Source organism: Saimiri boliviensis, chromosome 11 (genome assembly GCF_048565385.1).
Source record: "Saimiri boliviensis isolate mSaiBol1 chromosome 11, mSaiBol1.pri, whole genome shotgun sequence".
Classification (NCBI taxonomy): Eukaryota; Metazoa; Chordata; class Mammalia; order Primates; family Cebidae; genus Saimiri; species Saimiri boliviensis.
The window spans coordinates 111160233-111282128 of record NC_133459.1 but is presented as its reverse complement, the minus strand read 5'-3'; the positions used below and the strand labels follow the sequence as shown (position 1 = coordinate 111282128).

The 121896-nt window shown below is 37.4% G+C and overlaps 2 protein-coding genes across 6 annotated transcripts; both read right to left on the bottom strand.

Moving 5' to 3' along the window:
- Positions 1-1171: 1171 nt before the first annotated feature.
- Positions 1172-115702, bottom strand: PLPPR5 (phospholipid phosphatase related 5). Of its 5 annotated transcripts, none has more exons than XM_074381380.1 (6): positions 115258-115702; positions 67250-67382; positions 62773-63023; positions 32622-32798; positions 26291-26425; positions 1172-4040 (listed from the first exon to the last, which is right to left on the bottom strand). In XM_074381380.1, the coding sequence occupies exons 1-6, from the start codon at positions 115492-115494 to the stop codon at positions 4008-4010; spliced, it is 966 nt and encodes a 321-aa protein (XP_074237481.1). In that variant the 5' UTR covers positions 115495-115702; the 3' UTR covers positions 1172-4007. The 5 variants fall into 5 exon arrangements, with proteins under 5 accessions (XP_074237481.1, XP_003933371.3, XP_074237482.1 ...); XM_003933322.4 differs by having other exon boundaries at positions 26306-26425; positions 115258-115689; XM_074381381.1 differs by lacking the exon at positions 1172-4040 and adding an exon at positions 18409-24148 and having other exon boundaries at positions 26306-26425; positions 115258-115557.
- On the bottom strand, positions 115503-118923 carry LOC141580466 (uncharacterized; the record flags this gene model as incomplete). The annotated part of the gene is made up of 2 exons (XM_074381555.1): positions 118777-118923; positions 115503-116234 (listed from the first exon to the last, which is right to left on the bottom strand). Coding segments are annotated over exons 1-2 (879 nt in total), but the record flags the coding sequence as incomplete, so codon positions are not given.
- Positions 118924-121896: the final 2973 nt, after the last annotated feature.

Below are 121896 nucleotides of genomic sequence, written 5' to 3'. Positions count from 1 at the left end.
GAAGGGCAGAGGCCAGATCTTTCTATGTATTGTTTAGTCAGCACATTGCAAATCATCTGCTTTACAGAATCACTCCATAAATATACCAAATGAATGAAGGCTGCAATTGCTTCTTGACAAGGAGCAATACCTCTAGGGGAACCTGATTAATACTCAAAGCATCTCACCATTTGGAAAAGGTTTCCCTTTAAAACAAAATGAAATTGAAAATTCATTTTTGCTCTTCCCAAGAAGAAGAAAAGTTCTTTTTCTACAAGCAATAAAATTTCTATGCAAAAATGAAAACACATTTATAAATGAAATAATATGAAGGTAATCATGCCAGAGGATGGCATCTGTCAGTATCATTCTTCTAAAGAATGAGATTTTTGAGACATAGCTTTGAGTTTTCATCTGAATGCTGAAGGTGGTTGTGTCCACTCATCTATATTTTCTTATCTGAAGCTCCTTTGTGAGCAAGGCCACAGAATTGAAAGACAGTAATCTGAGTTTAGAATTTAGATGCTATGATCCATTCATGGCTCACAAGACTTGGGATAGGGAGAGAAGACTTACTATTTTATTAAATGTTAGTCATGCCTTAGGCTCTATTAGGCTAAGATCAGACTATAATCTAAAGTGGACAGGAATGAGGAATTTGAATACTCTTGTTTTTCTCAGAAGAGATTCATTCACTTAAAGTCCAGAGGAAATTCCCTTAATTGATATTCTAAAAGAACTGTAATTTGGAAAATTCATTAGAAAGCCCATGCCTGGTAAATTTTGAGATCAATATTTTCAAAGCATAATAGAACCATTTGGTATATTTCCAGGACAATGTTTTAGAGCATGCAATCAAAATGTAATAAATGGCGTCTTAGAAGCAGGAATAAGCTAATTACATCAATTCTTAAATGCTTAGCTCAACATAGACGTGAGTCTATATATGTGGATCATAATACCTGCTTGGTGTCTCAGATAGTTTTATGGGGTTGTGATTTGGAAGTAAGGAGGTTGGTAAGATCCCAAGATGGTCCATGAGATGCAGAGGGTTACTCAGCTGTCCAAGGAGCTTGTCTTATCTGACCCATTGTAATCCAAACATTCTTCAGTCACTCATTGTTCATGCACATTAACAAGCATTCCTTATTCCTCTACCCCCAAGAAATACCAATATATTACAAAGTCAAAATTCATTTTTAAATTGAATTTTTAATTTTTTATTTGAAAAATACAATGCACAGCAGAGAATTATTTCCTCCCCTACTGCTCTTTCACAAAGGAAACGGTATGGTAAATGTAACTGAGATATTTGGCTAGGATAGATCCTGAGAAAAGAGAGGCCCAGTTAGAATTGGAAAATACAAAGTCTGTCAAAGAAGATTCACCTCTCTTTTAACATAAAAGAGCCTTTTAAGTTATCATAGGACTCAGTTAAAACATGTGCAGAATTTCTGCCATGCAAACAGAGACTACTAAAATTTTCAGGTTAACCAAATTATACTGACCTGGGCCCCAAGTAAGTAGAATAAAAAGGAGATGTCTTTATCAGAAAGATATGTTTTTGTCTGCTTTTACTAGACTACAAATGTACATATTTACATATTAATATTTTCTGAAATGTGATTTTCATTATTCTCAGTAAGAGCATCATGATTAAGGGCTATTTTCTGGCTTTTGCCTTATTCACATGTTTCTTGTCTTTTTCATGACAGCATCACTCACTGTACAATCTTGAGCCCAAGATGTTTAAATAGTAGAGAAGATTTTACTCTGGTTCTGGGTTAAATCTGAGTTTTTGAAGAATTTATAACTCCTGCATTCAGATCAGGTTTAGCAAGGTGCAAAGAAGCAACATTGACATATCGATATATAGCTAAGACTTCCAATAGGAAAAACATTCCTGTTTGGCTCCTTGGAAGTCTGATGTAGAATCAATAGAACTGATAAAACTCTGGAAGCCTTACTAGTGACCTAGGCTTCTAAGACATTATGATCATCCCCTTCACTTTCATTTCCAATAAGTGAATTCCCTATTACTGTTATTGCCTTAAAAAAATCTTTAAAGAGGGTCAAGACATTCAAAGTTTCTTCATGTTCTAAATTTACAGCAGGATTGAATTGCTCTAGAGACATGAAATTGGTAGAAATTTGGATTTTCTTTTCTTTTTTTTCTTTTTGGCCCCGGTAGAAATGCTTTAGCTTCCACAGTGATAGAAATGGGCAAATAACATCTATTTGGGGAGTAATGGACAATCTTTGGTTACATTTATTTGCTAATCTCTGTTAAAATTACAGAGAAAATTAAAAGGTTGCTTTCTTTAGTACTGTAAACTTTAGAAAGATTCATTTCAGTCAATTATCTACTGCCCAAGTGACTTTGCCATATAAGCCAAAGTTACTTAGGGTGGTTTTAATGATTACAAAATTATTGTTGAGGAGCTCACCTTTCTTACATTAATGATTTTAATCCTTAATTCCGCTCGGTCAATGTAAGGTATGTCCCTTGGGTATTCTCCCAAGTGGGAGGCATGGGCCTAAGAGTGAGGGTAGAAGGAGAGATGTTGAATTTAGGCTTCTCTTTTACAAAGAACCTCACCTCTAGACTCTTGATATTCATTATTTTAAAACTGGATTACAAATAGGTTACTTTATAGTTTTATATTTGAAAAGGGTTTATTCTTAAAACATAAATATTTAAAATACAGCAGAGCTTTCATAATTGTATTCTGGCATTTCTTCATTTTTTTGAACCATAGGTAGTTGCCCAGGATTCTGTTGATCTCTGAAAGGCCTCAGTGTCCAAAATGAGATGACAGCTGTGCTATATTAGAAAGGAATATGAGTTCAGGGCCAGAAAACCTGAATTTAAACTCTGTCTCTTACTAGTTTGGGATTCGGCATGTTATTTACCCTGCCTTGGCTTCATTTTTCTTATCTATAAAAGTAAAGCCACACTCTTCATGTTTATATCAGGTTATTATGAGGATTACATAAAATCATTAGTGTAAATGCACTTTGCAAACTATAAAGTACTACACAAATATAAAATAAAATACATTATATTTCTAGCATTTACATCTTTTAAATTATGTGTCAGGGTATAGTTCTTTCTCATTTAAATTCTGTGGAATCTTTAGTAGTAAAAAAAGCCTAACAGTGGATTGAGTACTTTTGAGACATTGTTACCCATGGGAAATTACTGAATGATAAGGTACCAGTGCTGAATTCACTCGTTTAAATGATCCTAAATACTGCCTGCATTCAAAAACAAGTTATCAATTAAGCCACAATTGTCAGGAGAAATAAGTCCAAATAAATAATTTTTAATTATGATACATTACTTATTACAGTAAAAATTGGCATTTTCCCCTTCAAAAGCAGAAGCACCAGTCTTAGAATGTATAGTGTGAATGGTATTTTAAGTGAAATATAGCATAATGTGCAAACATTATTTTAGTATAGAACATACTTTCTAAAAGTAATTTCACACTGAAATGTTAGAATGGAAATAATGTCATGCTTAATAATAAAATAAAAACCCCCATGACTACTTTCAAAGTCCACATCAAATTAAATATGGCATACTGCTGAATAGATATATGAAAAATTTTTAAAAAAACCTAACTAGCCCAAAATAGAAGGTTTTCATACACAAATACGATTTACGTAGAGATTTCTTTTAACATAATTGTAGTAATTCTGTGAGAAACTAAAGTGAATGTTTTATTTAGGAATTTTGTTCATTTGGTCATTACATTTTTGTTGAACACCTACTTTTTTTTGTGCTAGGCTTTGTTGTGAGTGCTAGGGACACAGAAAAAAAAAAAAAAAAAAAAAGACAATCCTGCCCTCGAGGAGCTCACAGTCTAGTGGGGGAAACAGATTGGTTGATACTGATTTTAAAATTATAAAAATTATTCAACAACGTTATAAACTTCCTTTGCAATCAAACAAACTTTGGGTGTTATGAATGTATGGTAAAAAGGGATGATGTCCAATGCAGTGAAAAACCATCTGCTTCAATATCATGTGACTTCTGCGAAGGCGGTGATGTGGTTCTGCAAAAAGAAAATGATAAAGTGAGAGGCTTGGGAAAATTAGCTTTGTAAAATAGGTAGTATCTTTACAAATAATCATTAACTCACATACTGAATGTTGAAGTTGTCAAAACATCCAGCATCATTAAACTAAGTTTTATGTATTATTACATAATTTTAGCTGCTAATTACATATTTTCTTCAATAATCTTAATTATCCAAATAGATTACAATGTTATACCTGCTTTATTCAAAATTAACACTGAAATGTGAAGAGATAAAAATGGCAATGCCAGACATGTTAATATTCTGTTCAGTGTTAATGGAATTTTAATGCTGCATGTTGGAGTTTCAGATTAATTGCTCCCTGAGAGACAGATGGTGTAGAATGAGGTGGTGAAATGCTCAGACTGAAATGGCATTTGCTAGTTGACAAAAATCTACTTAAACACTTCATTTTTGATGCATGAATCCAGACTCCAGACTGTAGTCTCTGCTGTTTACCTCAACCATAGAATTCTTAAGAGCCTTTTTTTCTTTTTTGAAGACCACAGAATTATGTACAAAGAAACTCTGTGGAATGGCTAATATTTAAATAGCTTCAGGCATGCAAAAGTCCATGTCATGGCTGCTAAAATATTGCAATGAAAAACTAGTATTATATGATTAATTATGCTACATATGGGCTTATGTTAAGATCTAATATGAGTGACAGCCCCTACAAATAACATCAACATTACAAAAGGGTTCTACCACCATACTACCCATTTCAAATGTTTTTTGTATAGTTTTCATATAGCTTTTGCATTGGCTTTTTATAATAAATGAAATCATGAACAGAATTTCATATGATGAATGTATACCATAAAATTTCTTCAACATACATACAGCTCTTTTCAAGTTAAAGTATTTTAATTCATTAAAACATATTTAAAATGTGTGTAAAGAAATTAAAATTCATTTTCATTGTATTTAGGCATATTAAACCACATGAAAAGAATCTCATTGACTACAACTTAGGGCACTATCTTCTAGGTTTGACCCACTTAATAAAAGAGAAAAACAAAATTAGCAAGAATCAGGAGTTAGCAGAGCATGCTGACTTTTTCACTAACTCCTGATAACACTTTAGAAACTTTGATTTCCCATTTAAAAATGCATGATGAAAATGCCTGGAAATTCAGTAGCTCATCTCTAAGTTTTCTTGAGTTTTCTTTACAAAAGCTCAGGCACGAGTTTAGGATAAAGATGACTTGTCAGAGTTATATAATGCACTGTGATTGAATTAAAACAATAAGAACTGTGGAAATATACATCACAGTTTCATTTCCGGTGGCCCCATGGGTACTTGAAACCAGTGAACTGAGCAAATGCAATTTGATATAAAGTGTTTCAGCACAAAACTGCCATGAACATCACACTTTTTAATAGGATCTAGAACAACATAATTTCTGGAAAGATGTTAAGACAGAAATTAAAGATTAATCAGTGAATGGCAACTGGTAGGTAGGAAAAGGTCAATAAGGGGCAGCAGAGAGAAAAGAAAGGAGGGAGGAAAGAATATGAATGGTATCCCAAAGGCCACTGGCCTAGGCCTCCGTGTTCCCATTGTTGAACCAGAAGGGATGGTTCACAAGGCTCATTAAATTTGCTGAAGATGATCTTAAGGGGACAACCACCATCCTGGAAGGTAGAATTAAATACACATCAAAGGACTTTAATAAACAGAGAAATAATCAGAAGCAAACCACTGATAATCATTGCAGAGCTTGACAGAAATAGAGGAAATACCAAGTGCACAAGTGCCAGCTGGAGAGAATGACAAAGAAACTGTGATAACTGTAGAGTGACCATGTAATTTATCATCTAAACACGGACATGTGGAAGGGAGAAAAGGGTGCTAATACTACACAGGGACAACAGGTTTAAATGAGGATTGTCTCAAATAGGAATATAAAGTCACCTCATGCTGTGTTTTAATGCATCCACTAAAAGGCACTTCTTGGGAACTTAAACTCTAAGGCAACAGTGTTGATAGATGGGGCATAATGAGAGGTGATTAGACCATGGGGGTTCTCCCTTTATCAATGAATTAATGCCCTTTTCATAGGTCTGGGTTTGTTATACAAAAGCAAGTTCAGTCCCCTTCTCTCTCTTGCCCTCTTTTTTGTGCTTCCACCATGTTACGATGCAGCTAGAAGGCCCTTACCAGATGCGATCACCTTGACCTTGGACTGCCCAGTCTCCAGAACCATGAGCCAATAAATTTCTGCTCCTCATAAATTACCCAGTTTGGAGTATTCTGTTATAGCAACACAACACAGACTTAAAAAACCTTAATAATGAGGCATGGAATGTAGAACTGTAGGTGAGCTATTGAGATCTAGAAAATACTGGAATTCAGTCTTGGCACTTAAAATCACATGCTGCAGTGATCACTAGATCGCCTTTTAACTGCCCATAAATTTAAAGCCATATTACTCTTTTCCTATACCAAATCATTACCAAGTTAAACTATAAGAACAACAGTTGATTTCCAGACTAACTATATTTTTAGATCTCAGGATTCTCTTACCCCTACCCCAAATTAGCATTCTTTCCATTTCACATCTCTTAAATTTCAACTTCTGAGATTATTTCATTTTTTCCTATTTGACTGGGATTAGAAGTAGCCTGCTTGGGGCTCATAATTTTAAGGTAGCTGTGGTTAGCAGACAGATAAAACGGATGAAAATAAAACACTGAAATGACTGTGCATAGGGAAGAGAAAATTAAGGGGAAATTTAATCATATTACATGAAACATGAAAGGAGTGTACAGACAGATCAGAGAGCTTCTGTTCATTTACTTTAAGAACAAATGAAACTTTGTCTTAAATGAAAGAGATGAATTCTTTATCTCAGTAGGGTTTTTTGGTCGTTTGTTTGTTTTGAGATGGAGTTTCACTCTTGTTGCCCAAGCTGGAGTGCAATGGTGCAATCTTGGCTCACCGCTACCTACCCCTCCTGGGTTTAAATGATTCTCCCGCCTCAGCCTCCTGAGTAGCTTGGATTACAGGTATGCACCACCACACCTGGCTAATTTTGTATTTTTGGTAGAGATGGGGTTTCTCCATGCTGGTCAGGCTGGTCTTGAACTCCCAACCTCAGGTGATCTGCCCGCCTTGGCCTCCCAAAGTGCTAGGATTACAGGTGCAAGCCACCACACTTGGCCTTTTTTTAAGTTTAATTCTCTTCTGGCACAGGAGTGATTTTTCCCTGAAGGAATCTAAAGAAGCGACAAGATAATTACTGAGGTCCTTTTTTTTTTTTTCTTTTTGAGACAGAATCTGGCTCTATCGCCAGGCTGGAGTGCAGTGGTGCAATCCCAGCTCACTGCAACTTCCACTTTCCAGTTTCAAGCAGTTCTCCTGCCTCAGCCTGCCAAGTAACTGGGACTACAGGCACTCACCACCACATCCGGCTAATTTTTTGTACTTTTAGTAGAGACGGGGTTTCACCATGTTGGCCAGGATGGTCTCCATCTCTTGACCTTGTGATCCGTCTGCCTCAGCCTCCCAAAGTGCTGGGATTACAGGCGTGAGCCACCGTGCCCCTTCAGGTCCTTTCTATGAGAATCTGTTATATGATTCTGCATTATACAGCTTACATTACCAAGGTATGTGCATGCATAATCTGAAATATACAGATGGCCTAATTCCTATGCAGAAAGTTATGATCTGTTCACTTCCCCAGCAGCATTTTCCCCAGTAACATGAGCAACCAGACTTGTGTTTAATATTTTCAGATTGCTGTCATGAGAAATGGACTGCCTATGAGGAAAACCAGTTGACAAGGTGTTTCTCTTTTCTTAATAGCTAAATTCTTAATATGCAATCCTAAATCTTATTAGTAGATGACAGTGCAAAAAAGCAGTAGGCAAACCAAAAAGCTCATGCTTAAAAGTTCTGTTCTGAATCATGAGAAGAAAGTGGTCATATAATTCATCAGCACAATTCCTGGTACCTTCTGCAATTACATCTACAAAAGCTTACCATGGAGATGACAAAGCTTAACCCCAAATAGTTGAAGATTAGAATATGCTACATGAAACATCCATTAGAAAGTGTTCATTCAGGTGCACAGCAAACCAGAGAGCAAAATACTGAGTCTGGTCCTTGAGTGCAGGGGTCACAAGGAAAAGCAAACACTGTTTCCGAAAACTTGTTCTGGATACTTAAATTTCATGAATTTTAAAGTCTGTAAAGCATGTCCATTTTGAAAGCTCTAAGTTCTCCATGAAAATCTCTATTGTTCTATACCCTTATTTCTATTTCTATAGAAAATATATTCTGTAATTTTAAAAAAAAAATGTTACTTAAGACAAAACTGTCATGATTCATGGCATGAAACTTTGGCAATGACTGGCCATCTGGCAAGATCTGTCACTCAACAATCAACAAATAAGGGGGAAAAATAAGGGAAAATGCAACAAGGGCACTCCAGGGAGGTGTTTGGAGTTACAAAGATAGGAAAACAAACAAAAATGCCATTATTAATGGCTGCTTAGTTAAGGAATGCTAAATTCACATTAATGGTTGAAAAATAAAATATATTTTAAAGATTAATAATTATAACAACAATAGCAACAACAAAAAGCTCTAGTTTCCAGATGGCTTTTGGTTGTAAGGGAAACCTGCACAGAAGGACACATTTTTCTGTATTTGCCTTAACTTTGCAACCCAACTCCAAAACCAGTGCGCTCCAGCGCACATACGTTTATTGCCTTAATTGAAGGTGTTCACAGTGGCTGATTCCCATTATCCAGCTGAAGAGCCTGCCAAGACAGTCTTTAAAGGACCTTTCCTGTGAATTTTCTTCTTGACCATTCTCAATAGGTTGATTTCGGCACACCTACAAAATGTGTTTTACATATTACTTAAATGTTTATTTAAATATTGACTTAATTTATTTAAAGTACTAGTTTATATAAAGTTCTATGGTGTTACATTGTTAGACCAAATGCTGAGATTAAATATTATTCCAGATTCATTCTTTCAAGATGATTGACGATAAAACGTTTTGTGTTTTAATAGGAGAGGCTGTCAACAATCAGTATAGGTTTTTAACCTAAACATAAAATGGGATCTGTGTACTTGTCTTTCATGCAGTGATTTATGTCTTTGACTCTATTGCTGAGGAAGCTGTAAGGTACAGTGGTCTTTTCAGACAAGTCATCTGAATTTCAAGTGTTTAAATGTGGGCTCCATCACAACTGAAATTTTGGCAAGCAATTGAACCTTTCACAGACCCAGCTTTCTCATCTGTGAATTAGAGATAAGAATACATACTTGAATGGAGTTTTATTAAGATTAAATGAGATTATATACACAAGGGTTCCTGTCTCTACTCAAACATATTCATCATTTATTTATAGTTACTTACAAAAGCCACAGAAACAAGCTAAAAAGGAAAGTTTAAAAAAGAAAGAAAAGGTCAATAAATATTTTTTAAGTAATTGGTTAGAATTTTGCAAACAAAACTCACTATATGACTATAAAATACACAATTCTACCATTTGCAATGCTCATATCCAAACAAACTTTAAAACCCAAAAAATGTTTCTTATAAGATTGGTGCAAACTCATTTGGTGACAAAAACCTGATCTGTTGTGAGGCAATTTATACTCTATGTTTTGCTGCAGAAATACCCATCTGTGATTACAATTGCTGCTCCAGACCCTGCTTCTGTAACCGAATATACATATTCCTAAAATATATAATATTTAGAATTCTGAGAAAACATCTATCACTAAGGATTGTGGAGATGGAATCATGGTCCAATAAATTAATCCACAATTCTGACATAGCCTACATTGCATCAGGAAAAGACAAGTGGATGTCACAATCTTGAATATTGTCCCTGTTTATTTTGCAATTTGCTGCTTTAACTCATTCATTTGCTTCATTCATTGTGTCATTTGAGGAGGGGAATGCCGGCAGAAGAGAGGAAAAAAGCAAAGTACATGGAGTATGTGTTCAAAGTTTCTACTTTGTCACATTGTTTTCCTTCTGGTAGGTTGTGAAGTTGGGGAGTATTTTAGTAAAGAGAAAAACATGTTAGAACCATTTAAGAAGAAATTAGTTAAATTCAGACTTTAAGCTGTGAAACCGATTCTAAAATTTATGTTGAACAATTTCTTGTTTTAAGAAGTTAGAGACATAAAAGCTATCATGTGACAGAACCAGAGTTTTCTTGGGAAAGATGACTTTTTGGGGGAATATTAACCTTTCTGTTTCAGTTCAGAGTTTTATATTGGTTCAGAGTTTTGTTTCCATTCAAAAGTTTCCTTTTTTTACTATTCAGAGAAAGAATCTAACAGCTACCTTCTAAAAAAATCTCTAGGCAGCTTTCTCTGATAAGCTAATTAAACCAAAGAGTAGCAGGCCCAGTTTTTACTAGAGCATTAGCTACAGGTCTTATAAAGTACTTTCAAGTCCTGAGAAGTCAAAGAAGCTTAAGGCTTTTCACACCAAATCTTTAGGGGTGCTGATTCTCTAATGTGGCTTCATGCTGGAATCACCGAGAATCTTTACAAAAATACTGATGCAACCCCAGAGACTACGATTTAATTGGTGTGAGGCATGGCCTGGTTACTGGAATTTTTAAAGGCTCTCTGGATGATTATAACATACAGCCAATATTGAGAACCACTATGTCAAAAGCTCTGCCGGCCCAGGTGTATCCAGATCAAGTACTGACTGCACATCCAGATCACCTAATATGCCTGATGTAGTACAAGTCATAAGGCTCCAAGCCTAGGCCTTCTGGATCAGAACGTCTTAGTGTGCAACCCGGATACACCTTCTCTTTTTGCAAGCGCCACAAGCAATGGAATTATCTTTTATGCTAGTCTGAGTGCCACTGCCTAAAACTGAAGAAAAGTGATTTATGAAGTAAGCATTATCAGGGATGTAAAATCAGTTCCTTAAGATGCTATCCTTTCACTGACAAAGAGCATCGACCAAAACATCAGTGAATCTATTCCAAAAAATAAGTAATTGAATTCAAGCCTTTTGACAATAACTGCATATTATTTGTCATGCTCAGAGCTTCACAATGCATAAAGGTGTTAAGAAGACCTTCAGCAAACACCTGTTTGTCTCACTGTTTTCTTTTTGAGATGGAAGCTTCACAATGCATAAAGGTGTTAAGAAGACCTTCAGCAAATACCTGTTTGTTTCACTTTTTTTTTGAGACAGAGTCTCACTCTGTTGCCCAGGCTAGAGTGCTGTGGTATGATCTCAGCTCACTGCAACCTCTACCTCTTGAGTTCAATCAATTTTCCTGCCTCAGCCTGCCTAGTAGCTGGGATTACAGGTGCACACCACCACATCCAGCTGATTGTTTCTTTCACTTTGACTCAATGTTTCCCAAATGTATTGACATGAAATTTCATGGAAGTCTATTAATATTAATGTCTTTATGGGATTTGGTGGATGTGAGTATCCATGCACTTTGTCCTCTAAATTTGTTAACCACTTCAACTATGATAACCTTCCTCTCTACCACACTTTTATCCCATATTCATAGCTATATTCTCAACCAGTAATCATGTTAGAAATGTGAAATTACAGGTTACCTACTGTCTTAACTCCCCCTCACAACAAGGTTTCTTTGGCCATGAGGAAATTTCCTGACTACTAATTTATCCATCTGCTCCAGTCTATCTTGCTCCTTATGAATTCAGCTTCTTTTTCGCTCCTTCTGGACCCCGTGGTTGATCATCTGATCAATCTTTAACAGCATCCTCAAGACTCTTGCCTGTATCTCAACTGCTAAACAAAACCATTGCACAAGCTGGATCCTCCACCTGGAACATTCTTTGCTCTCATCTTCACTTGGCTCATGGTCCTGCAGATCTCCGCTAAGATAACGTTTCTAGCATTGCTAAGTTTAGACAGGTCTCCCTTTACGTGCTCCTCCAGTATAGCCATCATCATCTTCTATATATGATTAAAAATTCTCTCTCTCCCTACCAGAGATAACATAGTACCCCATATTTGATATTTGTTACATTTCATATATTACAAATCTGATTATAAATAAAATTTCACTATACATAACAACTGATGATAAGGTAACTCATCAGTAAATTGTATCCACGCCTTGTTTCATATACTAATACTTTAACCTGTAAAATTTGCTTCTTCTTAGTTATTTCATTTTCCTTTCTTAAATGCTTTAGATTTGCCAAATAAGCATCCTAATGCTACTTGACAGAGAAGAATCGGAGGATGTGGATAACGGGCCAAGAACATGATAAATTTTTGTACAACCAGGAGCTGATTAAAACTCCTCATTTAAAAGCTTGTCTATTTTCACAAAGAGGGACCAGTTGATAAAAATCTGAATATGCTACATCAAGATTCAATTGAGAACCATTCAAAATCATAAGGGCCATTAGAAATGACACAGATAACTTGGAAAATTTTTATGAAGGCAAATATATGTTTACCATACAACCTGGCAATCTCACTGCTAAGTATCTAAAAGAAATAAAATACATATATCCACAAAAAACTGTATATGAATGTTTGTTATTAGCTTTATTCATAACTGCCAAAGAATGGAAAGAACCCAACCTTCAACTGGTAAATGAATAAACAAACTATGGTACATCCATACAGCAGGATACTACTCAGCAATTAAATGGTAAAAATTTACAGATTACAGATGCATGTAAAAATTAAGTCAGACTCAAAAACTCAAAGTGCTATATTCGGCATGAGTCCATTTATATAACATCCTGAGAATGGCAAAATGCTAGGAACGAAAGCAAATCAGTGGTTTCTTGGAGTTGGAGACTGAGGGAGGGCTGACCACAAAGGGGAAGGCAGGAACATTTTGGAGTCATAGAAACATTCTCTAACTTGATTATGGTGATAATTTCATGATCGTATGAATTTGTCAAGCCTCATAAAACTGTATGCCAAAAAAGGATAATGTTACAGGATGTAAATTATGCTTTAATAAATTCCAATTTTAAAAAATTAGGACCACCAGGCATAACATGAATGAAGTCTAAAGGCCAAGACATGTCTAAAATTTGGTTTGTCAATTATTGAATTATTGTTTCAACATCTGGTTGTTTCAGTACAAAAGAAAATACAAAATAAGTTTTATTGAAAAATATTCAAAAATATAAATTCAAATTAGAACTTTATTTATTTTTGGCCTATAAGATTGGTAAAGATTATGAAGAACAATGTTCTCCATTATTGCAGAGAACATAAGGATATGAATTAAACCAAAAGCCTTAGGAGTGTTCATAGTCTTAGCTTCAGCATTTCTATGTCTGTGAATTTAAGTTATTAATTGAGCTTACAAAAATATGTGTTTAAAGAACATTTATCTTAATATTACTTATAATTGTGGAAAATTGCAAGTGGAAGCAATCATTTATGCCTAACAAATGTAATGGTTAGATAATTTATATGGATTATAATTTTAAAAAATATAACATTATGCAGCATAGTGATTATGATTTTGACTCTGAAGTGACAAATATGGAATATATTTCTGTGGAAATGGAAAGTAAGGATTCATACTCTTGTTTCAGAACACAGACCAGTTGTGTGACCTTGGGAGTATTACTTAACGTATGTCTCTTTCTCTGTACAATGGAAATAAGACACACTAAAATGACTTCACATATTTTGTATGTGAAGTTCTCTGCATAATTCCAAGTATCTATTAAGCTATAATTGAAGATTTGCTTTTAATATTATACCTGAAATGACTGTTATATTTATTGGTCTGAAATCATAGCTATGATTCATTTTTATGTGAATAATTGCAATAAAATATACAGGGAAATTCTGTATTCAACACCAACCCATTCATACATTCATTGGGTCTTGAAGGCTATTTTAAGAAAATGTTTTCAATGATTATTGTGATGACCTCATAGATACTTCCTATTCATTTTTTGTTTTGCTTATTCAGATTTTCAGATCATAAATGATACATACAAATTATTTCCTGATTCCTTCTTTAATCAAAACTATAAAAAATAAGCTATGCTTATTTACATAGTTTTTTTTTTTTTTTTACTATTGCTTATTTACCTAGTTTTTGTCAAATAAAATTTTACATTTTTTCAACAAAGAGTTTTCACAGTACTGTGATCCTCTGATTGATTTTGAAGGCCCTCCATAATGTCTTCAGGACGGTCCCCAGGAAGGGAACAGACTTGAAAAAGAGGGAGATGAACGTCTGGGATTAGGTTCCCATCCATGTGTAACTAATTATGTGTGCATTGGAAATGTTTTTTAAATCTGTCACTGATTATTCTCTCCTTAACTAATGACTGAATGAATCATATAGTTTAAAGACACAGCCATCAATTCTATATTTATTCACACAAATGAAATGAGAACGTTTTTCTTCTATATTCAAAAGTAATTTACTGAAAGATACTTTTATATAAGGCCTGTTAGATAACTGAGGGGGAAAGCTGGCTTTTATTCTTCGTGTAGTATATCATAATTCATAAATGGTATAGAAAAATAGATGCTGAATATACTGGAGTACAAATAGGAAAATGACATATGGCAAAATAATAACAGAATGTGCTAGTATTTTTAACCTAAAATGTTGATGCCTGTTGGAAATTTTTAAGCTTCTACTTTCAATTTACTTTTTTTAAACAAAATTAAATTTAACAAATGAGAACATAGTATAGCATGTAAATATTGATTTACTTCAAATATTTTTCCTGAATGCTCAAAGCTTACTTAAGAAAAATGCCTAAATATGAATATATTTAATTCCACTCACTATTCCAATAGCTAATCACTAATAAGATTGTTTTGACAAGGTCCTATATAACATTTATATTACAGTTCAGCAGCTCTGTAAAACAAAGATTTGCATTATAGAAAATCAACTGAATCTTAAATAGATTGCCAGAGTTACTCACGCGCAACATTCTGAAACCTCAAAGGAATTTATCACAGGAAACACAGTAATGTATAATCATATTTGTCTTGGCAAGAAACCACAGGATTGTTTTGCTATTGCTATGACACTAATGTATGCGACATTTTATACTACAATGTTTTCTGCATATGTGCTACGTATGAAATAGACAATCTGTATAAACTTTTAAATCCATTAAGTCTTTGTATGGGAGTCTCATAGTGTGAAATTAAAAAAAAAACAATCCCAATTATTATTGTGGGAGGGAATCAACTTGTGTGAAGCATTCACTATGTGCCAAAAAGTTTATCTGTGATGTGTTAACTCCAACAATTATCCTACAGGGAAACCATCATTGTATCAACTCCATTTCTATCAATTCTTCAGATAAGGAGAGAAGTGATTTGTCTAACTCCACCTCATTATTATGCAGCTGAACCACCAGGCTTCAAGCCTAGCTGCAAAATCCAAGCTCTCTGTCCACCTATCACTCTGAATAAATTTCAGTTCATGCTTCACCATGACCTCTGTAATCCTATAAAATCTGCAAAAGAGTCAATCAATATAAAGTTCAATTCCTTGGGTCACTGTGAAGTCTTTTAGAACATTCCTATCCATATAATATTTTTTGCAATTGCCTTGGGAATTGAACATGGTAATTTTCACCTGTAACAGTACATACTCATTATAATATATCTAGATTTTTGGAGTTATCATCACTTCTTACCACTTTCATTCAGCTGATGTTTCTGTTAAGACAGGTGTGTTTTTACATGATGAGCTTCATTGGGTGATACAGGTTGGTAAAAAGCCTGTATCCTAGGTATAAAACTGAATCTTGTAAACTATTCCTGTCGTTACTTTCCCTTTCATTTTGGCAAGAGAGAATTCCCTTTGGTTCAATTGATTAATATCACATCAACCTAAGAAAAAATAATGCCTAAGTTTAGGTGGAAAAAATTATTTCCTCATGAAGCATTTTCAAATTAGCCAGGAGTGGTTATTGTGGCCTGCTGTAACTGCCGTAATTAAACTATATGGATATTAATTTCCCTTAGATCTATTGGAAATATCCCATTTTCTATCAAATCCTATCTATCCTTGTATTTATTTTTAAATATTTTTGTTCCTTTGCCAGATAAAGCCTCTTCCTCTAGATTTTCTATATGGCATCAGTTAAAATGGATAATTCATACATTATCTCCATGTGTTTACCCATGCCAGTCTCATAGACCCAGCATTGGGCCTTGGAATGAAAATAAGCACAGGCAGGAGAGAGAGGAGGACTAAGGAGCTCAGTGATTTGCTGTTGGGGTGACTGCAGTCTGACCTCTGAGGATCATCTGGAAGGGATGCCAATGAACACGTTCTCCATTAGTTATAAATGAGAGGAATCTGAAGAAAGGACAGAAAATGCCACAGCTGAAGGATCAGCATATACTATGGGTAGGGGAGAGGGATGGTTTTCTTAGGGACACTCTGGCTGGGAGCCCTTTTCTACTGTAAATCATGAGGTGAGGTAAGTCCTCTAAATCAGCACCTCACTAACAGCAGACTTTGCCAAATGACATCTGGTCAGTCAAAATGGCATAACATGGTTTGGTTTCTTGAGATTTAGTAAGCATCATCTGTAGCATTCCACTGGATTCTTACAATAGCCTTTGAGATTCTTTTGTTGTTCCATGTTGCTCTCTTATTCTCCTCTCTTAACAAGCCATTTCCTTCCTTAAAGTCCTTTTTGGAAGGTAACCAATTTTTGGTTAAGGAAGTTCTTTTTTGAAAGGTACCCAGTTGCTTAGAGGATAAGAATCTTAATGTTGCATAAAAGAGCCTTCCTAACCTTCATCCAAGGTCACACAGAACACTTTTCCTTGTATTTATTTCCTAATTGTATTTGCTCTCTACTGATGTGCCTATTCAGGAACTTTACCAATTAGGATCTTTTCTATATGACAGACATCAATCTTTGGACATGTGTGTTATTTATATTTTATGCTTTTCAATTGGACTTTTGTAAATCATTTTAAACTACTCTTGGTAACTTGTTTTTTAAAATGCTTGAACATGTTTTCTAGTTAGCAATGTCAAGAATGAAGCAGTGATAATGAGTCCCACCTTTAGGAAATCTGGAGAATCTTAGACTTTAATATTTTTGCTGGTATCATCTAGACATTGTCTCATTTTGTCATCTAATATAATTTTCTTTTCTTATAGATCTTCTCTTTCAATTTTATAGTTTTGTACTGTTTCTGTTACTTTATTTTACCACTGTTAAATCTAATTAGGTTTACATTTAAATGGTTTCTATTTTTTCCACCAATTCATTCATACCCTAATTTGATCTGTAGATGCTCGTGTATTAGTTGCTAAACATTTTCTGTACCTTTTTGAGAGCAATATAATTCCTGAATTATATTGAATTCTTGCATAGCTGGTATTTTTATGGTTATTTTAATACTGGAATGACTTTTGAGTGGAAACATAGAATTACATTACACACTAATTCCTTGAAAATTCTGAAGACATTACTCCATCTAGAACAGATAGAGTAGGATACATCTTGCATCCAATGCTATGCAGACAAAAGTCTGAGACCAGCATGCTTTCAGCCTTGGTGAATAAACTACTTTTTCTGTCTTGTGGTTGTATTAGTTTTCACTAGGTAATATTACCTAGTATATAGCATATACCTAGTATACAGTATATATATGTTTACTATATACTATATTTAGTATAAAGTATATATATATTTAATATATACTATATATAGTATACTGTATATATATATATTATATACTATATTACCTAGTATGTAGCATATACCTAGTATACATTATATATATATATATTTACTATGTACTATATATAGTATACAGTATATATATATTTACTATATACTATATGTAGTATGCAATATATATATTTATTATATACTATATATATTGTAAATATATCCTATCCTAGTATATATATATCTCCTATATATCCTAGTATACATACTGTATATATAGTCTGTGTATATATATATAAATATATACACACTACATACTAGGTGTGTACTATATACTATTTATACTATTTTCTATGTATACATAAATATATATATAAATATATATAGCATATATAGTAAACATATATAAATTTGTATATATACTATATATAGTAAATATATATAGTATATACCTAGTATATAGTATATATATAGTATATAGTAAATATAGTGTGTGTATATATATATACTACATACAAAATATATACACTATATATATAAATTTATATATTTTATATATAAATATATATTTATATAAATTTATATTTATAAGAAAAATATTTTTATATATTGTATTATATATAGTATATATTTATAGTATATAGTATATATATATAGTATACTATACAATAGTATATAGTATTTATTTGGAAGAGAAGTTCCTTTAATGTATATTTCTGAATATTGCTATTGCCTCATTTGTCATCCTCAGATACAAAGATTCATATGTTAGGTTTCTGTGGTATGTCCTCAATATCTATGATCTTTTCTCAGATATCAATTTAATTCTCATGTTCTTTTATTATAAAACCTGTCAGTAATATAACCAACAACTTTTTCCAGTGTGAATTGTGTTCTTTATGGTTTCTAGCATAGTTTTAATCCCACCACAGCAATATTTGTTTACTTATATTACTTTCCTGATTGTGTCAGCTATCTTTCATCTGATATTCATTTCACATGTTTTCTTTAATTTCCTTGACTGTGGAAAGAAGATGCGATCTACAATAGATTTAATTAAATTTCTTGTAATCTGTTTTTTTTTTTTTCTTTTTTGAGATGGAGTCTCGATCCGTCACCCAGGCCAGAGTGCGGTGCCACACTCTCGACTTGCTGTAACCTCCACCTCCCAGGTTCAAGTGCTTCTCCTGCCTCAGCTTCCCAAGTAGCTGGGACTACAGGTGTGCACCATCATGCCTGGCTAATTTTTGTATTTACAGTAGAGGCAGAGTTTTGCCAAGTCGGCCAGGCTTGTCTCGAACTCCTGACCTCAACTGATCCACCAGCCTTTGCCTCCCAAAGTGTGAGATTACAGGTGTAAGGCACCACACCCAGCCCAATTTCTTGCAATCTTTTTTTAAAAAAACAAAACAAAACATGCTCTGTCTATTAAAATAACTCTTTCTCTATCCTCTATGTCATTTTAAAGGATTTGAGTTCTTGTTCTGATTATTCAGGCTTGAAATAGAATGATTTAGCTCAGCTCATTTTCCTAAAATGAGTGGGAAAGGATTCATCAGCAATCTCTTAATGATAACCATGACTCGCTAGGGAATCCTCCACTTACATCTGAGTAGAAGACCTGGAGGATGTAGTTTTTTTTATCATCACTTTGATAATTTATCAGTCTGACTGGATTGTGAAAAGAAGCTATGACCATGAGCATTTTCAGGAAGGTCACTTTGTTTCTACACAGTTTCATTCATGCTTATGTTTGTTGAAACCAGAAACACTACTGATTAGTTAGGTCTACTTCTGTTCCATGAGTATGTGCAATCCTTGGAGGCAGCTTTTGGTTTTGAATTAAGGTAACTCCCCATCCAGGGTGGGGTACCCATCCAGTTCAGAATAAGTTTCATTAATCTGTCATGAACCCCTTATAGTAAGAAGCCTAATCAGAGGACAGCTTCTTGTCTGAGAGCTTTCTTCGGGTATTTGCTTATTTGCTAACTCTGTCTCAAAATGGTGTTGATCCAAAGTGTTGAGATGTTCTCTTAAAGAAGCAGACTCCTTATTCTCTTAGGGACTGCTCCTAGCTCTCATTCTACTCTTTGGAATTTTGGGATATTATTGAGGCTGCATAGAATTTTAGCTACTCATACAGCATTGTAATTCTTTAAGAGCAAATTAAAAATGGAATTGTCCTTTGAAGGATTTCCTGAAACTGCATTTATTTATACCATATCTAGTTAAAATCCCAAAGCTATTTACTCTACCTAGTTTTCACTCAGCTATTAAGATATTAATTCCTACATTATTTTTGATAATATAGGCGTGTAAAAGTAATAAAATGTAAACATCTCCATCTCTATTTCCTAGAAGGAGTCAGACATTTGTTTCTTGGACACTTAAGGATAATTAATAGAATCCTTTTGGAGATGTCCTGAAGCCAACAACACTGATACTTTTGTTTGAGATACATGGGCCACTGAAGACCAGAGCCAGAAGAGCATGAATTGGAGAGAAAGAGGTGGTGTGACCCACGAGGAGATTTGACTCCCTGGGTCCTTGGTTGGATGAGGGCTTTGTGGCTCCTGTAAATGACAAGCACCTGCACACAGCTCACATGAAAGGCCCCAGGGCTAATGGTACCTAAAATCTGAATGGCTGCAGGTCTCACAGAAAGCTGAACCCTAAGTATGAAGGTGTGAGAGATACCCCCAAGATTTCAGTGCACAATTTGGCAGATAAAAATAAACCAAACACTTGCAGAAAGGTCATGTGAGCTCTAAGGATGTACAGGGTTTTAAATGACCCTGGGACAGTTTTTCTGAGGGCCTTTTGTCAATCTGAACGTATCAGTAGTCAATCCAATGAGGAAGCATGGGAACCTCCTTAGAGAGCAGCTTAAATAATTGAATAACTTTTAAAAAGATAATTATTTTCAACTATAAAATTATTCATAATTGGTATAGCATTTCATTGTACAAAGGAGAGGAAGGAAGGAAGGAAGGAAAGAAGGAATGAAGGAAAGAAGGAAGGAAGGAAGGAAAGAAGGAATGAAGGAAAGAAGGAAGGAAGGAAGGAAGGAAGGAAGGAAGGAAGGGAGGGAGGATCAATCAGGAATGTGGATAAGGTCATGGTCCACGAATCTCAGTTGCCTCCTTAAGTTTAAGCATTGTTCTGACTGGTGTCTCCTTCTCTCTCTTTTTCTTTCTCGCTCTCACCTACATGTTCCTTTCTATGCTACTAAAGATAAACAGATGGTATTTTGCATAATTGATTTTTATATATACATTTAATATATATAAGTATAAAGTTTTTTTAAACAAAAATTCGACATATATTGGAAAACTTTCCTTGCCTTGATTTACCTCATCCATTTCGGCTGTTAAATAATAATAATGATTGTAGTTATGATTATTATGGGTTTCATTGGTACCAGACACTGTTTTAACTGCTTTACTATTAACTTATTGAACTCATATAATGATCAATTTATGAAAGAGAAAACTGAATCACCAAGCATTAAATGAGTTGCCTAAGGTCAAAATTGTCCAAAATTCTCAGCTAGTTTGCCTCCAGAACTCAAGAGCAGAAGCACTACACTACAATTTCCTGGACCTCATTGATTTAATAATTTGCTACTCATATACATTTAAGCTTTTCATGATTTGATATGACAAACAGCCATGATGAAGTTACTGGTAACCTGAATATTTAGTGGACACTGGGATACAATGGGCCAGTTTCCACAGATGACTAATTCTTTTCACAAATCAAATGTAATGAATGTTCAGATACACTTGGCTTTCAGAAAAATCAGTACTTTTTCTCATAAACTGTGGTAATTAACTATATGACAAACTCCCTATAATTAAGGGATAAATTGCTGGCATAAAAATAAAGAATGCTTGCATGCTCTAATTACACTGCAGCTTATAGTTTATCAAACATGTACTTTGAACATAAAAGGTTATATAAGTACATAACTTCTAAAAGAAATCCTCTGCCTTCTCCATACAAAAGTGACAACCAGAAAATGACAGCTTGGCACAATAAAGCTAAAAGTCTTGGCCATGCTTGCCGACCAAACTTTCACACAGGGCTCCCTTACTCTTTTCAGAAGCCCAGCTTTAAGGTCTAATGTCACTCTCCAACTATTAATTATTAAGATCAAAGTACTGGGAAGAATTTTGCATTTACTTGTTAACCAGTATGAACCATGATGAATGCAGTAAGATGAGTACTCAGTGACATTGACAGGCTCTTGGAAACCAAGTTTAATTAGAACGAAGTATAAGGAAACCGATTTGACCATAGGCTAATTGATATAAACAAGAATTAAGTTTCTATGGCACATTTCTGGTTGCAAACTTCTAAATAAAGACCAAAATGCTTCTAATATAAAACATTGGAATAAATGTAGTTATAGATACATTTAAGAAAGATTAATAAAAACAGGCACAATAATTATCTGTCCAATTATTTTGTTTCAGGGTAGCAGGTGGCCAGAGCCTAGCCTGGCAGCTCAGGGCACAAGGAAGTAACAGGCCCTGGACAGGACATCATCCCACAGCAGGTGCACTAGCATAACACACATCACATTCACCCACACTGGGACCATTTAAACATGCCACTTCACCTAATAGGTACATCTTTGGGAGGTGAGAGGAAAACAGGGTAGAAAAGCCATGCAGATATGGGGAGAACATGCAAACTCCACACAGACAGCAGCCCTAGCCAGAGAGTGATTTTTTTCTCATCAGTGTTAGAAAGAAATGATATTGAATGAAATAATGTAATTTGAGGACCTGCTGTGTATTTATCCCAAATGCTCCTCATCATACACAAAAAGAGAAAGCTCTTGCAGGCTTCCGTTAAGTGACAGCCTTCCTCCCTTTCTGCCTGATGAACACCAGTACATGTCCTCTCAGCAGCACCGTTCCAAAAGCAAGCCTGAGATGTATTCCTGGCACCCGGCCTCATGATCATCCCATGCTCTGCGTGAGTGCAGGGGGCAGGACTTGCACTTGCAGACAGCATTCTGCCTGGGAACAGGAATAAAAGTATGGGAGTGTAAAGTTGGAGCTCAGCAGAGTGTGGTGCCCTGGCACTACATGAGTAAGGGGAGAACCGAATCAGATTCAAACCATTTTTATTTCCTAGCTATCAGAGTGAAAACAAAGCGTACAAATTGGTGATGACAACAAATTAATAAAAGAAACATGCCACTTAATCTAGTATGTACATAAATATAGATATTAATGAATACTCATCTCTGGCGATTTATAGATTAATAGAATATTTTCGCTTTTACCATCCAATATTTCAAAGCTCACTCTAAATAAAAATGAACTAGCATAACATCAACGAAAAGAATCTTTTAAATAATTTAATAGATACAGTGGCGTAGTGATATATATGAATATTTGGCAATGCTTGAAAGCTACCAAAGAACAGCCATGCTAATAAATGTTAAAAAGTAGAAGGCTGTGATTACTACTGAAGTTAATTTCAGAGGTATTCAAAATGAAAAGGTTGTAATAGTTACCCTGACCATATTATTCAAAATATGTCTAAGACCTCTTCCTATAATTCACAACATTTCTTTTTTCAGATGTTAGAGATGGGCCCAGGCTGGAGTATAGTCGTGTGATCATAGCTTACTGCAGCCTTGAACTCCTGGGTTCAAGCAATCCTCCTGTGTCAGCCTCTGAGTCTCTAGGCTACAGGCACATGCCACTGCATTTGGCTTATTTTTTAATTTTATTTTTTGTAGAAATGAAGTCTCACTATTGTTACAGCCCAAGCTGGTCTCAAATTCCTGACCTCAAGTGATCCTTCCACCTTAGCCTCCCAAAGTGCTGGGATTACAGGCATGAGCCACTGTGCCCCAGCTAAATTCCACTGTTTTTAATCTTTATTTAATAAATTAAACAAGATCTAATTTTGTACAGATTATTCCATTTTTAAACATATTTTCTTATAAAGCTATGTGTCTCAAAATGTTACATTGTATACTTTTCCTCAGCTGATTATCAATGATCTGGACTTTGCAAATTAACCATTTGGAAGTCCAGTTTTCTTAATCGTAAAATAGGAATGTGCATTATAATAGGATATCAGCTAAGACACTATAGAAAAAAAAGTTAAAACAATCCAGTGGCTTAGAGGAGAAAGTAGTTCACTTCTTTCTCAGGACCATCTAGGCTGGGTATATGAACTCTGCTCCATAAGCTCATCCAAGAACCCAGGCTGGCCTGATAGATTGGTCACAATCACAAAGTGATTTCCAAGGTTGCTCCAGTCATTACCTTTCCAGTTGGTAAGAAGGGGTAGAGAATGTCCAGGGCAAGAGTCTTCAAAGAGATAAATCAGAGGTTGTACTTGTCCTTCCGCTCACATTCCATTTGTCTAAACTTGGTCTCATGGTTACACCTAACTGTAAGGGAAGCTGGGAAATGTAGATTTTAGCTGGGCAGTCATGAATGTAGCGAAAATTGGGGAATTCAATTACTAAAAGGAAGAAGGGCAGAAGGAATACTGAATATTAGCAGTTCTTACCATTATAACGAGGACCATGTTTAAAAATTGTTGTGAGGGCTGAGACTGTATTTGTAGAGCATATATAAACCTCAGCACAGGACTTGATACATACTGACAATCATCATTAAGTGGAAGTTATTATTCGTGTTAGGATGTTACTATTACTAAGTACTTCTATTCTTACCTGAATGCTTGAATTCTCTCTAAAGTATTATGGACAACTTATTTTTTAGCTATTCTGGAGTTCCTATAGTAAAAGGAAATTTTGTCTCTTTTAAGGCAGCCATTTAGTTTTCAGAGATTTTCCTTCTTTCTAGCCATAATTTATATTCTTATGCTCACCCTCCTTTGTTTTATCCTAATTGTGATCTCAGACACCCTCCAGAAGAATTCTCATTTCTCTGTCATACAAAAGTCCTTCAGATTCTTATGGGAAGCTATTGCTTCTTTCGTGAGTTTTCTTCAAGCACTTTTTTGTTCCTCCAACAGTCCCTCATAATCCATGATGTTGAGTAAACCCACCATCCTAAAGACATTCATTCACTTATTTAACAAATATTTATTGAGTAACAACTATTTTATCAATGCCCACTTTAAAACTGTTGTCAAGATCAGTACACAGTATTCAAAGTTTGTCTGGCCAGAGCCTAGCAGGACACACCATCAATCCCCTCATTCAGGGTATCATTTTCCCCAAGTGGGCCGTACGATCATTTAACCCTTTTGGCAGCCTTATCATGCTGTGGACACAGGTTGACTTGGTGTCTATTCCACCCCAAGCCTTTTTCATTTGTGCAGTTAACCAAGGTGTACCTTCCCTACACGTGAAGTTTTTTGAAAATCCAAATACAAACTGTTTCCTTTATTTCTAGTTAATGAATTGTATCGTATTGTAGTCTCTGAAGAATTTTTATTCTTTCATTGAATATGTTAATTATCTCACACAGATTCACACAATCTGAACACCTGATGAGCACGTACTGACTCTTCAGCTAAGATATTGATCAAAATGAGGAAGTGAGAGGACTGAAGAGAAGCCACTAGTACCCCTCAGAGCAATCACTTAACTAGTTACAAATGCACGTAACTGCACCAACATTGAGGAAGTATTATCCTATGTTGTTCCACAAAAGTCTCGAGAAAATACCTGGTTTCTGTGCTCACTGCCAAGCCCAGTGAAGCCTTGGCCGACCAGTCCAAGTGCTACCTTCCGGCTGCATTCAGCCCAACAGAGCAGAATCTCCCTGATTAGGAGAGCAGAATTGGTGTTTTCCTGATGTCAGAACTTTGTGTGCTGAGATTCAACACATTTTTATTGAACGGTAATTGTGGGCCAGGCATTGTACTGAGCACTTTCTTACATAAATGGAGCATGGAAGACATGGAATATATTTTGTAAAAAAAAAATGCATATATCCTCAAGTAAAACTATCTTATTTGTCCTATGTGTGAGACCAGTACACAATGGTCCCTATTTAGAAATTATGGCAAAGTACTAAATGGATTTCACATACAGGTACTCCTCAGCTTTTAGCATAAGGAATACAAACAGATACTTTATTTTATTTTTGAGACAGAGTCTCACTCTGTTGCCTAAGTTGGAGTACAGTGGCATGATCTTGGCTGACTGCAACCTGTGCCTCTCAGGTTCAAGCGATTCTTGTGCCTCAGCCTCCTAAGTAGCTGGGACTACAGGAGCATGCCACCATGCCCACCTCTTTTTTCTGTTTTTTTGATAGAGATGGGGTTTTTCCATGTTGGCTAGGCTGGTCTCAAACTCCTGGCTTCAAGTGATCTTCCCGCCTGGCCTCCCAAAGAGCTCAGGTTGACTGTAGGCCAGGTGTGAGCCACCGCGACTGCCCTACAAACAGAATTTTAAAGTGTGATATATATTTTTCTATTATCTCCTCAGTGACTTAATTATTGCTAAATATCACACTACACCCTGAGGCTAAGTAAATCAAGATAAACTGTGTGGACATGCTCCAGATATACTTACAGGAATATAATTCATTTGCTCTAGACATTTAGAATTTAAATTGTGAGTCACCTGTACAGATGTTACCTTTTCCAAAGGGCTTTCTACTCGAGGAATGCTGATCATTGGCATCTGTGCCAGATTATCCATGTGTATATGTTCACTTTCTGCTTGTCTTCCTTTGAAATTATTTACCACGCACACAACCTAAAATTTCAGAAAACAATTACAGTTAAAGCAAAACTGAGCTCACAGTGGCTTTCACCCTTCTGAGGGGCTTAATAAATCTAAACATGTAAGAAAGTATTAAAATTTCTTAAATGTTACATGTATATGAATTTATATCCAGATTTACTGTATACATTTATTGTAAAATTTATTGTATAAATGTTAAAGCCACGCCAATGCAGATATGTTCAAGAAAACTCACCAGTTAATATGTAGCTCACTTAATTATGATATTTTTCTTATTCTAAAATTTTCATTAGATTAAAGTATAGTCAATGCTCAAATCAATCATAACACCATAACCTTGTAAAAATTCACAGCAAGCTAATCTTTTCCTAATATGGCTAATCTACAACTTAATTTAAATGCTAATTATTTTTCTTTGCTTCAGTATCATCATATTCATAATAGACCTTCTGCAATTGGCACTCTCTAATTTAGTAGCATCCCTAATTAACATAGTTTATCATCTATTATTGTGTCTCACATATACCTGGCATTCCAACAATAGCTTACTGAGGTTACGACTGAAATAGAAAACCCTTTACATAAAGGAAATTGACCCTTGTTTCAATTGATTTTACCTCACAGGTGACAGAATTTGAACTAAACCAGAGGTTCTCATACTTAATGTGAATAAAAATACATTTCCGGCATTGTTAAAAATGCACATCCCTCAGCCCTCCCCTAAAGATTCTGATTTAGTAAATGAAGAATGGGGCCTGGGAGTTGGTACTTCAAAAATGCATTCAAGAAGCTTCTAATGCAGGTGAATCATATTTAAGAAATAACGAAATAAACATACCAGGAAAATTATTTGCTATTGTTTGCTTATACAATAAAAAAGCTATTATTGGGAAAGTTATTCTTGAGTTTTCTTTACTGCATTTCATATTCTGTTACAAATCAAAATACAAGTCTTACTTGCAGCTATAACCTAACATTCATTTTGTAAAGTAGATACTTAATATATAATTATACATTTACATTTCATATTTTCACAAATGCTACATTGAAAAGCCTTTTCTTTAGTAGAGTTGGTTACTGAATATTTTCAAAGGCCAATTAGATCTTGGTTGCTTTCCATTTTTTCACTATAATTTACAAATCTACAAAATAATAACAAGTACTGAGACTATATGTCAGAAAAAAACTTCTTTGCAAATTGTTACATACTTCTTATCCTTCCACTTCCCAGAAGAATTACAGATTAGAAAATCAGATCAAAGCCTGGTAATTTGATACCTCAACTTTGCAGTTGCCACCAAGATCTTTAAAGTAAGGGCCAGTAAGGGCTTGGAGATGGGTACTTGATAAGATTGCTATCTCATGATGTTGCCAGCTTCATAAGCCCACAAAGGTCTAATAGATACTGATTGCTCTAGAGATAAGGTAAGCAAAGTTTGTCTGTAAAAAGAAGATAGGAAATATTTTTGGCTTTACAGCCTTACAACCTTTGCAGCAACTATTCAACTCTGCCTTTTTGGTGCAAAAGCAGCCATTGACAGTTCATAAGCAACTGGGAGTGTCAATATTCCAATATAACTTTCTTTACAAAGATGGGCAGCAGATCAAATTTGGTCTGTGGGCCACAGTTGGCTGACTGACCACTGCTCTAGAGTACAAAGGAAATAATGAAGAATTTTAGCCAACAATAACAACAATGAAACAAATAAGCAGTTTCACACTCATTTCATGAAATCTGCACACACATACAGATTTTCCTTTTCAGGAGTATTATAAATTATTGGAAAATTGGGAAGATGAATAATATTGCTAATAATTATTTTGAAGTAAAATTTGTTAAAGTAACTGTACATAAATATATGGAACTCATGAGATAAAGGAAAGTTCATCTAGTGTCAATATGGGCTTTTGGAATTATTATTATTTCATATTATTTAGGTTTTGGAAACTCTTTGAAGGATGTATTGGTTATCTCTTTGCCTTAATAAAGGATCAGGGAAACGCCACTGAAGCAGCTGAGAATCTGCATATGAAATACTTAAGTGACTAACACATAGCAGATACTTGTTAAACTGTATCTACTAGCATAATGATTATTCTTATTAATTATCAGGAAGGAAATGACCTTTCTGTAGAGTTACATTCCAATATTTAATAAGACTCATCTGCTACCATTTGCAAGTATGGAACAGATATCCTGTTTGTAAAAATGCTGATAAGAAAAAGCGAGGGAACTGGTTTTTGATCCTGAGCATGCCTGAGTTTGCGTGTTCTTGGACAGTTGTCAGGGTCTCACTTTTCTCAATTAAAAAGTGCAGAGGTTGCAATCGATCACTAAGTTAACTTCATTTCTTTGGCTGGCAAAGATAATGACAATTCAACAACTACTCAAAACTAAACTCAAGATCTGCCCCCTCCAGCACCCACTCCAAACTTGATCTTTTCTCTGGATACTTTGAAAGAAAGGCAATGTGCCACCCCATCCCCAACACCTACCTCCACCCCAGTGCAGCTGCACAAGTCTGAAAACTTGAATTAATCCTTTATGCTTCTCATACTTGATCAGTTACTGAATCTGCTCAATATTACTTTCTAAATATATTGATTTCTTGTATTGCTTCATTCTATCTCCTCTACCAACTCCAAAAACTAAGCAATCACCACTTGTTGCCCAGATTCCTACACAGCTTTCTAAACTGTTTCTCTAAAAGTAATCTTGTCCCCTCTTTTTCCACAATAATATGAGAATGATCTTTCCAAATGCAAACTGGATTATGTTACCCCTTAAAGCCATTCATGGCTTGGCTTTCCATTTTTCTTAAACTGTAAACCCTGGCCCAGGCCCACTGTTGCAGCTTTCCTCTGTTTTCAAAGTACTTTCTGTTCCCTTTCACATACTGCTGTTTGGATACACCTCATGTCCACTGTCTTTGGATGCCATATCTATCTCAGACATGAAGTCGTATCTCAGCATCATTTACTCATGGGTGCATTCCTTGAACTCCTACCTGGGATGGTTTATTTTGTTTTTGTTTGCTTTTTGCTCACATGGAGGTGTGATTCTTTTTATTGGCGCCATTAGTAAGAAATTAAACATCACTTAAAATAATACTTTGATTGATGTCTCTTCCAAGTTCCACACATGCAGGGCTGCCCCTTTTTGCTCACCACTGTGCTCCCACTGTCACAGTGAATGAACAGATTAATGAATGAGCATGCATCCAGGACAAAAATTCTCAAGTTTCCTGATGTGATTGTATAATTTAACATTACTTTGCTTTCATACATTCTATTTTTACATTAGTGACTTCCATTTATATAACTGTCATAATTCTATTTTCTCCTACAAAAATGATATTTTCATTTTCCTTAGTGATGAAAACTTAATCTGATCCGTTCTTGTTCATTTTCACTCTTTGTGGCAAATGAAACATGATTATTGCATGGGGTTAAGTGCATGGGCCTTGGGGTCAAACTGGTCTGGATATTAATCCTGGATCTCTCAGCTACTACCTTTGTGAATATGGGCAAGCTACTCCATATAATCAGGTCTCAACTTTTTTTAACCTGCAAAATGAGGACAATAAAAACTACATTTTACTGATCTGTTCTGAGGGTTAATTGCATTAATGCGGTAAAGAGCACCATAACTATTATTGTGATATTAATAAGCTATTGTTGTGGCTCGATAGCCTTTCTGCCTGACACTGTCATATATGTAATAATCAATCTACAACTATTATTCAACATGTTTGTTCTATATTTTGCTAAGTATAGTGATTCTGCTCCTAACTTGAAACAAAATTCATGAGATAAGAGTGATACAATTAACACAGTACATAATTCCTTATTAAATTATAAGAGAACAGACTAAGAGAGTGGTAGAAATTCAGGAAAAATGGAAAAATCAGCTAATCAGGGAAGGTTCCCGGGGAAATTAGATCTCGTCTGAGCCAAATCTCATGTGTGTAAAGAGTTTGAATATAGTCCTTAAATGTGAAGACTGTGGTATTTAGTGTCTTGTTTGCAATAGGCTGCCCTTCTTACATGTGTGATTTCACATGATCCTTAAAAGATCCCTGGGAAGTAAATAAAAAATTCTTTATTCATTCTTTCATGTATTAATTCATTCATCATGTATTCACTCAGTAACTCCTCTGTACTAGACCTCGTTCTAGTTATTGGGGATATGCTGTGAACAAACCGAACAGAAGACTTCATAAGGAGGTGACATTCTAGTGGGATTGATAATGAAGCCACACCAAACATGTTACATGTGGTATACTGCACAGCAATTTATTACACATTAATTAACAGTACATATTAAAAGTTGAAACATCCTATGTAGAAAATGAAGTAGGGAATGAGGAAAGGAATCCTCAAAGAAGGGTAGTCATTTTAAACATGTTTCAGGAAAGGCCTCACTATTTTAGTAAGAAACAATCATGTCTAGAATTCAAAGAGTATGGTCAGAGAGCAAAGATACAAAACATGGAAGAAATATTTTCATAGTGGTAATGAACCTGGCCTAAATGAATTACTGGTGTCTGGAATGAACCAGGAGAATAAGCTGCTGTGTGGAATGAACCAGGAGATTCTACTCTTGGAGACCTGGGGTAGATTAGCATTAATTTTATTTTGGAATCACTTTAGAATTCTGCACATAATGCAAGATAATTAGAAACACCCCAAGATATTACAACATATTACAGGCCAGAGCTGGAGTTACTGCTCAAAATAAATGTGTTTCCCAAATGAGAAAACTGGAAATCATCATAGAAGGCTCCCTGTGCCTCGTCCATATCACCTTCCATGTTCCACCAGGGTCCAAACCATTCTACCTCCTAAATATCCAGGAGGACGTGATGGGTATCCTCCCTCTTTGTGCCACTGAGGACCAATTTATACCATCCTGTTTTCCTGGTCCTTCATAACCCATCTCTTCTATCCTCCACTTTGTCATAGCATCCTGCAAACATGTTTTCAAAACACAAATCTTATCATAGGGTAAAAGGGACTGAGAGGAAGCAAACTATAATTTGTGGAACTTTTTCCAGTCATTCATGTAGCCATTCACTGAACATGCACTGTTTTGTTTAACCTTTATAGATCCTTATTACAATCTTTTAGGGAGGTGTTATTCAGCCACATTTAAATATACCTATAGGCATTCACACTCACGGTTGCAAATAAATGCATAAATGCATTTTAAGTTATTATCTAGGCATTATTTTCATATAATCTTTTCATGATGTCATTTTCCTGGGATTATGGGAATGTTTAAAGGGCTATCATGAAATGTTCTCCACATGTGCAAATAGGAGGGTCTTGACCTCAAGGGGGATCCAGGGTTCAGCTCAACATTCACCAGACAGGGAAGTAACTTGGAAGGCACCAGCATTCTGGTGTTGGCCTTGTAAGGTAAGGTGTTCACTGGAAGTATAGGGAGGGTGGCAATAGCCACAGATAAACAAGAAGGTTGATGAGATGACGGTGAAGACATTATGGACCCAGGGAGGAAGTGGCAATAGCTAAAGATAAACAAGAAGGCTGACGAGATGCCAGTGAAGATGTTATGGACCCACGGAGCTCAAACACAGTTGCATCTGGCACTAATGCTTTGATATTTTGGCTACTTCTATGGTCTTTGCTTTGCCAATAACATTTTTTAAGGATTTATGTAAAGTTTGTTGTTGGTGTTGCTTTTTGAATGTTACTCAGTTTCAGCTGTGGTGTGTGAATGAAAAAAAAAAAAAAAGATTTTGGTCCAAGCCAGGGTCCCCAGTTTTTATGAGGCTGCAGGATATTTCCAGAAAGAGAGAAGGTTGAGTCTAAGTTTCCCAGGGACTTTGGGAATTAATTACAGAGAGTGATATATATATATATATTTTCTTATAAATCCTTTAAAAAATTATAGGCAATTTTTACCCAGTCTTAAAAACCATTTGGGAAGGACAGCTATATTTTTAATGAAAATATCTTGTTCAATTTTAAGTCTAAGATTTGCATTTTTTTCAACTTCAAACCTGACTTGAGATCAGAACAAATGGGGAGGAGGAAGACATGAATGACTTTATTAAATGCATGACTTTGATACACTGCATTTAGACAAACCCAGGGTTCACACATGTATTTTCTTATAAATTTTCTTTAAATTAACACAAGTTAATTAAAAAACCCAATGATATATAAATACATTTGTACTTACCAGAAATACTGCTATAGATATTCCAACCAGAAAGCCTGCTATAACATCTGACCAATGATTTCGATATTCTGCTACTCTGTTGAGTCCAGTAAGAAATGCCAAACACATTAAGCCCAAGCACAGAACTGGCTTAGCAAGTCTGGTTCCCTTGGCTTTGATTGTGTTGGTAATGTACATCTGAAACATTAAATAAAAGACACGACTTTCATGAAGGTATTTCCTTTATTAGCATAGCATATTATATGTACAAACACACACACACACACACACACACACACACACACCTGTATGGTTCAAATCATTAACTGTAGTTTATGAAGTTTTGAAAATAAGTTTCTTAAAAGCAGAATTCAAGAGTAGCAATTATTTCATTTTACTTACCTTCTATGGCAATCTCTTACTCATGGCCAATTCTTAACATTATTAATCATCTAGAAACATCAAGCACAGATATTCCAATTGTCTTTTTTTCTTTTTATTCTTACTGTATCTATTCTTGTTTTATCTGAATTTTCATTTTAGGTCAACCTCAACAATATTGTCAGAAAGGGGAAAACTGATAAAGTGTGTAAGTGTTTTTAATGTTTCCACTTGTATATACCATAACGAAAGGATGCATACTTGATAAAAACCGGAATTGTGAATATAGCTAGGAAAAATAAAGTGGAATAGATTTCTACCAAACAGATGTTACTCTGAAGAAAGAATTTAAGGTTCAATGCACTGCCAAGGTTTCCTTTCATGTTGTTAAATGAAATTGTGAAATTATTTTAACTACATTTTATGAGCCAGAATTAGGACAATAAAACACTTAAGTACAATAAGAGAAATGGATCAACTAAAAACAAAACAAAACAATGAATAGACATCTATTATTCTGGCATCTTGACATATGCTAATGAACATATAGTATCAACTGATTGCAGCAAATGAAATGTCGTGAGCCACCATGCTCAGGAGTAATTTGGTCCCTCTTCCATCTAATTTATTCTATAGCTCAACTGCTCACAATTTCATGCACTACTTTATAAGCAAATCTGTTGACTATAAGTGGAATGTTTCAATTATTATTTCAAGTCATTAGTAGAGCAACTGTAAAAGAGATGACTGATAATATAATCAGATTTTATGGTATAAACGCCAGTAAATTTCTGGTACTGATAATATACTCAGAAACATACTTAGAAATGCATATAAACCCTTAACTATTGTCCCTGGTTAAATAAACAATACATCTGCCTAAGAGAGTAAAGCAAAATCAGCATTTAAGTTTTTAGTTCACACCAGCCATTTTAGAACACTATGACATCCAGTAATTATCTTCTCTATTTTTTTCTGGGCAAAGTTTTCAGCCCTGTGCTGCCAGAAGGGGCTGTATAAATATGTAAGCAGTCCAAGTGACACAAGGCATCTCTCTAGCCAAGTTCTAGCCTTTAATAATCCATACCAGGTCTCAATACTCTGAGGCAGGGGAAACTGAACTGTCTCCATCTTGGCCTGTAACCTTCAAAGCTAGATCTGTGTGTCTTAAGCCTGTGCTAGGAAAAGCCTGATAATTTCAGTTTTGGAGGATAAGTATACATGGGAAGGGAACAGGAAGAGATAAGAAAGAGAAAACGATGCTTTTGCCATTCTGAGAGAATGTGTTAAATTAGAGCTCAGCCCATATGAATAACAATGCCAGGCTATCACACCACTTCACATTTCTAGTGATTTAGCTAATTGAGTAATTCCTTGTATGACTAGTGCATAAAAATAAAGAGGGAAATTCAGGCTTCTTGTGAGGTTTTCTTTAACACAGCTATAAGGCTGGTTAATTATTTCTTACTTTTGCATTTCTTTACATCTGTTAATACTCAAGATACTCTGTCTTCATTAAGACAAAATAAATGTGGGATGATAAATGAATAATATTAATACTCCTAATATCAATTATAGCTACCATTTAATGAGTGATTGCTCTTCAAGGCAATGTTCTATGCATTTTATTAAAAATTACTTATCTCATTAAATCTTCAAAACAATCCTCTAGGTATCATTATTACCTCCATTATATAGGTTAAAAACTGAATCAAGATCAAGCTTATTATGAAGACTACACTACTTGATGATTGTGGTGGCACTGTTGAGAAAAGACAGATGTAAATGGGAAGCAGAGGGAAGGCACTTAGGTATCTCTTAATCTTCCTTTCTTCTTCATTGACTTCTTGCCTGGAGGAAACGGCCAATGAGCATAAGCTGAGTATCAGTGAATGCGAGAGAGTCAAAAACTAAAGACAGGAGAGGAGGCTACCACAGAATCATAGGAGTAAGGCTACATCTGCGCTCTGCTATTAGGTAGAAGTAGGAAATAGTGTAAACGTGGTCCTCCTGCAAAATACCCTACAGAATCCATATGGCTTCGGAAAACACTTGCCTTTCCCTCACCCTTAAAGCCATCTCAGATACAGTCCAGTCCTTACTTGCCCCAGTTGTATGGGCCCATAGCAAACTGTGGGCTTGGTTTACATCCCTGTGAAGTTTCTCCTGAATATTGAGTTAATCGTTGAATTGCCATAACAACTCAGGAAAGGTTTATAAGGAGCCCATAGACAGTCAAGCCACAATGCAAACTCATGAAAAAGCTTCTATTTTAGGACTAGCCTGGGATTTGGCTTTTACCTCCATCACAGTGGAGAGTGGACAGTGGCTGAATTTCAAGGGTTATGTGAATTTCAAGGTTATAGATTTAACTATAAAGTAGATCGTAGCAGTGCTTTATAATGTACAAACTTTTCTGCAGCATAATCAGTTGGCATGGATGTTACAAAAGAAAAATTAAGAGAGCTTTCACTTGTACTCAGCAACTCTTTAGTACTTTATGAACATAAGTGCCTTTTTAACCAGTCTAATTGTGTTATCCTTACAGAAAGTCTATTATTCTTAATTTGCAGAAGAGGAAATTATGGCATAATAATCTATTAAGCATGTTGGATACAGAACAGGAATTGATTATTTATGCTCTCTTGGTTTTTAATTCACTTACGAAACCATCTAGGTTAACCAGATGTCAAAATGTAGCTAAAATAAAATACAAAGAGCAGGTATGTGATTTGAGCAGGATGGTATTCACTCAGTCCTCTAGGGTCAGTGGATGCTCACCACCCTACAGGCCAACCCATTTAATCATTATTAGCAGAGCATATTCATCCATCCCACAAATATCCATTAGCACTAAGATGCAGAAAGCCAAAGTTGATCATTTGCTCCCTGTTTAGAGCCTGGTGTATATTCTTTTATACTTTTTCTCTTTGCTTATATAAATATATAGAATAATTAACACACGTATAAAAAGGTTTTGCTTACTTGTCTGCTTTTACTAAAATATAATAGTAATGTCCTATTACTCTGTAATAGGCATGGACTCAATTGTTATACATCCATTTTTGTGTAAATTGAGAAACATGGAATTATTATTAATAATAAAACAATACTATTATAAAAATAAATGAAAATAAAAACACAAACATTTATTAAGTACCTACTATGCACCAGAGGCTGTGTTAGGTTTCTTCAAACAGAAGACATCTGTAGTTAGATCCTGAAGAATGAGCATGAGAGTTCCAGGCAAAAGGGAAGCGCGGGGGAAAGGTATCCTATACAACATAGGTAATCATCCTCTGTGTTCTCAAAGCACGTTGTTCCTCATCTGAGAGCACTTGCCACAATGTATCGTTGTAATTTATTTTCATTGTTTCCTTCACTAGAGGAGGACATAGAAACCAAGTCTAGGCTACTCATTGTGGCCTAGATTTTGGAGAACGTTTTTCCATCTCTTGTTTTCATGCTTCTTTCACTTTTTTCTTATGCTATTTAGCTCTAAAGACATCCCTTAATTGTTTAGTTGCAGTTGATTACATGTATTCTTTTATTATTTGCCTCTTCTTTTCTACAGATGAAACAGCCTCAATTCCCCTCAGCATGGTCAGCTCCCTCAGCACCCTGGACACTGTAGTGCTTTTGACACCTGTTAGTCCTTCTCTCAAAGAGCACAGCCCCAGATTAAGAAAACTGCTGCCTAGAGTGCCATCTGACCAGCCCAGAGTGCAGTTGAGAATTCTAGATTGCACCCTATAGTCTTACTTATTCATTGATCCGTTTATCATAGTCAGGTTAGGATCGGATTACCTTTAAACTGATTTCTACATTTTGATGATTTTGATTGTTACAATCTAACAGAGCATTAGGTTTGATTAGTTGTGTGTGTGTGTGTGTGTGTGTGTGTGTTTTAACAACTCCATAGCATTATTGGTCAAACTGTGTTTCTGGTCCACTGAATCTTCCATGACTTCTTCACAGGAACTGATGCCTTCCCAAGTTCCCCTTACCCCAGACTTCTAAATTGTTCAAAAAATCAAATTTCTTATTGTTTTCAAAACAATATTTTATCCTGTAAACACCATTTTGAACTTTTATGCTGGCATTTATCACATTATATTAGTTCTCCTTCTAGCTTCTAGTTAGCTCCAGACAGATCACCACTAACAAGACAGCATCTAGGAGAGAGCCTCATGGCACTTCACCTGAGATCTGTTTACAAACTGCTACTTACATTTTTTGTATAAAATTTTTATTTAAAAAAATGGGCATTCATTTATCAAGCCAACCATCTAGTAACCTGAAAGTCTTATTTATGTACCCAGGCTTGATAGTCTTGTCTCATTGATAAATTTTCCAAAGGGCAATATAAAGGTTTCTGATCGGGGGTGTAACAAAATTGTGATGCAATAGTAGAAAGACCATGGACTTTACCAGAAAGACCTGTGTTCACTTAATTCAGACCTTTCAGGACTGTGGTGGGGGTCAGGGGTGGCACTGGCAGTACAGTAAGCAGTGGGATATTGAACTCATACATTTTCTATACAGTGCTGCAATCTAGATTGTGTAAAACATGCAGTAACTCTAGTTTCCATAACTGATCGAAACTTCATCATAAGCATCCATTTTCCACTGAATAGAAATGGGATGGGAGGAATTCCGAATAAATGCTTAAATGTTGTTCTCAGTTTCTCACCATTCCCTCTTCTGGAAAAACAACACTGGGGTCTAGGTGGAGGTCTGCAAGACCTCCAGATTAAGGTGGGGAGGCAACCCGGCAGCCTTCACTGCCCTCCACTCCCAGGTGTGTATCCCACTACTTCATTTGCGCCCCACTGACAACCACTGCTAATGTGCTTCTGCCTCTGTACTGACTCGGTCCATCTAAGCTCACAGGAAATAAAGATCCTTTCGTCTTCAGCACATCTTCCTTCTAGCCCCAGGTGGGCTGCCTGCCCGCCCAAGCTCTGCTGCAGGGTCCTTGGGCTCCCACTATCTTCTATGGGGTCTGACTTACCTGCTGCATGGGTATATTAAGAGAAATTATTCTCCCAGTTTCAAGCCAGAAATGAAGTACAAGCTCTTCTTCTACTTTCTGTTAACTCCACAACCTCTCTGGAGTTTCTTTTATCCACTGACTTCCTTCTTTGGATTTCTAATGTAAGGGTTTTCACCTACGTGGGCAAATCTGCCATTCAGCAGATTCATTCATTCATCTTCTCTCTCCTCCAATCCTCCACTTCCTAGGACAGGAAGTACTCCCAACCCTAGGTTGGTGGTACCACCCTTTATAATTTGTGTTTTCTCTATAAAATACTCAGATAATAAAAATATGATAATACATAATTGTAATTATTATATTATACTCATAAAATACTGATATTCAAATTCTGCTTTTGATATTAAAGCTTTGAGATCTAGAAATTCCTGCTTTCTCTTGACAAAGCTAGCCTCATTTAACTACTGAATCTAAACACTTCTTTTCCTTCTTATCTTGAGGTCTTTCTCTGAGGCACTGAATCTGTATGGTAGCCAGTAGCTACTGTAGCCATTAGCAGTTGAAATGTGATGAGGACAACTGTAGTCCTAAATGTTTAATTCTATCTGGTTTTAATTAAAAGGATTTCAAAACTGGTGTTCAATTAATTATTAGAAAATATTAATATATGTTTGAAACAAATTGGGCGTCACATCTACTTTTTAAACTGTACATTTTATATCTAAATACGCAATAAGGATTTCAAATGAAAAGTTAGTGTCTGAACTGAAATGTACTGCAGGTGTCAGACATACACTAGATCTAGAAAAGTCTGAAAAAGAAAAATGCAAACTATCTTATTCCTAACTTAAATTGATACATATTGAAGTGGTAATAGTTTGGATATGATGGGTTAAACAAAATATTAAATATCAATGTCACCTTTTTTTACTTTAAAAATGTGACTATTAGAAATTTTAAAATCATATGTATATGGTTCACTTTCTATTGCTATTGGACAACGCTGACCTAGACAAGAACGTCATACATATGTAAAATGATCAGCGAATATTCCAAAAAAGACTATAACCATTTCAGCAGTTATTGCTACTTTATTATTGTTATTTATGATATTGCTTTGAGTTAGGCACTGATCCTAAAGTCATTTTCCAGGCTGCCTGAGCTTCAATAGACGTTGTTAATATATTAGCATTTCAAACAGCACAAAGTGCAATAAAATCATACTGTCATGGACTTATTTAGAGTGTTCTAAGTTAAACTATCACATTTAGCCTATCTCTTTCAGATTCTAATTGCCATAATGGCTACTTTTTAAAAATTTCACTTCATCAAAGTTAACCAATTGTTTTGTATTTTACTGATACCTGTAGCTACTTGGGAGATTCCATATTTAGTCAGTATAAGCCAGGGAAAAAAGTTCAGCTTTAGGAATTTAATAGTCTGGGTTAAAAGTTCATTCTACTACCAATTAGTTCTGTGATCTTACACAAATTACTGAACTTCTCTGAGTCTTAGTTATATCACTTGTAAAATGAAAATAATTACAATAGGCCAGGTGCGGTGGCTCATACCTGTAATCCCAGCACTTTGGGAGTCTGAGGAGGGCAGATCACAAGGTCAGGACATTGAGACTTTCCCAGACAACATGGTGAAACCCTGTCTCTATTAAAAATACAAAAATTAGCTGGATGTGGTGGCTCGTACCTATAATCCCAGCTACTCAAGAGGCTGAGGCAGGAGAATCCCCCAGGGAGGCAGAGATTGCAGTGACCCGAGATCATGCCACTGCACTCCAGCCTGGTGACAAAAAAAAAAAAAAAAAGAAAAAAAAGTAAAGAACTATAATAACCTGTAGGATTTAGAGTGATAATCACATAAGAAGTGTAAGTTTTATTAACATCCCATGGCACGATGAGAACTTTTGTTTGCTTTGTGATTAGAATAAACTAAAAGGATTAAAAATACATTTGGATTAAAACTATACCTATGTTAGGAGAAATGATGTATTCTAACTTATGCCCATAGAGATAAAACTCCTTATTGTATTTGAAAATCAGGAGTAAACATCCATTTTCCTTACAATATCCTTAATGGGTATTGTAACAAAAGATTTCATCATCATGAACACAGAATTTATCCTGTAGTTGATGTTCTTGAATGAAAAACACTAAGGAGTCACAAATGTGATGTAAGTAACAACAACCTCAGTGTTCAGGACCAGCTGGTACATGAAGTTAAGATCTGAATATGCTCAGTAACTCTGCTGCCCTCAGCACAAAGGCCGATTGATGGTTTGGTTATGAATAACAGCTTCTTCATCACTGACACATTTACCTAATCCCAAAAGTGCAGCCATGGCTGATTTTACATGAAGACTATTTATCCTCCAGTATGATTCCCCCCGGATGCAATAAATATACTGCAAATGTGGCACTTCATCCATCAGCTAGAAAACAAAAATATTTTTGCTTGACATTATCATCTATGAAATCAAGACCCACACATGTTCACCACTTAACATTTGTTTTCCATACACCGAATAGAAAGTGAGATGATATTTACATAAAAATAGCTTGTGATCTTACTTTTGGGTTTGATACAAGCAAAAAAAAAAAAAAAAAAAAAAAATTGTGTAACATCTGAAGAATTACCTGCAAGCAAAATATCTTTGATTGCTATAATTCAATCCCATCATCTCCAAGATTTAAAATTCCCTGACTAGCAAGTAAGGAACTAAAATCAATATATAAAAGACGAATCTGGAAATTGTAAATACTATAAAAATATGCACAAGACTGTTGAGTGAATTGAAAGGTTCGATTTGGTATACCTTAAACAAAAATGAAGTTGAACCTGCAAAACTTAAAATACATAAATAAAAAAAGCTAAGTTTACTGTCAGGGACAAGAAATTAGTAGTATAACAATAAAAGCATATTTCCAGTATCTGAATAATCTTCAAAACTGTTTGAATTTGTACTTAAATCTTTAGGACTCAAAATATTTCTCAGGATTTCTTCAGATAAGGAAATAAACTATACTTAGTGATAATGTGATTATATGTCTGATCATTGTATGGTGCATACTTTATAACATATATATTTATATCATATAGAACCAGAAAAATTTATACATTAAGTGACAATTGGATTCTATATTGTGAGATACTGTTAAAACAGTCTCAAATTATATAACAGAAAAAGGCTCATCACACCTTAGAAAGATAAATATAACATTGCAGCACACACAGGTTTGTAATCAGCAACAAAATACTTTACACTAATTTCAGTAAATATCATCAATATTAATGACAGTGTGACATTTCAAAGGATGTCTTCAAATTTAAGCGTGTGTTTATAGCGTATTTCTGACCTCATTCCTAACCCTCATCGGCGAGTAAGTAAAGAGGAGGGGGAGAAGTTTTCCTGGGTACGTCCTCAGGAAGTGCTCTTCTTTCCCCCTCTCAAGGCTTGCGATTTCCCTCTCCAACTCCTTCAGTTTTCATCCACCCAAAAGCTTCTTACATCCATTGAGTCCCCACCCAGCTTCCAACTCTCATTTTAGTCCCTTTCAAGGAGGAAGGTGATGAGGATGAACCTCTGTAACCTCTCTTTTCCCATACCTACCAGATTCTACCGTTCATACCAAAAGCTCTGCGTTTAAGGCATGTTAAGTTATCAAAGATGTGAAAACACATCTCTCTGCTTAGTGCCTGCTTGCACCTAAAATCACATCCTTGTCCCAGCTGTTGGAGGAGCAGGATGACTCTTTCTCACTTTGCTACCCAGTATTCTGTTCATAATTATGAAAAGAGTTATCATTTTTACATAAAAATATTCATCTTTTTCTCCCATGCTAGCTTATATGGGATAGAAATATCCTTTTCTCTTTGTAACCTCAGTGCCTGGTATGGTGCTTGGCTCAGTCTCAATAACAGCTAATCATAATAAAAGTTAAAATTTCATGAATGCTTACTATATGTCAAGAATGTGCTCAGTGCTTTACGTGCAGTCAGTCAGGTAATGCAAACAATTCCACGACATTAGTACTCAAGAACAGAGGTAACTAAGACACAGAAAGGTTAAGTAACTTATCCATGGACTTAAGGCTAATCGATGATGAAGCTGGGATTCAAACTCAAGCAGTTCAGTTACAGAGCCCATGCCCAAACAAAGATGCTATTGATACACACAGCACAGAAGTCAAGGATCCTCTCTCTGTCAGCCTTGGAGAGGAAGGCGGGGCTGAAGTAGTCTTCAGTTGGAGGTAAGACTACTTACCTTCAAGAGCACGCTTGAAGGAGGAGCTGAAAATGACTCAGCGTGTCAGTCTGAAGGCTGTGTGGGTCGGGGCGGGGCTGAGTGCAGACGGGAATAGGAATTAGGCCAGAGGTTAACAGGGGCCAGGTTAAAAAAGCTTTGTGAGCCAAGTGAAAGAGTTGGAATTCTTAATCAAAGAAAATGGGAGGCCATAAAAGAGACATGAGAACGTGACGGGAGTACATTTGAATTTTAAAATACCACTTTGGGAGAAGCATTTCCCAGTGCTGGGTCATCACATCCTGAGCTAGAGTCATGGCTGCAATTATGAAGAGACTGGAATATTTAGGATGTTAAACTGGCTAGAACTGTGGGTTGCTTGGATCCGTGCTTATGTGCACCCATGCGTTTGAACTGAGTGAGGTCATGGGTGGAAGGTGAAAGTGCAGTGAGGGAGAAATAAAGCAAGTCTCAGGCCTAGTGGCCAATAGAAATTTCTAGGGAGGAAATCTATAGCTCCACTTACAAGTACAATGCTACCCAGACATACAACAAGAATCAAGGTGTTCCATTCTTTTTCTCATGGAAACACTGCACCTCATGGTAGACCTATAGCACTATTAATATATTTTAAGTACACTAATGTATTTTAAATTGGCTTTTGAAGGCTGAGTTAGATAACCAAATTTTCTGTATGACATGATTTCCATCAGATCGCAGTTTCGAACAACTGAGTTGAAACACCAACTAGGCCTCCATGGAGACAGGGGTTATGTTTGTTTTGCCCCTTACTCAATACTCAGCCCTGGCACAGGGTCACTCAATGGATGAATAAATGAACGTACTGCTTTGGAGCGCTGGGCTTGTGTATCACACTGCTTATATTTAATTAGAACAAAAATATATACAAAATGTACAGCAACTCTGACAACAAATAATCGATGTGACCTTTTGGCCTTATGCATTACTTTAGCTATTTTTTTTAAGTGTGTAGTAGTAATTATATTTTGGAAATGACCTCTAAGAAGCTGTATATTTTCCAGGAAGCTGCTGATTTTTCTAAAAATACTAAGTACTTAACAGGCTGTGGTAAAAGAATCTCTACTTCCCCTCTAGCCCCCTAAAGCATGCACAAGAATTGATTATAATGCATAGATAATGCCCCAGATAGCATCAGAGGATCTGAGTTCCAGTCTTCATCCTTCAGTAGACGAGGGCTATGATGTTAGGTGGGTGATGACTTATCCTCACTGAGCCTTAGTCTTCTCATTGGTCAACTGTGGAAAGCAGCATGGTCTGCTTTACTGCAGCTCCACACTCCTTTACCTGAGCCCTGGAGTACAGAAGTATTTCAGCATTCAGAACTTTTCCAGATTTGGGGTAATATAATCTATGTACTGCCCATTGATACCTCCGGTGTGGTCAGATGCTGCACTCTACAATAAAACACATTCACATTTCTACCTCAAAACAGATGGGTACTCACAGTAAGCAGAATAAGTAAAGAACTCAGTAAATTCAGGTCAGATAAACTTTTTCATCCAGGTACAAACAAAAGGATTGTCTAGCTTTGCTTAGAGAGGGCTTTAAAAAAAAAAAAAGATTTCAGAATTAAGAATAAAGAATTACGAAACTGAGCTGTTCTGAGGACCAGATGAGATCATGACACTAAAGAATTAAGTGCAGAGATGAAGAGCTGAGCTTTGCATAACCAAAGCTGGTGCTGTAACTACTTGGCAGCTCCAATTACGGTGGCAGGCAGGCATTTCCATCCGGCTCTGAAAGCTGAGAAGGTACTGAAGACATTCTGACCATTTGAATAGCAGGAGAATATTGGTTGATTTGGGAAGGCCCTTCCTGGTAAAGGGGCTGCCAGGGTTGGGGTTGCCTCTGATGCATGTAGTGATGTGAGGAAAGGTACCATGAGGCATGGAATCAGGGAAGATTTGGGCAAAGTGGGCGGATGTATCTGGCTAAAGCTGGAGAACTATGGTGGGAAACTAGCTTGACCTTGAAAGCATGTGAAAGAATTTGTTACTAATCGAAGAAGAGAAGGGGTAATGTCCTAGGTGCTTGAGGGGCGTTTCTGGCAGGTGGTGCAACACAGGCACCAGTGGAGGAAGATGGAACACAGGGACACGAGGCTCTCACTGGCAGCATCAGGAGACATGGAAGTTAGAAACAGAAGGCAGAGAAGTTTCGGGATACTTCTGGGATAAATGTCCATGGGAATGAGAGACACAGGAGAAATTATTTCACAGAGCTGTGCTCCCAGCTTTTTTGCTTTTCTGGGACCTGGAGTTTGGGTGGCAACAGGACGTAGCTGAGGGAGCAGAGCAGGAATGTGCTTGCTGCTAGGTAGGAGACAGTGGATGCAAGCTTGTCATCCCTAGGGAAAACACGGAAAGGAAGAGTGGATGCAGACTGTGTGTTTCACGGCAGATAAGAAGCGATTTCCTAGAATACTATTGAAAATATAGAATACAGAAAAAGTTATTAATTAGCAGTTTAAAAACAGCTGGAGACTTCATGAGAAAGAAAAAGTTTCTAGAATACATTCAAAACAGCTTGAGGCTTCATGAGAAAGAGAAAGTGTATAGAATACATTCATTCATTCCCACACTCATTCATCCAGTTTCAATTACTATCTATGGTGCCTTTCCTGCGCCCTAGACAATGAGGTTGGGCTAGGCATATAGAGATAGGGAAGCCTGTCACTCCTGACCTCAAGGAGCTGTTAGTCCAAGAGAAAAGAGAGATATGTAAAAGACTAATTAATAAGAATAACTGAAGTGTCTGTTGAAGAGCACAAATCACATAAAAATTCACAGGAAATAGACGTCCAGATTGATCAACAGTTTCTTTTAAGTTTCAAGTGTAAGAAGACTCTTTCTCTCAATCAAAATGGAAACAACAACCAACCCAGACGTGAGCGGAGTGTTAGGCAAAACTTCCTCTAAGGGCCCTTTTTATGAGAAATTTAAAAATGAGAGGACAGGAGAAGAAGAGTGAGGGGAAGGGAATTCTAGGCTGTTAAAAAGAAGAAACACTATTTGTAATGGGAGTACTACAAATTCACTTAAGGGAAAGTCGGATAATATAAATGAACCAAGTGTGCCAGTAAAGAAAAGTGTGCCAACAGCAAAGGCAGAGTGATATAAAGTCAATGGCCCCAGCCTTGTGTTGAAGAGACAATGAGTGAGAACTGAGGCCAACAGATGAGAACATGTGCCTTCTAAAGGGAGAGTAATGCTCAGCTCCAACCAGTTATTGCGTTAGTGACCGTAAGTCCAGGGCCACCATATCACTCATATTTCAAGAATAAGATGTAAAGTTCTAATATGAAATATATCAAGTTTAAAAGCTTGACAAATCATAAAACAAATTTTAAAATGTACTAGGCAAATACTAACAAATTTTCTAGTCAGACTAGGAAAGCAACGTTAGTTCACCTTCCTAAAGGAACAAGCGAGAGCACAGAAAGCTCACCGAAGGGCGAGCAGTTGCGTAAAGTTCCTACTGCACTCAGAAAAATGTTCCAGCTTCCAAGCATTAGGAAAAAGGTCTTCCTGATGTGGCCTTCCATTGCTCTTCAGCCTCATCCTATCCCTCCCTTCCCAGAAACTATGCTCTAGCCATGTTAAACTACTTATAATTAGCTTCAAATTACTCTGTTATCTCCCTGACTCCTTGTAGTGGGTAGAATAGTGGCCCCCCAAAAAGTTACATCCAAGACTTAATCCTGGAAACCTGTGAATATTCCCTTAGTTAGAAAAATCATCTTTGCAGGTGTCATTAGTTAAGGCTCTTAAGATGAGCTCATTTTAGATTTGGTGGGAGCCCTAAAGCCAATAGGAAGTATCCTTGAAAGAAGAAGAGAAGACAAAGGCAGAAAGAGGGTGGAACGCACAGTAAAAGGCCATGTCAGTGTGACCTTGTGGAGGCGGAGATTGGAGTGGTGCTGCCGCAAGCCAAGGACACTCGCAGCCACCAGAAGCTGGAAGACGCAATGAAGTGTCCTCCTCCAGAGCCTTCAGAAGGAGCAGAGTCCTGCTAAACCCTTGCTTTCAGATTGCTGGCCTCCAGAACCATGAGAGAATAAATTCATATTGTCATAAGCCACCAATCGTTCGGTAACTTGCAGCCCTAAAGAATGAATGCAGGCCTCAACCAGCCACCATCCTTGCCTGACTGTCTCTTCCTTAGCTATCACTTCTGTCTCTGAAAAGCCTTCTGGCTGCCCCATCACCCTGTGCCCGTGCATGACAGCACTTATTAAACATGTAATTGGTAGTGTTGACTTGTCTTTGGCCTCCTACTCCCGGCTGCATCTGAGTGTTAAGCACCCTCGAAGCAGGGGCTGAGTGTCTTTGCCTTTAAATTCTCAGAACTGCTGTGTGCTCAATAATCATTTGTTAAATTGGCTAATAAGTGAATCAATTTTTATTTTAATGTTTTGTAATTTAACAAACTTAAAATTGTTTGGTTTTATGACCTATATTTCGTCTCTAATATGTAGTCTAGAAGTTATAAATTGACATAAAAATATAGTGAAATCAAGATTCATATATTTTGGGCTCTTTTAGAAATCTCTTGTTGGACAGTAAGATAACTGATGATAGTGAAAATGACTAATCAATAATAATAACAATCTAGATCTGTTAATGTAAAGGAAAACATAAAGGTCACCACAGAAGAAAAATCCTGGGAATTGTGTGTGACCAACAGGTCAGTACAAATCAACAGAATGAGGTGTCTGATCAAACAGTTAAGCAAGCACACTACAAACCAAAATTAATGTCACATTTGGTTCATTATCACTGGATCATTTTTGAGGTATTTGTGTAAACATTAGGTCTTTGATATCCTTCCGTCTGTAAAGCACCTGATGGTTCACAGAATTTAAAAAAAGTTTAAAGTGGAAAGATGTTTACAGAAAATCCAGATGCTTCTAAACCACATTCATGAATTCTTAGGTAATTCACAGAACGGCTTTTGGAGCCGTTATGGAGATGGGGGTGGATTCATGATTCTATGTTATAGAATTGGGTATATAATTTGTAGGGTCCAGTGCAAAATAAAAATGAATGACAGATCTGTTGTTCAAAAATCATTACACCTTACAAGATAGTGACAGCAGAACATTAAACCAAGCGTGGAGTCCTCCTGAGCATGGGCCCTGTGTGAGCTGGTATATGCTGCAGGCAGGACCTGAACCAGGTCACATATCCATGAATCCAGGCCCGCACGTCATAATCTCCATTTTAGGAAGTTTCGCAGGCAATTATATAAAGAATGAATGAATTTCAGCCAGCGAGAGTAGAGGTTATTAGAAAAATTTTTATGAGCAATCCAGGCAAGCCTTAACAAGGGTCTGCACTGAGTTTGTACAAGTGGGAGTGAAGAGCAGTTTTATCATACTAGGTAATATGAGTGTTCACCTTTACTATTTAATTTTCTTTATTTTAATTATATTTGCAATAATCCCCAATTTATGCTATCAATACCACAGAGCTTCATGAAATAGAAAGTGCCCAATAAGAAAACTTTATAGGATCAGGAAAACCAATTACAAGAGCAAGTATGACGTCCCTGTGATTCTCTGTTAAAAATAGCTCCATTGAATTAGTGGGTGTCACTGTAAGTTAAACTTAATAGCAAGGAATATGAGAACACAGGGGCCATTAGGAATAGTTAAGTATAAGAAAAATGCTTGCTTTACACGCAGTGGTGCCTTCAGTACTCCTTATCTGGCAGGTGCACTTTGATTACTTGCTCTCACGCTTTACTAAAAAGCCAGCAGTGTCAGAACACTGCATTATGTCATGGCCAAGTGAGTAGAAGAGGACCACTCTCTTCCAAAAAACTACGGAGACGTTAGCCACCCAGAATGAAGTGCCCAGGGTAAAGGACCCGGGATTCTGCAGGGGCAACCACCCCAACGTGACCCTGAGCTTACTGGCTGCCAGCGGGAGGCGATGGAATGAAATAGTTCAGAGAGTACACGTGGGAGACGTTCCAGACTCAGACTCTGCGGCCAGCATATACCAGCTGTGTGACTCTGGGCAAGTTATTAAATTTCTCTGAGCCTCGGTTTTCTCAGCTTTAATTTGCGAATTATAACAGTACCTATGAAGTTTGACTATAGGGGTTAAATGAGATAATCTGTGTAAAGCACTTAGCACAGTACTGGCACAAAGAGAAGGAAATTGCTTGTTATTCACACCAATGCAGTGTTCTCTTTCGTGAAACAAAATAAGAGTCAAAAGGTCTTAAGTTTTAGGACTTTTTAGAGTGTGTGAGGAACACTCTGAAGTGGGCTGCTGAAGGATCCCATGCTGTACAAGATGCCGAGGACATGGCCATGAGCAGCCACAGACTCAGCTAGGGACAAGATGCCCTCCAGCCAGCATCTTTAAATCCAGTCCAGTTGCCTCCATGTCAGGGGAACTTAGGATTGTTTACGGGTATGCAGCAAAACTTCCTGATCCTCAAGATAGTCATGGATCCCCTTCAGTCAGTATATCCAACTATGGGATCACTTAAAAGCTTTCCCAGTTGAGGCTGGAGTGGTGAAGAGGCTTAGAGGGAGGATATGTGGGGTCTTATACAAACGTCAAGGTGGATCACACTATCTCTCTTGGATTTAACAGAATTGCCAGATAAAATGCAAATGGTTAGTTTATTTAAGGAATTAGACCTATTATTCGGAACAATCGATCCAGTGCTTTGTGTAGGCACAGCCTCTAAGTCTTGAGTATTTTTTCTGCATCAGAATACACTGAGACAAGAGATTTATTAGAAGACAAGGGCAAGGCATCTATTAGAAAGTCTTTCTTCCAAATAATGAGGACTGAATATATGGCTGTTGTTCTTTGACTCGACCAACATACTCTTCTAAGTCTGGATTATATTTGCACTCCGGCTGGCACTGTGATGGCTACAGAGAAAGTCTGTAGCCTCGGAGAATTTGTAGTCTACATGAGGTAGGAATACATACATGGTAACTGGACAAGGGTAATTGCTAACTTTTTTAAGTGCCACATTACCAAGGCCTTCAGAGATCAGAACAAACTAAGGGTGGAGCATAGTAGCAGTCTGCCCAGGTGCAGGCAATCAGGGGACACCACAATAAAACCTACTAAATGTCTATCTGTTCTTAATTGTTGCCATGCTCTAGCAATTCTAAACAGTGTCAGTGATAACACACTCCTGCCCTCTAAATCTTTTATTGGTTGTGGCAGACTGTATTCTCCAAAGATGGCTGTAACAGTCTCTAACCCCTTGCATCCTTGAATTTTCCCTATCAAGAGGTAGGGGTCAAATTCCTCTCCCTCTGAATCTGAGCAGCTTTGGTAATTCGCTTGTTATCAAGAAAATGCAGTCGACGTGACACTATGAGCTCATAAGATGCATTTTTGCCTGGTTCACTGAAACACTGGTGCTTGGAGCCTTATAGGAAGCTGCACTCCCTGGAGCTGCCACACTGTGTAAAAGCCAAGGCGTGTGAAAAGACTATGGGTAGGCCATTGTCTTCACCTTCTCCTAGCCCAGGTGCAGTAAGGTGAATGAGCGATCCTTCAGATGATTGCATGTCCTAGCTATTAAGTCACCTTTGAAGTTAGACTTTGAATCTTCCCAGTTAAGGCTGGAAAAATCATGGAAAAGGGAAAAGATAGCTACATTTTGCCTTTTTCAAGTGTCTGACCTACAGAGTCTGTGAGCATAGTAAAATAGTTGTTTTATGCTAAGTTTGGGTTGGCTTGTTATGGAGCAATAGTAAACAGAACACAATAGTAAACATATGTATTAATAATAGGTATGTAAGCTTCAAATAAGCACACCTTCGCTATATAATCTCTAATAAATACTGCTTTACACATGGAAATTAATTCAAAGAATGCCTAGCTATATACATTTGCCCCGTGGCAAACACGTGGACTCAGCTACTTATATTCATCTGAAGAGTAAGTTTGTAGAACTTGGGAACCATTTATAGCTTTTGGTGCATTTAGTGTCTCCAACTCCTGTGGTGCTGCATTTAAACAGTAGATTTGAAAAAAAAAAGAAAGAAAGAAAGAAAAGAAAAAGGGGAAAAAGGCATGATAGCATGGTAATTGTAAAAATGAAGAAAGATAATTTGAGGTATTTCAATTCTTCCACTCTATGTGACCACCTGGAGTTTGTATTCATAACTAAAACTTAATAAAGTAGTGTGAATGCAAAGTACGGTATTTTTGCTGGGTGTGGTGCTTCATACCTTTTATCCCAGCTACTTGGGAAGCCGAAGTGGGAAGACTGGTTGAGCCCAGGAGTTCAGGGCTGCAGTGGGGAATATACAAATAATTAAGCATAAGCAGTGTGAGAAACAGGGCAAGATTGTCTCAAAGAAAAAGTATAATATTTTTGCTGGATAAGTGCAAATTTTAGTGCATACTTACCAGCATACTGAATATTTATAGCTTTACAATTAAAATACATTTATATATTTACATAAATGTAAATTACTAGTTCTATATCCAAAGTAATATAAATCATTCTATAACAAAGACTTACGCACGTGTATGTTCACTGCACCACTACTCACAATAGCACAGACATGGAATCAACTATGGGCTTATAAAAGAAGCAGCAGTTGTGTCTGGTTCACTGGAACACCGGTGCTTGGAGTCTAAATTCCCATCAATGATAGACTGAATAAAGAATATGTGGCACATATATACCTTAGAATACTAAGCAGGTGTAATAATGAATGAGATCATGTCCTCTGAAGGAGCATGGATGGAGCTGGCGGTCACTATCCTTAGCAAACTCACGTAAAAACAGAAAACTAAAACCAAATACCGCATGTTCTCACTTACAAGTGGGAGCTCAGTGATGAGAACACATAGAGAGGAACAACACACACTGGGGCCTATTTGAGAGAGGAGGGTGGGAGGAGGGAGAGGGTCAAGAAAAATAAGTAATAGGTCCTAGGCTTATTACCTGGGTGATGAAATAATCTGGACAGCAAACCCCTATGACACATGTTTACCTAGATAGCAAAACTGCACATTACCCCTGAACTTAAACAAAGTTAAAAAATTAAATATCTATTTAAATGTTTAAATTTAACAGTACAAATATAGCATATTTTTAAAATATGCTTTACCTATGCTTAAAACTAAATAAATCAATAAATCAATAAAACAATGATTATTATCACATAACTATTACTGAAAATAATTTTTCCACATTGACAAAGGGACGCTAAAAGTGATTTGCTTTTGTGTCAAATAAGCTCGGTGTACCAGTGAAGATGAGCAGGTTAATTTTAAATAAAAAGATGAGACAAAGCTTTAAAAGGAGATCATCCTTAGTCTAGGTTGCAAAGGTAAAAAGAAATTCCCACTACTTAGCATCTCACCCGCTTCTTGTGATTGGGAAATTCTCCACATGTATTGTCTCCTGTAGGGGAAGCATATATTGTATCCCACCAGCAAAGCTAAACCAAAATCTGAGTGTGGCCACTGGCACATGATCCACACTCAGTCAACCAGATGCTCTATAAATGATGCAAAGAAGCAGGTGAAGTGATACACCCCTGCCACTAGCAGCCACAGCGGTGGCAATGCAGGTGGAGGCATGGAGAAGCGGTGGTGCCTGGTGCCCACAGCACCAGGGTCCTGCAGTCAGAACCGTGTTATCCTCAGCACACCCTTCCTGGTGTCTGGTCTTGGCTGTGGTTCTGGCTGCTTCGGTTCTATTGATTCCTGCTCCTTCCCTGAGCATCATTTTCAAGCCTCTACTTTCACCTCATTTTGTTTTAATCAACTTGACTCATTTTCTGTTATTTATTGTAGAGAACGCTGGCTCTGACAAGAATAGAAAAAAGTGGTAGCCTTATCTGAATGAGGGTAAAATTCCTGAATTGTCTTGGCAAATAAGTAGAGGAAGGAATTAAAAGGCTCCAGGGAGTGGGCATTACTGGAATGTACACATCATATGAGAACTGAAAGCCCACCAGATAATTATTAGCCATGAGGAGTGGACATGCCGTTCACTGAGGCATCAGAGCGTACCTGTGAGAGGGACACTAGCATCACTCAGAAGCTCAGTGCTGCCTCTTCTCTGCAGGTCAGGGCAGATGGTAGGCGAGGGTGTCACAAAGCTGGGTGCCTTAATATCAGTGGGGATTACAGGGTCCCTGAAGAAAGAGAGCCCAGGTGCTGGGCTTAATTACCAAAGGCCAGTAGGTCCCAATTGTAACAATTCACAAAGCCAGACTGACAGCCAAAGGGACTTGATACACAGAAAGTTTTAGAGATGATTTATAGAACATAGCATCCCTTAGGGGCAAAATAGACAAAGAGCCATGAGACTATCTAATATATATCATCCCCCAAAATTGGGAATGTGTGACCTGAAGGTGGGTGCCCCAGTGAAAATCTTCAACTCCCTGCACAGTTACCAAAACTGAATGACTTCCTTGCCTAAAGAGGCATCAGGTCCCCAGAAGGAAGGACCCTGAAACACTACAGGAGGTATACATTGTAATGATTTTCCCAGTCCTTCTTCAAGAAGACCCACAGCCGTTTATTCAGGTTTCCATACACTGTAGAAAAAAAGAATATCCAGATATTTTGAGGATGACTGGACACAGGGTCTGTGCAAACAATGATACCTGGAGACCTGAATTAGTGTCATCTTTCCCTGCTGACCGAGTAGGGACATATGAGCCTAGATGATAACTGAGTCCAGGCCAAAGTCTGGCTGATAGTGGATCTACTAAGTCTGTGAGCATATCCAGGGGTCATTTTCTCAGTCCCTTAGTATACAAATGGGGATGCACAGTACTTGACAGGTGGAGTAACTACTTACTGGGGAGGGGGGGGGGGATTCAATTGGAAGCTTCTGAAACTCCAAGATAATAAATAAAAAACTACTGCATTATTGGGGGGAGGATGGTGAAGATTGAATGTCACCTCTTAAGATCTCAATAATCCAGGAGTGCTGATTCTTCTATTTCCATGTAATTCACTAGACTGTACAGATCCTGAAGAACAAGCGTAGACCATTGAAACTTCAACCAACTAATATTGGCCACTGATTTGTTTAATGGCTTCTTTTTAATTTCATTCAAGAAAGAAGATGAGAAACAGTTCACATTCACCTGAAACAGGCAATTCCTTACATCACAGTTGGTGTCAGTTCTCTATTAACCCTGCCACTCTCTGCCATAACTTAGACTAAAGAGATAGAGAAAGTTTGGATGTCACACAGTTTAGGTGTCATTGATCGTTTATATACAAGACATCATGCTGACAAGACAAGATAAACAAGAGGTGGCTGCATACTGTAGGCCTTGGTAAGACACATACATTCCAGATTTGGGGAGATAAATCCTACAGTATTCAGCAGCCTAATGACATCGGAAAAGATTTAAGGGATCCAGTGGTCAGAGGCATGCCAGACATTCCCTCCAAAGTAAAAGACACTTGCTGCATCTCATATCCCTACCACAAAGAAGGAAGCACAGTACCTTGTAGATCATTTTGGGTTTTGGTAAAAATACATCCCATACTAGTAAGTATTGCTCTGCCTCATATGCTAAGTGCTATTATCTGTATGTTTGTATCCCCCTCACAAATTTATATGTTGAGATCCTAACTCACAAAGTGATGGTATTAGGAGGTGGGCTGCTTAGGTTTTGATTGCAGAGTCCAGAGAGCTAGCTGTTACCTTCCATCCTGTGAGGGCACAGTGAGTAGACACCATGTATGAACCAGAAAGCAGACCCTCACCAGACACTAAATTACCAGAACCTTGATTTTGGACTTTCTAGTCTCCAAAACTGTGAGACATGAATTTCTTTCGTTTATATGTTATATGGAGTTTATGACATTTTGTTATAGCAGTCTGAATGGAGTAAGATATTGGGTGACATAAAAAGCTGCCAACTTTAAATACCTTTAGGACCTGAAGCAAGAAAGGGCTCTGCAGCAGGTACAGGCTGTGAGGAGAGCAAGCCCTGGCACTTGGACCATGTGATCCCGCAGATGTCATAGGGCTTGATGCGTCAGTGCTGGGAAAACACATAGTCTGAAGCTGATGGCAGGCTCCAGTGGGGGAATCACAGTGTATGCCCCAGGGATCCAGGAATAAGGCATGTCACCTGCAGCAGGTAATCATGTGTCTTTTGAGAAACAGAATTGAGCATGTTACCCGGCCTGGCAGAAATGGAATATTGGTCCCAGAGCATCAAACGACCATATATTCAGAGCTGCTCATTATAAGTTGTTGCTCTGTTCCACCTTGTCAAGGTGATATTCCCTACCATGGAGTTCTACCCAGCTATAAGCACTGCCAGGGTTAGTTTTCTTGCTATGCAGTTAATAGCTGCATATGGTAAAGAAGTTAAAAATGCCTAAAGTTGTCACTTTAAAAAGGAAAGTTATTTAACACCTTAAATGATGTGCGGAGCAGAACATATAAAAATTATAAGAATAAAATACGCAACCACTTAAAAAAGTACCATTAAAACCCAATAATCAAGATTGTTTACATGACTTATAGTGCTTGAGCTACCTGGTCACCTGGAAAACAGGACACGAGACAGGAATTTCTGGAGCACACACATTTTCGACTACCTTCCTAATTCATATTATGCAACATTTAATTAAAATCAACTAACAAGTTTCCTTCACTTGCTATGTGTGAGGCACTGGACTCTGAGGATAACTCAAAGTTTGGCTGCCTTCTCTTCAATGGGTGTACATCCCAGGAGACAATGTGATGTCAAAGACCAAATAATGACTTCGGAGTCACAATGGCCTGAGTCACATTCCTGGCTGTAACACACACTAGCTGAATAACCCTGGACATGTTAACTAGCTTCTCATAGTCTCAGTTTTGTTACCTGTAAAATAAAGACAGCCCATATTTTCATTTCAGCCACTCTAAAGAATTAGCCATATAAAGAGGTAAGGTAAAGTAACTACTATGATGCTAGGCCCATAGCCACTTTTCAATAAATAGTAACTGGGACGTGGGTTTGCAACAAAACAGCAGAAAACCTGGCCCATGAACTCGGCCACATTTAGCCACAGTGTTGGCTCGTGCTGGTTTAGAAACACTGAGGTGTACACTGCAGTACTGACTCGAGGTCTAGATCTGATGTGCCTATTCCTGTGCTTCAGGAGAGAGTGCTTAGAGATTCCCTAGCAGCTCCGATCCGTGCTCACCCTGCCATGGCTCAGGCTTGGCAGCTCACAGGGTCCTAGCTTATCCCATCCCTCAGAAACTATGAATTTCATTTCATTTCATCTGGTCCTGGTCGCATCAGTATGAGGGCTCCCAATCTTAAGGAAACCAGCTAAATCCAAATCCAAATCCAAATCCAAATCCCGAGATTCTGTCTCAGGATTTTGATTTTATGCCCGAGATTCTGTGATGATCTTCTTAAAAGCTTTCCTTTGCTTTTAGTTTCTTTCCATTTTAATTCTCTCATTACTCTCTACCAGACCATTTTTAAACTCCAGAAGGAGTTTATATCAGTATGTAGAGACCTGATGCATTCTACATATTCGATATATATTTATGGAATTGAATCAAACACAACCATTCTGAAGCAGTGCTTCTGTAATGTCATTTCTCAGCTCCACATTGCTTATTAATTCAAGCCTCAGGTCGGTTTACAGAGTCTTCCTGATTTAGTCACTCTTGCTGATCCTTAAGTTGCACAGTGCTCATCTACGCCTCTGTGCTGAGGATCCCCTTTACTTGTTTCTGACTGTTTCAGTGTTTCTCGTTCTTTGCTTTTGCTCCTGCTATTTATTGCCCTTCCCTGGGACGACTCTTCTTCCCCTATCCAAATCATGTCCATCTTGAAGACTCACTCCAAGTACCACTCTCCTCTGAAGCACTTCCTGTGATGCTTGCTAGCAGGACCTCGTCTCTCCTGAACACTCTGCGACTTGTCATTGACAGATACTCTAACAATCATATTCCATCGAGGATTTTATATTGTATACCCTCCTCAGGACAGACTAATCCAGCAGTACAGTAAGCACAGTACCGAGGGCCCATGACACTTTGAAGGACCCGTGAAAATACCGTAACTTGGTTTAGAAGCAGAAGGTATACGTGAATTTTTAGGTGAAAGAAAATATTTAATGTATAATATTCATATATTATTTTTATAGAAATACAGTTGTAAAATATCATTTTTAGTTTTGTTTCTAGTGGACGGGGCCTATGAAGGCACAAGTACCTAGGGGTCTGGGAAGCCATAATACAGCCTTATCTTATATTGTTCTAGAATAGAAAGTCCTCTTTTTTAAATTCGAATGTTCGAGATACTATCAGCAATCCCCAAGCCTATGTTTGCTAACATCTAAGAGACCCCAGACACATAAATATAATTTTATGACACATTTTTCAATATTTCAAAGAGTCTAATCAAATACTATATTTACCCATAATAAGCCCACATGCATTAACTAAAACGTCAACGTTCTTTGAGTTGGCTGGGAATACGCTAAATCATTTGGCAACACTGGTGATCTCATGTTGTTAGTGGTTGTTGAAGACACGGGAGTTTCTGTGATGTGACTGAGGAACCAGATACCATTATAAAGCCACATATCAATCACAAAATAACCAAATATAAGTGTCTTTTACAGAAGCCAAGTAAAATTAAGGTAAGGATGCAGAGTGTCCTGGGTGTTTAGTCATTTACTTAATTATTATCATCCAAGCCATTTTAATAATTGCGTGTGTATAACTGCAAAACAGCATTATTATATTTTATGATTATGAACAATTATTTAATATCTGGGCCTAAGATGGAATGGGATCATATATTAAAGATTTAAAAAGTGTTTCATGATTTTTAAACATGCAGTTCATGGAAGAGTGTAGGGAAAGGGAGACAGGATTAACAATGCAAGAGGCCCATGGTAGTGAAAATATTGGAACCCAGTGGGTGCTTTGCAATGTCTTTTGTACTGTCCTCCACCTACATCAATAACACTTAGCTGAAGGCTAATAGGCGAAACATCAATTGACTAATAAATAGTGGTCATGGCACCAGCAGTCACAGTAATAGTATAGCAGTCACATTATGAGTGCATGCTCAGTAAATATTTTTGATGTATTACACAGTAGACACTTCATCAAATTTGCTCGTTTGAAATTTAGAGCACAGGGACCCTATACATTTCAGCAGTATATTCTTCCTAAGCAGGGAGATTTAGGGAATCACTTTTGATGGCAGCTAGATCTCATTTGCCAGTGAAAAGAAGTATATGATGGCAGCCTGGAGCTTTTCATTTTGCTCACCCTATTGTTTCTCTTCCAAACACAATCCCTGACCGGTCTCATGAAATCACCTGACATGCACTCCCTGAATCCTTATACCTCCAAGTGAGGGCTGGGTCACCCTCCTATACAGAATTAGATAATAAGTCTCAAAAGCAGAATGGGGAAAACAGACGCCAGTGGACTGTGTTTATTTAACCCTTGTCTCAGCAACCTGTAAGCAGTGGCCGTTGTGCATGAGACTTTGTGAGCTTATTATAAAAGGTGGCTGTGTGGGAAGAGAGAGTTGGGTAATGCCAGCGACTGGCCACCAATGAGAAGCGGGAAACATGGAACGATATTTTAGAGTTTCCACCAGTATTCTGGGAAAAGACTAGGGTAAATTGTTTAATGCCACAAATTCTTCCCATCCCAGTATACATACTTCTCACTACAGTCTGACTTTGGTGTGCCTCCCATCTCTAGGTAAAATCTATTTCTCTAACACCAACAATCTGGGCTGGCTTTGTGATTTCTCTGGACAATAAAATACGTGGCAGATATGTGTAACAAGCTTAAGAACCTAAGTCTCAAGATACCCTGCAGCTCGGGTCATTACTTGATTGGAAGGTGGCTCTGAGATGTCATAAGGGAAGATGACCCTTGAGAGAAAGCCCTCTTGAGAAGGAGAGAGGCCCAGCTATTTGCACTGTCTCTGCTGAGCCCAAACCCCAGATCTCTGATGAGCTGAATGTGTCCCATTAGAGAAGCAAGGCTTGACTAGCAGGAAAACTGCAATTCAACCCTGTGTATCCTGAGAGTAACAGCTTGTTGCTGTTTCAAGGTCCAGGGTGGTTTAGGATGCAGCAACACTTAATAGAAACAGAGGCCAATAAATGTAAGGGACCCTTTTTTCCTTGACATTTTCAAAAATCCTAAGGTCAGAGTTAGAAGTGACCCAAGGAGGTCATTTCATGTCTGTCTGTTTAAACAATTTGTGAGATTAACTGGAAATTCATCAAACATAATTTTTCATTCTCAACCTTGAAGTTCATTTGCTTTCAATTGAAAAACCTTTACCCACTTATGTGAAAAGTAATACCACAAAGACAAATATAAATATCTTTTTTTTTAAATATAAATATCTTAATGTCACTGAACACTGAATTAGAAATTTGATGACTGAGGGTTAAATAACCCTCACAATTTTCTTCAGTACTTCCAAAAATAGAAATAGGGCTTTTTTAATTCCTAAAAGTTCTCAGTAAAGCAAAATAAAGCTCCATGATCAACTTATCCCCAAAGCCTTAATTAAAGTCAGATGCTAAGGGAGAGTTCAAGTTCTTTAATTTTATTTCCTAATCCACATAAAGATGCATCAAAAACATCCTTCTCAGTTCTTATTTACATACTCCGTAACAGAGCTCATTGACTTTTTTTATGCATTTATGTATGTTTATAACACCAACACCAAATTAAATAAATAATGCCTTTAACTAAATACAGCCACAGAGGATACTGAATATATGGCTATTTTATACTATTTCCTGGCAAGGATTTCATGAGATTGCATTAGTTTGAACACCCCAGAATTTCTATTATAAAGTTGTCCCAAGGTGTCTCTAGTGAAAGTGGGAAGAAATATATTTGTATGTAAGCTCAAATATAACAGCAAAGCCTGCCTATAAGGCTTACATTTGCAGCAGGAGTTATATTCAGAGTTGCCATAGCAGCCACCCACACTCACACACACACACAGAGGGGTGGAGAAAGAGAGAGAGAAACAGCAGGGCACAGATTCTATTGTTAAAAAGACAGAGGTACCCATCAATGTAATTACAAGGAGGAATCCTAACTTGTAGTCTGAACCAATGCGTAATGGTAAAAGATTTCCCAGCGTTGGAGTGTCTGTTAAGGGATTTTGCTCTAAATGAATCTACCATCTGCACCTCTGGCTTTACACTTTACTGGATGCTGAGATTCTGCAGGAAAGAATTCAGCTGCAGATGCACACACTAGGGCTAAAATAATATAATATTTCCTTCTCTGGAACATTCGGAAAAACTGCCACCAGAAAAATTAGTGGTTCTGTGGATCCAAGAAAGACACTTCACTTTTTGAGTCTGCTTATTTATATAAAATGGGTAAAATAATATCACATACTTTAAGAAAATGAGGATTCAATAGATTATCACAAAGAATCAAATACTAAATCAATAATTATGATAAATAACTTTAAAAATACAAGAGAATTAGTAAAGTATTAAATAAGTTAGTAAATGTAAAGCAATTGGTGCCTGGAACATAGTAAAGTTTCAACAAATGTTTGCTATAATAATTATTATCATTAATATTTTCCAGTTTTTATGACATAACATATGATTTATAACTCAGAAGTTTCTAAAACAAATGCATGCCAGTGGCCAGTAGACTGGAGCAAGACAATATGTTAAGATTTTTCTAGTGCATAAACAATAATACTTTCTCCTGTAGCAATGCCTTTGAAACACTATTTTGCCAAATTAAAAGGGTCAAGTATATTATTATAGAACCACCACTGGCAAACATTGATTACACAGCAAAATCTAACATGCGCTGTGTTTTAAATTTTTATTTATTTAATTTTTAAGAGACAGGATCCTGCTCTGTTACCCAGGTTAAAGTGTAGTTGAGTGATCACAGGTCACTGTCACCTCAAACTCCTGCACTCAAGAGATTCTCCTGCCTTGGCCTCTCATGTAGCTAGAACTACAGGCATGCAGTGCCACACTGGCTGAGGATTTTTTCCACCCCCTCTCTTTTTTTCTGCAGAGACAGGGTCTCCTAGGTTGCCTAGGCTGGTCTCAAACTCCAAAATGATCTTTCTGCCTTTTGGTCTCCCAGAGTGCCAGTATTACAGGCATGAGCCACCACACCTTGTCTGAATCTAATTTCCATTAGTATTAAAATATTTGTATAACAGTATTTGGGGTCAGAGAGTATTCTGGAATTTGTCTCCTGTCATTGGCTTGGTCATGTATGTATATACAGATATATTTGCAATTTATACCCAGATACAAATATAAACATCAAATTTAGATGTGATGGCAATGAGTGAAAAGTATTTTGTGACTTCTGCTTCACTCAAGTTTCAATCCCCACTTTAAGGCTGGGTGCTTCATAGTCTAGTAAAGCTGAAACATGTAGTCAAGCAATTTCTTTAATAGGAAAGAATATGCATGGGTTAGCATACTTCATATCAGGCCCAGAGTTACCTTAGAATGTGAAGATTGACTAAACAAAACAGGGGAAATTCAAAGAACAGAGTTCGGGAGCACAGTGAGATGGCAAGAAGAAAGTTGTAACAGACAAACTTTAGAATAAAGTTAGGAAGCAGTGGAAGAGAAAATCGATAGGATAGGATTAAGGAAAGAATCCTTGACTCCATAAAAAGTTTCTGGACGGAATTTTAAAAATGTTCAGGCACTGAGGGATAGAATTAACTTGGCTTACAAACTTTAGAAATGTTCAAATGCGGCCAGGGGTGGCGGCTCACACCTGCAAACCCAGCACTTTGGGAGGCCAAGGCAGGTGGATCACCTGAAGTCAGGAGTTTGAGACCAGCCTGACCAACATGATAAAACACTGAGTCTACAGAAAATATAAATTAGCCAGGCATAGTGGTGCATTCCTGTAATCCCCGTTACTTGGGAGGCTGAGGCAGAAGAATCGCTTAAACCTGGGGGGTGGAGGTTGCAGTGAGCCGAAATCATGCCATTGCACTCCAGTCTGTGAAACAAGAGCAAAAAAAAACCTCATCTAAAAAAAAAAAAGATTAAAATGCATACTCTTAAAATTATCCTGCCATTGTAAATGTTATGTGTAATCTGTTATTTCCCTTCCTAAATTGTCCTATTTAGTAATCTTTATTTGCAATCTCAAGTAGAGATGTCACAGGGTATTCCATATATTCTCTCTGCTTTTAGAAATAACATGACTGTATTGAAAACATTTCCATTATAAAATAGCTCCCTAAGGGTAAAAGGATAATTCCAAGTTTTTCCAAGTCATTAGAAATAATCAAATTTGGCCTCAAACTGGTCCTGGCGACTTTATAATCTCTTGTTAATGAGCTGAAATTGGAGGAAAGTAGACTGGGCACCGCTGGGAAGGAGAACCCCAGAAGATATTTAAATTCTCTGTCCTGTCCAGGTGCAGCAACTCATGCCTGTAATGCCAACACATTGAGAGGTTGAGGTGGGCAGATCACTTGAGGTCGGAGTTTGAGACCAGCCTGGTTTCAACATGGTGAAACCCCATCTCTACTAAAAATACCAATATTAGCTGGGTTTGGTGACACACATCTGTAGTCTCAGCTTCTCGAGAGGCTAAGGCAGGAAAATTGCTTGAACCTGTAAGGCGGAGGTTACAGTGAGCCGAGATAGTGCCACTGCACTCTGACCTGGGCCATAGAGAGAGACTCTGTCTAAAAAAAAATTATCTGATCTTACTGGAGTTTGTGGAAAAGCCTACAGGGAACACTTTTGGAGTCCACCTCCTGAGCTGCAAGCACATTCTCGTGAAGAGGGAGAGGCTGATGGTACCGTTGCTGGGGACAAGAGCTGCCTGTCAAGGCTGTCATTCTTTGTCCTTCTGTATATGGGTAATGTACTCACCACTTCCATCTAAAGGTCCCAGGATAGCTGCATTGGGGCCTGGCTCTCACCACTAAGATAATGAACAATACTCAAAACTAAAGGAAAAATACATACATTTCTAAGGACACTTTGGTTAGTTCTATGAGAAAACGTTAAACACTAATTGAGATATGATGATGATATGGTTGCCAGTAACAATAGTGCTTTCTAGAAAAATGAGTGCCCCTTTCACCCCCAGCAGGGACTATGAGAGCTTGGGTAGGCAGCTAAGAGGCCTAAGCAGTTCTCTTAATTGTGCTATTACAAGTTCATGGGGAATGCTACAGAACAAATTTGTTTCCACCAAGTCCTGTTTAATCTAAAGACAAACATATTCTCAAATAGAAATGTTAGTGGCTATATTTTTCAATACAACCAACTACCCACACAATCTCATGAGAGTCAACTGACTTAATTTTGTTCAGAGTACAAATAGCTATTATTAAAAATAGATTAAATGGCTTACAGAAAGATATGAATGTGCTTTAAGTGACTTTCATTATGGCAGGGAAAAAGAATTTCTAGATTGGAAAAATTAACAGTAATACAGACTAAGACAACAAATTTATAATCATTACTTACAGTCAGATACATAGCTGCATAGACACTGAGAGCTGCTTCTTTGGATGGAAAGGTTTTTCTTGCTCTCATGATGAGATCTGGGTTGCCGGTACAGGCCTCTTCCCCACTGATGAACTGTGTGTACTGCTGACATCCAAGTGCTGTATAATTGGGCTTACACAGGGCAAGGAAATGTGGGGCCAGATTTCCTGTGACGACCTGTCCAGCATTTACAAAGATATCTGTAGCAAACAGTCCAAATGTATAAATTCCTGGGGAAGAAAACAAATAATTTTAACTTTGTGTGTGTGTGTGTGTGTGTGTGTGTGAATCTCAGTTTATAATACACCGAAATGAAAATATTTTAGAAACCATAAAATATTCCATACATATACATAGTTCCTTTCATTTCATTCTTCTCCATTTCTTTCCCTGGCTTTCTGGGAGTGGTGGAAGTGGTAAATTACTTAACATATTGAGCTGTCTACTACTGGGTTTTGTGCATGGCAGGTTTATAGGATGTGGGGAACATTCCCGTGTGAGACCCCCAAAAGGCGTGAGTCTCACTATACGGTGAGTTTGATCCCAAACACAGTTTCCTACTGGAGGCAGTCGAGTTATCCGGAAAAATAGGAACTTAAAGATGAATGATCGGTTTCTAATATCAACCACAATATCGTTTGGGCCTAAAACTATGCCTTGCTGCTAGACCAAGTGACCCCCTGCCGGCAACCGGTTCCTGCTTTTAACCTTTTTATGACTCTTTAAGAATAAGTTTTAACCTTTTCTTCACTTACCAGACTGCCTTGTACCCTAGATAATGGTTTAACTGTCGATATTTGCAAAGCAAATGCCACCATAAGGGATGGCTTTGATTTCTGACTCAGAGACTCCTGAATGGGGAAGTTGAGATAAGTTGAGTCAGGAGTAGACAAAGGAGAATCTGGTTAAAAGATATTCTGATGAGCAAAACCAGAAAACCTTTTCACATCTCAGTTCTAAAACAAGGTCAAACCAGAGATACCTGCAGCCAGGAGGAATAATGTTTGGATGTAAACAAGCTTTGTGAATAATGTTTGGATGTAAACAAGCTTTGTGAATAATATTTGGATGTAAACAAGCTTTGTGAATAATGTTTGGATGCAAACAAGCTTTGTGATTACAGGAAATTCTGTTACTTTTTACAACCACTGATTGCATATCTGACTTCTCTATTGTATAGGCCATGTGAGGTATACATTTGCATTTCCTCTTGCTATGATGTAAACCAGAGCCAAGAAAGTGTATTTATTCCTGGCCTTTGAAAAATAAAATTTGCTGTTTAGGTACAGCCTATCAGCCCTCCGGACGCCTCGCTTTCTCTCTCTCTGTCTTTATTATTTTTCCAGGCGCACTCCCTCTTCCAGGTATTGGGACCCTCTTGCAGGTCGAGAGACCCCGGGCAGACGTGCCTACCCGTCCCGGACGGTCCACGACAATAGGACATAAGATAAAATAAGAACATTTATTCTAAGACCCTGGGTAATGCAATTGTTTCATAGAGCCCATGTGTTCCTTGAGAGGGTAGAGTCTATCATGTTCTACTAACATTAACAATTTTATATTTTCCCTATTTTTGAAAACATTTTTTATCTCACTAACAGAAAGCAAAGCAGTTGTCTCTCTTTGGTTATGCCTCTTACTCTGAGACTGATGTAAACGCTGCTGGAGGTGCCAATTAGCAGTAAATCCTGTGCCATCAGTTTTCATTTAAATGTGGAAAATCTTAAGTAGAGCAGAATGCTTTCAGAGTAATCTCTACATTGCCTTCAGAAATACATTTTTTAAAGTCACAGAACAGCTAGTAATTTAGTTCCACCTTATCTTTTATGGACTGGCTTTCAATTGATCCAATTTGGGCTATTTAGTAACAAGACAATCAAAATTATAGGTTATTAATTATCTTTACAGTCTTAAAATTTATTTGCTTTGGTTATCTGAAGATATAAAACTGAGTGCATAGATATTTTTCCTCCTTTGGTAAGGAACTTGCCAATTTACTTGAATATCAGAAACATTTTCTAAATTTAACATCATCTGTCACTATTGTTAAAACTTATTTTTCTATTGTACAAGCAAAATATTTTTTTGGCATTAATTTCAATTAAACTTACAGCTACAATCTTCAAGGATGTGGTAACAAGGAAAAGAAATTCATCCTTTTATAATTTGGAGAATAAAATCCAATAGGACCTTTTAGAATGATCCCAAAGTAATACTTCCAAAAGTATTGATTTATTAAAATGTCATATACTTATGCTACAATATTAGATGTTTTTCTTTTCGGTCATATATTTCTGGATTGTTTGTGTCCCAAGCCTTTTCATCATTATTGGCTGTTGTATAGTATATCACCATAAAAGTTGTACCAGATCAAATAATTTTCCAGTATTAGATGCATGGCTGTTCTTTAAAATTTTTTAAATATTATATATGATTGCAAAAGGTTGACACACAAAAACTCCCACACAGCAAAACTCTATGTGTGTACAAATGGAAATGAAACAAAGATATTAGTTCTCTCTTTATCTAAAAATTCTAAAAGAAAACAATAAGAAGCCCTTTCTTAACATCTCACCAGCATTCTATGAGTCATATAAAGTAAAGGTTATCAAAATCAGAAATTTGAGAGAGACAGAGAAATTAAAGAGAACTGAGCTCAATAAAAGCTCTCCTTGCAAAATCTCATGACCAAGCATGGGAACCTAAATTACAAGTCTTCTTCATTTGTATGCCTTTGAAATGTAGGCTGTTTGGTGTAACAGGTTTTTCTGTTTATAATAGATTAAAATATTTTATAAGAATGTGGCAATATATCTTGACACTTTAAAGTTCCTGAATGAGTTTTTGAATTAAAATATCAGTCTATCAGGCCCAAGGCTAATACTGTAGTTGACTACAAAGATAATTATTAAACTGGGATCTTACGAGTATATCTACTCCACCGACCTAAAGAATAAAGTCACTATAAAGAGTGATGTGCTATTACACAGTAATGCTTCGCTTCCATGCTTCTACTTTATTATAGCTAGAAACATCCAAATCATAAGTGAACAAGAAGCAAATGAGGCTTTCATATTTTATAAAATCATATAAGAAGACGCATGTAGAGAGTTAAAAGCATACTGTACTTGGAACCAAATATTCTTTAGAAATACGTGTGCAAATGAAGAAAAATATTTTACTTCAACAGGCACAATGTAATTTGCTTAACAGTATTTAGGAAAGCATCGATTTCTCTAAATACTTTTAATTGTGAGCATATGGTTGTATATGAATATTGCTTATATATATACAATATACATATAAGCATATGTATATTGCTTATACAAGAAGAAATTAGTCAAGAACACAGTATTGACAGATGTGAAAAAATAACTTTTAAGGTTTCATATGAAAGTTATCCCTTCAACAGGATAAATGACGGCTTTGGAGATACACAACTTGATGTCAGTAAAAAGAACAGTCTTGGATATGAAGATCTTTCGTCTTCAGAGACATCTAAAAGCCTGATGATATTTAGCTAGTCTTTAATGGGTTTACAGATAGATTAGGTGATCTATGCATGATATCTTCAAAGTCTTCATCTTGATCCCTTCAATATGAGAAATATGTTGAAGAGTTACATTATCTTTAATGTATCCCTTAATACTAATAAAAATTTATCTTAAATGGCATTTAGTATATACAGATATGCTTATTTTATCTAATAAATCCAGGAATTATTTATATTAAATTTTATTGCATCAGTTAAAAAAATGTGTCTAGGCTAAGTTCCTATGGAATTAAAATGATTTTCAATAATTTATTCATGCATATACTTATTATTGCTAGCATTTGAGATTGAAAGTTAATTTATTAGTGAATCTTGTCCTCTAATAAAATACTCAATATGGTTTTAGTTATATAAAAATCAACTTAGAAATAGTGCATGGAGTGCTACATTTCTTCCACTTACTCCGCTATTTTTCTTGTCCTTCATGATGTTCAAAACCTACCTGGATTATCACCACCCTCCCACTAAGTATTGCTCAAAGATTTTCATAAACACAGTAGTCACGTAACTTTTGGTTCTTAAAGAATCTGAAACATCCAAATGTGGTGTTCTTTCTTCCTTAGAGGAATGTGGAAATGCCATCCTAAAGTGGGATCTTGCAATATTAAAGAGAAAGTAGTATGTAATTTTTTTTTTTAATTTTTAATTTATTTTTCATTTCAGCAGATCTTAGGGGAACAGGTGGTGTTTGGTTACATGCATGTTTTTAGTGGTGAAGTCCAGGATTTTGATACACCTGTTCCCCAAGCAGTGTGTATTGTTTATTTTTAAAAGCAAATTAAAACATTTCAAAGAAAAAATAACCTAATATTTTCATACAGTTAAAATGTGGGTCATTTTAATGGTTAGCTTATACACAGACACTGTTTTAGAAATAATAAAAATAATTTAATGAACACATACCAAGAAATCGGACAGTTCGGCGCACCAGCGGGTTTATATAACAACAGTCTCCAGTTAGAATAGTTTTTTCCTGGTTTTCAAAATCCCTTGTGGCTAGTTGTAGGCAAAAGACAGCAGTTTCTCCAACTATTATCTTGAAAGAAAATAAAAGATTAAGAAATATTAGAATTTAACCAGTACAAATGCAAAATATTTTTATTTTTAAAATTTAAAATGGAGCTCTTTTGAATGCTAATAATCTCAATGTAAAACGGAGCCATAATTGATTATCTAAAGCCTTTGACTACAGCCTTGTCCCTATGTATGTAAACCATTTTTTTCTCAATTCCAGAAAGTACCATACTGAAAAATTATGAATAAAAATGGACAGTTGTTTTCTGAAAGTCTTAAAAAATAAAGTATACAAAAGTATTAAAGGAAATATTCATTTATTTTTGGTGTATAATTAAATTCCATGTTTATTACTTTAAGTGACTGTGTCTTGTTTAAATTTGACTCTGCTAGAGAATTCATAACAGATGTTCCATGCAAGTATTTTTAAAGCATTTGATATACACATACTAATTTAAAATCATATTAATACTTTAATAAATAAGAAAAAATAAATCTGCACGTTTGACCTTGAGAACCTCCTGTTCTGAGACATTACTAGAAATTGTCATAATATATTACTTATACTTTAGTATAAATGTTATTTTGAGCTTCATTAAAACCATATGACTAGAAATAGCATCCTACCCTTTTTAGAAGTAAAGAACACCAAGACTTGGAACACAAGTGAGTTGACCAGGTGCTGGCAAGAGGAACAAGGTGGTGCTACAGATGCTTTGCTCTCCTCTGCCGACTTATTAAAGGACCTGGCCTTGCATTGGTATTTGTGCCATTGCTAGTGATTTTTTATACACGGTCCTCAAAATCACCCAGCAAAGTACTACAGCAAGTATTATCATTCCATTTTATAGATGAGGAAATGGAGATTTACAGAGATTAAATAATGTGTTTCTTTTAAGGCCAGTCAGAAACCAAGCAGAGATTTCTTACTCCATTTAATACTATGAACAATAGCATGAGAAATAAGATTAAGAGAAAAAGAAATTGGAGCCAATAGTGTGTCTACTAAGGTGTCATTGTGAGGTTTGCTTTTATTACCTCTTATCAAGCTTAATTAACATGCTACACAGGGAGTCCCTGACATTCCCTGGAGAAATGCTTTTGGGTTCTCTATGAAAAGTAATATCTATGATTATAAGATATTCAAGATAGCAAGTGTGAGGTAGAGAAGGAGGTTACAGCAGATTAGGTGTTTGACCTACTTTTACCCTAGTGTGAACAAAAGATTATGAGACATCTCTTCATTTTCACCCTTATTTCTCCCTCCTTTTCTTTCTTCTTGCTATGCTTCTTTTTCCAAGTAGGCCAGGGTTCAGTGTTAAATCAGAAGACATTGTAAATCAAAAGAGACTAGTCTTGCCTATTTGGCGAGACTGGATTGAACTGGGAGAGGTAAGAACTTCCAAGTTCCTCTTGAATTTTAACTCTGGCGTTGGTGAAGTAGAGCAGATGTGCGATGAAACAGTTCATCCAGCCAAAGGATACACAAGAATGATTTTTCAGGAGTATTTGGAGGATCTTACAAGAAGATGAACTGTTTTTTCATACCTTATCGCTCTTTCTGGATGACTTTTTCTCATGTCCCACCTTCTCTTCACTGTACCTTGAAAGAAATTACTATGATGATGCTTTTTGGGTTTTCAGATTCCGCTTCTTCTGGGTCTGCCTTACCACAGAACGTTCCAAATTCTAACAGTGCATCATCCACTCCACTTCATGAGCTGACCGGCTCTGCACGCGATGGCTGCCCTGTCAGCTTCCTCTTCTCTACTGCAGCTTCCACTGGGTCTCCATCCCCAGGCAGGCCCCACCCCATGGTACACTGAACCCAAACTTACGCTAGACATGCTAAACTTCCTAGAAGGTAGTAGGTATCCAGTAATTCTTACTGAATGCATAAAGGAATAATCCCATTTTCAAAAAACTCTCAGCTTCAATAGATCAGAACACCCTAGTTCTGCTATTGACCTTTTTTGCCTGACTTCTAGTAAACAACTTCTACCTAGTTCCTAAAACCAGAGCGCATATGTGAAGTCCCTGACTTGATAACTCTTTTCAGTTACCAGGGTCTTAACAGACCCAAAACTGACTTGTTGGGGCCACTTTTCCCAGTGGCTTTCTAATGCTGACCTCTTGCTTACCCGCATCTCAGCACATGTCATGTTGCTGAATTTCCGATTTCTGTCCTGAGCATTTCTGCCAAAACAGTTTCTCAGCAATATCAGTTGGCTGCTACTACAAGAAACCCACTTGAATTATGTTAACCAAAATAGTAAGTTTATTCCGTAATTAGTTTCCTCAGAATTGAAGGTCAGGGAGCTTGAGGATTAGGCCCATGAATGGGACGTCTTCAGGAGTCCGAGCAACAGCTGTCACCACGTCATTCTCCCTCTTTCCCTGAAGTCTCGCTGTCTCTTATGTCAGTTTCTCTGGGTATGCCTTTCTTCCAGCCAGTGCTCCTGATTCTGAGCATACATGATTTCCCCAACTGTCTTCAAGAAGCTTATCTTTGAATTTGTCAGCTCAGTGCAAGGAAACAGTTCAACTGATACAATTTTCCAAACCTCAATTCCAAGTTTCTGGGAGGTTTAGATTGAGATAAAGCATCTCTCCCCAGATCCAATGAACCGAGGTTAAAAAGGTATGTCGCAGTCTATGAATATATCGCTGTGGGTAGAGAAGGTAGTTGTCAAAACCAGACAGCTGCTGTGATCAGATGCTGATGTCAAACGCTTGTCCATCACATCTTGCTGGACTCCCTCTGGCCAGTAATTGGTCCTGACTAGCTCTTTCCAGCATGTTCTCTGGATACTGTATTCTGTCCACCTACTTGGAACTTCATGTCATCAATGCACATGCCTAGATGTCTGCTTTCCGCCAAGGGTATGCCTAATTCACATGCTCTAGCCTCCTTTCCCGAGAGCTCACAGTGATATCTATGGAACCCCTCTTCCAAACTATATTCTCTCTTAACTTCCCCCACCCAACTTCCTGAGTGAACACACTAATTGTTTACTGTTCTCAGATAATTTTTTGTTTTTGTTTTTTTGAAGATGAAGTCTCACTCTGTCACCCAGGCTGGAGTGCAGTGGCACTATCTCGGCTCACTGCAACCTCCTCCTCCCAGATTCAAGTGATTTTCTTGCCTCAGCCTCCCAAGTAGATGGGACTATAGGAACATGTCACCACACTAGGCTATTTTTTTTTTTTTTGAGACGGAGTTTCGCTCTTGTTACCCAGGCTGGAGTGCAATGGCACGATCTCAGCTCACCGCAACCTCCACCCCCTGGGTTCAGGCAATTCTCCTGCCTCAGCCTCCTGAGTAGCTGGGATTACAGGCACGCGCCAACATGCCTAGCTAGGTTTTTGTATTTTTAGTAGAGACGGGGTTTCACCATGTTGACCAGGATGGTCTCGATCTCTTGACCTCGTGATCCACCCGCCTCAGCCTCCCAAAGTGCTGGGATTACAGGCTTGAGCCACCACGCCCGGCTTTATTTTTTTTTTTTATTTTTAGTAGAGATGGGGTTTCACCATGTTGGCCAGGCTGGTCTCGAACTCCTGACCTCAGGTGATCCACCCGCCTCGCCTTCCAGACATGCCAGGATTACAGGTGTGAGCCACCACACCCAGCCTGTTCTCAGATAAATTCAAATGCTAAAATTAAAATAATTGTAATTATAATGAATGTATTTATTTAAATGCCTTCTAAGTCAAGGGCACAGTACTAGACATTCATGTTTGAAGAAAGGTTTATAATCTAACTGGGTAGATACAAGCAAAATGATTAATAATGGTACAAGGTTGCAGAGGCTGAGCTTTATTTGACTGGCTTGGACAACACATGCTAGGAGAACCCTTGTAAAGAAGTGTCACTGAGTCACTGAGGGAATCTGTGATGGCAATGAAACATGTCACTCAAATCTCCCACTGCAGGAATGTTTACAGACAGATGATCCCGGCTGCTGCTCCTCTGGATCCGCTGCTGAACCCATGCTGAGGCCACACTTCCTACAGGCTGCTGCTGGCCAATGACTAAGTGTAGTAGGGGTTCTAAGGTGAGCCTAATCTTCTGAAACGTGGGACACCTCCAATCGGCAATTTTGGTTTAAAGATTCCCCATGAGCCTGACCAAATCTTTCTTAGAGCCATGCTTTCTATGCAATCCCACTACCCCTACTAGACTACCTCACCTAGGCTGAAGTGTTTCCCATCCAGCCCGCCTTCTTTCTTCCTCTCACATACTGGGGGCAGACCTCCATCACAGTCTGAAGGCTGTCTTTGCTGTCTCTGATTTACCCCTCAACCTTTGTGTTTCACAGGTGTTTTTTCTAACAACTCTTGGACTTCTAATCTCACTTGATAACTGCTTCTAAGAGAATATAAACATATACAGCATCAAAGATAGACAGGGTATGATCCTTACTACAATTAACAGTTGTTATTAGATAAGTGCAGAGGATTCAGAAACAACCCCAACCAGAAAGCAAGTATTTGAAGGAGAGGAGGTAACCTTTCTCCTATTAGCGCTCAGCTTGACCTCAACAGGAGCTAAAGTAGACTGAGTTTGCCTTGAAGGCAGAGGCACAACACAAAGGTAGCACTTGGTAAATGTTAACAGTTGAAAAAAATTACTGGCAACAGAGCATCAATAACAATAGCAATATTGCTACTAAGGCCAACAGCATTAATATGCAGTCTAATATATATGTAATTGTATGCAGTTTATATTTCTATTAATAATTTTATCTATTCTTTCTTTCTAAGCTGGGCACAGTACTAGGCACAGAGTAGGGAATTTTCATTTTCTGTTGTCCCATATCTCTTTCTTTATGACTAATTTAATGCCACAGCAGTCATATTGACTCTAATGCATACATTTCTCTTTGTCCTCTTGAATTTGAATCAGAGGCTCTGGTCAGTAAGTTACAGACCTAAGTTCTATGTCATCTGGTATTTTATTTTGGCTCTTTTTTTCTGACTGAAGCCCACCCTGGTGGACTTCATTTCTCCTAAGATTTTACCAACCCCTGCTCCATTAAGGAATCCTAAATCTGTATATCTCCCCTAAACTCCAGATGGAGGTCTCTATCCACCTATTAAGCAGCAACACCTCAACATGCTCATATCTACCTACTGGAAGGCCACACAGCCTTTACATCCAAAATAAAATCCACGTGTTCCACGCTGAACCTCCTGCTTTTCCGTGTCACCATCCCCCATCAATCCATTCAACTTCTACTTGGACTCAAGCTAAAACTCTTTTACAGAATTTCATGCTGACACCTCAATTTCCCTCATTTGTCTCTCTCCATCGACTGCTTTTGTTTATATCATTTTTAATTGACAAAAAATTGTATGCCTCTATGCTGTGCAACACAATGTGAAATCTGTATACATTAGGCAATGATCAAATCAAGCTTATTTAATGTACGCATCAACTCACATAGTTATCATTTTTGTGGTGAAAACACTTAAGAATCCACTCTCTTAAAAATTTTTAAGTGTAGAGTACATTCTTATTAACTGTAGTCACCATGTTGTACAAGAGATCTTATTTCTTCTATCCGAATCTCCATCAATTGCTAAATCTTGCTGATTATATATATTAATTCTGTTTCAAATAAGATCACTTTTATCACTACCTCCACTTTAAAATTCAGCCCCTCCTCACTATTTTCCTGCATTAAAGCATACCCAGAACTTCCATTTGTGCTTCCATTTTCTATGCTCTTCAAACTCCAGATTGGTCTATTGAAAGCCAATTTTGTACAATCCAAATTTTATCTTCTTTTTTTGGAGACAGGGTCTCCCTCTGTCACCCAGGCTGGAGTGCAGTGGTGCAATTATGGCTCACTGCAATCTTGAACTCCTGGGCTCAAGCCATCCTCCCACATTAGCCTCCTAAGTAGGTAGGACTAATTACCAGAGGCATGTGGCACCATGCCCAATTAATTTTTTCCTTTATTTATTTTTAGTTTTTGTAGAAATAAAAATATGTTGCTGGTCTTGAACTCCTGGCCTCAAGCAGTCCTCCCAAAGCATGGAGATTACAGGCATGAGCCATGACACCCAGCCCCACATTTTCTATTTACAGTTTTCAGTGTGTCCTCGTAGCTTGTGGATTAACTAAAATTTCCTAAGAGGTCATTTACTGCTGAGCCTAAACCTATCTTTTTCAGCTTCAGCAATTCCTGCATAGCCTTCAGACACTCTGTGCTCTAGTCACAGCTAAGCATTTTCACTCTCCAACATAACCAGCATTTCCACACATCCAGGTTTTTATGCTTGGTCCATGGCTTAGCATATCTTGGTAGGCAGTGCATGGTTCTGTGCTTGAGACGTGATTTAAATATTGCCTATTCTATGGCAACTTTATTCTATTCTTGGTGCAGTTCATCCTTCCCTTCTCTGTGTTCAATGGCACGCTGTACATTTACTATGATAATTTCCATATGTTTTTATAAGTGTCAGTAACATCTGTCGCTTCCACTCAATTGAGAGCTTCTCTGAGGTAAGGATTGCATAATGTTTATCTTTAAACTTCTAGTATTATAGCACAGTGACTGACAATCAATGTGAATATCATATGAATGAACAAAATGCAGTACAGTCTGCCCATTTCATAGGTAAGGAAACCTACCAAGACAGACAGAGAGAGAGAGAGAAGGAGAGAGAGAGAGAGAGAGAGAGAGAGAGAGAGAGAGAGAGAGACAGGTTGAAAGACTGAGAGACAGAGAGGGACAGAAAGAGATTGAACATGCCCAAGTCACGTGGTTACCAGCACAACCAGAGCCTGAATGCAAGTTCAGGGTTACTTTGACCAGTAACTTTGGTTACTGACCAGTAACTTTGACCAGTTACTTTGACCTAGCCTCTGCCTAGGAACTTGTGAGCTTCTCCTCCAGCTTCCCCAGGTTAAGGTAGGTCAGTCTCTGCTGCCCACTTGCAGGTCACACCCTGGAGTCCTACCACATTCCTAGCATCTCTACAGTTTCAAAGGGAAGGAGATGGGGCACGAAGCACCTCATAAGGACCTCTGGAACTCCTCTGGTGTCCAGGCATAGGAGAGCTGAATATAGAAAAAAAGATTTTCCTGATCCTATTAGCACACAAGCCCATCCTCCAACAAATACCAAAAACATTCACATCACCCATTGTGACGCCGTTGTTATTTTCTGAGACACCCTTTTCACTGAGAGGTCTACGTGTCTTCTTTGCATATCCTTGGTTCTTAGGTGCCAGTGAGGACCTGTTGTTTTGGTTGTTTTCTCATTTTATCAAGAAGGGGTTCTTAATTCTGGAATCACTGGCCACCATTTTCACTAGATTCCCAAAGCAGCCTTGGGGCAAAGAGCATAACTGGTTTGTTTTCCCCACTGGGAGTGGGAAACATGAGAGTTCAAGGTCACAGAAGGCAGAGACGGAGATGCTAAAAGCTTTGTCACTTCATAGTTTTCCTTGATAAAACTTCCCTTCTTCTGTGAACTAACCAATGAAAGCTGTTTTCAGACAGAGCTGAGGTGATAAACGATGTTAACTGAGATCCACTGAGAAGGAGCGTGCCCCCTCCTGCCTCCCACAGGCACCAGCTGTCTACAGAGCAGGAGAAAGCAGCAGAATCTTGGGCAGGACACCTGTGGTCCCAGTGGGAAGGATCAACTGCCCTCCCATGGATCAGGCATTTCACGAGGTACTACTCCCCTACCTCAGCAAAAACTCTCCATTGCCTGGGACATGAAAGAAAAAGGAAGGGGAAAAGGACTCTGCTGATAGACAGAGGGCAGGCTGGCACAGCTAAGTACAGAGCTGTCAACCCGCACCACGTTTCTCTTATATCTGCCTTCCAGCTCCCCGTCTGGGCCCACTAAGTTCAACCCATCCCTACTCTTCCTCTACCGAGAGAGGCAAACCCCTTCCTGTTCCCAGTTCTACAAGAAGCCCTCAACCAACGTCCCTGGAAGATTAGTGACTGTTCATAGTCCTTATCAATCTGATGTGGAATTTGATGAGATGCCCACCAAGGGCTCAGAAACTAATACTGAAGGGCTTTCACTGCTTTATTGATTTTGGAAGCAGAACCTCACTCTGTTGCCCAGGCTGGAATGCAATGGTGCAATCATGGCTCACTGCAGCCTTGACCTCCTGGACTCAAACAATCTCCCACCTCAGCCTCCCAGGTAGCTGAGACTACAGGCATGTACAACCATGCTCAGCTAATATTTGAATTTTGGGGGGGATAGAGATGGGATTTCATCATGTTGCCCAGGCTGGCCTTGAATCCTTGGGCTTAAGCCATCTGCCCACCTTAGCCTCCCAATGTGCTGGGATTATAGGCATGAACCACCACACCTGGCCTCACTACTTTATGCATTCAGAGCTGTGTCTGAGCAATTGTAGTGTTTCTTAGTCACAGTCCCCTCCCTATTGCAATCTGACAGTCTACCTCTTTGGAAGGAAGAATTATGCCCCTGAACCCAGCCTGATAAAAGCCTTGTACCCCACTGACAGACCTTCTCAAACTTGAGTACCACATACCTTATTACACCCCATCCATTTGCTGGACATTACATTATGCTTTATTAATCTCAGTGTTGAATATTACGAAGCTCCTTGAATCTTACCCTGCCTAACAGGCTGGGCCTACACACTGTCTGCCCCTTCCTAATAACTCATCTAAGTCTCCCTCCTGTCTTTGAGAAGAGATCTGTTTTTTCTTTTTCTTTTTTTTTTTTTTTTTTTTTTTTATCAATTACCTTCTTTGGTAATGAGTAAAAAGCCCCATTCTTCTGAGGAATGGCAACGTACAAGAATGCAGATGTGAATCATAAATGTCTCCAGGATGTGCACGTAACTTTGTTCTCATACCTCAACCTTTGTTATGCATAGGCCAACTTTGTTAGGTACAGTCCTTGATGACAAAATACTGAAGTCTTACTAGGAAGACAAAATCACTGTAGATTTTCATCAAATGTCAAACTCCAAATAGCTTTATGTTTTCATTTATAAGTACACAATTAGACATTCCTCTCCCCTTTAACTGGTGGTGACTCAAAGCTATCCATGCATCATTGATTTGAAATTGGTACAAGAAAACCATTTCAGATGTAATGCAGCAAAATAGAAGTTATGTAATCAGTGTGATAGTATTTGGGATGTGTTTCACACCCTTCAGAGATGTGTGAAATAATATCCAAAAAGCAAAAATAATCCACAGAAGTACAATCATGGAACACACCTAAGCTTTAAACTCTGATGTGTCAATCCAGTGAAACATGGGGTTTTTATTTGTTATAGAAACTGGAACTTGCTAATTTCCCTGTTTTAGAAAGAGAGAGAGCAAGTGTTCATCTCAAGGTCTTTTGCAGGAAACAATACCTGGCTAGAATTTTTAAAACAATGTAGGCTTTTTTGTATTTATTTTATGGTTCCCTTCTATTTATCAAGTGATACTGGTTTTCTATTTGTGGTAATAATGTATTCTTTTATAATAATTTGTTGGTAAATTGATTTTAAGAAAAAAATGAATGATAGCTGAATTGGTATGCAGCTATGATGTAAGACATGAAGGTGATGTCCTGAGAGGAAAATTTGGGAAACATTTAACATATAATAAAGGCTCATTTACACTGTTTACATAAACAGGGCCTAGGTTTTAGGCACCCTTCTAAGTGCTTTCCAAATACTGGCCAATTTAATCTTCAAAGCAATCCTGTGAGGTAGGTGCTATTATTAAAATCGAGTTACAGAAGAAGAAAATAAAGAATGAAGTAGCCTATATGTTACTAGCCGTGGGTATGACTGTGGGTTTGTGGCAACTAGGAAGCCCTAACACTCTGGGGAGAGGACAGTTTAAGAGAAGCGGAGGGACAACGGCAGCTTAGATGGAAGGATATGAGGTCAAGAATTGGATTTGATCCTTTAAGATCTGCAGTCTTTAGGAGACCCCTGTTAAAATGTAGACACAAGAGGATAAGAAACACATGAAGAGCAGAAAATCAAACACCGCATGTTCTCACTCATAGGTGGGTGTTGAACAATGAGAACACATGGACACAGGGAGGGGAGCATCACACACTGGGGTCTGCTGGGGGAAAACGGGGGAGGGATAGTGGGCGGTGGGGAGTTGGGGAGAGATAGCATGGGGAGAAATGCCAGATATAGGTGAAGGGGAGGAAGGCAGCAAATCACACTGCCACATGTACCTATGCAACAATCTTGCATGTTCTTCACATGTACCCCAAAACCTAAAATGCAATAAAAAAAAAGAAAAATGTATTGATAACCTCAGATAGAATTAAAATCCTTCTGATGCTGAAAAAGAAAAAAAAAAAGGAAACACATGAAACTACCATTCCAACCACTGGGTGGGATGAGCTTAGTAACTCACTTTTCAATTGGGAAAGGTATGAATCTATTTGGAGAGCGCTACAGACAGTAACTCTCAAATGTGATCCCTGAACCAAGAGTATCATCAATCTAGGAACTTGACAGAAATGTACATTCTCAGGCCCCACCCCTACTGAGTCAAGAACTCTGGGGGTGGGGTCTGGACATGCGTGTTTCAACAAGCCCCTAAGTTCTATAAGCTATTTCAAGGGGTCTAAAACTCCTTTCTATACATTGTAAATTTGTCAAGGATATGTTACAAGGAATATTTGGATACTGATTCAAACTAATTATTATGTATTGGTACTGTGCAAAAAGCTATTCTAGGTATTGCAGTAAAAAGGTGGGATTACAGAAAGAGAGGTTAAATGAATCCTGAAGTAAAAACAAATCCAGTACTTTCACTTTCTACGTATTTTAAGTGAAATGTGAAGAGAAGAACTGTCCTGACTGAGAAGGATGGCTTGTTTAATCAATGCTCAGCGCCCAGGAAGCCCACTCACATCTTCTGTCTGTGAGTCTACTGCACGGCTCACTCTGTTTAAAATGGGGAGGCCATCAAAGAAAGGTACAACTTAGCTTGCACTTATTTATGCATGTGCCAGTGCAGACACATGTAAAAATACTGTTGGATGAATGAACAAGGGATGACATTAGGGGTAAGTGACGACTGAGAACTGAGTGTGCAAGTCACCAAAACTTGCACAAAAAGAGACTCAGTGCTCCTTTTTGAAACACTCTTGCAGAAAGGTATCCAGTCTGAGTGGTGTAATCAATGTTAACTTTCTGGGACCTGAAGACTTGAGAGTACACGATGGAAGCAATAGTAATAATGCCATCATGGAGTGGTTGTGAGGTTACTGTTATTTACAGAAGTGAGGTTGTTGTTATAACATCTGTAGAACAGACGCTGGCACAGAGTAAGCACTACGTAAATATTAGTCATTATTAGGTAACCCTGAAGGCTCTTTTCAAGTCAGCTCTGTGTTGGATTAGTGTTTTTCTTGTTAGGGAGTAAAGGAGTCTGGGCTGCCTAGAACAGGATAATAGAGTTGTTTGATAATTTGGGATAAAGTAAAGGTTCTGAAACTAATCTTTTACTGCACATGTGGATGAAGGGTCAGTGGGAAGATACAGAAAAAGGAGATTCAGTCCGTTGAACAAGAACACAGAGATTCACAAGCTACGAGCATTCTTTTTCAATGACAAGAAGCTGATGAAACCACTAACAAACACTTTCCTAGCTAAAAAAAAATACTGCTGATTAAACTTTGCATGATGTTTACGCTTTGCCCAACCACTCACATAAATGTAGCAATCATAAGCCGTAAGACAAATGTATTATAAGAGCATTGTAATAGAAACTCATGTTATATACTTACAGTTTGTTTTTAATTTTAACATGTAAAGTCAACGTCTTCATGTTCACAGATCTACCATTGGTCAACACTGTTATAATGTACCTGTCATTCCTCAAAAGAGCTAGTTTTTAATTAACAAAAAATTAGTATGTAGGTTATTAGTAAGCATTCCAGTTTTTCTAAAATGCCCATTAGAATTAATTCCCTTTCTTCTTTGTCAACAATAAAAAAGCAACATAATAAAATCTGAATACTCTCTGGGACTCTGAGATGATGGAGATTTTAGAAATGAACCTTTGAAGCACATGCAAAATGTAACAGTCCCTAGGTCAGTGTTTCTCAAGTAATATTTATTTAGCAGGATGTTATGTGATACTTTCCAGGAAAAAAAAATTCGGGTTAAGAAACATCAGCTAAAACCTTACTTGCCCATCAAGACTCAAAAATTATATTACTAGGCATTGTATGCCTGTATCAAAATATTTCATGTACCCCATAAATAGATAAATCTACTATGTACTGATAAATGTGAAAAAAAATAAATTTAAAACATTGTAAAAAGATTCATAATTTCCAGTAGCCCCATGACGGCATTATTTTATTGTGTTCAGCTTATAGATAAGGAGACAATGGCACAGAGAGATTATGTGACTTATGTAAGGTCATTCAGCTAATAAGATATAAAGCGAGACTCAATCCCATACAGTCTAGTGCTGGAGTTCAATTTGACATTACAATACTTGATTATATTGCTTTATTTTAGGAAGAAAAGTCTAACAGCTTAAGCTTTCTTGTATGACATTCTGAATTTGTGAGTATACTTTCCTCCCAACTACTTTTCTTGTATGAACTCAAAGCATGGCAATCTGTTGAAGAAAATTGTTAACTTTATTGTCCAGTGTTTTCCAAACTTATCTGAGCTTAGAAATCCATATTCTAGGGGCAATCCCAAATATCTGGTAGAGGTTGTATCCCAGAAATAGGGACAAAGGGAATCGGGAAAAGCAAAAGTCTTCTTCCTTTCTAGAGGACAGAAACTTGAATTTAGGAAAGACAGGCTAGTGTAGCTATTATATGATAGAGGAAAGAATTAGAGATCTTCAGAAGGCAAAAGTAAAGCTGAGAAATGCTGTCTTTAGAAAGTGACAGACTGATTCTCCACTTCCCTGATTATTAGAAAACGAAGAGAGGGAAGTTTAAAACAAAAGAGAACAAATATGAATTCACACAATGGGAGAGAAAAAGTATGATTCTAAAAGGTAACCCATGTGCAAAACTAAAAAGGCATTTAAGTAGTTTTGAGATTTATATGCAGCAGAAGTGGCTGGGAGGATATAAGGACTTACCTGACCTTTTGGATTTTTGGCTTAGAAAGAAAAACATTCTTTTTCTTGTAGTATGGAAGAACTACACTTTTCCTCACTGGACTTCCTTGGAATGTCTCTGACAACTGTTTCTGGGGAGAATTATCAGATCCTGGAATCAGTGGGGTGGCTCTTTGCCAATGTCTGGCAGCAGACAGTAAATCCTATCTCTTTTTTTTCTTTCTTCCTTCCTTCCTTCCTCCCTCCCTCCTTCCTTCTCTTTATTTCTTTCCTAGTTCAGAAAAATTTATGTTGTTACATGGTTGAGATGTCCTCAGTTCCAAAATACTTGTTTCTGTGGTACAATGCGAGTGAATTATCAGTGGTCACCTTTAAGTGCCCTACCGCTACATTCAGGGAGTATATATTCAATTGACCAAACCATGATCCTCTGAAGTAACATTCTCCTTTTCATGAAAATAAGCTTTTGAAGTGACAGCTCTGCCTGGGAAAGCAGAAACAGTATTCCTTGCAATTTCAAATTCAGCATACAGATCGTTCCCTTGAGGCCATCTTCTTCCGGTTTTCTTGGCTTTCATCTCTCTCATCTTTAAACAGACTGCCAGAACAAATGTCTTTTAAGGCCACTCATTTTAACTGAAAAAGGGACTAGACATTTAAAGGACTTTATTTTTAAAACGCCTTCACAGGAAGAGTAAATGTTGATTACATAGGAAATCCTTATATTTTACCAAGCCATTAAAAATGTTTGATGAGAATACACAAAGAAAAGCATGATTGAAAGCTAAAAATAAATGAATGAGTCTTGGAACATCAACTCATTTTGCAGTCTGGTCTCATTTATGCTTGGGATAAATGCAGCTTTCCAGTTTACTGCTCACGTGTATTAGGAAAAGGTGCAATTATAATTTAAATGTGAAACCATAACAGCTTGGAATTGGTTGAATTTATTATCCAAGCCAATTTAAGAGTTTCTAATACATAATGGAAAACACATTTAGAAAACAGATTATTATTCCAAATGCCTTTAATTATTTTATAATATATTTATTTATAATATAAATTCTTAAATATATTCCCTTTCCTTGTCATTTTACAGTGTCAAATAACCTTTACCCTAGACCAAGTACTGTTTTGAACATCTTACATATATTCACTTGACTTGGTTCTCACAACTACCTATGAGGTAGCTATTATTACCTCATTTTACAGATAAGAAAACTGAGGCACAAAGAAGTTAAATAATTTCACAGCTAGGAAATGACAGACATGACAGTCTGACTTCAATTTCATTCATCATAAGAGATTTTTGTAGGAATGGAGTCAAAGCGCTTGATGAGATACATATCAACCTACTTTATCACTCAATGTCAAACTTGACATTATAATATATTATTATTTTGTTTTATTTTAGAAAGAAAAGTTACAACTTTTTATCTGAACTTCTGCACTTATGAGTATAATGTCTTCCAATAAGCTCTTCTGTATAAAGCATAGAAAAGCTCAATAATTAAGACAAATAAGATGCTCTAATAAACACTGACATTTATTCAAGTGCAGAGTAGAGAACAATGTCTGTCTTGGTGGGCAATATGATGAGGCTTAGAATGTTCATTTCTGCAGTGTTTTCCCGGACTACTACCTCTTATTTTTAGAAGCAGCCCACTACTCCAAAATGTCTTTTAAAATATTGGTAATGGGGCAGTTTGGTGGGAGGTGAAGAAAATACCATAATTTCAGATAATATTAACAGGAAGTTCATTTATGAAAAAAAATAAACTTTGGAGAAGAGTTATAGATTATATCACTTCTTGAAGCAATAATGATTATATATGTATAGGCAGATGTTTTACAGCATAACAGAAGCCCACAGAAGTGGTGTGAGACCATTTCTATTGATTCTAAATGTTAAGGGGGAAAAAAAGTATGACTATACTAACTCTTTCACATATAACTTAATCAGTGTTTATCTAATTTCCCCTCTCTTCAAGATTCAGATTAGCATTTCCATTTTTTTTTCTGCTGAACTCTGAGATAGGAATCCTTGATTTTTATACTTGCAAGGCAATCAATCTTATCCAGCCCCTTCCTGCTTCAGAATATTTGTCCAAATGTCCAAATCATGCAAAATCTCAGATTCTGCTTTTCTACTGATTCCTTTTGTGGGCTGTCAAAATATTGAGAGTCATCACATCCCAGCAGTTAGCATGAGTGTTGCTGAAAACAGAAAATGCCAGCTGCAAGCCCCCTGGCACCAAGGTCTACAACTCTGAGCAAGTGAAATTTTTAGAAGCAGTTTCTCTCCGTTCTGTTCTTTCAGTTTCATTCAAAAACAGAATTAATCTTTCTGACCCCTTCACTGTGACGAATATTTTCATCTTAAGAGCTCTCATGTTGACCCAAAGCGGGCAAGGACCCCTGCATGGCCTCCCCACTGGGACTATCTGTGTTTCTGACTGGTGACAACACTTCAGGGCTCCAATAAGCCCCCATTTGCAGAATACAATACGAAGTTCTGTGCTACATTCTCCACCTGCCACCTCTGACTTAACCATGGAGGATCATGAGTGGTGATGGGCCGGGCGCTGTGGCTCACGCTTGTAATCCTAGCACTTTGAGAGGCCGAGGTGGGTGGATCACCTGAGGTTAGGAGTTCAAGACCAGCCTGGCCATTACGGTGAAGCCCCACCTTTAAAAACAAACAAACAAACAAATAAAAAAAAAAAGAATTCCTAATGTGTGTGAGACACAGATCCTCATTTAGCAGCTCCTCTTCCTAGGCTCCCCTTGGTACTAGAAGACATTTCAGAATTACAAGTTTTTGACCTATGGTCTGTCACATTTCACAGTTGGCAGATATTTGAGAATTCTGCAATCCAATACCAAAAGGTGAGTTTGCAATATATATTTGAAATCCTATGAACAAATACTTAGAAAGACATTCCCTCAAAAAGCAACAGAAAACAATTCTTCTTAATGAGCATCTGAGCACAGTTTGCTGGCCAGCAGTTTTAGATGGCTATTAAAATCTCAATCAAGTTTTCTTTCAAAATCTTAATTATAATCTCCCCATATGAACTTAAGTAAAATAGTATTAAAGTCAACCTGTTATATGTAGTACCGATATGGTTTAAAGCCTATTTAACATCAGTTTTTATAATTTATGATATCATTAGAATATTGAGGTAAATTAAAATTCTTTATATGCTGAAGTCAAACTAAAGCCTATTTAATAATTATTAATTGAACTTAAACTTATATGTAGCAATGTTGTTGGCCTTATCAATGTTGATTATCTTTCCTCCTCAAAAAGCCTGATTGTGTTCAGTTACCAACCTTCTTGAATGGCTGTGATCTTTGGGGGAGTCAGGGCCATGCTTTGCCTCAAGGGATGAATGATTTGTCGAGTCCTGATGGCTCTGATCTGGGGTTAGTGTAGGTCTGGGCATGGGATGAGATTCTGCTCAATGAAGCATCAGGAGACTTCTGGTAGGGATGGATGCTTCTGAAATAGGAGTTTATTTCTTTTAAAGGGACACACAGAATAATCTTTTTTCCTGCTAGACATCCTTATGTTTGGATGTATTGTTTAGAAAAAGGTTGGCCATTGTGCAGTCAGGAGGAGAGCCAGCCAAGAGCAGAACAGACACATATTATGACAGAGTGGACAGAGAAGAGATACCTGGATCTCCGACCTGTTGTTCACATACTGAATTAGTCACTTTGAGCTATCCTAACTTGACGCTGCTTGTTATGTGACAGAATAAATTTTCCTAATTGTTTAAATATCTAAGTCAGAGTGTTCTGTTATTAGCAGGTGACAGCCATTTGTTACAAAGACCTTGAACCTGTGAAGTATCATAGAAGATAAAATTTAAAATATACAAATAACTATCTGTAAATGCAAATAACCGCAATATCATGTTGGTAAGTGTAGGAATCGACAGTAGGAAAAGAATACCTTAAATTAGGGACAGTAGGATGGGGACAGAGGAAGAAAGTCTTATGAAAGTTGGTGTTTTCATACGGCACATGGCTTGAAAGGACAGGGCTATGCTGACCACAAGCAAAGTTAAACATATTGGAGGCTGAGGAATAACACTGAGAGAAGCAGCAAGCGGAAGAGCTTTAAAGGTAGTGTGATACGATTATTCAAACTATTGTACTTTTGAGTGTGAAGTGGGAGGCTTAATAATATGGATACCAAGACAAAAGTAATAAACCAGGACTGATCCAGGCAAACCAGGACATAGGGTTGACATTGTTATAGTGCAAAGAAGAATATAAATGAAGTCTCAGAGAAGGGGAATTATAGAATATCCTTGAGAAACAGCAAGTGAGCCCACTTGGCTGGCATGCAGACTAGATACAGGGGCCTAATGGGACTTTATCCTGGGACCATGATGTAAATGGTTTGGGATCCAGCTGAGAGGCTGGTACTTAATTTGTTGATGGTGGGAGGCCATACAATTTCTGGGCAGAGGAGGGGTGAGGTCAGACCTATGCTGCAGGAAAATCAATTTGTAAAAAGGCAGGGGAGACTGGAGATAGGAGGTAGAAAGGCCGGGAAGTGCCTGGTGTAGTAAATCCTTTCGAGGTAGCGAACCATGCTTAAAGCAGAGAGAAAGCAAAAGTGCACATGCAAGTAACAAAAAGAAAAGAGCAGAGGGAAAGGAAGGCTCCAAAGTCCATTTGTCCATCACTTACACGTGGGCAGTGGCAATAAAGAGATGCAAACAAGAAGCAAACGAAGGACACTGGCCGGAAGTGTCAGCAAGTCAGAAGAAAATGATCATGCCATGGAAAGCAGAGGAGATAGACTTTCAAAATGGGGGTCCTCGATCAGCCACATTAGTGTCACAAATGAGTGGAAGGAGTAAATGTTCAAGCAAGGAGGTTGTTGGCGGTGACCTCTGAGAAAAAGCTTGACAGTAATGAAAGCACAAAACTTTTTCACATGGCCTTTGCCTTTCAGAAAACTTTGTTAGTTAAGTCAATGGAAGAATTCTCCACACACACAGAAAATATGACATTAGATGACCTGGTATTGGGTTGGACTTAAATGATGAAATCAACTGGATGAGAGTATAAAGTGGAAGAAACTCTGAAATGGATTGCAGGTGCTTCATTCTATTTCATTCTTAGTTCTGTCCCAACATCCCTTCATAAAGTCACCTCTCTTCATAAAGTCAGAGGTGCTTAAATATATTTCCTTTCCCTTGCTCCCTAAACTCTGATCTCTGAAAACTCTGATCTCAGGCAGAAGAGAGTTACACAGCTGTGTAGCCCAAGCTGTGATTCATTATCAAGTCTCCTCTGCTAATTCAGGTTGTACATTCTGGATTATATTTGATAACAAGATGTATGCATTATTCCTGAAATGCAATTTCTACTTTTACCAGAATTCCATGAGCAGACCCCTATTTCTGAGTTTTTGCTTTAATCACTTACTTTGCACCTCAGTTGTTCTAAGGCTGGGACTGTCTGGGACTGTGATTCTTGTCTGTCTTACAGGCAGTAGAGTTTTGCTACTAAACCCTATATGGTGGCTCAGGCACTATTCTCTTACTTAGCAACAGGTTTTCTTAATACCCACCTGCTCCTAGATTCCTGGGAGCTATGTTCTGCCCATCTACTAGGACATGCCACTACTCCCCAGCAGACCTCCCTGACAGCCTCTTTTGTAACTGTTCCTTTCAGAGATCATATTCTGTTGCAAGACCAGATGCCCAGAGAATCATCAGAAGAGTCTACTCTTCTATGCTTTTACTGCATCCATGCCTCAAATGTTTCCACATCCTTATTCTTGCTGAGTTAATTCATCTCATCGATTTTATAGAGGAGGACTCTGCCTCACTCTGTCCTGATGCATAATAGGTTTTTGTGTCCAATCTCATCTTTGCATAAAGCATTCAGGCAAGTGGTAACACTTGTAAATTGGAAGCAGAGGAAAACAGATTTTGTATTGTTCTCTTCCATCGACAAAAATCACGGCATGTGATTCATGTCCTTGGAGATGCACAGGAAGCAGGGAGAAGCGCTGATCCATGCATATAGATGAATTGAAGCCTTTTAAGGTTGTGGCAGCATATTTGTTGCCAATATTTGCAATATGAATAAAGTTGTCAACAAAAGTACAAATATAGTCTACATGTTATTTGAAGATAGCAAAGCACTAACTTCTTCCAATATCTATCCAACCTGATCTGATGCCTCTGACAATTATACACAAATACAGACATAAGCTTCCTCTGATAGGAGTATTTGCCTGGAAAAAGGGTAGGCTGGAACCCATACACATGAACATAGTTTGCACCTTTAAGAAAAGTCAAGGAAGAGAGGGACACTTCCCAATTTCCAGCATATCAGAATATCTTGACCTAAGCTCTACCAAACCAACAAGGAACAAATAATACGTCCTGTTGAGGGCAGTGGTGAACAACATATGTTAATATTGGTAATCTTCTTGGACAACTTTCCCACTACTGTGAGATCCCTGAGGACTTCCTTTTCATTATTTAATCCCACACCTAGCAAGCTATCTGGCATGTAATATATATAGTCTAAGAATTTATTAATTAATACATATGTTAAATGGACTGTGATAGACAGGGCAGTTGTGGCTCTGGGAAACACACAGGCCCTGCAATCTTTAAGACACGTGCGGGAGATGAGACCATCCTAGTACTACTAAAAAAAAAGTAGCTAAATGATGCCATGAATAACCTTTCTCAAACAGATTTATATATATATATATATATATATATATATATAGAGAGAGAGAGAGAGAGAGAGAGAGAGAGAGAGAATGAACAAAAGGAAGAAGGGTTGGGGAGAGAATCCACACATAGTAATGAAGATTTGCTTTTCCTCCCACAGTGAGATACATGGAAGGGAAATCTAAAATTTGCCCTGATCCAAGTTTGAGCTTCAAAAATGTTCTACTATTTTATGGCTAATATTTTCACATCCTTCTTTATGTCCTGTCATTGATAAAAAAGTATTTTTATAAAAAGGTGATATAAAAGTCATACTTGAAATAGGTAGAGTAAATCAAGTAAACCAAGTATTTGAGAAAATGGCTTAAAAAATCTATTTAGATGTATCTTCTGAATATATCCGAATCTTGATCTTCTAAAGTACAGATCAAAATAGTGCATATCAATTCAATGGTATTTCCTAAAAACACAGAAAAAGTAGACTAGGAGACCACTAAGTTTCTTTAATTAGCAAGAAAAAATAATCCAAATCTGCCCTGTCTGATGAAATTGACCCTTGCCTTGAACATCTGGCTACTGAGCACCAGAAACGTGGCTATTCCAGATAGAGGTGTGCTGTGAGTGCAAAATTCAGACTGGACTTCCAAGACTTAGTACAAAGATGAATGAAAAATAACTTAATAAATGTGTATCTTGATTACATGTTAGAATGATATTTTGCATGTACAGTTAGTAAAATAAATTATCAAAATTTATTTCACCTGTTTCTTTTTTTAAAACATGGCTACTAGAAAATTTTAAATATGGTTCACTTTATAGAACTATTGATATCATGTGTCTAGATTCTCTTCTCATGTTCTCTGGCCCATCACAGCAGCAAATAATTGCTCCACAATCATGATTGCTCAATAGGTCCCAGGTTTAAAAGGAGCCAGAGCACAGGAAAGAGCTGCATTGGTATCATCGATAAAGATTTTTGAGGCCTCTTTTGACATGCACATCTGATTGATTTTCTAGTATAAATATAAACATGAGTAGAACTTTTAGATAACTTTCATCTTGTTTCTTTATTCTAGTATCTCGGTCTTTAAAAGACAAAATGGCCTATGATGAAGCCTCTACCAGGGTCTGGTATACATGTATGCCCTCTAACTGGGCATACATTTGTGGATGGATTAAAAAAAATAAGTGTGAAACTCTAAGGTATTCAATGGGCATTTTAATCAATTGTCCTAATATTTTTCATGTTCCTGAATTAGATCCAGCTTACATATGTCAATCACATCTGAGGTCTAATCTGTAACAATCAATCCATGTTCCATTATTCCTACATAATCTATAATAACTAAAACAGATAGATCACAATGGAATCAACTCACAAAATTTGTTCCTTATTTTTTCCCCATCTGCCTGCCCCAAAGCAATGTTCTCATTGGTTCTATGAATGTATGCTAATATATCTAGAATTTCTAACCTGTTTTTCTTATTATGACCTTTTGCTTATCATCTAGGATGCTAGGAAGTTTAGATGATAAACAAAAAAGACCTTTTTACTGGCACAAGTTATTTGAACGCAAGTTCAATACATTCTTCTCTGTGAACCACATCCCCTTATCTAGTTCCCCATGCTGACATTTGAAAATACATTCTTCCTGGTATGTTTTTATTCAAGTTAATTTCTCTGTTAAAAAAAAAAAAACAATCTCTAACATTTGCTTAGGAAGAAGATTTATCTTTTGGTAGAGAACTAGCCTCTGACCTAGAGAAGGTTCTTAGGGAGCACTCACATCATATATAGTATGTACATATACTATAGTAAATGAGGTTTTAGAAAAGGCCTTCTCAGTCAGTCTTACAAACAAGTAACCAAAGAAAACAAATAATAATGGCATGGTAGAATATCAAGAATGCTAACTTTTTCCAAATGTCCATGAATGATCCAATAAGACTACCTCTGGTGGTATAGCTGTTAAATGGATAACGAATGTGACTTAGATAAAAGTTGTAAAATCTTGCTTGCTCCAAATTTTGTCTGTCAAATGCAAAAGAAGAAAGTAGAAATGAGTTTTAATTCCTCTGGCATCGACATTGATTACATTCAGCAATGAATTCCTGACTCTATCTTTCTATCACTAGACCTTTGCCCAGTTCCTCGCACAGAAAAGAAAATCAACTAATGATTACTAAGGAAGGAAAGAAGGAATGAAGGAAGAAAGGGAGGTAGGGGTGCTACATTTTCAATAGTATATTTCAATTGTTCAAATAAGTGCTACATTTTCAACTGGTATCTCAGCCATTTGATTTTCACATAGAAATTTTTATCCCATCTTCAATCTTCTCCATTAATGATGGTTCGATGTTGCACTGGGATTTGTTTCAGCTACATGTTGCTCTCCTCACTTGTTCATAACTCTCTTTCTCTTTCTACAAATTCCTCAATACTATAAAATGGACTAAATAGAAGAAACATGCTCTTTCTCTTCAAAACTCCCCATGGACCCCTGAAACACATCTCTTGCTGTTACTGGGTGGTGGAAAAAGAATGAATTTTGGAGCCAAGCAACCTGGTTTTAAATTACTTAACTTTATGCAGATTACATGGTGGTTTTTAAATCTGTTTCTTCTTCTGCAAAAGGGTAAGGATAATCCAAAATGATAGATCTGTTGTGAAAATTATATCAGCTCCCCTCGCCAAAAAAAAAATTAAAATATTCAAAAGCACTACCTTCTATACAATGAACACCTACCATAAGAAAACTGAGAAATCAATGAGGTTAAATAACGTATTCCATATTACACAAATTAGTAGGAGAGCTAAGATTCAAACACAGGCATGTCTATTCTAAATCTGCCTCAATGAATATTAGTTATCTTTTCTTCCCAATCAAATCAAAACACACCTGACAGGATGACATGGAAGCATCCTGTCACTGAACTGCTAAAACACGTGTTCTCAGAGAAGGCTTCTCTATATCCTGAGTTCAAATTGATTATTTCGTCACTGAGCTACCCCGGCATTTCACCTGATATTCATCTATACATAAAACAGGACTGAGTACCTCCCAGGTCCTAGGCATTCTTCTGGGGACTGGAATACAGTTTTGAAAGTTTATCTTCTCATTTAGGTTATTTTTGTATGATCCTTGTGTTGACTGTAAACTTCCTGAGGTCAGAAGAGCCTTCCAATTTATCTTCAGAACAGTTTTCTTGTTCTTTACTCACTGCAAAGTACTTAACAGAGGTTTTAAAATGCCAGCACATGTTCTAAGTTAAGTTCCGCTGCGGTTGTGGTTACATGACTGTAAGCAAGTCTAATTTTTTAAGCCTCAGTTTTATCATCTCGAAATGACTGTACTATCCATGCCATGTGATTATTCTGAGCTATGCTCTAAGTGATAGAACATATACAAATGTAAGGGGCCATGTTGTTGTTACTACAGACATCACATTATTATTTAATACATGAATGCTAGGATGAACGTGCTGCAGATAGCTTCTGTATTAGCAAATGTAAGGTCAGATTGGTTGCTTCCATATCAAGGCTTTCATAATTACATTACTTCACATCTGTTGTTCAGACTTCCCTCAGAATCAATTTCTGGTCCCAGGTTGCAGATTTCTGCCTCCTGCGATGGATTTCTGGTCTCTGACTGTAGTAATCTAATTTGGGCTGCCAAGCTCTGCACCCAGATCATGTGCCTGGGACCTCATCTCACCACCCTGTTTTCTTATAATGACTTTTTGTTTATCATCTAGGATGCTAGGAGGCTTAGATGCCCTCTTTTGACTTTGAATCTGACCAGTCTGCCTCATCTTACTAAGGTGTCCTTTCTCAAATTCACCACATCTTTGCTTCCTCCAGACTGCTGTGTTCTTCCTTACCCCTCAGCATGCTGGTTCCAGGCTGCCCTCACTTCTGTAACTCTGGCCTAGCACTGCTCTCTCATGCCCAAGTGACCTCCTAGTTGCAGGTATCTGCCTGATGCCTGACTGCCTGCCTGCCCATAATCCAAGTAGCCTTCCTTGTCTTAGTCTTCCTGGCCCTAAATGTACTACTGGGTTCACTGGTAGTCTCGATAACCAAACCCACCTCAGGCATCAAGGATGCTCTACACCCTTTTTCTCTTGAAGGAAACAACTACTTTTGTTCCTTATAGTGTGTTCTTGCCATGCCATTAACCTAACTGCTTTTACCTACTTCCTTTGCAAACTTTTATGTGTTTTCTCTTTAAAACTCCTTTAAGTTCTCTCTCGTAAGTGAAAGAAGCCAAGACTCTAGTACACTCACATCATAAAACTTACGCAAATCCAATTAATCCAATCAAAGCTTATTTGTGTAAAAACCTGTCTTATGTGCTCTTTGAAGTCGTTTCCCATGAATGGAAATCTTAATTAGATGACTAAATTTAGGATAGTGCATCTTGCAAGAAAAGCAAGCACATTTAATTCTTAATAGTGTAAACTGGAAAAACCTGAGTGTCATCTACCAAGAATTGTACTCTTCAACTTCACATTAATTACAATCAGTGTTTTTCTGAAAGAACCATAGTATTATATCCGCAAATTTCTAGAGCAAAATGTAGATGCATGTGTTACACTTTAATTTCCAATTTATAATGAGAAGATTGAAGACAGGTATGATACAGGTGAACACATCTGTTACACAATTTAGAAAATGCAAGTCAAGATGACTTAATTATAGAAGCAAAGCACAGCAACAGAAATAAAAATAACCTCGCCAATTTAATTTTAATTCTATACTTCCAACATAAACTTTCATAATTGCACAAATATTGATCTTTTAGCATTGTCCATGAGGCAAATAACAATTTTAAATCATGTAATATGTTTGTGACAAAAGTTAACTTATTAGTGACCACCTAATTAAAAAGTACTTCACAGTATTAATTTTTATTTCAAAGTGAGAAAAACCTAAGAATTCTGCAACAAACTTAGCAGCTGAATATGTAGCACCCATATGCTAAATATTGCCCTAGATTCCTTAAAACTCTAAAGCAATATTCTATTTTTCTCTTTAGTTTAATAAACTAAAATTGATCACAGAAATAGAATTACTTTTGTGAGACAGGTAGATTTAGAAGCACCATTTTGCAAATAAAAAAAGTGAGTATAAGATGTTAGATTGTGTATTACAAGTTTACCTCTTCAAGCTGATAAAGAAATCTTGACTTCAGCCTCTCAGTATCATCGTAATATATTTCAACACAAATATATTTGTGTTCTGAAGCTAACTACCTCTGTGCCATACACTTTCCCAGTCTAGGCATTATTGTAGTTCCTTCAGCCTATCAAGCTTTCTTCAGCCTAAACAACTTTGCACGCCATTTGCTGGGAATACTCATCCTTCACTTCCCTGACCAGCAACATTACTTCCTCTCATTAACCTTCTCTTTCATGATTGCCTCTTCCACTTTTCTCACTCCACTCCACCTCATCTCACTTCCAGTTACACATACCTCCAACAGGATTAGTTGAAATATACTAATACAGGAATCCTTTCTTTTATCTCTGACTATCTAGAACCCATTACATACACAAAGACTTGTCCAAGAAAGACTTGGTAAATGTTTTTAATAACTGCATGGAGGAATAAATTACTGAATACTGACTTAAGCATGCTTAAGTCATTGTACTTTAACAAGACTGCTAACAGGCCATTTCATTTTGAAACCATATGATAAGGTGAGAAGCTAATTTGCACTTGTTTGATATTTCACAAATTGGGAAATTCTGAATTTCCATGAACAGTATCTATGAACAATAAAATCCTAATTTTATTTTATCTGTTCTTCTTGAAGTTAATTGAAGTTGTGAGTGATTGCCTGCCCATACAGCACTGAATCTTCCTTTACTCATTAATGTCATTCTCTAAAGTACCACTAATTTTTATCACTCTCCAAGGAAAGAAACTTTTCTCAAAAATAGTTCTACGTGTTGAGTCAAATGTCTCAACTCTTACTCTATGATTACTGATAAAAATGTACAGAGTATGATTCAGAGATCCTGAGTGACAATAAAATCGTGAGTCATCTCATTTAGAAACTCTGCCAGCTATCTGAATGCATGAGAACAACATCCAAAAAAGTGTTCTAATTTTATCATATATACACATTTTCAGATGTAAATTGTACTGGCATTGTTAGTTAAAATTTATAGGATGCCATTGGTTTAAGACTGAGCTCCTGCGCTAGGTCCAATGAACCAAACCAAAATGGAGTCACTAATACTAACATTCCATGTCATCAAACAGAAACTAAGTTGTTTATCTGACCTTCCAACAAGTCAGAAGAGTAAGAGAGAATAGCCAATTCCCCAAACAAGTCAGTTTTAGCTGGCAGGATAAGGAAGTCCCTTCTGCTTCAGCCTTTAGACAGAAAGTAGCTTTGAAACAACCAATCTGCTTTTTGCTTTCTATTTCTGATTTCCTCAGACCTTTTCTTTCTATAAAACCAACCTCCTCTGCCCAGCTTATTGGAACACTCATTCTATTTTATAGAATAAGGTGTTGCCGGATTCTAGAATCAAGTAAAAGCCAATTAAGATCTTTAAATTAAATGCATTGTCATTTTGTCTTTGGATGGTTCTTGCAATCAAAGGGACCTGAATATCACTGCTGACAACTCCAGAGATCTCTTGCTTTGAGGAAAGCAAGAGAGGCACTGCTGACCCCTTTGAGGTCCCCTGTCTTCCTCATAGAGCCCCAAGGGTTTTAAGTTCCTCTTAGGTAGGACTCTGATCTTTTTGCATCAGGTCCCTGAATATCACTGCTGACAACTCCAGAGATCTCTTGCTTTGAGGAAAGCAAGAGAGGCACTGCTGACCCCTTTGAGGTCCCCTGTCTTCCTCATGGAGCCCTAAGGGTTTTAAGTTCCTCTTAGGTAGGACTCTGATCTTTTTGCATCAGGTCCCTGATTTTATTGGCTTTTGAAGCCAGGGTGAGTTGGTTCTGTGAAAAGACATTTGACCTTGGGGCAGGTACCAAGGAGAACACATAACCTTTGGGTTTTGGGTGGCTGGGGAGTCACTGGTAAGATCTGCAGTTTTAAAGGTAACTGACAGCTATTGCAGTAAGTGGTTATTACTGCAGGGGGCATAAACTCAAGTTTTTGAAATTCACATGTAATTTGAATTCTGTTCTCTTAATTACTTTTTCTTGTGAACTTAGGTAAGGGAGTCCTCAGGTTCCTGACTGAGTCAGACAGAACTGGAATATCATTAAGTTGCTGAAGGATATCTCAAAGCCAAAGCTAAAACTTGACTGGGGGGCTCAGTTCAGTCTTAATAATAAGACTTTAATAATTTAAGAGCCATTAAGGCAGCCTGGCAACAGAAAATAAAACTGTTGTGTTAGGGTAAGGTGGACATGGAAGAGGGCAGTGTCCACCAGCATCATGAGAGTGTCCATACAATGAGATACCCTGCCAAAGCATTACATGACCCAGAACTGTAGTCTTTCCCTCCTAGGATCTTATCTATGTTCTAAGAGAACCAAGATTCGATGTAAAAATGGGATCCTTAATTTCTAAAGAAACTGAGTACTCCCCCTTCCAGCTATGCCTGCCTTTTACATGTCTAAGTGTTAGTCCGTGGAAGCTGCAAATGCTTACAAAAATGGTGAAATCTTACTAAAGATAATTTGGAATTAATGTGTCCATTATGTAAATGTTCCAGATGAACAACATTGCACTTTAAGAAGTGTATCTAAAATTGAGGGCTTTCAAATTAAGCCCACTCAGGAACACCTATCACCTGCAGAAGCTTCTAAAATTTTTTAAAACATTTTATTGACTCTTTTAAAACACTCTTTTGCAAAGGCAAATAAAAATCTTAAGTGACTAATTGATAAGAAAATTTGAATCTACCAACCTTTTCCCTTAGTTACCATTCTATTCCAAAGGTGAAAAGAAATCTAAGATGTTTATAAAGGTTAGGTCGAGCTGGTTTGCTTCATTTTCAGAGGTATCCATGCCAAGTCCAGACAAAAAATAATACTTTCTTTGCTCTATTTGTTAATGGGTTCCACCCTGAAGTCAGCAATCTATTAAGAAAACAAGCTAAGCTGAAAAAACTACCTATTTAACTAAATTTATCTCCAAAATACATCTTTCTTGTATTGAGCTGGCTATGTAAAAACTTTTCATAAAAATTTATAGCATTAGGAGAAATACCTAATATAGATCATGGGGTGATGGATGCAGCAAATCACCATAGCACGTGTATACCTATGTAACAAACCTGTACATTCTGCACATGTACACCAGAGCTTAAAGTATAATAATAATTAAAAAATTATAAGAAAAATGACTCAAAATTCTTACAACAGAAGAGCTCATTGATCTAAACAAGCCTCACCTTTAACCATTTTATCTTCATTTGGATTCCCACCTACACCTTTTCTTGTTTAGGATGAAGAAGGTCTTAGATGATGGCTATCTAGGTTTGGTGAAGTTTCCTCTCCTTTAATAAAAGTTAGTCATCCCTGATCGCTGGAACTTCCTAGGGAAAGGATTGATAATAACTGGGCTCCTCTAGGATGATCTGTCTTTAGGCAGAGAAGGGGAATTCAGAAAGCTCCACCTTGCATTATGCTATTTTTCAAGTGCCCTTACTTCAAAGTAATCAACAGGGTTACAGACATCTATAATAACATTTTGGTCATTGATTGACTACATAGCGGACTGCAGTTTCAAAACCTTTTAGTAGAACTGAAAAATTTCTTAGTGTTATTATACCATCATAACATTGTAGCACAATTACTTTATTTTTTAAAATAAATTTAGTGTAGCCTAAATGTACAGTGTTTATAAAGTCTACAATAGTGTAGAGTAATGTCCTAGGCCTTCACATTCGCTCATCACTCATTTTCTGAATCATCAGAGCAATTTCCAGTCGTGCAAACTCCTTTCACGATAATTGCTCTATACAGGTGTACCATTTTTTAATCTATTAGACCATATTTCTATCATACCTTCTGTTTAAATATGTTTATATACACAAATACTTACCACTGTGCTATAATTGCCACAGTCTTGAGTATAGTAACAAGCTGTACATATTTGTACATAGCCTAGGAACAATAGATTATTTTATATAGTGTCAATGTATGTACATTATGCCATTTAGGTTTGTGTAAGTACACTTCATGATGTTGGCACAATGAGGAAATCATCTAATAACACTTTTGTCAGACAGTATCTCTGTTGTTAAGGGATCCCTGTTGTACTTTCTGACAAATGTGTTGTTAAGGGACAAATGACTGTATACAATGCAACATATTTTGACATGGCATTTCCTGATTTCCTTCAAAGGCTAATATTGTTTAAGAAACAATTGAAGTATAATTGTTAAGAATGAGTAAATTTGGAGAATGTAAATGGGATAAACATTTATAAATGCACTTGTAACCGTTTCAAAAATCTTTTTCAGTAACTTGAAATCTTAAAGTCATATTAAATTAAGTAATGGATATTTTTGAAATGTCTGAGTCATTTCTAAGTAAGCTAAAATACTAAAACATTAATTGCTAAACATAAGTTTAAAGTATATATACTTTGGCATCTTATTTTTATATGGTATGGAGAAGCTAAATATATTTAGGTCTGTTAGTAAACATGAAAAATTGTTCTAGAGGAAACACATATTTTTAAAGCTATAAAAGGTACCAACATTCATAAAATGTTAGTATAAGACAGGCAGTTCAAAGCTGCTTAATTCGTAGGTTTTCACTAAAAGTTATTATGAATTTATTATTATTATTATTATTATTTTTATTGCATTACTAGGAATTTAAAATTCTAACTAACATATGGGAATTAAAAGTAGAAATAATAAGGGAAACAATGTGGATGTGAGGAAAGTAAGGTGTTTTTTTTATTAAAGAAGTTATAAAGTATGAGGATGTATTTTTGTTAAAGGAGTAAGAGAATAATCTTTTATTCCAAACTAGAGAGGTTATTCCACAATGAGAAAATTGAAAAAGTAAGGTACAAAAACTGAATAGATAAGAAAACTGTAGAATATTGTTGGAAGATGAATTTTGTGAAAGAAATTTTATGCACGATAAAGCTGGCTAAAATTAAAAGGTAACTCTTTATGTTTTTCTAAATAGGGAGCATTACACATCAGAAGTACACTGATACAAAATTAAAATTTGGTCCTTTGTTTACAATGACAAAGTTTTCTTGGAGTATTGACTTGCTCTTAATAGAAAATAGTGAAATGGGGTTTTTCTTTAGCCTTTTAGATAATTGGCCTAGGAAACAAGGATTCTCTGTTATCAAGATGATTCTGTATGTTTCAAATTTTCTTTATTAGATCTTTGATTACTTAAGAAAATTGAGTCTTCTCCATACTAAAAGAGGTAAGTTTTCTGACAACTATATAAATTTCTGTATTTGCCTCTTAAAGTCTTACAATTATCACTCTGGATAAATAAATGGCTATTACTTTACAGTGATATGTAATATTGTTTTGATCAAATGTTTTAAATACTTTGATATTGATCAACTTCCCAAAATCATATGCGAAGTTAAGTTTTCTTGATCTCAAATTAACTTTGGGATTTTCCACTTAAGCCCTGGAAAAACATCTAAGGATGTGTATTTTACCTAGTATAAAATGGGTATTAAAAACCAAAATTATGACTAATAACAGATTCGATTTTTAGGAATTTCATACAGTATTTTAGAACACTTATCAGTAATATACCCATAAATATCACTTAAAGAAGGTTTACATCACTTAATATTTGAAAGTGCTTCCGATATAATTTAATATATGAAATAAGCCTAATTATTTTATTTTAAAATATGGTATACAACAGAAATAACCATATTTCCTTGTGAGCTGTGCCATTATCATAATGAACTCAAAACAGATCTTTAACTAATGGCCATTTTGTCCACAGTTAATTACTTTATTCTAATGCTTTTCTGAAAGCCTTTGCAAGCAACTGTAATCCTAATGTTATGCATTCAAAGAAATTCATAGAAAAGACTCTCACAAATGCTGTTTTCTGATAACTTTAAGATCATACCATGGGACTGGATAAGAATTTCCATTACTCTAATGAAGAAACTGGTGGGTTCATGAAACTGTTAACCAAAGGCAAGCAGAATAAAAATTAATTATATGAGATGAAATAAATGATAATTATATGTTTTACAGTTTTTTTTTTTTAAAAAATTGCTGATTCTTTTGACTTGATTTTCTAGGTTTAAGAAAACTTTTTTCTCTTAAGCTATCCAAAATTTACAGCAATTTGGTATAGTATACTTTCACCAACAAAAATTGAAATATTTACTTTTTCTCTGTATAACAAATACAGTTATTTCCATAAGTTCAGTAAGCATATATTCTGCTTATAACAGTATAGAGTCAGAAATATTGGTTATATTACCAAAACTTTGGAGTGTGTCATTTGAGAAAGTACCTAGAATGAATCCGTATGTACTCAGGTAAAGTCTAAAGTCTGCTTTAATTTGGCTTTCCAGCCTTGAGAGGTTTTAAAAAGTTGAATCTGAAATTCCTTGTAAAATGTTGCAGCAAAGCAAACTTGAAAAGAGCCTATGTGTTCAATCACTATTCTTGTTTCATTTATGTAAATAATCAAGCCAAGTTTAATGAAATTAGACCTACTTTGCAAACAAATTGGTCTTACTCTAATTATCTTTATTATAAATGGTGAAACTGTAGAGAAAAAACATGTTTATGAACAAAAATTATACTACACCTGTTATTAGGTTATAGCCCTATTCCTTGTTTTCAAGTTTTATTATCAACTTGTAGGCTAGACTATATCCTGAATTATCTAGTTTCCTCCAGTATCTGACTACAACTCTGTAAGAACAAGAACTGCTTTGTTCCTGAAGCCCTAGAAGCTAAAACTGGACAACTCAATTTAAATTTCAAGGACTATGTCTCATGCTTGATGTGGGGGCCATACAGAGAGCTCACCAAACACTTAATACCATGACTAGAGACACTGAAACTATAAATTAGGACAAGAAGTTGATGACTTTATGCTGTGTACTACTTTTCTCAAGATGTCTGAACATATAACGAGACTCTTGCATCTCTTAAGTTTTCCTTGCGTATGCCTATTTTTTTCCCTTGGTAGGATCACGCTATAGTTGTAATTTCACAACCGGCGCCTTCTGTGGATAACTTGATGAAATGTTGGATCTGATATGCCAAACTCAGATCTTTATATGAACTAAGGAATCCTTTAGTCCACCCAGCACATCCCTAACACAACTGATGTTCAAGTTGTCCCAGTGATCCCTTTTATAGAGTAAGACTTCTAGACACTCTAGTTCTCACTCCTCTTTAATTTAACAGAGTCATGGGTCATCAGATTACCTACTAACTGAACAGGGAGGAATCTGTGCAGTTGCTGACACTTCTTGTTGAACATAAATAAACACATGAAGCACTGTAGGAACACGGTGGCAAAAAGTTAATAAACAGCCGACTGGGTTAAAATGGGTAGAATCATCATCTGCTCATTCTTTGATCTGTTCCATTTTAATTGGTTTGGTTCATGGGGACCCTGGCTAAGAAACATATTCCAAACTCTTGGAATTATTCTCCTGATAATCATAATAGTTTCCTTGGTATACTGTAATATCTCAAGTTTAAAATGTTTGCATTCAACTATCCATGAAATGTCAAATGGTCTCTTTGGCTGGAATAGAAAAACAACAAAAACAACAAAGAAATGCTTAATCATGAGGATACCGTAACCCACACATGGGTGTTAAGACCAGAAACCCAGAATAATAGTAACAGAGTTGTGGTAACACTCCAACACACCTAAAGTAAGAGTGTGATCAAGAGGGGAGAGTTGTTGAATATAATGCACAGTTTGGGCTTGGGCTGAGCTCCTGCACTAGGCCTAAGGAACCAAACTAAACGCAATCATCCATGCTAAGGTTCCCTGTCACCAAGCAAAAACTAAGTTATTTACTCCAAGTAATCAGGAGAATAAGAGACAACAGCCAAAACCCCAAACAAGCCAGTACTGGCTGGCATGATAAGGAAGTTCACTCTGCTTTAGCCTTTATAAGAGAAGTAACTATGAAACAATCAATCTGCTTTTTGTTTTCTGTTTCTTCTTTCCTCAGCCTTTTTATGTCTATAAAACAAGACTCCTGTGCTCAACTCACTAGAACATTCACTCTGTTTTATAGAATGATTTGTTATCCAATCCTAGAATCACAAATAAAAGCCAATTAAGATATTTCAACTAAACGTGTTGTAATTTTGACAATGGCTTGAGTTATAAAAGTGAAGGAAGATGATCTTAAGTCACCTAATTAATTTCAGAAAAAATTGTAAACAAGTATATGAAAGAATAAAAAATATCACATTTGATAAAGAGCAGGCCAGGCATAGTAGCTCATGCCAGCATTTTGGGAGGCCAAGGTGGGTGGATCACCTGAGATCAGGAGTTCGAGACCAGACTGACCAACATGGTGAAACCCCGTCTCTACTAAAAATTAAAAAAATTAGCTGGGTGTGGTGGCACACGCCTGTAATCCCAACTTCTCAGGAGGCTGAGGCAGGAGAATCGTCTAAACCCAGGAGGCAAAAGTTGCAGTGAGCTGAGATAATGCCACTGTATTCTACCTTGGGTGACAGAGTAAGGAGAATCCATCTCAAAATAAAACCAAAAAGCAACAAAAAAGAAAGAGCACACACAGTATTATATAAATGCTTAAGTAGTGACAATTTAAAGATATGAAAATATGTGATATGTACAATTAAAGATATGGGGATGTGAAATAGTAATTACAGAGGCAAAATATGGCAATGTGGATGATTTTTAAAAGAAAATGATGAATATGTGAAATATTCTTCATTTGAATTGAGATTTACTTTGGACTGTTTTATATAGCTTTGATTAAATAAAATATGAAATGAATATACATCAGGAAAATACTAGAAATCAGCAATGATTAGGAAATAAAGTAAAACTAAAGACTTGAGCTTTGGAAAAATAATTTAGACTTTATAACCTAGGCATATATGGATGTACAGTGCACCTAAATATATTTTCTCACGAAAATTATCTTTTATTCAAGTGACCAGGAAATTAACAATAGTCTTAAAGAAATGAGTATCTAAGACAATTTCTATTAATTATATTTTTAAATACACAAATATTATAGTTACTTATATCTACCATTTTAAAGGCATTAGGGTAGTCAGGATGTGGTGAGCAAGAAGCAAAGATATGCAAGACAAATATGCTAGTCTATAGGAATTTACAATTGTTTGATAGCCAAAATACGTGTATGTAATTAACTATAATGCACAATTAAAATAATTTTAATAATCATCTGATTCCAAGACAGTAGATTCAATTAGATGAGTTTGCCTGGAGTGCGCTCTTAAAGTTTAGAAGCCCAGTTTAGTCTCAGCAGGAGAGAAAATGCCATGATCTCTTAGCAACATTTACTGTGTTCATGAAGCAGGACAGTGTCACCATACTGTGTTTTGCCTATTTGAAAAAAAATAAACAAATCTACTCTAAGGATGAGACAAATTGACCACAGGTTGGCTTTACACCCAACCCAAGTCTAATGTAATGAGAAAAAAATAGCATACAAAATAGGTACATTTTCTGCTCTATTTGCAAGAGTTAAAGTACGCTTCAAAGACATCATTCAGTAGTGGTGACAGCAGTTAAGAACATAAGGCATCTTGCGCACAGCCAGATATGGGCAGCCAGAATGGTAGAAGGGACTCAAACCCATGTTATATGAAGTTAAAGATTCTCAGTTCAAGAAAGGAAGAGTCAGAGAACTGAAACATAACTTCAGACACTGGGAAACCACCTATGTTGTTCCATATAACTTCAAAAGGTTGAGTTGAGGCCAGTGAGGAGATTGAGAGAGACAGATTTTATTTCATTGGAAGGCAGAGCATCCCAACAGTCAGACTTGTTTTTTACATAGAAACAGCTGCCTGGGGAAGCAATGAGTCAGTATCCTGTCCCAGCTGGAGTTCAAACCTTTCCTAACCAGAGAGCTAATGATAAAGGGGTCGGGGAAAAAAAAGGAGTTAACTTTCTCAAGGGCTGAAAGCTAGTAAGCAGCAGAGCAAGGAGGAATACTTAGGTGCCTGCCTGTCAGGCCAGTGAGTCACTGTTCATTTCATTTGTATTGCTTTCTCTCCAGCAATCCTTCCCAAACCCACAAGTACCCTTTTTATCTTATGCAGAGTATATAAAATAAAAGAAAAAGAAAAGGAGTTTAGAGAAAAGATGGATTACTGTTGACTAGAAGCATTAAGGAAAGAGTTATGAAAGAGACAGTATTAGAACTATCTAAATTAAAGGATGGAAAGCGTTTAAATAAATCAAAATTAAGAACAGAGAAAATAACATCAAATACAGTAGCACATAGAACTGCTTTCTTAAGTCACTGCTGCTTCCCAGGAAATGGTGCCAAGACTGGACCAGTCCTGCTATTATTTTTGCTATTATTATGAGAGTACTCGTAAGAACAGATTGTGTCTCTTCAAAAACAAATAAGAGTTCAAAATATAAATATATAAATATCTATGCTTTTCTCTTAAATTTATACCACTGAATAACTCTTCTTCCTCTAACTGGTTGCCAAACTGATGACTCTGTCTTGGATGCAGCAGGTATTCTATATGTTCCTTATACTGTTATATTATGCTATGCTAAAATAACACAGTAAGAATTCAAAATCTGTGCATCAAAAATGGGTAGATTTTGGTTATAACCACTTGTAGCAAGTTGCCAGTGTAGAGTTACCTTTTGTCTGAAAATATTTGATGTTAGAAACAAAAAAGCATCATCATCAAGCCAAATGATGTGGGTATTAAAACCTCTTTATCCCTTTTGCTGCCTCTTCACTATCATAGTATTTAGCTATAAATACAGTATTCAGTAAAATCTTATGGGACAAAATATAGTCACACGGAAGAAAAAAACCCCCACAGTAATCACATACTCTATCTATCTTCCAATTAATATTGCTATAAAGAAAGACTCATTGCAGGTGGCCTTAACGTCTCCAGGAGGTGGCAAAAGAAGGGCCATCCTGTATTAAAGCACATATGGAACCATTCTGTCGAGGTACATCACTTCCTTGCTCTGGGGTCGTAGGTTAGCCACTTAATCTTTCTGTGCCTCGATGTCCTCATTTGTCAGTTGAAATAACAATAGGGCCTCACAATGCTGATGTAGGGCTACGTTAGTTAATACGTATAAAGTAGTTAAACAATGTCTGATACACACTAAGTGCTCCATATATGTTTGCTACTTGTGTATTTGTGTTAGCTCATTAGTTACATAACCTTGGACAAGTCACTTAATCTCTCTAGGCATTGATTTAAAAATTAAGAGATGAAACTGTATAATATCTAAGCCATTTTTCACGACTACAAAGTTCCAGTTGTGAAGAAGCATGTTCTCTTTCACATTGGAGTCACGAATCTTTTCCAAAAATGGGATGACGGAAAGAGTCTGATAGTGTGGTTTGAACAAAGAGTCTACTGAATTCTCATATCTGTATTTAGATTTAGTCAAAAAAATATAAAAAGGGAACCCCAAGTAATCATGTGATAAGAAGCAAGCGAGAAGAGGAAATAAAGATCTCTTTGTGAAAGACCAAAAAGGTTATCACATAGTTTTAACTAAGTCTCTTCATTCATTTTAGTAACTGAGCAAACCCAAGACTGCAAAGACACATGTGAAGGAAGAGGTCATTGTGGCCAGCCCAAAGATACTGTCTAGTATTTTTAATTGGAAATATTAGTTTATGAATCCCCATGTATATTATCTCTATCCAAGACGGCTCAATTTTGGTATGTGTGAGAACATGGTGTTCTGCTTTGATGAGATCTCTGGAAATACAAGATGTTTCTCAGTGTAAAATGTGCTTCTATGCACCCCAGTGTGAGAAAAAGCTAAATATGAAATGGAGATTAAAAAGTACAGTTTCTGCTGGTACTATTGAAATCACTCTTTAAGAAAGGGATCACTTCACCAGAACACAATTCACTCAGCATAGAGGTTCTGGTTGTATCAACACAAATTCTATTTTCCTTATAGAGGTAATGCCACATGTTATTTTGGTGTTACATACATATGGCAGGGGCATATTTGTACATAACTGCTCTATAATTTCATAAGTATTTTATTTCGAGATATTTCTTTGAAATATTTGAAGAAGGGGTGGTGGGGGCTAGGCTTTATCTTGGTTTTAGGTTTCAGAACAAGTCACTTAACCTCTTTAAGTCTTAATCTCAAGGTATGGTGCACATAGAAGATGCTCACCAAATATTTGTCCACAAAAAGGAAGGATGAGAGAGGGAGGGAGAAAGGAAAGAAGGTAGAAATGAAGTCAGGGAAGAAAAAAAGGGAAAGAGGGAGGGGAGAGGAGAGAAGGAATGGAAGTAGAAAAAGTTCCCTCCCTCACTCTCCTTTCTTTTTATACTTCTATTCTTTCTTTCTTTCTTTTTTTTTTTTTTTTTGAGACGGAGTTTCGCTCTTCTTACCCAGGCTGGAGTGCAATGGCGTGATCTCGGCTCACTGCAACCTCTGCCTCCTGGGTTCAGGCAATTCTCCTGCCTCAGCCTCCTGAGTAGCTGGGATTATAGGCACGCACCACCATGCCCAGCTACTTTTTTGTATTTTTAGTAGAGACGGGGTTTCACCATGTTGACCAGGTTGGTCTCGATCTCTCGACCTTGTGATCCACCCGCCTCGGCCTCCCAAAGTGCTGGGATTACAGGCTTGAGCCACTGCACCCGGCCTCTACTTCTATTCTTTCAATTCCAAGTGTTTTAGATATTTCCATGCCATCCCAAACACAAAACAGGTCATCAACAAATTAATGAAAAATTGAAAAATTCAATGGACTAGCAAAATGTAACTGTGGCCATGTGGCAAATAAAATTTAATCAATTCCACAATTATTATGAAGTTATCCGTTAGGGAACAAATTCTGAAAGTCTATTCTAGAAATAATGAGGACAAAGAAGATCTCGTTCTAAGTTTTGAAGTCTGTAATTTAAAGCATGTCACCATAATCTGTCTGATATGTATGAACCCGTTTGTTTATGTTCTGATTTAAGGAGTAGTCAGCTAAAATGCTATCAAAATGCCAGGTCCTAGGTAGTCACCAGCATTTTATCAGAAAAGTCCCACTCCAGAGGCTGTTACAACTCTTTTTACTATCTACATGTTAATTACCAACTGATTTAATTAGCACTGTGGATATAAAAAAATTTCATTGATGAAAGTAATGACTGAATTCACATGATGAATGCTAAAGATGAACTCATTGGCAAAATCAAAGATTTTTGAAAGAAGATAGACTTGAAGCCAACAAGCAAATGAAAAAAAACCTTCAACATCACTAATCATTAGAGAAATGAAAATCAAAACCACAATGAGATACCATCTCACACCAGTCAGAATGGCTATTACTAAAAAGTCAAAAAATAACAGATGCTGGCAAGGTTGCAGAGAAAAGGGAATGCTTATATTCTGCTAGTGATAATGTAAATTAGTTTAACCATTGTGGAAAGCAATTTGGTGATTTCTCCAAGAACTTAAAACAGAATTGTCATTTGATCCAGCAATTCCATTGTTGGTTATATACCCCAAAGAATATACATTACTGTATCATAAAGGCGTATGCACATATATGTTCATCACAGCACTATTCACAATAGCAAAGAAATTGAATCAACTTAAACATTGAGTATATATGGGCACAGAGAAGGGAATAGACACTGGGGCCTACTTAAAGGTGAAGGGTGGGAGGAGGGTCATGACTGAAAAACTACCTATGGGATACTATGTTTATTACTTGGGTTTGTTATATAAGTGAATTGCATGTCACAGTGGTACACCAAACCACTGTGACATGCAATCTACTTATATAACAAACCTGCATGTGCACCCCCGGAACCTAGAATAAAAGTTAAAAAAGTTACTTTCAAGCTATGTGGGTTAACTAAAATAGTTTGGAGATACTTCCCACTCTTGAATGAACAGATTATAGGATTCTAGTAAGGCCTCTACCCTCTCCCTCAATGCCTTAGTCTTAATAAACTTAGAGTCCAGCCCTTGGTTTAAAGTGTGTCTGCTTGAGGACCCAGTATCCCATGGTGGCTGTGCCCACACTTTTATATATAGGATTTTGTGAGCTTAAAACGTCTCAAGGACAGAGAGTCAGGAATTCACTGAACTTAGAGAAAAAAATCTGTAAACTGTTTGCTTAATAAGTTATTATTAAATAACTGTATGCACAGCAAAATTTGCTCTGACACTTGAATTTAATTCATTATAACATCATCACCATGAACTTCAGTTGGTGCCTGGATACGTCATCTAGTAAAAATAACCTAAAAGCTGGGCATGACAAAATTGGCTTGAATCAGATACTACCACCTGACTTTGGAATGCTCAAGTCTAGTTATGGAAACTTAAATAAAGCACAATATAAAGTATAATATAAAGTTATTTGAGTTTCACAACTTGTATAAAAGATGAAGGGATCATAGAAGAGAATGCAATTATTCAACTGAGAAAGTCCAAGAGATCTACACAGAGGCATTGGTGCTAGTTTGGAAGAATATATCAGAATATTCCAGGAAGCATTACAGAGGTGAGAAGAAAGGAACATAAAAATGAATTCATATCAGAAATTACAAATTTATTATACACACATATACTCCAAGCCCCACAGACACACTTATATATGCTTTAACTCACACATGTTTTATCAGTGAGAAAAGCCCACAAAAAAACTCTCTATAGGGTTTTAAATGTACCTGGCCTGGAGAATAAAACTCTAGAATCCTATTTTTGCCACCAAAAAAAATGGCGATTTTACTGACAGTGATTCTCAAACTACATCTGTCATAATAAGACTAAAAAAGTAACCAGCCTGCTGAGTGAAAACTGGCATCCTCATAAAAAGTTTAAATAGTACTGAATCTGAAACTCCATTTCACATATTTAAAAATATCTTTCATAATAATGATACTCCTTATGATATTCCAAAGTCTGTTATAAGGGTGCTCCTAACTATAAGTTAAGATCATAACTCTGACCTCAGAACTTACCTTCTCACCATGTATGAATGAGAATGATGAGCTGGGAAAATTTAGTTCTACTGGCTCTTCCACTGGTCTTAGAAATCAATAAATCTTTATCTTTAAACATAGATTTAAAATTTTTCTTTTTATGTTTGGTTGTAACTAAATTTATATATTAACAAGCATGTGGTTACTGTAAAGAACATATTGATGTGCATTCAGTATGTTTCAACACTCCCTTGCTGCTAGGAATGCCATCATTTATACTATAAATCAAATTAGCTGGCAACTGCAACCAACAGAGCATTAGACTTGAAGTAATAGGTTCAGATCCTAGATATGTCATTTACCAACTGGAGCAAATTGCTAAAGCTCCCTGGATATGTTACTATATATACTATCTGAAAGGATTAAATAGTAAATGGTTTACCTTATTCACTCAACAAAAATGATTACGTACGCATAATGTCATTTGCTTTGCATTATCAATAAAAATTATCAGCATTTATGTTAAACAAGCAGCTATTACTTATTGAGCACTTAGTACATGTAAATATTTAATTATTAGGTATCAGGTTAAGCATTATCTCGATTTTACAGATTAAAAAACTGAGGCTTGGATATGTAATTTTAAGTATTTTGTCTGAATTTCCGAAGGGCAGGAATATAAAGCATATTCCTGTAGAATATAAAGCATATTACTGTAGAAGCCCAGGCAGTAGCATTATACCTATTACATAGCAGATACACTATCATTAAATACTTTTGCCAATAATGTGTTTGTGGCACAGTACAAATTTATAAATTAATATATTATATACTTAATAGATGGTATCAACTATGCTCCCTAGAAACATTATTTCAAATTACAAAATGAATGCGATGATTCTTTATAATTATCTTGACAATACTCAGAGTTTACTGAAATATTTTGAAAACACCATTGGGTATCGCATTAATAATTAGTTAGGAGACCGTTTTACATTGTTGTTGTTGTTTATTTTTCCTATTCTTTCTATAGGAAAATCAGAAAAGAAGTATAAAAATCTTATTTATTTTTCCACACCACAGACTAAAGCTGGCGAAACAGTGCTGCAAGCAGTGCTAACCATCTCCAATGACCAGGTGGCAACATCACCCATGTAACCTGCTCACATGACATTTTCCTTACATGTATGGAGTGATTGATCGTCTCCACAGTGTTTTCTCAACCATTTGATTCTCACAACAGCACTGAAAAGTAGGAAAGAATAAGTCAATATTTTTCAGATAAGGAACTGGCAAGAGAAGCCACGTGGATAATGAGCAATGAAAGACGGAGGGAGATAGGAGCAGGCAAGAGAGGGAAGGGAGGGAGAGGTGAAGGGAGAAAAAAAAGCTAAGTGCTGTTGTGGGTCTTTGCTTTTCCCTGAGCATCACCATCTCCTTAGTGCTATCCAAAGGAGAGAAAATAAATGGAAAAAGAGACAAAGAGGAATAAAGAGGGAAAGGGAAAAGGAGGGAAGAAAGAAGGGAGAAAATAAATGAATATGAGTGAAAATATCTACGTGAAGCAAAATCCTAAGAGACATAAGAAGGAGTTTAAACAGACCCACATACCCCCAAAGAGTCATTCTTAATTTTTAGGGGATTTTGGATATATCCAACAATCTAATAAAAGCACAGAGGCTCTTACTAAAGAAACTGCATGGGGCCGGGCATGGTGGTTCACTCCTGTAATTCTAGCACTTTGGGAGGCCGGGGTGGGTGGATCATGAGATCAGGAGTTTGAGACAAGCCTGACCAACGTGGTGAAACCCTGTCTCTACTAAAAATACAAAAATTAGCCAGGTGTAGTGGGGCGGGCCTGTGATCCCAGGCACTTGGGAGTCTACGGCAGGAGAATCGCTTGAACCCAGGACGCAGAGGCTGCAGAGAGCTGAGATTGCACCACTGTACTCCAGCCTGGGTGACGGAGCAAAACTCCATCTCAAAAAAAGAAAGAAAGAAAGAAAGAAAGAGAGAGAGAGAGAAATAAAAAAAAGAAAGGAAGGAAGGAAGGAAGGAAAAGAGGGAGAAAGAAAGAAAGAAAAAGAAAGAAAGAAACAAACAAACAAACTACATACATCCAATATTTTACATACAATTTCCTTGCATTCATTGCACCCCCGAATCCAGTGCCAGGTCTCGTTTTAAGAAACATGCCTTAGAAACAGAAGTATCTTCACTTCTCCATGTACCACAGTTTGCAGATCTAGAACCAGAGAATGCTTCCACATAAATGTGGTGCTTGTAGCACTGTAGCAGTGTGTGCTACTAAGATGAGACACATGCCTTCAAATCAAAACAATAGAAATATCTCTGAATCCCTTCTGCTGCCACCTACTCCTCTACAACATTTCCAAGCTTAATAGGAAACAAACAATTTCCTACACCACCCATTGAAATCATTACCTACAATAGAACATGAAGTTTTCCATCAAAGAAGGAAAACTGAAATTGAGGGTAAAATGTTTGAAAAACTTTGACTCCTAGTATTGAATCACTATGAGTAAAATTCTTTAAAGACTAATTAACATGTTAGGGTACAAGTATATAACAAAAAATTAAATGACAGGCTTTGGGGACTCTGGGATTGCTATCATGGGACTCAATTGGTCATCTAATCTCCTTACATCCAAATCTCTTTCATAATTTTATTGTGAAAATTGATTATATTAATGAATTTAAATAATTCGAGTCTCACATATAGTAATCTCACTAAACTTCCCATTTCTCATTTGTAAAATATACTTAATGATAGTCCCCTACGTCTAAGGAAAGTACTCTCCTGGGGAGTATTAAATAAAGCAATGCATTAAATGCACCTAACACAGTGGCTGGTATGTAAGAAATGCATGAAAAATTTTAGCTAATTTTAGCCACTTGGACAAACAGAGGAGTCACCAAAAATAGGAATCATTAATTTTATTTTAAGAACTGAATTCCGATTAAGTTTTGCTTTTCTTCTTATTCAGACTCCAAATTTGTGATCGTCAGTAGACTAAACTAAGTGGTTTCTATCCACATTTAATTTCTTTATGGCCTTGGAATCCACTAACAAACAAAAGTATTTTGCTAGGTGCTTTAAAGAGGTTTCCAGATTAATCAACACAGCCTTGAAAAGCCTAACAGGAGCTAACACATATACAGCGGGGGACTACTCAGATACTCACATATGTTAACCCATTTCATACTCAGTAATCCTATGAGGCCAGTACTCATTACCTCCATGTTACAACCAAGAAAACGGAGTATGCATAGAGAAGGTAACTGGCTCAAATTCTCACAGCTGGAAAGCAGCAGATCCGGCCTTCAAACCCAAGAAGACTTCAAAGTCTGTGATCTTAACCTTTACATGTACTGAGTCTCCAAGAGGTGAGTGTTTTGATGTCCAGTTTATGAATGAGAACATTTTGACTGACGTTACATGGCTAGCAAGCAGGAGAAACAAGGATAAGAATCCAGACACATCTGTAACCCACGCCTGTGCTTTTTCTCCTGTACCACACCAGAGGAGAGTGTTCCAGGAATGGGGATGGGCAGTGATACCTAAGGTAGAGTTTGGGAGGAAAGAGGTCTATGGGAAAGTTTAGGCACATTGATCCAATGGGGAGCTCTGGGCATGAGATGACCTTCTATCATCTATCTTCACCACATGCAATGATGCCAGCACCCCTGGGATAGCAGCAGTAGCTACATTTCTCAAATCTAAGTCTCAAGGTCCAGAGGGAGCTTCCTGGGGTTGCAGACATAAATAATTTGAGATGTACCTTAACGTTCAAACTTGCTGTGCTCAGTGTCAGGGGCTGCCTTGGTTGGTGCTGGTTTTCTTTATCTTTATTCTAGCTTTATGAAGATAGTAATCTAGCTTCATCTCCTTTCAGTCACCTATGTTGCTCAGAGATCCAAGGAACAGTAGCTGCTAGTGGTCACCGTATCCACATTTGGGGAGCAGAAACCATTGTCATCACCAGTTCTTTCAATCAATGAACACTAAGGGTCACTAACTAAATTTATACCTGTATAAGCAGTATGCGGGGCTCTGGCAAATGCTTTACAGAACCAACTGAACAGTACCTATTTTCAAATAGTTTATAAACTATATCATTTGTGTAAATAACCCCAAATTACAGTTGTTTTCTGAAAATACAATTGAAATAATATTAGGCAATACGAAATAAACTTGAAGATGAAGAGTTTCAAATCATGTATTTTGGTAGCATTAGAGTCCTATACTCTACTACCTAAAAAATGTCCTAAAAATCACCCATCAGACTTTGTCTCTGCTAAATTCCTACCAAATTGAGAAAATCTCTCAGCCTGGCATGGCATTTCAAGTCTTGTGACCCCAGCCTTCATCTTCAGGTGTATACCCCATTTATCTCCACACCACTCTTAGAAACAAAACAAACCAACTTGTTTCAAGGGCACAGTCTCCCTTTGCTGCCTCCACAGGGTTGTTCACGGAACTGCTTCTGTGATGTCCTAACTCAAATTCCGTTTCAGCCTCTCCTTCAAGACGTCCCTTAAATGCCACCATCTTCTCCATGAAGCCTTTCCCCCTGTCTTCAAATAAAAGTGATCTCATCCTCTTTGGAACTACTAGAGGTCTTTGTGGTATGTACAGATGCACGTATATGCATATATACATACACTTACACATGTATAACTTCTGTCATAATTATGATCTGTGGTATGTTTATCTAATTTCACAAATTAGGCTGTAACTCCTGAGGATCACTTACTATGGTTTACTGCTGAAGTTGCCTTAATAACCTCTACTCGGCCAGATACAATGCTTGGAACACAGGAATTCAATAAATATTTACTGAATTACTATTTTCTTAATAATAATAATGTTAATGATGTAGTGAACCCTTATGGAGTATCAACTATGGGCCAAAGATGACATTTGCGTATTATAACTATAATTTGATATTCAAAACCTTGTCACTAAGGGAATTGAGGCTTAAGGAATTTAAATACATTGTTCAAGATTACACAGCAAGTAGACTTCCCAACTCTTAACAAAGCATCAGGCTGTACTTTGGATTTGAATCCAAATTTATTAGGCTCCAAACCTGGGCCCCAAGTCAGCACTATGTAAAGGTGACAAAATTCAAAATACACATTGTTTTTGATTTTTACATAAATGAATTTCACAAGTATGAATCAAATATATAGATTGTGGTAATGAGGAGAACTGCTTTTCAAAATTACTTTCAAGAACTAGAAATCAGTTTGAAAGTTAAAGATCTATATATGAACCTTTATTACTATGGCACAAAAAATGTAAAAGAGACCTTTTGAGGCATTTGTTTAAAAGAATGTTTGATGAGCAAATTGAGTTTTCATCCTGTTATAAGAAAACCATACTTGAGAGTATGATAAAGTAGGGGGAGAATTCTGGGTGTAACATTGTTAGCCTTGGTCTTTGAACAAGCTAATCTTTCTAAGCCTTTGTGTTCCCAAATATTAGATGAGAATAATAATTATTACTGTCAGAGAAAATGCAAATATCAGAAGGATATAAGGTATGCAGAAATTCTATTACAGTATACAGAAGAAAGTAATAACTCAACAAATGATGGGTACTGTTAACATCATTATTAATATTATTATTTTGATGCCCAAGTGAGCATGCTAACCCAGTGTTCTTGAGAGAAGTGGAGAGGCAGAGCTGCCCTTACTGCTCCCAGACCCTCGCATGGTGACAGAGTGCTCTATTCCTAGAAGCAGAAGGGAAAGCAAAGGCCGGAAGCACAGCTATCCTCCAAAACCCACCACTTCCTTCTCTTCTAAACGGGCTCCCAAATCCATTCTCTTGTACCTAAAAGAACTAAAAGTCAAAACATGGAAATCAAGTTGGATTCTGACTTTAGAAAAATCTATCCACTTACATTCTCAATGCCTGCCTGACCAGCCAGCTTCAATATTCTTTCAGAGAACAAGCTCTGTGGAAGAGTGGAAGTCGCATGGCATTTGGTATCTGTCCTATAGGCATACAAATGCCATATCTACCTTTTTTGTTTGTTTGCAGATATTCCCAATTTATTATCTGAATCTTAGTTTCTTCAAATATTAATTGGAGATAATATCTCCTGATAGAGCTGCTCTGAGAAATATATGCAACTATGACTATTTGGCAGCCAGAATACAGCACGCACTAAATAGTGACTAATTCATTCTTTTTCTCCATGCTATATTCCCGCTAAGTGGGAATCAGTCAAATCTTTGGGCCAGTGTGTTCTTGTCTCTAACTAGCACCTGCCATCATGACTGGCTGGTTAAGACTGAAAAGTGCTATCTCATTTAAATAATACATAGAATGGTAATTAAAGGATGAATTACAGACATTATTGATTATAGCTATGACCAAACCAATGAACTGAAAGTGACAGGCTTTTCCTTTTTTCTTTGAAACCATCCTCGAAAAAATATCTGGACCATTCAGTTTCCTGGAAAAAATGTACAGGAAACCCAGATCTCCAGAAAGTAAAAAGTACCCCCCCAAAAAAACGACCATTTTTTTTTTCTCTGCCAGCTTGTGAAATGTAGAGAGGAGAACTTAAACATGAAGGCTGATTTTGGGGCTACTGACAAATTTTAGCAACTTATACATTTTAAAAAGTACATTATCTGGGGCAAGGTCTAACACATTTCTAACCATTATGCTAGAGGTTTTGAAGTCAACTGTCACAGAACATGTGAAAAAGTTTCTTTAGGGTTATCAAGAAATGCCTTGATTTGTTCACTGAATTCTATTTTATGTGTTAGGAACTTTTCATTATTTTGCAAATTAGTAAGTAATTGCTCCTAAACTCAAAAAAGAAGATGAATATTCAAACCGAATGGATTCAGCAGACATTCTTAACATTCATTCTTGCAATTTTCACATTTTGCTAGTGCAAATAAAACTTCATTTTTCCTTTTCTCTTCATTTTCTAATTCCCTGTTTGTTATCTACTGAGAGAGCCAGACAGCGCACATCACAGGAAGGGAACCCCCAAGACTTTGTCAATATTAAAGGCACCATAACATAGCAGGTTTTCTGAAGAAACACCAACAATTCTCCTCAGAATAAATCTGCAGCATATTCACATATGTAAATTATTATAATAAAATTGGTATTGTTATGTGTAACTTATCCCAGTAATTTCATATGTATATATGTGATGTGTGTATATATACGTGTGTGTATCATACAGTCATTCTTTCTCTCTCATCACACACACACACAGACTGAATAAATCCAAAAGACATGCTCTGTGAGGTTCTAAGCGAAAAGGGCTTAAACCGCCCAGGGAGCGGAGCAGCCTTTAAATAAATCTGAAGTGCTCTGGTAATTGAGGCACAGCGCCTGCTTTTCAGCAAAGCACTGCTGCTGAGGCCTCTTCATCTAGAAATGCTCAAATTCTTTTTCAGATTATTTCTTCCCTGGTCAGCTTAGTCCCATTGGCACTTTCATCTGAAGAGGAAGGAGGTGGTGAAACAGAAATACGTGCCCCGACTCGGGAAGCGGGAGTCCCTTCCACACCCCAGCAACTGATCCCGGTCTCCTCGCCGGCCCGCCCGCCACTGCCCTTCTTCCAGGCGCAATCGGAGAGCAGGCAGTGAGTGAGGCAAGGCCACAGAGTAGATGGAGTCAAGATTCACCCCCAAAGCTCAGCTCCTTTGCAACCCCGATGCCCACCCCTCACCACCGACAGCCCCTCTTCCCTTCCATCCCCGCCCCGTCACCCGACGCTGCAGCCACCGCGGAGGATCCGGGGATGGCCTGTGGCAAGCGCTGGGGGCGTCCTTCGCACCCACCCGTCACGTTCCCTAGAATGTCCTCTGGGGAAGGGGCTGCCCGTAACTTGGACGAACTTAGAAGGCGAAGCCTACCGCGCCCCAACCCTCCGCGGGGCCTCCACCACGAAGGCGAGGGGCGCGAGAAGGGAGTCTGCGAGGGCGAGCGCCCCCGGGCTTACCACGAGCACGGGGACCCCGGCGGCCAGCGAGTAGAGGAGCACGGGGGGCACGGCGCTGCTGTCCTCCGGGCCGGGGTAGGGCTTGCGGTAGGCGCTGTCGTGGCAGAAGAAGCCCTGCACGTTCACGGTGAACGTGTCCGTGTACTCGAAGTAGTACGCCAGCATCACCGTCCCTGCCATGATCACCATCTGGAAATAGAGCATGCTGCTGGTGAGCGCCGCGGGCCGCAGGGGCATGCACGCCTCCCGGGCCGGGCCGGGCCGAGCCGAGCCGAGCAGGCGGCCGACGCGGCGGGCCCCCTCCCGGGTCCGCCGAGGCAGCCACCGGGGGCGCGGCGGCGGGGGCGGCGGGAGGACGAGGCGCGGGAGGCGGGATGCAGCCGCTGGAGGAAGGCGCGGAGGCAGGTCCGGGCTTCGAGGCTCGGGCAGGCTGCGGAGGAGGCGGCTACCCCCGGACGAGCCCCCTCTCCCCTGCCCGCCCCCTGCCCGCCGCTAGCGCCGCCCGCCCCGGCGCGGGGTCGCGAGGGAGGGCGGGGAGTCCCGGGCGACGGGCAGCGGCCGCTGCGCCCCTGCACGAGACCATTCGAGAAGCGGCGGCGCTGGGTCAAGCCCCCAGGCCAGCCCGGAGGAGGCAGCGTGGGCGGACCGGGCGGCAGCCGGCGGGACGCGGGCACCTGTACCCCTCGGAGCGCGGACGCTGTGGGGCTGGAGAAGCTCCTCGCGGGGGTAAAATCAAAAAGGGGGGAGGGGAGGCAGTCGAGATGGAGCTTCCAGAAACTCTGCCGAGGCACCAGCTGAGCGGTTTCCCCGCACAACGCCTGGAAAAATGGTGCGTGGACGCGTCTTCCCACAAGCAAAGCCCACCAAGGCGCAAAGTGCCGATGCAGCGCCTCGAGTTTCAGCCGGTGCGTCCAGCCTGCGTCCCTCGAATTCCTTGACCCAGACCCGGGCTGGAGCCTGGCGGTGGTTTCTAGGCGCTGTTAGAAAAATCTCAGGATTTTACATTCAGGGTTTCTTTGCCTCCCCTGCAGCCTCCCAGGGCTTTGTATATTAAAAAAGAAAGAAAGAAAGAAAGAAATCATAGCCCAGTAGCTCCCGAAGCATCATCTCTTGTACAGCGGCCCCTTTCTGGATCCATGCATTCTCTTGCTCATCTTTTCAGTCGTGTCTTTATTAGCTGCTTGTGAGAGAAGGCATTGCATATTCCGGGCGCTGAGCAGTCCCAGCCACCAGGGAAGGAAAAAGGACTATTTGCCTCATCTCGTTATTTATTCCCTGAATTCCAGGGAACTGCAGGGTTTCCTCAGGGGTCGGGATAAAGGAAGGGGAGACCAATGCTGGCTCACAGCACATGCATACAAAAATGCATACATCCATGTGTATCCACGCCTATGCGTGGGTATGTAACTAACTATGGAACTGCATGTATGCAAGGAGCCCGTTCTGTCATGCCGTGTGGGTCCCTGCTGCAAGCTTAGTCAGCAGACTCTCAAGGGGTCTTTCTTTGAGCCTCAGGCTGACACCCCTCTACTCCAGTGAACAGGTGAGGAAGCATGAATACAAGCAAGAGGAGGAAAACATTTTTAGAGCCCTGCTCTCCTTATTGAAACCTGGGATCACCTTTGAAGATTTCAAGAATGTTGGTTCATTGTAATAGGCTGTAGCTTGATGAATTTTAGAGGTGGACCTTTTTCATCAGAAAAAAAAAAAAAAAAAAAACAACTGTTAAAAAGCAGTTGAAATTTGGCAAATGATTGGTAATTTCTTTAATATGGGATGGGTATTAGACCTACCTCACCCTCCACGTTGTTATAAACACTATTCCACAACTAATTACTTAGAGCTACGGGTTAAGCAACACTAAGCAAAGTGTGTAACAAGTGCAATTTTGGGCGGTGGGAGTAAGCTGTTCCAAAATGAACATGAGCAGCTTATATTATGAAAATGTAACTACGTGTTGTTATAGATACGTGTTTTAAGGCTTCATTCAGAAAATCATTTTAGGACCGTAAGAGCATTTAAACTGGTTCTCTGGTTCTTAGTAGGAATCTCCCCAAACCGTCTCACTCAATAGAAATTTTGGAAGAATGATGTTAATTTTTAAGGGTAACTCATTTGTTCAGTCTAATGAAAGTGCACGTTCTTTTCACAACGAAGATTCACTGTAATGCATTGTTAGTGTGTATGAAGTGCCCAGCACAGTCCATGCAACAGAGTAGAGTCCTTGTCTGACCTGTTCACCGCTGTGTCCCCAGCATGAGCACTGCACTGTGTTGCACATTATGGTTATTCAAGAAAAATTTGTTGAGTAAATTAATGACCAGACCCCTCTAAGAAAAATGGGAAACTGTTTTCACATAGAAACTTTGTCAAGGGTTAAGGAGTCAGAATCTGGATAAACGCAGCCCACAAACTTACATGGTCACTTACATGAAGTAGAAAGCCTAACTTCAGCAGAAGAGCAGTGACTCTGGTATTGCCACAGTGCAAATGCCAGCTCTGCCACTTACCACCTCTGGAAACCTGGGCATGATGCTTCAACTCTTTCTGACTTAATTTCATCACCAGTAAAATTGGAGTAACATTACTACCTACTTTACAAGGTGGCTGTAAGGATTAAATGATGCTAAGTTCATTTTGTCTGGCACATTTTGTAAAAGTTAATTCCTAAACATAAATCTTAAGGTATCTAACCTACCTTAAGTAACTCAGGGCATTTTAACAACCATGACTAGTCACTTTCTTCTCATTTTATTGCTTACAAAATGATTCTGGGTGAACCCACATTTCTGTAAGTGTGCACATGTTTTTTATAGATTTGTGCACATTCTGTTTTCTCCTTCAAATGCTATTCATCTCAGGAATAAGATGTTATATTCCTTCAGAATTCTAATATCCCCCATAATTTGTCTGTTTTAGATGGTCTAAGAATGTTGTTGACTGATTCATGGTTAGCTAACCATCCAGTGCTGAAATTCAAAATTAATATTGAATCTTAACACATGTTATAAGGATACCAGTATTAAATTCACCTTCCATGAATATTTGAGTGGTCTAGATATTCACAGAAGTGGTTCAGGGTGGATGAAAGAGTTATGTGCCCTTGGGCTAATTCCTTTACCTTCCTAAGCCTGAGCTTCTTGAGGGACAAAATGAAGTAATTTTTTTAACCTTTGGGCTTATTTTGGCAATTAAATGAAAATATGTGAGCTACATGGTCCAAAGTAGGAACTTATTTAGGTGTTTCTTCACTTTATTTTGTATTAAGTCATTTAAGCTAATTCTTTTCCAAATATATGTCTTTCCAACTGCAAAGAAACCCTTGGAATTTTGCCTCAATTTTCATTTAAGGCTCTGGCTCTTTCAAAATTAAAAAACAGCACTACTGCTGTCTAATCCTTTACAATCCTGCCTGAATCCTTAATTTCATTCTTAGGCACATCATTGTGCTTTCAAATGTATTATAGCTGTCAGTCTTAGCAAAACACTTTCTTGTCCCTCAAACTGTCCCTATCTCACCTGCTGCCGACATGAATAATCTAGATTAAGAATGTGGAATTTATAACTTTTATTTTCCAATTTCTCATCGTTCCTATTATATTTAGTTGTGCATGACTTCACCACTCCCACGCCTACCTGGTTTCTCCACCAGAAAACATGAACCATGGTCAATATTAAGACAAATCTTGGGAGGAACATTTACCAATTCCAAAACCTGTCCTCTCTTCACCCCAAATACTGTATGCTCTACTAAGGTGCTCGACTAGTGTGGGAAGATATAGCCCTTGTCCATATGGTTTATAGCTATTCTTCCACAGACAGAAGATGGATGTACAGAAAGTCGAAGTGGAAGGGACCTTTACCTTGATAGGAAGTACAAGGACAAACTGAAGAGTCCTTGAATGAGCAAGCATTGAATATTTGTGGAGGGTTTAGGTAAGTGAATGTATTCTTCCTATTTAACTTTGAAAACCTAAAGTGCCTGCCAGAAGAGTACAGATCATCTGTACCTGGCTCCTCAAGATTATTATCAATTGGGTTCTGTACAACAAATCTTTTATTGTTGAGAGAGGAGCTAGATTGAGATTTTCCTCTAAGGGCCAAGGATTTGACCTTCATTGGTTTATAGACATAGTGTACATACCTGAACATTCCCAAAAAAGATACAGAATGTTAAATGTGGATTTCCATGTGTTTCGGGTAAATAGTACATAAGCCCAGCCGTTTGCCTAAGATGTTCTCATTCCGTATGCAAAACCAGAGAAAAAATGTGTAGCTGAGATGGTGGAGTATGAAGGATTGAGGTGGTTTTACATAAGACAAACTAGGGAAGCGTCTCCAAAAGAATAGATTTCTCCTTTCACTAGCAACGACAACAAAACCTATATTCATAATGCCAAACCTGAGCTACAGATAGTTAAGGAGATTCAAGGGTGCACAAAGTTAGATGAGTTTTAACTAATGAAGAACTTTAAATATTAACATATAGATTGGTGGAAGATTTGAAAAAAGATTTTTTTTAATAGGCCAGGTAACTGCTTTCAGAATAAGTAAGAGTATCTCATATTTCATTCTAAAATTATTTAAAAGCCTGCTAAAGGCAATATCTAGCAGCTTATTATTGAACTGAATCTGGAGAATGAACAAATACACTTGTCCACTAACTCCCAGACTACTTGATATGAGGAATACCTCTGAAGCTTGAATAAGAGAAATAAAATGTAGAATCTGGTTAACTCAAGAAATGTGCATAAAGACATTCACATAAATTCAAAGATACAAAATTCTGAAAGGCAAATTTGAAAAGGTAGGAACGTTTGGGATTATACCTTTGACCTCTTCTTATTGACATTGTTCAGTACTATATCCTCACAAAATGATTTTCATTGCTTAATTTAGGACTTAGCTGCTTTCTTAAGAAAACAGGAAGAAAAACAGCTAGGGTAGTAATTAGAGTGTCTGACTTTGAGTTTCCAGTTGTACTAGAATGTTTATGTCAAAGGCCAGATGCTTCTGACATGGACAAGTAGTACTTATCTTGGGACCACTGAGAACTCTGTAACTATATTATAGCTTATTTTATTCTACATTTCCACTATTTTAAGTTTCACTTTTAACACAGTTATCACAAACAAAACAAATATTTTATTAGAGAGTAATTATATTTCACCAAAGGTAGAGATATGAAATTATTGGACCCGGTGAATAGAGCTGAAATAACATAAATATTAAGTCTAGGAAAGAAATGAGATACTTAACTAATATGTAAGGGAATGTTCCTATGAGAACATAACACTTTTAAATTATTAAGTTAGCAAAAGTTAGTTGGAACATGCTGGTAATGTTTGCTGTGTAAACCTGGCAATTACTTAGTTTCTCTGAGTCTCAGTTTGCTCATCTGTAAAATTGGGTGAATGAATCTTAAGTATGCAAAGATGTTGAAAGGTTTATATTTATAAAATGCTTCATAAACAGTGAAGCACTGGGAAAATCTGCATTAGGAAATATGTGATCAGGAAAAGAAAATGCCTAATCTAAGTAGGTCCTGGGTTTTCTTCCCATCACTGTGTTCCAGTTCACAAAAACGCAGATTAATCATATCCTGGTCAGTTTCCATATCTGTGAATATTGTTTACTATCTGTTTTAATCATAAAAATACACATTGTTAAGTATAAATCCATGAGTCTATAAAATTAGAGGATGTTTCAAAATATTCAAATTCCCTGAGAATAACTTTAAACAGTTACTAAGAAAAGTACATAAGAGTGTGTCAGTAAAATATGATGGTTAAATGCAGGGATTGGGACTCAACAAATCTGAGTTTGTATCTTTGCTCCATAGAATCATGACTGTGGGGGCTTGAGCAGGCCATTTCAGTTTCTCAGTTTCTACAGTATCCTAAAATGAGGAGAATGTTGCCTACTTCACTGAAATGCTGTACAGAGCCCAGGCCATTTGTGAGAGCCAGTGATCGATCATTACTGTGATTGTTATTCATCATCACACTGGTGTAATTCTACCACTGCTGGATCAGCAAAACTTTCATTGATCCATTTGGAACTTTGGCTGCATAAAATCCTACAGAAGTCTCTTTGTAACTTCATTTTTCTTGAAGACACTTGAAAGTCATTATTTGTGTTATGATAAATGAGGAACACCCTAAACTAAATCACAAATCCTGGTAATACTTTGAGAAACAAAGGTTCTTTAGCAATGATATGCAACACATGGGGCAACTAAGCTGATGGCAGCTGCAGGTTCTTTGTCAAAGCTACAGAATGTGAATGCTAATCAGCATTTGCCTGGTTGTCCTTCAGTGTCCTGCACTAGGTAAATGACTGAAATAAAAATATGGCAGAAACCAGGCACTCAAAAGCATTCTTTATGTTAATACTTGGACTATAATCAACTACTAATTTTCATCTTTAAAAATTGGGATCAAGAGCAGATGAACAAATCAAGGTTCATAATCTTGACTAATGAAAACCTGATTTATTCAAAACTGGCCCCCTGCCACACTGGAAGCCTCAATTAAATGGAGAAGATTTAATAGTGTTCTGCACATCACATTTTGGAAGAGAAGTAAACCAAGACTAATACTGTTACGCCTCTTCAGTAAAGTAGAGATAGTTGTGAGA

Excerpts from the sequence above, each read along its gene's own strand:
- PLPPR5 (XM_074381379.1), bottom strand. The coding sequence starts at position 115,494 with ATGCCCCTGCGGCCCGCGGCGCTCACCAGCAGCATGCTCTATTTCCAG. Across the intron at positions 32,799-62,772 it reads ATGCAGCTATGTATCTGACT|ATGTACATTACCAACACAAT; the intron begins GTAAGTAATGAT and ends TTAATGTTTCAG. Across the intron at positions 26,426-32,621 it reads TATCTATAGCAGTATTTCTG|GTTGTGTGCGTGGTAAATAA; the intron begins GTAAGTACAAAT and ends CTGAAATTTTAG.